The sequence below is a fragment of the Nesoenas mayeri genome, assembly GCF_963082525.1.
Source record: "Nesoenas mayeri genome assembly, chromosome: Z".
NCBI lineage: Eukaryota > Metazoa > Chordata > Aves > Columbiformes > Columbidae > Nesoenas > Nesoenas mayeri.
Window position 1 is genome coordinate 59,120,263 of NC_137542.1, and position 123,609 is coordinate 59,243,871.

General features: G+C 40.3%; 2 protein-coding genes across 3 annotated transcripts; both read left to right on the forward strand.

Annotated features, from left to right (window-relative positions):
- The first annotated feature begins 8,439 nt into the window (after positions 1-8,439).
- ZFR (zinc finger RNA binding protein) lies at positions 8,440-56,260 on the forward strand. Of its 2 annotated transcripts, none has more exons than XM_080363015.1 (20): positions 8,440-8,511; positions 8,783-8,867; positions 27,751-28,033; positions 29,768-29,912; positions 30,651-30,869; positions 32,134-32,381; positions 33,430-33,621; positions 34,721-35,021; positions 35,928-36,121; positions 38,758-38,877; positions 39,836-39,981; positions 40,359-40,521; positions 42,165-42,370; positions 42,601-42,751; positions 44,171-44,312; positions 49,150-49,247; positions 50,069-50,164; positions 53,147-53,258; positions 53,367-53,464; positions 53,878-56,260. In XM_080363015.1, exons 1-20 carry the CDS (start codon positions 8,475-8,477, stop codon positions 54,055-54,057), a joined length of 3,216 nt encoding a protein of 1,071 aa, XP_080219141.1. In that variant the 5' UTR covers positions 8,440-8,474; the 3' UTR covers positions 54,058-56,260. The 2 variants fall into 2 exon arrangements, with proteins under 2 accessions (XP_080219141.1, XP_080219142.1); XM_080363016.1 differs by having other exon boundaries at positions 34,721-35,009.
- A 12,483-nt stretch (positions 56,261-68,743) lies between these two features.
- Positions 68,744-104,230, forward strand: MTMR12 (myotubularin related protein 12; the record flags this gene model as incomplete). The annotated part of the gene is made up of 16 exons (XM_080362253.1): positions 68,744-68,875; positions 77,002-77,056; positions 78,235-78,374; positions 80,219-80,291; positions 81,503-81,633; positions 82,312-82,405; positions 84,858-84,981; positions 86,175-86,250; positions 88,662-88,768; positions 90,948-91,072; positions 97,990-98,068; positions 99,725-99,795; positions 100,650-100,822; positions 101,578-101,745; positions 102,654-102,815; positions 103,655-104,230. Exons 1-16 carry the CDS (start codon positions 68,816-68,818, stop codon positions 104,228-104,230), a joined length of 2,214 nt encoding a protein of 737 aa, XP_080218379.1. The 5' UTR covers positions 68,744-68,815.
- Between the last annotated feature and the right edge of the window lie 19,379 nt (positions 104,231-123,609).

The window sequence follows — 123,609 nt, forward strand, 5'->3', positions numbered from 1 at the left end:
AGGGGACCCCTGGAGTGCATAGAGGATAATTTCCTAAACCAGGTAACAGACAGCCCTACCAGAGGGGATGTGATATGGGACATGATGCAAGTGAGCTAATTGGTGATGTCGAGACTGGAGGCAGCCAGGGCTGCAGTGATCAGGCATTGGTGGAATTTGCAGTCCTGAGGGTATGTGGGTCAGGCAAAGAGTAAAGGCAGGACCTTGAATTTTAGGAAAGCCTAGTTCCAGCTGTTCAAGGAGTTAGCCGAGAGGATCCCCTGGGAAACTGCCCTCAAGGACAAGGGAACAAAACAGAGCGGGTAGATGTTTATGAACACTTTCCACAGAGCACAAGAGCTCTTGATCCCCAGGTGTAAGAAATTGGGTAAGGAGGGCAAGAGACTGGCATGGCTGAGTTGAGACCTGCTGGTCAAACTAAAGGGAAGGAAATGCACAGTGTGGAAGCAGGGACAGGTGTCCTGGGAAGAGCACAGGGACACTGCCCAGTTGTGCAGAGATGGGGTCAGGAAGGCCAAGGCGCAGCTGGAGCTGAACTTGGCAAGGGACGCAAAGAATAACAAGAATGGCTTGTACAGGTATGTCAGACAGAAAAGGGAGGTCCAAGAAAGTGTACTCCCCTGGTGTGCAAGACTGGCAAACTGGTGACAATGGACAAGGAGAATGCTGAAGTCCTCAACAACTTATTTGTCTCAGTCTCAGTTCCCACACTTCCACAGTAGATTAACTATAAGATAGGGACTTGGGAGCAAAGTTCCTCACATTTTAAGTGAGAATCTGGTTCGTGACCACCTGAGGAACCTGAATGTACGTATGTCTATGGGACCTGATAAGATGCATCCCAGAATGCTGAGGGAATTGGCTGAAGTACTTGCTCTGTCACTCTCCATGATATTTGAGAAATCAGAGAAGTCAGGTGAAGTTCCTGGAGACTGGGAAAAGGGAAACATTGCACCCATTTTTAAAAAGTGTAGAAAGGCAGACCCTGGGAACTACCAACCTGTCAACCTCACCTCTGTGCCTGGGAAGAACACGGATCAGGTCTTCCTAGAAGCTGTGCTAAGGCACATGGAAAACGGAGGTGATTCAGTACAGCCAGCACGGTTTCACCAAGGGAAATTCCTGCCTGACCAACCTAGTGGCCTTCTATGACAGAGTGAATGCATCAGTGGATGAGAGAATAACTGTGGACATCATCTATCTGGACTTCAAATTGGAGATATATGGATTTGATGAGTGGACTGTTCAGTGGATGAGGAATTGGCTGGATGGTCGCATCCAGAGAGTAGTAGTCAATGGCACAATATCTGGATGGACACCAGTGACAAGTGATGGCCCTTAGGGGTTCAAATTGGGTCTAGTACTGTTTAATATCTTCATCAACAACATAGACAGTGGCATCAAGTGCACCCTCAGCAAGTTTGCAGGGGACACCAAGCTGAGTGGTGCAGTTGACACATGTGAGGGACGGCATACCATCTGGAGGGACCTGGGCTCAAGAAATGGGCCCACATGAACCTCATGAGGTTCAACAAGGCCAAGTGCAAGGTCCTACACCTGGGTTGGGGCAACTCCTGGTATCAATACAGACTGGGGGATGAAGGGATTGAGAGCAGCTCTGCCGAGAAGGACTTTGGTGTAGTGGTGGAAGAAAAGCTAGACATGAATGGGCAATGTGCGCTTGCAGCCCAGAAGGCCAGTCATATCTTGGGCTGCATCACAAGGAGTGTGTCCAGCAGGTTGAGGGAAGTGATTCTGCCCCTCTGCTTTGCTCTGGTAAGACCCCACCCGGAGTCCTGTGTCCAGCTCTAGAGCCCTCAGTACAGAAAAGACATGGACCTGTTGGAGAGGGGCCAGAGGAGGCCACAAAAATGATCAGAGGGCTGGAACAGCTCTGCTGTGAGGACAGGCTGAGAAAGCTGGGGTTGTTCAGCCTGGAGAAGAGAAGGCTCTGGGGAAACTTTCTTGTGGTCTCTCAGTACATAAAGGGGGCTTATAAGAATGATGCAAACAGACATTTTAGCAGGACCTGTTGTGATAGGACAAGAGGCAATGGTTTTAAACTAAAAGAGGAGAGATTCAGGCTAGACATGAGGAAGACATTTTTTACAATGAGGGTCATGAAACACTAGAACAGGTTGCCCAGCGAGGTGGTAGATGCCCCATCCCCAGAGACATTCCAGGCCAGGCTGGACGGGGCTCTGAGCAACCTGATCTGATTGAAGATGTCCTGCTAATTGCAGGGGGGTTGAACTACATGACTTTAAAATGTCTCTTCTAACCCAAACTGTTCTATGATTCTGTGTTCTGTTTTTCAATAATGATAGGTGTCTTTGAGAATTATTCTGGTCATTGAGTATAGTGTCTGTTTGGGCTTTTTGGTAAATTACACTTACTGTATTTTACTCTATTTAAAAAGAAGGAAGAATATACTAAGAAAATATGCTGGCTTTAGAAAAGTGGGAGCCTTAATTTTTCCAAGGTAAATTTATTCTTTTACCTTCTGAGCGAGTAATCTATCCCCCCAAGGGGTATAGTTCACTTTCTGAGCTCTTAAAATAGATTTTTATAATGGGTTTGTCCCCTCATCAGACATTTCCCTTCTCTAGCTGCCTTAAAAGTGCTTAAATTCTTCTAGTTACAGTCTGATTGCGTCATTTCATATCACATATCTTTGGCTGAGAAGAATGTGGTAGCATTAGCTTTTCCTTCAAAGCAAAATTTTAGCATGCAGGTTTTAACAGGAATGCTGAAAAATACAGGCTCATGCTTCTGATCACATAGCAGTTACTGAGTGCAGTTGTTGACTCCTCTACTTACAAATAGTAAAGCTGGTAGGAAACACATTTTGAGTCAAGCAGAATGAGTAAGCTTTCAGTATTCAGTACTTACTCGTTTAAAAGGTGGATGAAGAAATCAACTGAGTTAGTCTGTAATATGGACACTGATTTTATTCAAGTATCAGGAAAGAAAGAGTAAGGTATACTGCCAGGCGGTATTTTTGCTTATGTACTGTAAGCAGTTCACTTCTCATATGCATATGATGTGTAGTTTGAGTTTGCATTAATACTTGCATAATTTTTTATTATGCTTAGTCTTGGGTGGTGTGGGGTTTTTATGTTGCAATTTGATATTCTAAACACGAATATCTTCCATTTCTTGTTTAATAAATTAGTTTCAGTTATTATATGAACACATCTGTTGTTATAGTCTCTGTTCAACACCTAAACCCTACTTTTTTGCTTTAAACACTTAAATAGTTGGTGAAAACATCTGGTCTTTGTCTTCACTGCTTAAGAAATGTTATTTCTCTTTGAAAAAAAAAGGTTAATAACAAATGTCTTGTGGCTGTGTAGCTATCTAAAATAATTTCCAAGTGAGAAGATAGCATTTGGCTCCTTATACTGATTTTAAACCTTTTCCTATCTAGGGCTTTTACAAAGAGAGGACTAAGTATTGACTTACCTTTTCAGGAAATGAAAGTGCAGCTCTTGTTAAGATGGTCGGTAGCATACTGTGTAGGAAAGCTTTAATACTCTGCTGCATCTGCCCTGACCTCTGGTGGTCACGCAAAGCTCAGCTCAGAGTCTGGTTTTAAGTAAACTGCGAGGTTACCTCTGACAAATCTTACTTCCAATTTACTTCCATTTGCTACGATAAACAAACAAACAAACACAAAACCAAGCAACAAAAAAACCCCCACAAAAACCACAAAAAAACCCCAACAAAACTTAATGTTTGCTCACTTTGGGTGGTTAACAAAGAAGGTGCAAAAGCTTTAGAGTCTTCCCCTTTATGTTTCAACTCAAGTTTTGTAGTCCTGTGGTAGTACTAGAGATGTGCATGTTGGACATAGAATAACAGGACTATTGACACTAAATGTTATATGGTGTTTTCTTCTCACCATTTTTTGGAGATCTCCTTCCATATAGATTAAATGAAGGTCAAATATTTGTTTTTCTGAACATTACCTTGCCATTTTTTTCTGTGATATTTTTAGATAATTTTAGAGCTTTGCACAAGTAGAGTAGCTTTACTATTTAATCACAAAATAAAGTTTTGCATTCTAGTGTAAGTTTTCATTCTGTAAATTCTTGACTATTCTTCTGTAATTTTAATAGGAACTGAGATGGAGAAGATTCTTTTCTTATTAAAAAAGACTGTTACACTAAAGCGATTCTGCCTTTCTCCCTCTGCCACATGACTTGCACATTATCACTCCATTTATTTTCCTTCCAGTTAAGGATACTGAAATTGGTAACGTTCAAAATGCCCTAAAGGATCTAATCTGAATTTATTACTGTTTCATTTTGAAGCAAATCTGATTCACATGTCTTACAAAGATGCAGTCTTCTTTTATAACCCACTGAGGTTTTTTAAGTATAGACTATGAATCTGATCTTGCAAGCTAGTAGTAACATAAATAGATGTTATGTAATGGTTCACAAAGTCACCGGGAAGCATCAGGTTCTTATTAGGAAACTGCTGAGGGCAAGACTTGTATAATACCACTGGGTTATTTGCCTTTTTTTTAAAATTCTGAGAAAATGTGAAACCTTCTTGTTTTCTTTTTGTCACATTTAGTCAGTGTGACTTCTCATAAAGTATGTTGCAATTTTTTTTAAAGTGATATAGGCACTGAAGATTCAATATGCAAAATTCAACCAAAAAAGTAATCTGAAACTTCTGCTGAATTTGCAGCTGAATTGGGCTGGCAAATCAGAGTTTATGCTCAGACATATGCAGGGCTGAAATTGCAAGATACAGGGTAGAATATTTGAATTAGAACTACTAGAAATTACATGGATGAAAGAAGTTACGAAAACTGAGACACAAATCTGTACTGTGAATAAGAAAGAGGGTTTTGTCCTCAGATTGTGGAGTCAAAGATCGAAAAGAGGGTAAATATCCCAAATTCAACTCATCAGTGAAGAAGAAACAGGCAATTGCTGGCCTACCCACTTGCAAAATACAGGGTTAATGCTGCAGTGTTAAAAGCTATGTGAATGTCTGTGTGCACATAGATGCTTATATTTTTAATTAAATGTGTATTGAATACTTTATATTCATCATTATCTTGGAAAGCTTATAACTTTGGAGCAAAGAAAACTTCTGTGTTCTTTTTGTCCAAGTACCATGATCCAGTGGTCCAATTCTGAACAACTTTTAATAAAAATCAGGAGGGGGGTGTATAGATATCTCCCATTTGCATTTCCAGGGTCCATTGAGGTTCTCATGGCAAAGGTCATGCCCTGTATGTTCTTCTATAGAAGATTTGTGTAGATCCTTCTCCTAAAATGCTCTCCTGTATCACTTCAGGATTAGGGCTTTTGCTTTTCTAAGCAATAGCAATTAAATGTCTTCTCTTCACCCAATAGCTGCTTTCTTCACAGAAAAGCACTTTTAATAGAAGTGCACCACAGAGGCTGGAAATTAATTTCTTTTCCCATGCATGTTCCTTTTCCTATTATGCTTTATTAGGAAAAGAACAAACAAGAGGTACAGTATTTAGTTCCTAAAACTGATAATAATGACCAACAAATTATGTTGAGTGAATGTTGGCATCTTAAATAGCTATACTTAATATGCAGCTGCAATAATGTAAGATTTACATGGGAAATTACTTTAATCTTCTAATTTGTTTTATGAACAAAAATACCTTCGCTGAAGTCTTACTGCCTAAGATGACTGCGGGTGCTGAGGGATAAGGGAAACCCAACCCCTGCTTTTGTGAGGACAGTGGGAGATCCCATGCAGGTGCATTTTGGGTAGGTGTGTCTTATGGAAAATAAGTACTTCTAAAATGATAATTTTTAATTAATCTAGAAGTGTTTTATAAATCTTGATTAGTTTAGGGACAATGCCTATCATAGACAAAGTAGACAAATGAGATGCAAGTGTTAAGAGTTTAAGTTTCACTTTGCTCAGAGCTTTGAGAAGCCTCTGCTGCTGAGAGGGAAGAACTGCCTGGATATGGAACAGGGCCGTGGGGAAATTCAGTCACTTTGAATGGGAAATTACTGCACTGACTGTGATGCTCTGTCCAGCAGTTTTTAGGAGTAACCCGATGGACTGCTGGTGCCTAGAAACTTCAGATGAGTGAGACCTGTACAATAAGCACATGGGAATTGTTGCAGAATTAATTTGTGGACACATGTCAGCCATGGCACCTTGGGGAATTTGAAACTAGTTTGAATTTTAGACAAGACTGAGGTCTTGCTGTGAACTTCGGACACATGTGCTAACTGCAGCTGCTGCCTTTTAGCTCTGTGACCTTGTGAGAGCTCTGACCAAGTACTTGCTGGCTGTGCTGGGCTTCAGTGGAGAATCTGCTCATGTGGGAGAGCCGGTAAACACTGACACGGGCAGTACGGCACGGAGACTGTGCTGGTTTGACTGAAAATGACTTGATTTTCTTCATGCAGTTAGAAACCTTTCTTTTTCATAGCTAGCATTGTCATTATTCGAACTTAGTTTGAGAACAAGCGATAACACCCCAGCACAGAGTTAATATTTTTAATTGCTCTGGTCTGAGAGCCAAGAACATTCTTAGCACTCTGCCCACAGGTATGAGGTATCAAGGAAGGGGACCACAGATGGGGCAGAGCTTGACTGACATTCAGATTGATCAATAAGAGTATTCCATCCCATTAGCATCACATTTCATATTTAAAGGGGGGGGTCAGGATCTTCCAGTCTCACTCTCTATCCCTGGCTCTTCTCATTGCTCTTGGAGACCTGTTCAGGGGAGTTCTGTTTGGGATGTTTAGTTTGACCTTTTGCCATTTTGCAGAGACCTCTGAGCCTTTCTGCCTTTTTCTTCTTTTCTCCCTCCAAGATCAGTTGTTTGAGACCAGTTGCTGCTTCCTGGGACTGGCTGCTTGGTGTGAATGGAGCTCGTGAGGAATTGCATTGAGTATCTTTTGTTTTATATTCTATTTCTATCATATATATATACATACATACACACATATATATATTTACTAGTAGTGTAATAGTATTTTGTTGTTTTATTAAACTGTGTTTATCTCAGTCCAAGTTTCTCCCTTCTGATTCTCTCCCCTATTTGGGGTTTGTGGTGGGGGTGAGTGAGCAGCTATTGTGGCTGTAGTGCTAGCTTGGGTTAAACCACGACAGGGACAAACACCATTATGGGGCAGGGGTGGTGGTGACCTGCTTCACCTGGATTTCTCTTGCTGGAGCTACTCACTGCTACATGCTGTGCTTTTGCAGGGAAGAATGAGAATCACAGAATGTCAGGGATTGCAAGGGATCTCGAAAGATCATCTAGTCCAGTCCCCCCGTCTGGAGCAGGAACACCTGGATGAGGTTACACGGGAATGTGTCCAGGCGGGTTTTGAGTGTCTCCAGAGAAGGAGACTCCACAACCCCCCTGGGCAGCCTGTTCCAGTGTTCTGATACCCTCACTGTGAAGAAGTTTCTTCTCATATTTGAGTCGAACCTTTTGTGTTCCAGTTTGAACCCATTACCCCTTGTCTTACCATTGGTTGTCACCAAGAAGAGCCTGGCTCCATCCTTGTGACACTCACCCTTTATATATTTGTAAACACTAATGAGGTCACCCCTCAGTCTCCTCTTCTCCAAACTAAAGAGACCCAGCTCCCTCAGCCTTTCCTCTTAAGGGAGGTGCTCCACTCCCTTCATCATCTTTGTTGCCCTACGCTGGACTCTCTCCAGCAGTTCCCTGTCCTTCTGGAACTGAGGGGCCCAGAACTGGACACAATATTCCAGATGGGGTCTCACCAGGGCAGAGCAGAGGGGCAGGAGAACCTCCCTCGACCTACTAACCACCCCCCTTCTAATACACCCAGGATGCCATTGGCCTTCCTGGCCACAAGAGCACAGTCCTGGCTCATGGTCATCCTGCTGTCCACCAGGACCCCCAGGTCCCTTTCCCCTGCACTGGTCTCTAACAGGTTGTTCCCCAACTTATACTGGAACCTGGTGTTGTTCCTACCCAGATGCAAGACCCTACACTTTCCCTATCGACCCTATCTTTGCAATATGAGTCCACGGGTGTGGACCATGGGGGTGGTCCATGGTGACGGTGCGGAGCAGGGGATAACAAATGGAGGACGAGGACAGGCAGCGCTACGAGCAGCGCTCCCTGGGGAGTGGCTCGTCATGGCGGCTGGGCCTCGGGAATGAGGACTACAGCGCCCAGGAGCCTTTGCACATCCCGCGCATGCGCACAGAGGACATGCGCCTCAGGCGCGGCTCCGGCTCCCAGAGCGCGGTTCTGCGGGCGCGAGCCGGACTGCAACTCCCAGCGGCCCCCGCACATCCCGCGCGTGCGCGCAGCTCTGGCCCGGCCGCGCTTCGCCGTTGTCGCCGTAGGTGGGTGGGGGGAAGGGAGCGAGCGCGGCGGTGTGGAGGAGGAGGAGGAGGAGGAGGAGGGAGGGGGGGGTGAGAGTTGAGAGTTCAGCCGCCGCTGTCGCAGCCAGCTTGGACTCATGATTCCCATATGCCCGGTAGTTTCGTTCACCTATGGTGAGTAACGGCGCTCGGTGTGTGTGTGTCCGTGCGCGCGGAGGGGGAGGGGATGCGGCCCGCGCGCGGGGCGGGGGCGCGGGGGGAGGGGGGGAGGGGATGTTCTGAGGCGCCGTGTCTGACCTGTCGCTCGTGCGCGCTTTCTGTCCCTTGTCTGTCTGTCCCTTTCTCTTCCCCCCTCCCTGCCTCTCATTCCCCCCTCCTCCTGCCCGGGCCTCCTGTCATGGCCCCGACCGCTGCCGCCGCCGCCTTTTGGTTACCGTCGCCACAGTGCCCAGCCGGCTGGGAGAAGATGCCAAAATGGCCACCGGCAACTACTTTGGATTCACCCATAGCGGGGCTGCTGCCCAGTATAGGTAACCACCGCGACCCCTCCCTGCCCCGCCCCGCCCTCTCTCCGCGCCCGGAGCCCCATCTCCCCGCTTGGCCTCCGGTCCCTGACCGGCCTCTCCCTGCCCCTCGGGCCGAGCGCTCGGGCCGCTCCTGTCCCCTCACCCCGCTCCTCAGGGAGGGTTGTGTCCCGGACCCTCCTGCGTGTCCGCCCCGCCCGGGGCCGTGTTTTCTGATCCTCCTGGTAAGGGCCTCCCTGCATCCCCGAGGGCGTGAGGGTGGGGAGGTGGCGCTGGGCACCGCGATGGAGGAGGAGAGGCAGCGACGGCATCGGGTCCCGAGGCTCCTAAATTAAAATGGCCACTTGCCGTCAATGCGACCAGTGAGTTACTGCCGGCCGCCCCCCGGGCCCTTCTCCTCCTTCAGCTTCGGGGAAGATGGGGTTTTCTCCCCGAGCCTTTGCCCTCGCTTATGTCGGCGTGGGAGGATGGAATCCTTTTTAAAGCAGGTTAGAATTATATCAGCTCTACCTATTGGAGCCTGGAGGGATATGGGAAGAGCTGAAGCACCAGGAAATACAAGGGACTTCGTTCCACTGAAGTAATGTTGTAATTAATTATCTACAAAAGTAGAGAAGGTACTTTCAGGGCCAGGCACATTTTTGAAAGATTTCTTACTTCGAATATACAAGACTAGGAGCAGATCTTATACTGGAGCTTGGGGACCTGTAACTGTATAACTTGTATAGACACACTGCCATAAGTCTTTGTATCTTTGCAGTTTTTGTGCATCTAAATTATGTACCAGCGTACTAAAAATAATTGGTAGCATCTATTATCTCACGTTTTCTGAAATCAGATCACTTAATCTGGGAAAAAAAGAGATACAGTCAGGAACGACTTAACATTTTTGGCTTGTGTTGAAGTAGCACTCTGAAGTCCATATTTGGATCTATGTTATTCATTTCATAAATCTGTAATACAGACCTTGCTTGATTCCTACATCTTGGTTAATGGAAAAAACAGAATTATAAAGCAAATATACGAGAAGTTATTAACAAATGAATGCAGATGTGTGATACTGTTAGTTAGCTTATCAAAATTGCATACCTGCATAGCTTCAGGAATATACAGTTTTACAGAGGTCTTGGAATGACTCCAAATCTATTCTTTCTATCTGTTTTTTCCTGGAAGTGGATGTAAGTTTCGTTTACTCCAGTGCTTGATAGTTGAAGGAGAGGATTTAATTTATCTGCCTTCTAGTTCTTTTATGCTTAGGTGTTCACAGTATGTTTATGTTTTACTTGACAGTTATAGTGAAATTTGAAACAGGGTTTCATGGGGTATGAAGGAGTTTCTAAATATGATTTTTTTTTTGCCTTTTTTTTTAAGTAAGTATATTATCTTTAATAATAATCTGAGATCCATGCATCTACATTTTTGAAGTGGAGATGAATTTTTAAAATTGTTCCTTTTATTGTGGAGCTGAGGTGGTCTCTAGACTCAACAAACATGAACAACTTACTTGAAATTTCTGTTTCAATTGCAATATAAAAACATAGAATTGGAATAATATTCAAGTTCAAAAGTTGTTTTGTTAGTTAATCCTAAATGTGCCCTTGAGAAAATGGAAAAACTAATTTAAATAAGCTTTTTCCTTTGCTATCACAATGCAAGATGCTATTTCATATGCTATTAGTAAAACACTGAATCCTATAAACTATTTGTATATTTACCACATCTGAAAGTGAAGAGACACAGCAATCAGTGTTAAAGCAGCCCTTTCGTAAGAATTAATTCAATATTTTGAGCAGAAAACTAAAGAATCACTTAAAATGTCTAAAAGGGAACTTACCTTCATGAAGCAGTCTTGGCAGGTCCATAATAGGTTGTTCGCAGAGTGCTACAAAATCATAGAATAGTTTGGGTTGTAAAATGTGTATTCCAGTCCAACATATTTGAGAAAGAGATGTTGGTGACAGGGGAAGATAGTAGAAGGTTTAGTATTGCAACAAGTCCTGTACTATTGTTAGCAGTATTTGAAATAACAGTTTAGAGAATAATAAAGTTATTGCATTCTTAGAAACTAGTATAATAGATAAACAAATGGATATTTATCTGCATAGCTGATATGTAAGTGAGCCTCATAAATCTACCAAAAAAAAAAATTCTAGCCACAGGAATACTCTGTGGGCTTCTAAAAGTTGCTCAAAACACCAAGTTGTTTTAGGAGGGCAATACAATATTTTGGTTGGAAGGGACCTAGAATGATCATCTGCTCCAATTGACTGATCATTTCAGGACTGACAGACCAGAAGTTACAGCAGGTTTTTAAGGGCCTTGTCCAAATGCCCCTTAAGCACTGACAGGCTCGGGGCATTGACCACCTCTCCAGAAAGTCTGTTCCAGTTTTTGACCACCCTCTTGGTAATGAAATGCTGCCTCATGTCCAGTCTGAACCTCCCTGATGTAGCTTTGAACGTTTCCCACGTGTCCTGTCACTGGATCCCAGGGAGAAGAGCTCAGCACCTCCCTCTCCACATCCCCTCCTCAGGAAGCGGTAGAGAGCAATGAGGTCCCCCCTCAGCCTCCTTTTCTCCAAACTAGACAAGCCCAAAGTCCTCAGCCATTCCTCACAGGACATTCCTTCAGCATTTCCACCAGCTGTGTTGCTCTCTTCTGGACCCATTCAAGGACCTTCACATGCTCATTAAGTGGTGGTCCCAGAGCTGCACACAGTGCTCAAGGTGAGGCCTCACCAAGGCTGAATCCAGCAGGACAATCCCCTCTTCTGACCACTGGTTATCCCATGTTGCTCTGCAGGATGGGGTTTCCCTCTTGGCTGCTGATCATGTTGAGCTGCTGTCAGCCAGCACCCCCAGGTCTCTTTCTGCAGGGCTGCTCTCCAGCCACCCCGCTCCCAGTCTGTACTGGTGTCCAGCATTGCGCTGTGCTGGGTGCAGAATCCAGTATTTGCAGTTGTTACATTTCATCCCATTAATCATTGCCCAGTGCTCCAGTCTATCTAGATCCCCCTCTTAACTTGCTTCATATTTAATCAAAGGCAGCAAAAGAGCTAAGTACCTTTCAAACCTCTAAATAATGGATTAGAAGCATTCTTGTTTCTTTCAGTGTTGTCACTGCATAAGATTTCCTGCCACCTGCTCATTCAAAATTCTTTCTGTGCACTACCCAGTAATAATATCATGACTTAATGAGAAAAGCATTAGATTATACAAAAAGACCAATAGAGGAAGTTTCTCTGAGGATTGCAATACCTTTACAACCTGTGCTTTCTGCTAGCGGTGGTATTAGGCCCTAAGGTTATAAACCTGCATGCAGTGCAAACTTCATCGGTTACTTATTTAAGTAACTGTATTAATCCATCTATTTAGAAGCCTGAAATAAATGTGGAATTGGTAATATTAGCCCCATTTTCTTTGTGTGCATGTGTGTTCTCTGTAGGTCAGCTGAACTACTGTGTGTTTCTTCTGTTTGAAATAAACAACGGAATATTGGCTTGTCTTTAATGTTTAAAAAATAATAGCATTCTTGAGTCAGTGCTGGAGAGAGGCTTAGTTGTGCTTTTATTCTGAAGCTGGCTGATGGAAATGTGGGAATGCTGGTGGAGAGATAGGAGCATTGAGAAATATGTTGACAGAGAAGTGTGTGAATGTGGTAGTCTCATTAAATTGTTTGGGTTCTATTTTTGGGTTCTATTAAGAAGAGCAAAATGTTTAAGTGTCTGGAGTTTCTTCTTAGTAATATTCGTACTGTGTACTTTCTCTAAAGAGACAGGTCACAGATGGGAGATTCTTGGGTAGTTTGAAGTGATTTGTTGATTTTTGAATTGCTCTATTACTCTTGCTAAGTATGACAAGACTTCACAGGTAAAGGCAATTTAGCAGTTCAGGTCCAGAGCAGACCACAGTGCCTGTGAGTTTAGGTTAAGATGCAGACTTCTAGGCAGCCATATGGAAATCAACTCTTGCAGTTGTAGCTTGTTTGACATTCAGGTACAGTGTGTGATGTTATAGGATATTTGAGGCTGGTGCAGAACAGCGAAGGATGGTGAAATGCTGTGGATGTGTAAGTTGGCTATTGGGAATTATTTGGACATGGAGTGTTCTTTTTGCATTTGCTAGTACTTCTAATTACCTTTGTTTTCAGTGTTTGCCTCAGTTGCCTTTTTTTCAACTAGATACTGGTTTCAGAAGTGTTCAGTCTTTCAGAGACATTAGGGCTGTAATTCACACAGGTCTACTAGCCCAAGCTTACAGTATCACTAAATAGAATTCAGACTTGTGCTGGTGGACAACACAAAGAAAAGGACAATACTGAGTGGGGCATACGGCTTATTCTGAAGTGAAAATGTACTACTAGGCTTAAACTTACATTAAGAAACACATTTGTTTATCTTACAGTATTGTGTTCTATGCAACCCACTCTAAAATGCATGGGAATGAAAGTAATCAGTCTTATAATTAGATGGATGTTCCTATATCATAGTATAACCACTCCAAATCCTTGCTGTTATTTTTATGCCCATGGTATCTTGAGTTGCATCATATATTAAAGCATATTTGTTTTTAGCAAAAAAGACTTAATATGTTAGAGCTGCATGATGCTGATTCTCTTTTGTTCAACTTATGTTAAATCTAAAATGCTGTCCTAAATTTGATGTTCTAGTGTACTTCATGTGCACAGGAAGCCTCCAGTAAGCTACTGCTCTTTGTAAAAAGATTTCGATAGACTTATTTTCAAATCAGTGAGGTCCCACTCTCAAAGGGGTTGTGCCCATTTTAGAAAGACAGTGAGGGGCTCTGGGTTCGTTAATGTGGACTGTGTGACAGTATTGCAGTTGACTAATGATGGGGGTTGGAAGAGGTGGTGGTAGCTGGGGAAGAAAGGTGCCTCACTAATCAGAGGGGCCTTTGTCGTTTTTAGAAGGGAGGTCTGCCAAATAGTTGAAATTTGCAGCAGGCTCATGTCTTTAGGAACTGAGCACTTGGGGAAGGTTTTCTGTTAATGGTGTAGTTACTTCCTTAGTAGTTGTAACCTCAAAAGGGATTGATGGTTGGAGGCTTAACTCTGGGATGTTAAATTATGTGTAAAATTTTGTCTGCTGCTAAAATACAACCATGGTAGGTAAAGTGTAGTTGCATTATTGGTACTAGAAAAGCAAAGTAGTAGCTTAAGGCAAGAAATACAGAATGTTTTAAGCATTGAATACATTTTTTCCATACTAGTGAAGTTTATTTCCTTTTATAGAGAACTTGCCAATTTTAGCATTATTTTCTGTTTAACATCTTCATTAATGGTCTGGATGATGGAGCAGAGTGTGCCCTCAGCAAGTTTGCTCAGGACACAAAACAGGGAGGAGTGGGTGATGTCCCAGAGGGATACAGAGCCATGTAGAGGGATGTCAACAGGCTGGAGCAGTGATCTGACAGGAATCTCGTGACATCCAACAAGAAAAAGTACAAAGCTCTGTAGCCAGGGAGGAGCAATCCCTTGCACCAATATGTGCTGGGTGCCACACAGCTGGAAAGCAGCTTGGCAGAAAGGGACGTGGAGGTGCCAATGGAAACCCAGGTTGAACACGAGCCAGCAACGGCCCTTGCAGCAGAGAAGGCAAACGGTGTCCTGTGCTGCATTACACAAAGTGTGGCCAGTGGGTCAAGGGAGGTGATCCTGCCCCTCAAACTCAGTGCTGGTGAGGCCACACTGTCGTGGTTTGATCATGGGGAGACAATCAAAACCGTGGCAGGTGGTTTCCCTTCACCCTTTTTCCCCCTTCAGCTCTCCCCCCCGCCCTTTCCCCTCCTTCTCACTAGGATTTGGGGAGGACAGGAAAAGAGAAAAGTAAAGGAAAAGAGAATTGGGAAACTTGAAAATGTTTACTAAGACTAGGAAAACGAACACAGAAACAAATATTGTAAAACCAGTCCTGAAGTCCAGCAGGATCCCACAGTTGAACCGGAAACAGCACGAGACCCTTGCTTGCAGGAACAGCAGAATGAAGGAAAGCAGTCCGATGAAAAAGAACCGATGCGCCGAGCAGCCGATGCAAAAAAGAGAGCAAGCCAGTCCACGTGCTCTGCTTTCATATGTAGGAAATAGTGAATGGGATGGAATACCCCTATTGGTCAGTTCATGGCCACATGACTCGAGCCAGTTCCTTCCACTGCTTCCCCCACCCCCCCCCCCGCTTCAGCCCAAAACGGGGCGGGGGGGTTCACAACACCAGGACATTCCACCCCTTATTACCTACCATTCACGGCCAATACAATCTAACTAATACAATCTATTAATACTGTTAATACTATTAATACTATTAATTACTTACATATATATATATATATATATACCCCCAGGTGTAGCTTATTATTCTCTTAGTCCTTGGACCATCCGTTGGAAAAAAAAGTCCATCTAAGTTCACTGATCACAACAGACGTAAATACATCAACTTTGAAGAAGCTGTCAGATGCCAGTCGAAAAACTGTCCCTGGTTCCATCTGAAAGACACTGATTAGACACTGTTAACATGGAAATTAACATCATGCAATTCAGTCTTGACTATTTTCACCCAAAATCAAATCCCCTTGTGGTACACACTGGACCTCTCCATCTCTAAGTATCACCCACCAGGTGCTGCCCAGTCCCTGGGCAAAGACAATCCCACGAATAGGCTTGCCTTTGCCTGAGGCAGGAGTGACCCAAACTGCTTTTCCCAACATATTTTTCATGTGTACCACCAGGACTTTATCTCCTTCTACTGTATGCAGAATTTCTGATTGGGCAGGCCCGGCTCAATTGGTTGATCCCCTAGTGTTGACCAACCAAGTGGCTCTCACTAGGTGTGAATCCCAGTTTTCAAAGGTTCCACCACCCAGTGCCCTTAGTGTAGTTTTAAGCAAACCATTGTACCTTTCAGTTTTCCCAGATGCTTGTGCATGATATGGAATATGATATATCCAGTCAATGCCATGTTCTTTAGCCCAGCTATCTATGAGACCGTTTTTAAAATGAGTGCCATCATCTGATTCAATTCTTTCTGGTGTACCATGTTGCCAGAGAACTCACTCTTCGAGACCCATGATCGTATTGCGAGTGGTAGCATGGGATACAGCATAAGTCTCTAACCATCCGGTGGTTGCTTCCACCATTGTGAGTACATACCGCTTCCCCTCACGAGTTTGTGGAAGCATTATGTAATCAATTTGCCAAGCCTCTCCATACTTTAACCACCACCCCCTATACCGTACAGGCTTTAACCTTTTGGCTTGTTTGATTTCTGCACAAGTCCCACACTCATGAATAACCTGTGAAATGGTGTCCATAGTCAAATCCACCCCTTGATTGCGAGCCCATTTATAGGTCACATCCCTACCTTGATGCCCTGAGGCATCCTGGGCCCACTTTGCTAAGAAAAGTTCACCTTTATGTTGCCAGTCCAAATCTACTTCAGCAACATGAATCTTAGCAGCTCGGTCTGCTTGCTGGTTGTTATGATGTTCCTTGGTGGCTCAACTTTTAGGGACATGAGCATCTACATGGCGAACTCTCACAGGCAGCTTTTCTAGGCGAGCAGCAATGTCTTGCCATGGTGTGGCAGCCTAAATGGGTTTACCCTTGCGTTGCCAGCTGTTTTTCTTCCATTGCTGCAGCCACCTCCACAAGGCGTTTTCCACCATCCATGAATCAGTATAGAGGTACAGTACTGGCCATCTTTCAGCTATGTCCAGTGCGAGCTGGATGGCTTTCACTTCGGCAAACTGACTGGATCCACCTTGCCCTTTGGTGGCTTCAGTGACTTGTCGTGTGGGACTCCACACAGCAGCTTTCCACCTTCGATGTTTACCTATAAGGCGGCAGGATCCATCTATGAACAGGGCGTATCGCTTTTCGGTCTCTGAAAGGCTTCTTCAGCACGCGTTACTTCTTCTTCCTCAGGGGACATCCCAAAGTCTTTACCTTCTGGCCAGTCGGTGATTACTTCCAAAATCCCTGGGCGATTGGGACTCCCAATTCGAGCACATTGCCTGATCAATGCAATCCATTTATTCCACGTAGCATCAGTTGCGTGATGCGTGGAGGAGACCTTTCCTTTAAACATCCAGCCTAGCATCAGCAGTCAAGGTGCCAGGAGGAGCTGTGCTTCAGTACCAATCACTTCTGAAGCAGCGCAGACTCCCTCATAAGCTGCAAGTATTTCCTTTTCAGTTGGAGTATAATTGGCCTCAGACCCTTTGTATCCTCGACTCCAAAAACCTAAGGGTCGACCTCAGGTTTCTCCTGGTGCCTTTTGCCAAAGGCTCCAGGTAGGGCCATTATCTCCGGCTGTGGTGTAAAGCACATTCTTAACATCTGGTCCAGTCCGCACTGGTCCAAGGGCCACTGCATGAGTTATCTCATGCTTAATCTGCTCAAAAGCTTGGCGTTGTTCAGGTCCCCACTCGAACTGGTTTTTCTTACAAGTCACCCGATTAAACACCAGCCACTTTCAGTCTCAAGGATGCCTGTATTTCAGTTAATGACTCCTACATATAGCCTAAAAATGCTTTGGGATTCTCAAGGTCCTAAAGAAAAAGTTCTCATATAAATATAATTTATATTGAAAGTGCTTCCTGCTCAAACAGGAGCACTGCCTTACCCATCACTGGAACACAGCTAATACTATAATGTCGTAGATTTGTGCTTTGGTGCACAGCAAGGCCTAACTATGCTTGAACACATAAGAGGAACAATGTGGTCAATCTGGCTGTAGTCAGGGATCTGCATCCTCCAGAAACCTACAACCCCCAAGAAAGTCTGTGTCTCCTTCTTATTAGCAGGTGGAGACATGGCTGAAATCTTATTGATCACCTCCATTGGGATCTGCCGCTGACCATCTTGCCATTTTATGCCTAAAAGCTGAATCTCTTGAGCAGGGCCCTTGACCTTACTACATTTTATGGCAAAACCAGCATCCAACAGAATATGAATTATCCTCTCACCCTTTTCAAAGACTTCTCTCTCGGTGTCACCCCATACAATAATGTCATCGATATACTGCAAATGTTCTGGAGCTTTACGTTCTTCTAGTGTGGCTTGCATCAGTCCATGGCAGATGGTAGGGCTGTGTTTCCACCCCTGGGGCAAGCGATTCCAGGTGTATTGGATGCCCCTCCAGGGGAAAGCAAACTGCGGCCTGCACTCTGCTGCTAAAGGTATAGAGACGAATGCATTAGCAATATCAATGGTAGCGTACCACTTAGCTGCCTTCGACTCCAGTTCAAATTGCAGGTCCAGCATATCTGGCACGGCAGCACTCAACGGTGGTGTAACTTCATTTAGGCCATGGTAGTCTACACTTAGTCTCCACTCATCGCTAGACTTACGCACTGGCCAAACTGGGCTATTGAAAGGTGAGCGAGCCTTGCTGATCACACCCTGGCTTTCCACTTGACGAATCAATTTCTGAATAGGAATCAAAGAGTCCCGATTGGTGTGATACTGACGACGATGCACTGTTGTGGTATTAAATGGCACCTGCTGATCTTCAACCATTAGCAGTCCTACAACAGAAGGGTCATCTGAAATACCAGGCAAGTCAAACAGCTGTTCAATTCTCTCAGTGTCCACAGATGCTATCCCAAATGCCCACCTATAACCTTTTGGGTCCTTAAAATACCCTCTCTTAAGGTAGTCTATGCCAAGGATGCATGGAGCATCTGGGCCAGTCACAATGGGATGCTTTTGCCAATTTTTTCCAGTTAGGCTCATTTCAGCCTCTACAGCAGTCAGCTCTTGGTATCCCCCAGTCACTCCAAAAATACTGATGGGTTGTGTTCCCTTACAGTCTGAAGGAATTATTGTGCACTGAGCACCAGTGTCCACCAAAGCCTTGTACTCCTGGGGGTGTGTTGTACCAGGCCATCTTATCTGTACAGTCCAGTAAACTGTTATCCCTTTCCTCTGCCTGGCTGGAGGCAGGGCACCTCTAATCTCGGTCTTCCACAGTCTCTCGGTGTGAATTAGAGGTTCCTTCATGAGCACCAGAATCTCTTTTGTAAACTGGGGCAGCGCTTTTCCTAGAAGCCTTCCCTGTTAACTCATGCACTCGTTCTTGAAGTTCCCCAGTAAGTTTATTGTGCCACGTACTCATATCTTCTCCCTGCTCACGTAGGAAGGACCACAGTAAACCTCTGATGGTGGCTTGCCTGTGTTCTCTCTCTGGAGATTGAGAATGCCTTCTCTCTCTCTCTGGGGATTGGAAACGCTTTCTCTCTCTCTCTGGATATTGGAAATGCTTTCTCCTAATAGCTGAAACATTGGTTCGTACAAATCATGAGTCGTGTGTCTTCCCCGAGTGCTTTCATTTCTCTCAACAGCTTTTCAAAACAGTCAACAGTTACTTCACTCAGTTTCTCCACCCTAGAGACATAAGCCCCTAGGGGATCAGAAAGGTTTTCCTCAAATTCCCAGAGCCGCTCAGTCATGTCATTAACACTTTGTCTACCACCAGTTGACATGAACATTCCTGCCAATATCTTAGCATATGTAGGTGGTGCACTTTGTGAGAATCTGCACCACATAGACCGTGTACACTCAACTCTATCTGGATTCACCCCCTCCTGGCTATCTGGCCCAAAATAGATAATCTCTCGCACAGCTAACTCTCTCAGGAACTGGATACCTTGCTCCATAGTATTCCATTTCCTTGGTGTGCATTGACAGTCATCCTTGTTATGAAATCTTGTTTTCATGGCTGTCAAGAGTCGGGTCCAGAGGGCCATGGAGTTGGGCTCACTGGCAATTGCCCTATCAAGGGTGGAATCCCTTGATAGAGATCCTAACTGTTTGGCTCCTCCACCCTCCAGTTCTATTGTTTCAGCCCCATTATCCCAGCACTGAAGCATCCAGGTTAACATATTCTCACCATCTTTACAAGTATAGTCTTTTCGCAACTCTCTCAACTCACTTGGAGAAAAAGACTGGGTAACGGTCACTTCCTCCCGTGATGATGCCCCTTGGGATGAATGTGGCCCCTTGCCATCATCTGCAGCCTGATTAGTCTTCCTAGTCACTTTCTTACAACTGGCTACTGATGCGGATATGGGCTTAACATTATCGCTGGGCTTGTTTTTGCTACAACAGAACAATGCCCCGTATTTGAGGAAGAAGCTTGAGCCTGAGTAGCCATGGTGTTTGTGACTGGGGAAGTGGCGGCCGCAACAGCAGCCCCTTTTCCAGCCTCACCAGACACCATGCAACTCTCATTGATCAAAAGATACACAAGCCTTCGATTTAACCTAATCTCTCCTAACAAATATATGAATACTAATATATTTGTCAGGAAACTCCATGAATATTTGAAGTGCTCAAAAACATCGGTAATCGGCTCAAATGAGAAGGGAGAAGTATGCTGAGTCATACCTTCCCAAGATTCACTAGCCTATTTAGCAAACACATAACTGGAATTTAGCTCTCCTGGCGGTCTCTCAAGGTACAGCAGAAAGGAATAGAAACTCATTATTGGTTGCACTACCATAAAGTAAACCATTGCCAAACCACAGAGTACCGTTATAAGCATGGTCCAGTTCTTTGTTGTTATATAATGTAAAACTCTATTGACAAGAAACATCCAGAGAAAATAAGGAATACTTGTGCACAATGTATCAAATAACTTACAGAAAATATACCATAGCATTTTTCAAATCAAAGTAATTCACCTCTACGTTAATACCACTATACAATATTCTAAACACCCAGACCTGCGACTCTTATAATCCTATGAGTTGGCACCGTGCCGGGAAAATTGAAAGGTACGTCTGATCAGTTTTTAAAACCTCCAATTTTTTCCCGTGCCACACCACGCTGGGCCTGCCGCGTGGCCACGTGGAGCCGAGCCGCGCTCAAACAAAGACACGGCAGACAGCGACACCCAGTGGCCGCGCTGCGCAACGCTGGGCCCGCCAGGTGGCCGCCGAGGCAAAGGCTGATGGCGGCGGAGAAACGGCGGGGCGCAGGAGCACGCGGGTCTGACCCTGCCCTTATAAGTGCCAAAATACTAAAAATTTCTCAAGTCCCGAATTTGCCCGCATTCTCCACCAATTATCTGTCGTGGCTTGATCGTGGGGAGACAATCAAAACCGTGGCAGATGGTTTCCCTTCACCCTTTTCCTCCCTTCAGCCCCCCCCACCCCCATCCCTTCCCCCTCCTTCTCACTAGGATTTGGGGAGGACAGGAAAAGTAAAGGAAAAGAGAATTGGGAAACTTGAAAACGTTTACTAAGACTAGGAAGACGAACACAAAGAAAAATAACACAGAAACAAATATTGTAAAACCAGTCCTGAAGTCCAGCAGGATCCCACGGTTGAACCAGAAACAGCACAAGACCCTTGCTTGCAGGAACAGCAGAATGAAGGAAAGCAGTCCGATGAAAAAGAACCGATGCGCCGAGCAGCCGATGCAAAAAAGAGAGCAAGCCAGTCCACGTGCTCTGCTTTTATATGCAGGAAATAGTGAATGGGATTCACAACACCAGGACACATACCCAGAGTCCTGTGTCCAGTGCTGGGTTCCCAAGTACAAGAGAGACATGGCCACAGTGGAGAGAGTCCAGCAAAGGGCCACAAAGATGATGAAGGGACTGGAGCATCTCTCCTTTGACGAAGGGCTGGAGAGCTGGGACTGGCTGGCCATGAGAGGAGAAAGCTGAGTGGGGGATCTGCTTGATGTATATAAATACCTGACAGAAGGGCACAAAGAGGACAGAGCCAGACTTTTTCCGGTGGCCCCTAGAGACGGGAACTGAGGCAATGGGCGCAAGCTGAAACACAGGAGGTGCCTTCTGAACATAAGTGAACACTTTTAGACTGTGAGAGTGACTGAGCACTGGCACAGGTTGCCGAGGGAGTGGTGGAGTCTCCCTCCTGAGAGATATTCAGAAGCCATCTGGACATGGTCCTGGGCAACAGCTTGAGGTGGCCCTGCCTGAGTGAGACTGGACCCCAGATGACCTCTAGCAGTCCCTTCCAACCTCAGCCAATCTCTGATTCTGTGATTTTGACAGGGAAAATGTTAGTAATTGGTATTTTTTAGGCAGAAGTTACATCTTAATCTCAGTTCATTTTATCTTGCAAGCTATCATTGTGAACATGGTTGTTGACTAGACTTGGATAAAATCAACGATTTCATAATGAAGAAAGCAGTATAGGCAATGAGCAGTTCCTTGTCTGCAACTGAGTAGGGAGGTGGGAACAGAGCATATATTGCATCACTGTTACAGGCACTTGCAGTTACATTGTGATGTACAGTGGGGAAAACCTTGGAGAATTTGGTTGGATTTAAATCAGATAGTGCAACTGATTGTGAAGATTAACAAAGCAGTAAGGGTGAATTGAAAACATGAGGATATTTGTCATTGAGGTGATTTATTTGTAGTATATGGTTTAGCTATCCAGTAGCAATCCGTATTTTTTGTTTGTAAGGAATAATGCAAGGATGTTTTTAGAAACAAGGAAGAGGAAGGGAAACTCAAACTTGCTGCAGAGAACTGTCTTTGTTAGACTGTGGGTAGTTAAATCATAGAATACATTACTTGGAGCTGCTGAAATTTTGATCTACATAAACTGAAAAGCAACAGAATTCAAGAGGGGGTTGCACATTTGCATGCCTTCAGACCTCACTTTGGATTCTTAGTGAACTGGGTTACAAATAATGTTCTGTTCACAAAATATTAATAATAGGAAATATAATTTTTGTTGAAGTTCTAAAAATACATATTCAGTCCTCATCAAAATTTTATGCCCATGGTGAGTGACAGGCTCTAGAAAAACGGAAGTACAATTAACTGTAGTCTGTAGTGCAATATTTCATTTCACCATTTTTGTGATTTATTGTTAAGTGTGTTTAGGAGGAAAAACGCTCTTTATTATCATTATCATTATTTTGTTTTTACTTTGCTTTGCCCAGGTTCTGTTAACACACTTGAATTGTCATCTGACTTATTCAGTAGTGCCTCTTCCTGAGTTCGGATCTGCAGAAGCAGCAGATTGTACTGCTTCTTTCAGTTTTTGTGGGGTTAGGGTTGTTTCAATCTTCAGATCCCTGAAAGAAAAACTGCAAAACTGTGTTTTTTGCTCTTCTGCTACTAACAGAATAATCTATGAAACTTCAAGAAATCTGGCAGTTAGGTCTCAACAAATATGGTTTCCTAAATGCTAAAATGTTCAAGTGTTCTTAAAGGTTAGATTTAAAAAAAATAAGTCGTAGTCATTTTTTTTAGTACAAAGAATTTGTATTGTAAAAATTATTTTAAGAGTAGCTTAAATGTTGTGTTAAGCCAGCCTGAAAATCACTGCTTTAAATGAAAAAAAAACCTGCAAGAACTATGTTTAAAAATGGCAATTTCTGAGGAAACTTGCAGTTTGGATAGAGACAAAATTGGTTTTAGTCTTCATCTTAACTCTATATCAAAATAGCATTCTTCAGAAAACTAAAAAAAAAAAATTAATATCTTTGCTGCTAGAAAGAATTTTCAGTGTTCAGCACCCTAAACACAGCTGGGGTAGCAGCAGTATTAGTGTGGGTGTGTTGGTTGTTAGTACAGAGATGAACTGAAGATCAGCATTTTTGTTTTTCTTTGGCTTGTGTGCACATGAGTTACAATAAATTTTTGTTTTAAAATTTAATCAGTCAGTGTGAGGAAAAGCAAGGCTTATAGGAAACCTCTTATGTGCTTCCTTTATATATGCTTTTTACTGGTTATAATTTTACGTGCTATTTGTCTCATAAGGAAATAGACTGCATTTTCCTGAAAATATGTTCCTCTGACAATAACTACAGATAACTGTATTAAGTTTCTTAATGTGTGACTTACTCCACTAATACCTTAATGTATAAAATATCTTACAATCTTAAGTCATATAAAGTTATTAACTGGCAAAGTAGAAAGCATTGTATCAAAGCGTTGTATTTTTTTAATATTGTTAAAATGCAAAACATAAACCTTCCTACTTTAAATTTACATTTTCACAAAAAAACCACATTTTCTTACTAGAAAAGGGCTATAGATGGAAAGGAAAAAGGACAGGAGCCCAGTGTTCTTCAGAAATTAATTCAGTATTTGTTTTTTAATTGCTCGTAATTCTCTGTCGTTCTTGGGCTGATACATCAGAGGAAATCCAGATGTTCTGTCAGTGTTGCTGTGTAAAAGTAACTAACAAGTGAGGGTTCTGCTATATTAGATCTAATAATTATAACCAGTTCTCATCTAAGCTTTTTTTTGTGCAATAATGTTGCTCATTTACAAACCCACATTGTATGGCTTTTGAAGTTAGAAAGACCTGGGTGGTTTTGGAACTGCAGAACAATGTTTTGCTAAGTGGACTCCACTACTTCATTTATTGCTATTTTTCAGCAATTTCTACCTCCCAGCCAGCTTCTGACTTAATTTTAAGTGTGCTGCCAGCTTTTTTTCACTTTGGAAGTCCGTATTTATTTTTCTGTATCAAAAACACTGCTACGGTTTCTTTGTGGAGTTTAGAAAAAGGTTTTAATTGCTTCTTGAATATCCTGGGTTTTGATAAGGGGGTTTAAAGTTACCAACAAATTAATCTAGTTATTTTAATAGCTAGTATGGAGTAGTGATGGCTGAAGAATGTTAATTTTTCTGAAGAATGGCTGAAGAGTGTTTGCATGCCCTTAGCCCATAGCACATACAGAGTAATTCGGTTCAATTTTTCCCCGCTGTGTTAGGAGATTAAGCTAAATAGAATTACTTGCTTTGTTGTGGTAAATAACACGCATGTGGTTTGCTACCATGGCTCAGCTGTATTTCATTGTTGCTCTAATAGCTTGATCACGTGTGTAGATCTTTTGGAGTCTTATTTATTTGGATTAAGTTGAAATACTTGATGTGGTGCAGTAGGGAGAGTTATTCCTTAAGGTAGAGATTAGTGAAACAATTGTAGAGAGTGGTAGAGGTGGTTAGTAGTATTAGTACAGTTAGACAAATTAAATGAGTAATTATCAAATAAGAATAATTGCAGTGGAGTTCCCTAGGGATGGGTTCTGAGTCTTGCTTAGTATTTGTTATTAGTATGATGTGTCGTGATATTTGATATGAGGAAAATACTGTTAACACACAGGTAACTTTACAAGAAGCTGCTCTGGGGAAGCTAGACTGTTGGAAGGAGAGCATGGTCTGCAATAGAGTGAGTAGCACAGCTGAAACTTCATCTGAAATCGTGCATGTGGGTCTTGCCACCTGTAGTCAAGAAAGAAGAGTAGTACTGGGATAGGTACAAAGGTGAACTGCAAGAAAGATCAGTGGAATAGGCAGCCTGGTAAAATAATCTAAGAGGAGATAGGTTCATCTCAGCAAATGTGATGAGACACTAATTATCAAAGAAGAATAAAAACTTTTGTAAGTTAAATGAAGAAGTTGGCACAAAAGTATATATGTTAATGGCATGAAAATGTCTGGTAATTTTAATCACAGAATCACAGACTGGTTGGGATTGGAAGGGACCTCTGGAGATCATCTCATCCAATCCGCCTGCTAAAGCAGGGTCTCCCAGAGCAGATCGCACAGGAGCGTGTCCAGGCAGGTTTTGAATGTTTCCGGAGAAGGAGACTCCACAACCTCTCTGGGCAGCCTCTTCCAGTGCTCTGGCACCCTCGAAGTTTCTCCTCATGTTTAGATGGAACGTCCTGTGCTTCAGTCTGTGCCTGTTGCCCCTCATTCTGTTGCTGGGCACCACTGAAAGGAGTCTGGTCCCATTCTCTTGGCACCTGCCCTTCAGACATTTATAAACATTGATGAGATCCTCTCTCAGCCTTCTCCAGGCTGAACAGACACAGCTCTCTCAGTTTATCCTCATAAGAAAGGGTGCTCTAGGCCCCTCACTATCTTTGTAGCCCACTGGTGGACTCCCTCCAGTAATTCCTTGCCCTTCTTAAACTAGGGAGCCCAGAACTGGGCACAGTTGGAAGGTTTTCAGGGAGAAAAGGGAATGGGATAAATTTAGAAAAGATGTGACCATGAATTTCTGTAACATAATGTAAAACAACTTCTAAAAAGGATGAAGCAGTCAATTCCAGAATATTTTTCTTGTAGTCTTGCAAACTCGATCACTAGCTCTGCATGATGTTGCAGAAGCAAGGGGAACAGATTTGCTAAAGTAAACATGGTCATAGAACTGTACTGGCCTTAGAAATCATATGATTTGGGCAGTTAATTCTATACCATGATAAGAAATTTCAATACAAAAATAGCACAGGAGAAGTGAAACTGTCTGTACCAGAATCTTATTAATTGTCCTGGTGATAATGATCATAATCCTCTTCACGATATTAAATACTGAAAAATGTCACGTAGCTTTAGTCATATATATTCTGAGAACAAAAGCATTTTCTTTAATAAACTGGCTGGTACTGTTACAGAATATGATACAGAGCCAAGTTAATGCTTCCTGGACAGGTCCCTGTTCTTTCTCCTACTCCCGTTTGTTTGGGGTTTTTTTTCCTGTTTCCCTATGCATAATTTATGTGCGTTCTGGCACTTGGCAGACTTGTTTCGTAAGCTCCAGTGTTTCTAACACTTCTACCATGGGATTCTACGAGCCCAGCAAGCAACAACTATTCTCACCATTTTCTGCTAGATTAATGACTTAAATCAATGCACTGAGTATCCTGACAAGTAGCAGAACTAGCACCAGGGATGACATAAGAAAGCACAGCTGGGGTTATTGTGTGAGAGGAGGGAAGAGTATGAGTGAAGGTAGGTTGGAGCAAGACTTTTCTATTGGCAGGATTGGACTGGTGATGTGTTCAACTGCAGCCTGAGCTAAACAATCTGCTCTCTGTTTCCTCAATTTAATGTGGTTTTAGCAGATATATATGATAATGATAGTTACCTTCAAATTTGTGACTATTTTACACTTCTGTACTGTTAGATATGTAGGTAATGCAGTCTGATTTTATAGGCTGTTACTCACTTTTACCATGATAAAATAGTCTTCCTGAATTTTCTGGTGGAGTCCAATTTCTCACCTTAAACTAACAAAACAGAGCCTTCCTATGTATGTCAAGTAGGAGGAATTGTTTCAAGCAGTGGTAGAAGCTACACCAAAGTGTTTCAGGCTGTTTTCTTTCAATTATTGTACTGAGAAATTGAAAATTAAATGAAATGTAATTGTGAGTACCACTCACAGCTGAATTAAATTTGAATGGAATGCAAGTGGTCTTTTAAGCAATCGGGCCTATGATGGGCAGAAGGTGGATTCCAGGCATGGAAGTCCAGTAGTAATGAAATTTTCCACATCACTGTTCTAAGATTTATTTTTTTTTTTTAAGGTATTGAAGTTAATGGGTTCTGCTTTAGTTAAAATGACAAAATCAATTTTCATAAAAATAAACCAATAAAAATTACTATAACCACAAGGGAGTTATGGAAATGTATTTTGCAAAAATAATGGTATCTATAGTTAAAATGTGGTTTGTTTCTGGTAGTTATGTCAGAGAGAATATTGGGGGAAAAATGCTGTAACTTTTTATTCCTTTTGGTCTTGAGCATAACGGTACAGTTCCATTGTACCACTGAGTATGTTTGTTTCATGTGAGATTTTATTTTTCATTTTCTTCTGAAAAATACAGGTTACTACTTCTCTGCTAGGCATGGAGTTGGTTTTGAATTACCTTTTAATAGTGCTATGGAGATGTGAAACCCTATAAAGATTTTAAAATATTATTGAACAACAGTGCAGGATTAAAGTGTATGCATAGATGGATAGCTGCTGCAGGTCTGTCTGTTGAACAGAGAAGTATTAATCAAATCTGGGATTTTGAAATGTGTAGGCATTAGTTTAGTATGTTGGATTGATATAATTATTTACTTACTGTCCTTTTCCAATATAGCCAGCAGCCAGCTTCGGGTGTAGCCTATTCCCATCCAACTACAGTTGCTAGCTACACCGTTCACCAGGCACCGGTTGCTGCACACACCGTGACTGCAGCCTACGCTCCAGCAGCAGCTACAGTCGCAGTAGCCAGGCCTGCCCCGGTAGCCGTTGCAGCTGCCGCAACAGCTGCCGCGTACGGCGGCTACCCTACAGCACACACAGCCACGGACTATGGTTACACACAGAGGCAACAAGAAGCCCCACCACCACCACCTCCTGTCACTACGCAGAATTACCAGGTGGGTTAAAAAAAAAAACCACAAGCTTCTGTTGTACAATTTTTAATGATGTGGTAAAAGGAAGAGGCCTCTTTGGAAAAGAGAATGTGGTGATACTTATATTTTTTTCTTGTCTGAATCACAGTTTGAATACAAGTCAAATTACTTAGCAAAAACTGATAGAATGTGAAGTGGCTGCAGTCTCATATGTCCTGTATAGAGGATTATCATCGCTAGTACTGCAGGAGCTAAGGTCTAGACATTGGCACAATAAGTAATGAACTGATGTTTATCTCCAAGTGATTTTGTGAAACTGCTATTGAAAAGAGTAGTACCATCTTCTCTCAACTAGCTTAAATGTTTCAGTGGCATGCAGTAAACTGGGTCGTGGAACTGACGTAGCTGGAAAAACTGTTCAGATAAAAGTTTTCAGTGGAGGTAGTAGTAGTGTTCCTTTGTCAGGTTCCTGAGTGCCACAGAAGTTCTTAGTACTGAACATATGAGAATAGAACATTGTCCTAGGACAGGAACAAGCCTTTGGGTGGTTTTTGGTACCCTTTGTGAGGTCACTGCCTAACCTCGTGTTCCCTTCTACAAAAGGGAACTGTTTGTCTGTTTCGATCTTGGATGCTGAAATAAGATGTGTCTTGTAATATTTTTTGAAACTTTTTAGTCCTAAACTCACCAAGACATTATCTAGAGTCTAATTAGTATTTTGATTTGTTTAAAAGGAGTTGTTGCTGAATGTTGTCAGTTCTTTTGTATAGCTTTTATAATTTGTTGCATATGGTAATGAATCATGACGTAGTAGGATTTTCTCATAGCTCAGGTACTCATAATTACCAGGTCAGCTATGAGATGCATTTGGATAGAAAAGAGAGTCCCCTAAACTGCATAAAAATAGTTTTATTTTACACTGGTTGGATGGAACATAGATTTTATTGTTGCATTTCTTGGAAATAAAAATAATTTTTATATCTCAGTGCCTTTCAGCTATAGTAATTCATGCTTTACTACCCCTCAGTAGATTAACTCTTTATGCTTTACCATGAATATGGTGAGGATGAGAGAGTATATGTTCATAAATACAGTGGCTTCCACGCCCTCCCCTTCTAAGCTTACTAGCCATCTCGTGAATTCTAGATGTGTCAAATTGGCTGCTTGCCTTGCTATTGTAGATAAGATGTAGTTCCTTAATGGACTAGTTTTGAAATATCAAGAAGTAAAGAAAGCTTTAAAAGTACCACTTTCATACTCTAAAAAACAAAACCAAGGAAAGTATTGTTAGTGATGGGATTTTTAGAGCAAATAAAGGGTCATGTTTGTAAACCTGTGAATTTATTGAGTTTTATAGAAATTCACATTTTGTGGAGATCTGTAGTGGTTTTTCACATAATATTTTACAGAAATGTAAACTGATACAGTCATTATGAAAATTATGAGAGGAGTTGCTTTTCAGTAACAAAAATAATTTGGTAGGGAAAGTGATTTAATGGCATGAGGTTAATTCCTGTTTAAAGTCTGAAAAAGATGATCAGAGTTGTTTTCAAGCCTGAAGTATCTGTAAAAATAAATTTATTTAATGCATTTATTTGTATGTACTGTATCTGTAAATGCTTGGGGTTTTTTTTAATCTACCTCAGCAAACCAGAAGAAAACACATTGTTTCTTTGACTCTGCCAGTGACTTTTATTACTGCAGGTATATACTTGAAGGAGAAAGTCACTGTTTTTCTCCTTTTTTTTGAATTTGCAGGATTCCTATTCTTATGTTCGATCTACTGCCCCAGCTGTAGCTTATGACAGCAAACAATACTATCAACAGCCGACAGCAACTGCAGCAGCTGTGGCTGCTGCTGCCCAGCCTCAGCCTTCAGTAGCTGAGTCGTACTACCAGACAGGTGGGTGGCATGATTCAAACTGCTGTCATTATACACAGTCTGTGTGCTACTTTAATAACTTAAAAATAGGGGGGTTTCATATTTCACATAATCCAGATTCTTTTTTTTTAGTTTAGTCGTGTAATCTCTCTCAACATGTAGAAAGATTTGCTCTTCCTAGAACTTGAACATTATTGTGACATTTCCATATGTAGCTGTATCTGAGGTTTAGATTGTTTTTAAACATACTGAAAACTTAGTTCTAGGCAAATGTCTTGTTGATGTGTCTAGAAACATTGCTGAAGTAGGCTCCAGTAGTCACTGGTGGGTTCATATGGTGACTTGCTTAGAAAGACTTTTTTACTTTTTTAGTTACTTAATGTATGTAGTTATTAGTTTCATGATTGCTACAAAGTATACATTCTATTTACTTTTTTTAACTTTAATAGGAATCTTTAAGTGTACTTTCATTTACTGTGTTCTAGTAAAACCACTGAATGAGGAGGTTGTTTAAAAACAGGGCATCGCAATTAAAAATAAAGAAATCTGAGGCTAACTAGTGTGAGCTGTGACATGATTAACAGTTGTGTGATACATGGTACACAATGCATAACCATAACTAAAAAAAAATACCCAACACCAAAACCACATTACACATTTATCGCCCAGCATATAATTAAGTATCACTTAATATGATTTGCATTTCATTCAGCTAAAATATGTCAATGTTTCTACACTTTTATTTTCTATCCTTATCAGCTCCAAAAGCGGGATATAGCCAGGGGGCAACTCAGTATACTCAAGCCCAGCAAACACGACAAGTGACAGCTATAAAACCTGCAACTCCAAGTCCAGCAACAACTACGTTTTCTATATATCCAGTATCCTCTACTGTGCAGCCAGTAGCAGCTGCAGCTACTGTTGTTCCATCCTATACTCAAAGTGCGACATACAGTACAACAGCAGTTACTTATTCTGGTAAGAATTTTGTATATTGTGTTGCTGGGATCGTTGCAGTTGTTACAGGAGAGGGTTTAAATACTCAGAATTTTAGCAGTTTGTTTTCAGTTCATCATAGTCTACTGATATGTATCAATCAGTTCGGTCGTTATAATGGCAAAATTTTTTGCTGTATCTTTAGAAGAGGTTTGATGTTTGTATATGCCTATTTTGTTACATGTGAGAATATGCAGAGCATTGGCGTTCTGTGTGTGGCGTTTTGTGACTTACTGTAAGGTTTGGAGAGAAAAGATATGAGACAGAAAAAAATAAGGAAACACGTCCATGCAAATACTACTCAGTGAAATTGGAAGAGAGTGTGCTGCCATCAACAGCAACTATAGAGACAGGGAGGACCAGTCTAAATCTTGTACATTTGGGTTGTCTTGACCTAAAATGGGAGGTGAATAGGTGCTTAAAAAGACGTCCCTTCAAACATTAGAAATCCAAGAAGTAGTTAAACATGAAAAGATGATAACTTTCTGGCAAGATGGTAATGAACTGGCATATCACAGCTGCCTTGAAATTGTTTTGTTCTGTTTTCTGTTTAAAAAGGGATTTTAAGACTTCCTTGAGACAGAGCCTGATCAGAGGATTAAAATAGTTGAAGCAGTAGATGTAGAAAGTTTATGGGAAAATTGGCTTAAAGGTATGAAAGACCAGTTTCCTTGATTTATTCAACTTTGATACTAGAAATCAAGGACTGAATATTCAGGTTTTAGCAAGCAAGCAGCTCCTATGCACTAAAATAACTTAAATCAGTGAAATATAATAGCACTAGCCATTCTTTTTTTATCTTCATTTTCCCGCTTTCATTTACATAAGGTCTGTCTTCCTTGCCATTTTGAAGCTTGAACAGTAAATCTGGTTCTAGAAGACTGCTTATTTCAAGTGTCTTTGATAAATCTTTTATTAGAACTCTTGTTATATTATACTCATTCTTACCAGATGTACCAGGAAATTTCGCATATTCTTTAGGAATGCTTTCATACCTCTAACCTAACTGTGTGTTTGCAAAGATGTGTCTAAAATTAAAACTCTTCCTGATACAATTGATATCTATGTATTTACGTACTGTGAAACATGAAGAAAAATTCAGACTGCCTAAGAAGATCTTAATAAATTGTTTATATCCTTCCCTGCCTCCTTCAAGTCTATTATGCAACATGTTTTCTTTTATTGTGTTATGTAATTGATACATGATGTACAATGATGTAACATTTATTTTATTTTGATCTTTGAGGTACCTCTTATTCTGGCTATGAAGCTGCAGTGTATTCAGCTGCATCGTCCTATTACCAGCAGCAGCAGCAGCAACAGAAACAGGCAGCAGCAGCTGCTGCTGCTGCTGCTGCAACCGCTGCTTGGACAGGGACCACCTTTACAAAAAAGGCACCATTCCAAAATAAGCAACTGAAACCAAAACAACCTCCCAAACCACCCCAGATCCACTACTGTGATGTTTGTAAGATCAGCTGTGCTGGACCACAGGTACCTGTATTATGTAATATTCTGCTATACACTTTAGCCATAATTTCTTCAGCTAAAAAACCTGACCCTTTTAAGAATACTGATTAATTTTTAAAGATCTGATTATATAATTCTATTAAAAAAATAATAAAAGGAAAGTATGCGCTATTATGGAAGGGGTTCCTCTGAGAAAACAAAAAGATATATCCCCTTAGCTTGTACAGAGAAGCTTCAGCTGTGCTTTTGACATCGGAAATATTCTAAACATTGCATTTGATTTGCTTTTTAACGTAGCAAACTTCTTAGAAAATACTTTTTTCAAAATTGTGGAATTACATACATTTTGTAAATGGTAAGCCTGAAAATTTAATGTTCATTATATTCCAGCATCCCAGTTTAGTTTCGCAATGGGTACAACTGCTTAGAAGGTAGATACCTATTAATGCAGAGTGTTTATGTGCATGTCTAGCTGAACAGTTCTTGCTCTTTATGTAAACTTGTCATTATTTCCCACCTTGTCTGCTCTCTAGATTGCCAGTGTTGGTATAGGAACAAGTAACAACTTCTGCCTTTCATTTTCAGCACAGCTTTATTTGTGTGCTACCTTCTTTTGAATTGCTTTTTTTTTTGTTGTTGTTCTCTGGATACAGTTAATCACTGTAGTCTTCTAGTTTGTGGAAAATTCAAAATCAAGAATAATTGAATGCAGTGCAGGAAACTACAGCTTTCTGATCTTATCAGGTTTTCAATGATAATATCTGTTGACCAGTACTTGATTGAGGAAGAGAGAAATTAGACAAGCCCGTATCGTATTACCTAAAAGTAGAAGAAAAGCTCATCTTGTATTATCTAGAAGTGGAGTCCTGGGGTTGGAGAAGAAAATTTCTTGGTCTTGGAAGTGGCCTGCTAATGCCATAGAGCATGTCACATGGAAGAAATGTTCAGTGTAGGAAGTATTTCTTAAACAAAGTATGAGGTTTATGCTATGTTCTGTATTACATGTATTCACATGAATGATGAAAAAGCAATACAAAATGGTTTGTTGTGTGCGTATTGTTTATTTGAACAGACTTACAAAGAGCACTTAGAAGGTCAGAAACACAAGAAGAAAGAAGCCGCATTAAAAGCTTCTCAGAACACCAATAACAGCAGCACTTCTGCTCGTGGAACTCAGAATCAGTTGCGCTGTGAGCTTTGTGATGTGTCTTGTACAGGGGCAGATGCTTATGCTGCCCATATCCGTGGAGCAAAGCATCAGAAAGTAAGAGTTTTCTCTTATTCTTACCATACAGGTCAGTCGTATATTTCATCTTGTCATTTTTTCTCATCCTTGAGATGATAAAATACGCAGAAACTATATAATTTGAATTATTTTGCTTAAAGACACGTAGTTCTGTATTTTCTTTCAAACTTATCCGTAAGCTCAATATTGGAGGGGCCTGGTTGGGAGAGAGGGGGAAGAATATTGCCACAGCATCAGTGAGGAGAGGCTGTATTAGGGAGAGTATGTAAACTGTAGGAAGAAGGTTTTGAGTAAGATGGGAAAAAGAGTTAATGAGGACATGCAGTAGCATGCTTTTGCTCTCAATAGTTTTCAGGACCTTTCTTGACATTTGTCTTATTTATCTGGTGCTGTGAAGCTTTAAGTGTACTTTGAAACACTGTAAGCTGAGTCAGTGCCAAGAGACAGGACTGTTATGCATCACTCCATGGTATTTCTTGCAGAGAAAATTGTCATGTGGGAACAGGGAACAACGTCCTGTAGTAGACTTTACAATTAGTATGTTTAGAAGACTTGCTGAGCTTGTTTTCCGTACTGTTTGGGTGCAGTTAGGTGGGCATTCCGGAATAAAGACTGTGGGCCTGTATTTTAAATTTGGCTATACAATAGTTAATGCAATGGCAATGTAGAATGTTTGTTTAGATATTACAGGTTTTCCTCATAACTCTGGAAAGATTTATGTCAGTAACAGATACAGTATTAATACTCAGTTTTTATAGCTCTTTGCATCTCAGAATGCAAAGTGGCATCAATAACGCCATTCCTATTAAAGTAAACAAATCTCATAGCAGCTTTAAAACAATTTTCCCTATATAATTTTTTGTTAGTACAAGAGCAGAAATTACAATTTAGGTAGACTTGCCTGGTGTTCTTTCTTTCATTAATAAGCCAACTTATTTAATTTTTGGGTTCTGCCCAGTGGCTCTGTAGGTTTATGGAATATATTATCATTATATATTATATTTAGCCAACTTTTTAGTTATGTGGATTTTTTTTTGTTATAACGACGTTTGTGTTACATAGTTTTTCACAGTTACCACAGGGAGATCATATTATGAATTTCTCTTTATTCTTATAGGTAGTAAAGTTGCACACAAAACTTGGCAAACCCATTCCTTCAACTGAACCAAATGTGGTTACCCAAGCTACTTCCTCAACATCCACATCTGCTTCCAAACCAACTGCCTCTGCTTCAAATATAGCAACTAGCAACAGTACTGTGAACTCCTCTGTTGCATCCTCTGCAGTGAAAATTCTTACTCCCACGGCAAACACACCACTTAACACTGCGTCCAACAACAAAACATCTTCAACTGCTGCTAATATAGCTGTAAAGAAAATATCTACACCGAAAATAAACTTTGTTGGCAAGTACAGAAGTCAGTCTTTATTTTGAAACCTAACCTATTCTATTTTTTTTTTAAGACTTAGTGCAGCAAATATGAATGTATTCAGTTAACTTTATGCATGAGTAGATATGTGTTTGAAGAATTACTGATAGGTGAAAATAGAGCATAAATAAAAGTTTTGCTTCAAAATTTATGGTGTTTTCTGCCCAGTTGTCTCCACATGACGTCTCTTGGACGCTTCTAACTTCATACAAAGTGTCCCACATTTGGTTTCTTATGTAGTAGCTGCTGGAATATTGCAGTTTACAGTCCAGTTGATCCTAACTTCAGTTTACAGCCTGGGCAGTAAAGCCAACCTGCAGTAGGTTTGCGGTTGATAACTGGGCAACTGAGACATCCTTGTAAGAGTGAAAATCTAACGGTGGAAACTTTTTGAGCATGACAGATGGGAAGCAGCTGTTCAACAATAAGGTATCCAGCTCTTGAAGGAAAGACCTATGCAGTTTCAACAGTGAGAGTATGCTACCAGCTTTGTTAATAGAAACATTACAAGGTTTTGAAGTACTTTTTTAGATCCATTTACAAAAGAAAAAAGAGATTATTAAATTACATTTGCTGTGTTGTTCCCATTCAGTCATATCTATTTTAAAAAGGCATGAAAATTGCAATTATATGAAGCAAAAGTTTTTCTTGCTAAAATAAAAAACTAAGTATTTAAGTAACTTGAATGTTCTTAAACTTACTTTAGAAAAACTTAAATTGTATTATAAATATTCTAAATATTATAAATATGTTTATGTTTAAAATAATTTTAAAATATTGAGAATACTTTGGCCAGAACATTGATATTCACAAATAAAGTCTTCGGTTTGCACATCCTGTGTAATCACATTCTCATTTTATTAAAGTTAACAATTTAACTTTTTTGACTTCTAGGTGGCAATAAGCTGCAGACAACAGGAAGTAAAGTGGAAGAAATGAAATCAGCCGAAAGTGTTAAAACACCTCCTGCTGCTACAGTACAATCACAGGAAGTAAAAGCAGACACAGCAGCTGAACCAGTGACTCCCACAACTCTTGCTGCCTTGCAGAGTGATGTCCAGCCAGTGGGCCATGACTATGTGGAGGAGGTATTGATATGAAAATGTGCACTATTTTTTAACTAGTGAAAGCTTGTTCAACGTGAAACAGAATCACAGAATGGCTGAGGTTGAAAGGGACTGCTGGAGGTCATCTGGGGTCCAGTCTCACTCAGGCAGGGCCACCTCAAGCTGTTGCCCAGGACCATGTCCAGATGGCTTCTGAATATCTCTCAGGAGGGAGACTCCACCACTCCCTCGGCAACCTGTGCCAGTGCTCAGTCACTCTCACAGTCTAAAAGTGTTCACTTATGTTCAGAAGGCACCTCCTGTGTTTCCGCTTGCACCCATTGCCTCAGTTCCCGTCTCTAGGGGCCACCGGAAAAAGTCTGGCTCTGTCCTCTTTGTGCCCTTTCATCAGGTATTTATATACATCAAGCAGATGCCCCACTCAGCTTTCTCCTCTCGTGGCCAGCCAGTCCCAGCTCTCCAGCCCTTCTTCAAAGGAGAGATGCTCCAGTCCCTTCATCATCTTTGTGGCCCTTTGCTGGACTCTCTCCACTGTGGCCATGTCTCTCTTGTACTTGGGAACCCAGCACTGGACGCAGGACTCCGGGTGTGGCCTCACCAGGGCTGAGTTTGAGGGGCAGGATCACCTCCTTCGACCCACTGGCCACACTTTGTGTAATGCAGCACAGGACACCGTTTGCCTTCTCTGCTGCAAGGGCCCGTTGCTGGCTCATGTTCAACTTGGGTTTCCACTGGCACCCCCAGGTCCCTTTCTGCCAAGCTGCTTTCCAGCTGCGTGGCACCCAGCACATATTGGTGCAAGGGATTGCTCTTCTCTGGCTACAGAGCTTTGTACTTTTTCTTGTTGAATGTCACAAGATTCCTGTCAGATCCCTGCTCCAGCCTGTTGACATCCCTCTACGTGGCTCTATATCCCTCTGGGACATCACCCACTCCTCCCTGTTTTGTGTCATGAGCAAACTTGCTGAGGGTACGCTCTGCTCCATCGTCCGTATCATTAATGAAGGTGTTTAACCAGGACTGGACCCAGTTACTAGCCTCCAACTAAGCTTCATTCTGTTGATCACCACTCCCTGGGCCTGGCCATTCAGCCAGTTTTCGATCCACCTCACTGTATACTTATCCAGCCCATACATCAATAGGTTGTGTATGATGATATTATGGTGAGACTGTGTCAGAGGCCTTACTGAAGTAGACAATATCAGCTACTTTCCCCTCAACTACCAGGCTGGTCATTTCACCACAGAAGTTTATCAAGTTGGTCAAGGATGATGTGCCCTTGGAGAAGCCATGTTGACTATGTCTGATAGTTTTCCTGCCCTTAGTGTGCCTGGAAATGGTTTCCAGGATAAACTGCTCCATTACCTTCCCAGAGACTGAGGTGAGGCTGACTGACCTGTAATTCACAGGATCCTCGTTGGAGATAAGAATTCCAAGGCATTGAACCTGCAAAGGATTGTGCATATGTTTACAATTTTGTATTATACATGTTTCTTTTTTGCTTAGTGGGGCATTCGTCATATGGGTGGCCTGAGATATGTGGATGAAGTCTGATGTAAATTTTTCATGGTTTGCCGTTTTGTAATTGTTCAACTTAGTATGTTCAGGCTCCAGTTTAAAGCTGTGTACTCTTTGGAATGGAAGAACTTTGTTCTTTACCAAGCACAATGGTGTGTCTGTCAGAATTGAAAGTTCTAATCTGACTTCCTTCAGTTACTGCATGAACTTTTTGGCACATTTTGAGACAGGCTAACATTATCCAGGGTCACTGAATTGGATTACTTTTTGAATCAGTGTCATGGTTTGACTGAAATTGAGTTAATTTTCATCATGCAGTTAGAAAGCCTTCTTTTTCATAGCTAGCATGGTCATTGTGTAGATTTGGTTTGAGAACATTAAGCTAACACCCCAGGGCAGAATTAATGTTTTTCTTCAGGTCTCTTTCCAGTGGTTTTGAGTTGGAATTAAGATAGTATAAGAACTTACTACCATTTTAGTTGTTGTCTGGGAGCAAGGTCTTTCTGGGCTCTCTGTGTGCTGGTGGTGAGGAAAGAGGGCACGGATGGGGCAGACCCTGACTGACAGCCAGGCTGATTAACAACAGTATTCCATGCTATTAGCATCATGCTTCATATTTAATGAGCATCAGGTTTTCTGTCTCAGGGGACCCATTCTGGTTCTGCTCCATTTTGGTTGAGTTCCGTTAGGGAGTTCCTTTAGTTAGGCCTTTTCATGTCCTGCCATTTTGCTGTTGGCCTCTGGGCCTTTCTACCTTTTTGGCCTCTTCGCTTTCTTCCCGGGATCGGCTGTTCAGGACCAGGGTACTCTCTTCCAGGGACTGGCTGCTTGACCCAGACAGAGTTAGTGCAGAATTGCTTTGAGTGTTTCTTATTTTATATTTTATTCTTACTTTCGTATATTTAATTAGTATTATTATATTAATATTATTTTGTTATTTTATGAAACAGTTTTTATCTCAATCCATAAACTTCTTACTTCCCTTTTGATTCTGTCCTCTATTTGAGGCAGGTGGGGGTGGGGAGCGAGCGAGTGGCTATCTTAGCTTTGTTTGCTGACTGGGGTTAAGCCACAACCATCAGCTTTGTTTAAAGCAAAACAAAACACCAAAAGAGATGTGTTACAACTTTATTTTCCAGGTAAGAAATGATGAAGGAAAGGTGATCCGCTTTCACTGTAAACTTTGTGAATGCAGCTTTAATGATCCTAATGCCAAGGAGATGCACTTAAAAGGAAGGAGGCACAGACTTCAGTACAAGGTTAGTAGGAATGCTAATGCTTCTATCAAAAAATGCACTTGATGTCAGCTACCTGATTACACATTCTTCCATTTAAAGACTAGACAGAAGTAGGTACTCTGAGTAAACAGCATATAAAAAAAAGTTAGAGAAGTGTATTTCTTAGGGAGTATAGTTTTAAAGAAATAATGCAGACTGTGAAAGTATATTTTGTTTTTGTTTTTGTTTTTTAAACATTTTGAACATTTCTTTCAGGCAACTTTTGCAACATTAAAATATGCTACAATGTATGCAAGCAACAGTAGGTTTTTATCTTGTTTACCATTATTTTCAAAAAGTGTAAAATAGTAGTGCTCAATGTTTTCGGCAGAATAAACCATATAAACCCTTTATGGAGATGTTTGAGAAAGAAGTTTTGCAAATTTTTTCAGTCATGAATGAGATACAACCCTATTGACATATGGTGTGCTTTTTGATTGGAATAATCTGCTGTCATCCCAGGAGATAAAATTGACCTGCATAATCGTGAAAGGGATGAAAGAAGAGAAAAAATTGCTAGAAGATTTTATCCAGTAGATCATTAGTATGGCGCTATATGAGGGACCCTTCAAGGAACAGCATCAGGAAGCACACTGTAATTAAGATGAAATGTTTTTTCAGGCTATAGTGTACTCCTCCTGCTACGCAATGAACAGCAAATTACTTAGTAATTCATGTAACATTTTAATGTTAAATTCCTTTGTTCTCATATAAGAGGGAATTCATACTCTTTGTAATATATTGGTATTTCTTTCCTTTAGAATACTGAACGCAGGTTTTTCTATTTCAGCTACTCATTCAATGCAGTTCTAAAACTACATTTTACTCCCCTTGATTTTATCATAGACAGGTAGTGTTTGTTAAACATGTCAGAAGAACCCTGTAACCTTGAGATGGCAAGAGGAAAAATAGCATTTTATTCATTATTTTTCTCAACTAGAAAAAAGTAAACCCAGACTTACAAGTAGAAGTAAAGCCCAGTATTCGAGCAAGGAAAATTCAAGAAGAGAAGATGAGGAAACAGATGCAGAAAGAAGAATACTGGAGAAGGCGAGAAGAGGAAGAACGCTGGAGGATGGAAATGAGGTAATGTACTCTGTTTTATTTGTGAATGAAGCAAAGGTGCAGTCAGATTATCTAAAAGTAACCATACTTCTGTGGCTAATTATTCTGAATGCTTATTTTGGCAGCTCTGCACTGTGTTGTTTTAAATTAATTAGTCGTTATCCTTCTGGTATTTTTGTGTTCACTCCCTGTGAGGAATGCAGACTTATCAGAATTATTTTGCTATAAATTCAGAGTTGCTTTGAAACTAACCACTCATTTTAGTTACTCTCTGGAGTTCACTGGCATTTGCTTATGACTACTAGAAATGAGTTAATGAGAACATACAATAATTTATTTAGAATGGTTGCAAGTATTAACTGCTATATAAAGAGAACACTTTGATTGATGCACTTCAGGCGATATGAAGAGGACATGTACTGGAGGAGAATGGAGGAAGAGCAGCATCACTGGGATGACCGTCGCAGAATACCAGATGGAGGATATCCTCATGGTCCTCCAGGACCTCTAGGTCTGCTGGGAGTTAGACCAGGAATGCCTCCTCAGCCCCAAGGGCCAGCTGTGAGTTTCTTAACTTGAGAAGAAAAAGCAAATCATACTTATCAGGCAGCACAGCTAAGAATTACAAATTATTCAGTGCTACTTTAGTTGTTTCCAGTGTTTCTTAATACAGGATTTGGAAGAATGGACAAGAAATTGTATACTAGTGAAACTGTGGAGGTGGACCTGTCTTCCAAAATAAGTCCACTGAAATGACAAAATGATGCCTTGAAGACAAATATTGTTTCTTCTGAAACATAAATCACTCTGTATTTGTATACTACTTTTTATTTTATCTAATTGCTTTATACAATATTATTTAGCTAATTGTGGACAAATGTGTAGATAAAAAGTAGTTAGATCCTCAGTCCCAGAGGATAATGGTTAGTGGTGGGTCATACTCTATCTGGAGGTCAGTAATACATGCAGTACTAACGTGGATTTATCCTGGGATTTGGCTTATTAGCACCTTATCAGTGACCTGAAAGGTGGAGTGAGTGCACACTCATAAGGTTTGTAGCTGGCATGAAACTGAATCGGTTTGGAGTGGGGAGAAGAGCTGATACCTTTGATGGCAGGGGTGCCATCCAGAGGGACCGAGGTGAACTGGAGGAATAGACTAGCAGGAGCTTCATGAAATTCTACAAGGACAAATGCCTATTGCTGCACTTGGGAAAGAATAACCCCTTGCACAGATACGGGCTGGGGAGTGACAGGCTGGGTAACAGCACTGCTAAAAGAGACCTGAGGATCTTGGCAGATAGGAAGCTGAACGCGAGTCAATATGTGCCCTGGCAGCAGTGAAGGCAAACAATGTCTAGGGTTATATTAACAGTAGTGTGATCAGCAGGTAAAGAGAAATTATCAGCTTTTATTAGACCCACACTGCAATACTACATTCAGTTTTGGGCTTTCCACTACAAGAAAGATGCTATAAACCGTAGCAGGTTCAGTGGGAGGCTACCAGGATGGTCAGGGGTCTGGAATGCATGCCATGTGAGCGGAAATTGAGGGATCTGGGCCTATTCAGCCTGGAGGAGAGGTTCAGTGCAATGTAATAGCTTTATAATAACTGTATGTTATAAAGGCAATGGAGCTGGGCTGTTCACAGTCATGAGAGGGTGAGATACAACCAGCTTAAGCTGAGAAAAAAAGAGGTTCAGATTGAATACCGAAAATATTTTCTTTTCACACAGATGTTGTGCAACCTCCATCTTTAGTTTTCAAGAACCAACTGGATAAAGTCCTGAGCAACATTATGTGGTCTTAAAGCTGACCATGGCTTGGACAGGAGGTTGGACTAGAGGACCTCCTGAGGTCCCTCCCTATTTGAATTCTGTGATTCTACAAAAGCAATCCTAATACTTTCTTTTGCAGCAATATGCAAGTATTTCCCAGATGATAGACAATACGTATTTACGTTGGGCAGATTCTTCTGATCCTCGGATTTCATAATTTGTTGAATTTTGATCTATTTTATGTTTTTTCAGATGTGATTGATTGTAACCAGTTTAAGTTGTTAAGGACACTTAATGTTTTGTTACATTTCAGTGGTTTGAGATTTGAATATTCTGTTGTTTAGCGTGTTGGGTTTTTTGTCCCTTATGATTTGTGAACTTGGGAGCCTACCCAAATTTCAGAAATACTCTTTTTCATCTCTTTAGCCTCTACGCCGACCTGACTCTTCTGATGACCGCTATGTGATGACCAAACATGCAGCTATATACCCAACAGAAGAGGAGCTGCAAGCAGTCCAGAAAATTGTTTCTATTACTGAGCGTGCTTTGAAACTTGTTTCTGACAGTATGACTGATCTTGAAAAAAGCAAGAACAAAGAGGGAGATGACAAAAAAGATGGCAGTAAAGACAGGTAATTTTTAATTACTTTTGGAGTATTTCATAATTTGTTTCTGAATTTTTTTCTTCCGCTATTATCAGTGCTTCCAGGGATTCTCTCCTCTTAGGGTTTTGATGTGGTATATGTCACTATGGCCTCGAAAATATGTGGAATACTCTTATTTTATTTCACTTTTCTGTCTTTAGGATTAGTTCTAAGATTTTTGTATTATTTTAAATGCAATTTTTAACTATAATTCACAGAGCTTTGAAAGGAGTTTTGCGAGTAGGCGTTTTGGCTAAAGGTTTGCTACTTCGTGGAGACCGAAATGTTAATCTTGTTTTGTTATGTGCTGAGAAGCCTTCTAAGACATTACTCAGTCGTATTGCTGAAAGTCTTCCCAAACAACTTGCAGTAAGTAGAAGTTAAATTTTTTTATTTTAATTTTTGTAAGGATACTGTAAAAATCTGTCCTCAAGTCAAATGCCTACAGGGCTGACTGTGCCACGTTTCATAGCTCAAGTTCAGTTTCTTTCAATTTTCTGAGTCTTTGCATCTGAATTTGGGGACTATGCTGCATGTTTTGCTTTCTGTATATTGTGTCCATACAAGTGTCTGTGTGTAGTGTCACTCATCATATTAACAGATTTCATTTAACTGGGAAATAGAAATGAACAGAAGAAAAACTATTATCCAGTTACCAGCAGTGACAGAGGTAATTCGTGCAGTGCTAGAGGCAGCTTTCTGCCTGAAGATCAGGGTTTTCCATGTCAGTCTGTTTGTACTTACATCTGGTTTCCAATTTATATGTGTCAATGCTTTGTACTTCCATAATGAGTTAACTAAGTTTTTTGTGTTTGGTTGGTGGTTTTATTTTAATTTGGCCCTTAAAAAAAAAAGTACATGTAGTCCTAGACCATTCAGCAGAATTCATATAAAGCATTTTCTATATTTCCACAAGAAATAAAGTTTCTGCTGAATAAAGCCTGTCCACCATAATTACAGAATGCTTGTCACAGCATAAGTATTTCAGTACTCTCTGGTAAAATGTTTGGCAGAATCAGTAACATGATACAAGCTTTAGCAAGATAAAATTGATTAGAAAATCATCTTGAATATGCTTTTGTTGAAGAAACAGAACAGAAGAAAAATTTAAAACTGCACGTCTTGGTCTCGCTTTTGTGGAAGTCATCATCCCTCTAGTTTGTGGAAGAAGGTGACAGACGTGGCTACAGCTTCCTTTTGGGGATATTTAGAATTATTAAACCTAGTTGCAAGAAGCAATTCAAAGTAACTACCTCATTAGTTACTCTTACATTTTTTTCCCTGGTGTTTATCTTGCCCTTTTATCCTATAATGTTGTGACAGCCAAGTATAGAATGTACCCAGCAGTAGCCATTGTGTAACTGCTGGCTTGAAGAACAACTCATACATCTTTGTGCTTTTTAAAGGCTCCCATGTTCCAATGAGAAACATGTGCAGCTGACATTGAAGTGGCACTGAGATTTTCTTTGTCTCAAACACTGTCAGGATTCTTGTTATGTAACTTAGTTGTATGTGAATTTCCTTTCTGGGTTGGTTGGTTTTTTTTCTTTTGCATGCTTGGTGACTGCTGTGTATTTTCACTAATGGAGACCATGCAAGTCCATATATACATATACATATATATATATATCTTAATTGTGTATACTGTACTTTCTTTGAATATAGAGGTATCTCCTTCATATAATTATATTGTGTTTCTGTCTTTCTGTGAAAAACACTATGTTGAAATTCTTCCCGATGCTTTTATTTGACATGTGATAATGGAAATTTCTGTTTCTCGATATTTAGGTAATAAGTCCTGAGAAATACGATATCAAGTGTGCAGTGTCAGAAGCAGCAATAATTTTAAATTCATGTGTGGAACCCAAAATGCAAGTTACTATCACACTGACATCTCCAGTCATTCGGGAGGAGAACATGAGGGACGGAGGTTGGGAAGTTGTTAAAGATGTTACTTCTTTTTCACCTGTTTATGTTTATCTATTCTGCTTAAGATGGCATTAAGGTCCTGGAAGGCAACATGCTGGCACATATATTTGATCGAAACCTTGTTTTTCTACAACCAGTCTTGGTAGAGAACAGTTGGTTAAAATAAATGCGTATATGATGTGTTTATTTAATTTGTAAAATTTCTAACTTCACGTCCAACCTCAGCTTTCTGGAAAAGGTACAAACATGACTATTTTTTTCCTCTCTTTTAAAATTACATGGAAAACTAAGTATTTTAGAACAAGTGGCTATAAAGTGGCTTTCTAGAGCAGCCTTGCCCTAAGAGATTGTGTGGTTTTAGGAAATCGAATAATAGGGTTTGGGGTTTAAACTGGGTCAGTATTACTATCACTTGCACATTCCAAATAGCAGTGCCACTTAAAATGCACTTTTATACTTTGATGGTAACAGTGCTTCTCACTTTAAAAGACAATGTGATTTTTTCCAGCTTTCTGAGGTTGCTTTTTGGTCTGGAGTGCTTTTTGAGTGTATTTAGGCTCCTAGTATTACAATCGGTCTTCTATCCAACTGGCAAACCCAGACTAGTACAGTAAGAAATGGCTTTGTCGTTGAGCTGAAGCAGAAGGTGGAGCTTATAAATCAATTCACATTTCTGAAGTCCATAGTTTCTCTGGTGCCAGCAGTGTTGCTTTAGGGTCTGTTCTGTAACACTTTCAAAGCTCCAAAAGCTTTTAAGCCAACAAGCATGATTAAATGTCTGCAGTACATTGGTTCTTTTTGTTTACGGGTCAGATAAAATTAACTTTTGTTTCCTTTTAATCCTGTATTTTCATAGTTGAAAGAGATCATGGCAAACAGGGTTCTGGTGTTTGACAGTGAACCTACAAATGGGAAATCTGAGGCTACTTTAACACTTACATGCAGGTTGAAAAAATATGTATGTGTGTATGTATACGTGTGCTTGTGTATATACGTACTTATAGAAGCCACGCAGGTTTTTTTTATTTCATCTCATCATTACATGTCTTCTAAAATACTTGAGACTTCTATATTGCATCAGTAAGCGTCCTGTAGCTGTGCAAGCAAGCTGTGTTAACCAAGTTGTCCTCCATAATCAGAAAAATATTTCAAGATGCATTCTTGGTTTGGATGACTTCTGAAGCATCTGCAGGAGTGCTTTGTACATGATTTTTAAGATGTGCATAGTATTCCTAGCTATAAAGGCTTTCTAAATGTACTGGCACACCCAACAAATTTAGTTATTTTTTGACCATCTAACTGTAACATGACCCTTCGTTTGTCTGTGCTGAATCAGACTTCACAAATTATTTAAGTTTAATAAAGAATACTTTAATGTAAAATATTTGATTATCGAATTAGATTAACCACTAAATGAAATGTTTATTTCTTAATATACTGTGCAAAAGTGCAATATCAATTCCTGCCACAATACCTTCAATTAAGTGGTTTATGGCATAAAATTCTATTATGTGGACTAAAAATAAATTTCAAATTACTGCCATCAATCCCTTAATTTATGCCACCTAAAGGAAACAAATCTGTATTTTGTCTGACCCACACTTGAGTTAAAATGATCATTGTGAGTTTATTCACTGCTGGATGCAGTACTGCCTCTAGGCAAGCAAAATCAAGTTAGATTTCTCTTCAAGACACTGAGCAGTATCAAATGGATGTGCAGAAAAGTTCACTTTTTGAAACTAGAGCAAATAGAAGATGGAATTGCAAATTATTGCAGCAAAGAAGGCCTTACTACGAAGACTACTGCTTATTTGCTGCAGAGTAACAGTATGTGTTTGTGTTTTTTCTTGCTGCAGCTTGTTATGCTCTGTGTCTTACAATGGTTTAAAGTTTTCATTTTTTTTTAGCCCGCTTGGGGAGCTAGTTCAGGTGATAAGGAAGGCTTTACCGGAAGAACCAGTTTGAGTAAAGATGAGACTGAGACTTGCACGTGGAGTAGAATCATGTTTGATGTGTAATAACCCCATTACATGATAAAAGGCTAAAAAAAAATACAGTTAAATAAAATTGTTAACCGCATAGCTACTGTTTCTTACAGTATTGTGCGTTTGACAGTTTACTGAATCAGATGCATTGAAAGTTCTCTAACCCCTGCTGTGGAATCTTTCCTTCAGCAAACAAAATGTACATACCTATGAACGCATATATGTGTGCGCGTGTGTCTTTTTTCCGTAGCTAACAGCCCCGGTCCAAAGCCTTCTAGCAGAGGGACTTGATTCCTGTCAGGGGTTGCTGCCAAGACATCGGAAGGATTTTTGACCAAGGTTTTCTAAAGCTCAGTGTCACACCTGCCATGTTTTACAAAGGGAGGGGGTTTGGATGCATAGTCCTAGCATCTGCTGTTACTTTGTGTGTCGTTTTCTTTTTTTTCCTTTTTTTTTCTTTTTTTTTTTTCTTTTCGTCTTTGTCTCTCTCCTAGAATTAAGCAGTGTTCACACTAGTCTTGAAATAGTTGACTGGGTAAAATGTATTTCCCATAATAAAACTTACTGAAATGGATATACCTGTTAACTTTTAACAAAGAGGTAGTGTGGACACAGCATGTCTAACTGAAGATTAACCCCTTATATTTAGGCCAGTAATAAATTAAGTTACATAGGTTAAGAATTTGTGCTTGTGTTTCGTAAATCAATTCAGTTTTTGTCTTAGCTTAACAGGGTGGTATGTTAGGCATCTGAATTTAGTCAAATAGCCTTTAAGGGGTTAATCCTGAAATACGAAACAGATGCAAAAATCCACAGATTAAATATTACAAGGGTTTCCTTGAAACATTTTTTCAGTCAATGTATTCTCAGTGCAATAGGTGCCTTGGCAACTCATGGCTTTCAGAGTCTTTCTAAGTTTCAAGGATATTGATGTGATATCTGCCAGTAGCACATTTTAAATCGATATTTCCAGCACGAAGATTCTCTTCTGTGCATTTAAACTGTAATTCTTTGTAGTAAAATTGTTTTCCAAATTGAAGTTTGATGTCACCTATTTGCATATTAGTTTCAGAAGAATGTAAATAATTAACTGATTAGGCTGCTAGGCCCAGCAACCCCTATTTTTATTTTTAATTTCTCAACCTTACTTTACCACTTTTTTCCTGCTGTGGGTTTTTTCTAGATGCTCTCCTTGTCTCTAATATCCAGATAGTACTTGTTTCATCAGTTATCTTACCTGGCACCTCTCTTGTATAGGCTTGGGTTTGGTTTGGTTTGGTTTTTTTTTAAAGAAAATACTGTTCTAAATGTCTTCATTTGCTCTGTAAATGCCTCGTTAGTGCAGGTTTTAATCTTTCCACTTTAACATACAATCCATAAGTTGTGTGAGAAGATAGCTGTGTTCTTCTCAGCTTCCTTCTTATCTTGAAGTCTTCCCACTTTTAGCCCTGTGCAGAGCAATGGGACTATCCTATAAAAATGCTCAAGTATGAATGTAGTACTTCAGATTAAATTTTATAATTATATTGTGGAGTTGTACCACCATGTTCATGCATGGCTTTTTAGCTCTTTATATAATAAAGTATCCTACTATTTATTTTACATTTGTGTGAAATAGATGGTTTCAGAGCTGTCTTTCTGCAACATCCCTGACAGCTTGTCCTTGCAAGCATGTTTCATGAGTCTCAATATTTTTTTTTAATTCTCTGATTTACATATATTTATATCTTGCTGGAGTAAATTATGTTGTTCCTTAAAGCCAGCTCCTGTGAAATGAGTACCATTGAATGAAGGCTTTTTGTTTCATCTTATATCTTTCTGCTTAGCATCAGCTATGCTACCAATATACTTTGTTACTACCCACAACAGCCATTTTCATAATTAGTGAAACAACTTTTAAAGTTGATCACTGCATTATATCAGTACAGTTTTTAAGTAACCCAAGGATACCATTTAACATTATTCAGTGGTTCCAGTTCCATTGGGAAAACCACTTCCAAAAGGGCCTGTTGATCTCTTTGCTAACAAAGCAATTGGCTTGATAATTAAGTCTTCTTCTGAACATTTAAATATGCAAGCTCTACTATATTTTCTTTGTCTTTCACATGTTCTGCTTTGTCTTTTATACTATTCCTTGCTTTTCTTTTTCCTGCTGAATCTTAAGTAAAGCAGTCCCTTTTCAGATGCTGCTTTGCATCCTAAATTATATTGAAGCACATATATTATGGGTTGAGGAATTTTATTTATATGAGTAAGAGAGAGGGTACTAGAAAGTAATAGAACTCTCTAATATTGAAGAACGCTTCACATTTCTTTAGTCAGGTTTTTAAAGCAAAATAATCTCAAGTTTAAGGTATGATAAAAATAACATCACTAAACATCCAGTGCTTTTAAGATTTGTTATACCTGGTTTTCAGAATAGGTCCCAAATAACACGTGACCATTAAAATTGCCAAGAAACTAAGTTTGAATGTTTCTACTTGGTTAAAGTGGATTTTTGTGTTCCTTCTGTCTTGTGTTCTCTGTGCTGGTGCACTGTGTCCAACCATCCTTCCTTCAGTATTTAATTTTAGGTGATACATGTTTTTCCAGTGTTAGCTTAAATAAAGAAGTACCACGCATTGCATAATCTGCAGTGCATTTGAAAACAAAAGTATTATACACTGTTGATCTTCCCATGGGGTTGATGCCTTACTCCTAATTGAGTGGCTTTTGTTGAACATTTACATTTGTCGTTCAAGGGTTTAAACTTTAAATGGCATGTGTGACATTGAAGCTACTTTAAGGAAGTGTCTTGCTCACCTGGTCAAACACCCATTCCTCACTGCATTTTGCCAATTCAATCCATTTTAGATGTAACCTCGGGTATGGTGAAAGACCCACCGGACGTCTTGGACAGGCAAAAATGCCTTGACGCTCTGGCTGCTCTACGCCACGCTAAGTGGTTCCAGGTTCGGAACATCATTTTACTTTCTTCTTGTAGCCTTATGAGAGATTAGTTCAGTTGCAATATAAATGTTTAATTATGTGAAAACACTCAGTGTTGTTCATGCTAATAATACTTAATATTTTTCTGGTCCCTAAATTTAAATGTAGAAGGTTGAGTATGGAGGAACTGCTTTATGCAGTTGTTGCTCATTTGACGTGATTTTTTTTTCCTGGTCATTGAGAAGGCGATGTTGAAAGTTTGACTCGCTTGGGGTGATCATGTGTTGTATATTTGTTATATATTCCATAAGGCTGCAGAGTAACTTCGCTTTAAATAATGGAATATGTGTTTAAAGCTTTGTGTTTAGATTTAAGACTTTGTTTCCTATATCTTTAAGTGCGTTAAGTGTAGGGAATGAAAGGTGAGAAGCAACTGTTTGGTTTAGTGACTTTGCATTCGGGCAAAGGCACAATAAAGAAACCAAACAGATTCCCTTGACCTTTCAGTCTCTATACCTATTTCTTAGATCTTTACTTTATCCTTTTCATTTCTAATATAGAAAGATACTGTATTTATTGTTACAAGTGAACATAGGTCAAAGTGTACAGGGGATCAAGAAACGTTATTCTTGTATAACCTGTGCACTTTGACTTCTACCACCTTAAATTACTAACCTTGTATAAAATACTGCTGTAAATGGCGGCTCATGGAATAAAGTTGTAGAATTATTTGTTTCAATCTTGTATCTGAGCTTCCATTGAACAGTGGTGTTTTAGTCTTTCAACAAGCCCTATTTGCTAAAGGGGCTGGGATTAATTAATTTGATTTTGTATTGCTCTCAAGGCTAGAGCTAATGGTCTGCAGTCCTGTGTGATTATCATACGTATTCTTCGTGACCTCTGTCAGCGAGTTCCAACTTGGTCTGATTTTCCGAGCTGGGTGAGTAGTGTTCTGTTGAATGAGTCTTTTTAATACACGTGGTGCTGCAAGTAAAGCATAGGGAAGTGTTAGCACAGTTTTTAGATGTCAACTTTTTCAAAAAGTAATTTAGGGTTTGGTTCATGTTTTTTCGTTCTTTCTTTTTTTCCCAACATATAATCCAGAGTGCCTCTAAAAATTTAATTTTCTGAGGTTGTGTCATTTGGAACTGGGATTTTTTTTTTTTCCCCCAAAGGAATTTTCTTGTTCTTTCATGTTCTTTGTGGGTATCGTTCATATTCTAGATTTCATCTTTTGTATTTTCCATTCTTTTGTATAAAATAATTAATTTTTTTCTAACCACCTACTCTGAATTGCTTGGGGTTTCCCAAAAAGTATTTAAAACAATGTCAGCCGTGCCCAGATAGTTCTACGATAACAGAAAGACTACTTGAAAGAACAAATCACAGTAATAGTAATTCCTGTGATCATTCATATGTCCCTTCCACAAGGTGAAATACTACAGTACTTCAGTGCTGTCCATGGATGTGTCATCACTAGCATTTGAGTCACTGGATTGTACTGGGTTATCTCTCTTACAGACAAATATTCTTGGAGCATTTCTTTTGCACTGACTATCTTAAATGATGCTCTCCAGAAGTGCAACTCATGCTCCAAACATCAACAGAAGTTCAATCTGTGGACTAGACAAAGTCAGTCTGAAACAAAATCTCTGAAACATGGATCGTGTGGAAATAAACTTAGCTCTGACTGTTTTGTTTCATAGTCCAGGTCCAGTTGCACTGTGCTGCTTCCTTTTCAGTTTTGGCAAGAAGGGTGTTAACATTGTCAAGACAGTGTGACCCATTAGCGTTATTTCAGTGAGAAATGCTTTACAATTGTGCTAAGCTTGCAGACAATTTTATTAAATTACTTCTGATAATATTTACGGCTTCTAGAAAAAACTGTGGAGCAGTTATTTCTGGGTTTTAAATATTTAAAGTAAAAAAAAAAAAAGACAGTTTCGGTGCTACATTTCATGAAAGATACACTGTACAGATACAGCTTAAGAGAAGCTAAGTATGTAAGTGCCCTCTCAACATCACTTTGATACTGAGCTGCCAAGGAATAAACCCTGGTGTACTTTCAGAAAAGCATCCTTAGAACTATTGCAACACACAGCAGGTACCTGGGTGAAGGACAAGGAATGTTGTTTCTTGTTTCTTACATTATCTAAGGCACATCCAGAAGGGAAGAGAGGTAATAAAGCAGAGTGCCAGGCCGAGCTGTGTCTCAGTTCTCTGCAGAAGTGATTTCCTGATTTGTTCCTCATACCTGGTGCATTGTCAGTGACATAGATCAACATTGAAGTCTATGCAGTCAGCTGTTCTTCTGGCCCGCTGGTAAAGTCTTACTGATAAAAACAATGACAGAATGAAAATGGTGATTCCACATATATGTAATTTCTGCCAGTCACAGATGGAATTTCATAGATTTAAAAAAATGTATTTTTCTGGATACATAACTTCTCCTAACCTGTGGGCTAGAAGCATGTTACAAACCAAAGAGATGCCAGAGCTTTTCAAAAAGATCCTAAGTAGCTGTAAAAATAGATGGTAATAGGACCCTAGTAGCACCTTCTTTACATACCTAAAAATAAAAATTAAATTAGAATAATTTTGTCAAGTTCCTACAAGTTAGAAAGAACTATTATTCAAGTTTGATTTTTCAAACTTGAAATCCATCCTTCTGTACACATAAACATGAGGGCATCATAATTCACGTTTTCGTAGGATTAAGTTGTAGACTTTAGTGTATTGTATGAGGATCCAAAAGAGCTAGACTTCAAGAAATGCAAAAAACTTTATCTACTTTTTTTTTTCCTTTCTGCTGTATTTTGCTTCATACTTGAAAATAACTAAATTACTGTTGCTAAATCCTGAGTGATACAATGGGAGTATGGAAATACCATGCTCAAGAACTGACATTTGTCAGTTAAATGGAGCTAAAATGAGAAAGAATGGCTCCCTTATTGCAGGATTGTAATCAACACTGCCTGTAGTTATTTGCATGCATCAGAATAGGCCTTTACGCCGGGAAAGTAAAAATAAAAGGCAACAGCTGAACAACTGTAAACTGGATGGGGAGGATGAAAAAACAAGCTCCTCAAAACAAACCACCAAAAACCAAAAGAGACTTGCTGGAGGATTAAACTTGCCAAAGGGGTAGTACTGAAACATCCATTTGAAGCTGGGGTAAAAGAAAACGCTATTCTTTAATTTTGCAAATATCTTTTGTAGGTTTTTCTGGAAAAAATAGTGTCTAATAAAAGTAAACAATGGAAATATTCACAGAAAAAAATCCCAACATTTGTAATATAGTTAATTGTTTAAGCTATTTTAACTAATATCAAACAATGTATCAATTTAGAAACCTGTTTATCATAAAGATTTCTTTGCACTTGTTTAACATCTGAGTTAGTGTTAGCCTATATCTATGAGAGAACGTCCTGCTGAACTAGTAACCACTTAAACGTTAAAAGTTAAATTTTTGATGCTCTAAGTTTCTTGTAGAAAAAAGATTACTTTCTGTAGCATTGTGTGAATTTCATTTTATACACTGTGTGTTGCTTATTCATGTTGCTGACAGATTAAGGTGACCTACCATGTTTCATACTCTCTTTAAAAAATGGCTGTACAACTTGTCTACCTGCATATGTAGGCTACTACTGTACACATTTCTCCAAAACTTTTGAACAACTTGTGATGAGAAGGAGCGCATCAGTATTCAATGTTAATCTTGCACCAGGTTTCTTTTTATTCATCTTTATAAAATATCTGATTTTTTTTCCATTTAAACTGAAAGTGTTCTAGAATGTTTAATATTCAAAATATTCAATATTCAAAACTCCAAATTCAAAAGTTCTGTATTGAACAACAGCAGCAGTATTTTCTGTTTTAATCCATCTTCTAAAATGACTGGATTTTCTTATTGTTGGTCTAGGCTATGGAGTTGCTTGTGGAAAAAGCGATTAGCAGCGCTACTGGACCTCAGAGTCCTGGGGATGCACTGAGAAGAGTTTTTGAGTGTATATCTTCAGGAATCATCCTTAAAGGCAAGTTGCATCTGACCAGTGTCTGTATGTTCATTTTAACTAATTAAAAATCTCTAATCTTGTTTGAAATAAGGTGGAGATGTGCTGCTAATTAGTATACCATTGTAGGTGGTCCTGGCCTTTTGGACCCTTGTGAAAAAGATCCTTTTGATACACTTGCTGTAATGACAGATCAGCAACGAGAGGATATTACTTCGAGTGCACAGGTAAGGAAATATATATGTGAAGTAACTAAATTTGATGGCTGATTTTTGAGGTGGTTTTTGTTTAGTGATTCATTTTTCATTATTGTTGTTAGTTGGTTGGTTGTTTTGTTTTGTTTAATGGAGCTAGATGGTGGACACAACTTTTCCTGGCGAGCTTTGGCTACTTCAGTGCAAGTCCGGCAGCTAAAACACATGTATGTTATTTTAAAGCTAAGTTCATGGACTTTGTACCGAAGCAGCAAATGTAACATACACATTTTATTATGTTTACTTCATTGAGGGATGGAAGAGGGGATAACGAGAGCTAAGGATAATATCATACACCGCTAATGTTCTTCATTAATTGTTCGACAAAGTACTCAAAATTTACATTTGTTTCTAACAGAAGTTCCTTCTTTCTACCCTTTTTCTAGTTTGCACTGAGACTCCTTGCATTCCGTCAAATACACAAAGTTTTAGGAATGGATCCTTTACCACAGATGAATCAACGCTTCAACATCCATAATAATCGTAAAAGAAGAAGGGACAGTGATGGGGTTGATGGATTTGAAGCAGAAGGAAAAAAAGACAAAAAAGATTATGATAACTTTTAAAAATGCTTGTCATCAGTGCTAATGTCAAAGGTGATAAAAAGTCCATTTGTTGCCTTGCTTTTACTTCATTCATAATAGTGTCTGTTTAAAACATCCAAAAACAACTTGGGAATTACGTTTGGAAGAGAACAACCTAGCTCTTCTGTGTGATTCTGAATATTTTAATGGATGTACTATACCAGACAAATTATGGATGGAGAGACTGCAAATGGAAACTCTGTCACAGGAAAAAATAGTTTTCCCTCATTGCATTTCTTTCAATGTGTTGCTAACTTCAGTAACTTTTCTTCTTTCATTTTGATCTTTTTTTGTTAACAAGTGCGTTGTCTTCTTATCTTTACTGTATTTAATGCAGCATTTGTGCTTTTGTTGCTATGTGTATTTTGACTTTTTATTTAGAAGTTTTGTGTTTGCCCTTGACACTAGCTTTATAAGTTACTTTGGTTTAGATAGTATAAACTGTTCCCCTCCCAATTAATATCTTACAGAAGTTTTTTTTTTTGTAAAGTGAGACTGCAGGATTATATTTTATTTCTAAATGTGAAGGCGTTACAACACATAATTATCCTGCCGTTTGAGTGCTCAGAATTAAATGTTTTTGCCAATCTTGTGGCACTTGTCTCCTTAGTGTGATATAACGGTGTAATTAAGACAAATTTGTGTTAATCTAATCAAGTTTGCTGTTAGTTGTGCATTAGCAGTATAAAAGCTAATATATACAGTATGGTCTTGCAACAGTTTTACAGCAGCTGTATAATTGATCAAAGTTTTGCATGATGTTTTTTTGTTTTTCATAGAAGAGCTTTTAAAACTATAATTTAGGTAAAATGCGTAGATCTTTGTATGATTGACTTTGTGACATAGGAAGGCCAAAAAATAACTTTCTGAATTTCTTTTCTCAACATACAAGCAAAAGCGGGCATTTCCCATTTAGACAAAGTTAGTTATTCTTTTCAGTCAACTTTGTCAATAAGATATTAATGCCTCTCAGCCCTTAAAATAAATGTTTGTCATATCAGTGCCTGTGAGGTTATTCCTGATAGCTATTCCTGTATAAACTTTCCGTGATATTTTTCAATGATTCAAATTTAAAAAGTGAAGTATTACTGAAAAAGTGAAGGTTATAAAAAAAAAATCCCAGAAAATTATTTGATGTGGCCATAGTGTATGCTTATGTCTCTTTCAAAAAGCTAAATATAGCAGTGGTGTAAGTAAAAGCTACATCATACTGTTGATGTATGCTCTGGTACACAGGTGTGATTTGTTGTCACAGCACTACAGTGGAATACACAGATAAAAGCTAAAATTTATTAAATTACTAAAATTCATTATACACTGGAAACGGAAGTTTCACTCATTCCGTTCAATGTGTATTGTGCTTTGTTGCAAACCCATAAACCACAGATTAACATAGACTAACATTCTGGTAATTACTTTATCAATGGCTGTAGGAGACTATCACACATTACAAAGATCATTTGTTATTTCTGGTACTGTTTATTAAAAAATGTTTTTGTTCCATTTTGAGGTCAAATTTATCTTTGACCTTCTTAATATGTAACTCGTGGAGTAAGGGGATATTTCTGTTTGCAACTTGTACTGCTAACAGCATGGGCCTATAGAATAAAAATACAATATTTTAGAAAAACAGAGGGTGTCTGAAGACTTGAAGAAAAAAATTAATACAATGTTCTTCATGCATCAAGAGTGCAATTTTTGAGAGAGTGGTTATTAGTGGTTACCAAATGAAAGGAAAGCTTTCTCATTGTAAGAATGGTTTCTTTCTAATTTCAGCATCAGAAACATAGAAAGCAGAAATGCTTTAAAGTTACTTTAAAAAAAAAATTACACTTGTTTCTGTTGTCCAGTCTTGATTCATAGCTCCAAGCATATGCTTGTTTTTAGTCTTTCTTTAAGAGGATATTTTGCTGCCGTGATGTCTAGTTAGCCATTACTATTTATTTTGAAAGCTACAGGTGCTATTCATGTGGCTTATTCAACTCCATACCAAAGTTTCTTTCCTCATAAAACAAACTTGTCTGTTCAGGCATGTGACCCTAAAATTTAGGATTCAAAAAAGTCAAAGATGTGTTTTGGATTTCCTGTATTTTTGTTCTACTGGCCTTTAACTCTTAACCAGTTTCTGGATCTTTTGAAATATTGTATACGTAACGTGATTCCACATTAAACATGAAGCTGTGACCATGAATTTTGTGCTGCGTGTGAAGAGTGAATTTGCAGTTTGTTTCCAGTTTTCCTGCCCGTTTTAATGGGCAGTTTTAGGTAACTTCTGATTCTTGTTAATCTAAGAAGAATGGAAAAACAAGGTTTTAAAAAGTGCAGAGCTAGCTTTGATTTTAAAGATTACATTGTTCACTTAAGGAGACAAAACCAAGACAAAGTAATCAATTTATGAACAAGTAATAATTTTCTTGTCTTGTGTTCTGGTAATGCTAGTGGTTTACTAATCAGCAGTGTTTGGCTCTTTTTCCCAGCAAAGTGTGTACTAAATCTCAAAATCCCAGACACCACGGTCATCATACACAAAAGAGAAATGTACACAGCAATAATTTTCCCCTCAGTGCTCACCTTAGCGGAACAGTTTGTGAAAGTGTGAGCTGTGGTGTTTTGAAGCCTTTTTCAAACTTTCACTTGTCGTCCTAGTTTATGAGTGTGTCCTGTCTGTGAGCACTGTGGTTTCACATGGACTCCAGTACAGAGGTATTGCTGGAAATTAAAGTCTGTTGGACATAGTCCATCAACTTCTTGCCCTATTACAAAATTCTAGGTGAGCTGTTAATCTTACAGAGCTATTGAATGTGATGGGTTCATTTGCTGCTTCTGTCTCTAGGCTTATTTCACTACTTAAAAGTGATTTAATAGTACTTAAAGCAGCTGTACCTAACAACTTTCTGAGAGTTGGAATCAACTTTAAATATTTCTACACCAGTTTGTGTGCATATTTAACATTCTTTTTGCTGGTTGAATATCTGCTGGTCATTAGTCTGTTAAGTATTCACGCAATGCTGAATTTATTTATTTATTAAACAATTAAAACTTGTTTGAACTACCCAAGTGGATTTTAATAGTATAGCATTAATAAGGTGGGGGGGAAGAAGTAGTAGGCACAATCTGCGATCTGTTTTTTAGCATTTACATAGTAGGTTTACAAAGAACAGTGACAGATTCAACAAAAACATCTCTTTTCCTTCTGTTTGTTGGTTTGTTGTTGGTTTTTTTTTCCTCTGACAGCTGTAAGCTGAAGCCCTTTCTAGCCAAAAAGGCTAGCAAATTAAATTTCTCCTGAGACATTCTTTTATAAATCTTACCAACAGTTCTTTTTTCCTTCAATGTGGTGTTTCTCAGCCTCTCTAAAGAGATATCTAGTCTTGGGGAGGAAAAAAAAAAAAATCGAAGGGGTGCCATCTACAGAGTTATCCCAATGGTTTTGATTTACATCCAAATAAAAATCAGGCTTCATTCTGTAAATATCTGTTAATTTGTATTCTCACATTTTGTTCCACTTTCTAACTTGGATTATGAAAATGTGTATCTAGATTCTGAGTACTAAGATAATTTTGCTGTTGTTTATTGAACTGCATTCTGATGTTTTACAGTTTGCATTTTAAGAAACGCTGCCCTAGTAATTCATGACGAGTGTAAAGTTCCTCACAGGGTAGAGGCTGTTGTTTTTCACTGGTACATGACTGGTAGCTGTTGCTGGGGATTTTATCCCGTACAGTGCACACTTCCCCATTTATCATAGCCTTAACATATCTGCCTTAGCAAGGGTCATCATAAGGCTTGTTGTCTTTAATATGTGTGCTTTCTTAAACTATTTTGCAAAGCCATGGCCATGAATATTTATTCTGAAGCCAGTGATTCATTTATCACAGGGTAGTTTAAAGCCTATCAGCTTTTCAAGGCTCAGCCTAGCTTCAATTCTTTCACATGTTGTCTATATCAGTCCTAGTTCAGGCTGATATCCTAAATCCAGAGAAACATAAAATGGCATCAAGAAACCTCTGTGGATTTTTGAAGTTTCTCTGTATTTAAAAATCTAAGATTACAGAATGGAATAACTGACCAAGAGAAAACAAAACACTTTTTCTACAGCAAAAGGTTACTTTGGCTTTAAAAGGGAGACAAAAAGCGTCTCATTTCTGCATGAGAATCACAGACCTTGCTCCTTATGTAAGCTTTTTTCTTTCATTTTCGGCATGCTGCATCATGTTTGTGTTAATTGTATGCATATATAATTAGGAAGTTCTGCCAAAAATATATAAGACAGCATTATCACAGGCTTCGCTGCTGCCATAATTCTAAATTTGCCGTAGTCTGCTGGTTATACAAGTTAATGTTTTCTTACCAAGACAGTGAGCTGAGCTGCACTGCTAACAATGCAAGTGAGAACAATATGGGTGAGATGAAGGTGCTTGTATACTTGGGTTCACTGTCATTTTACCTGTTTCTGGGGTGCGTGCTGCCCCAAAAGGGGACGGATTTCTCAGAGGTCCAGGCCCATGGCTGACAGTGCCATGTGGGTAGCTCAGTATGACTTGGTACATCTAGAGTGGCACATGTTTAGGTAACTATGATGTACTTAACACATGAGAGAAAAGTGCAGGTGCTTTTACAAATTTGAGCCAGTGTGATCCAGAGTGTTTCCAGTATAGCAAAACTTAAAGAAGGTGGGATAATCACGAAGAAAGCATTGTGGTATCAACAATGGAGCGTGCATGACACATTTAAGTGCCTATGATAATTAAATGCCATCCCAATTTCTCCCAGTAACTTCAGTAATTTTTTAAAGTATGTTTTGTAAGTGGAGGGGGAATAGAATAGCAATAGAATAGTTCAGTTGGAAGGACCTAAAATTACAATCTACTCCAATTGCCTGACCATTTCAGGACTGACAGACCTGAAGTTACAGCAGGTTTTTAAGGGCCTTGTCCAAATGCCCCTTAAGCACTGACAGGCTCGGGGCATCGAGCACCAGGAAGCCTGTTCTAGTGCATGACCACCTTCTTGGTAAAGAAATGCTGCCTCATGTCCAGTCTGAACCTCCCTGATGTAGCTTTGAACGTTTCCCACGTGTCCTGTCACTGGATCCCAGGGAGAAGAGCTCAGCACCTCCCTCTCCACATCCCCTCCTCAGGAAGCTGTAGAGAGCAATGAGGTCCCCCCTCAGCCTCCTTTTCTCCAAACTAGACAAGCCCAAAGTCCTCAGCCATTCCTCACAGGACATTCCTTCAACATTTCTACCAGCTTTCTTGCCCTCGTGTCGACATATTCAAGGACCTTCACATGCTCATTAAATGCTGGTCCCAGAGCTGCACACAGTGCTCAAGGTGAGGCCTCACCAAGGCTGAATCCAGCAGGACAATCACCTCTTCTGACCACTGGTTATCCCATGTTTGGTGCTCTGCAGGATGGGGTTTCCCTCTTGGCTGCTGATCATGTTGAGCTGCTGTCAGCCAGCACCCCCAGGTCTCTTTCTGCAGGGCTGCTCTCCAGCCACTCCTCTCCCAGTCTGTACTGGTGTCCAGCATTGCGCTGTGCTGGGTGCAGAATCCAGTATTTGCAGTTGTTACATTTCATCCCATTAATCATTGCCCAGTGCTCCAGTCTATCCAGATCTCTCTTCAAGGCAACTTGCCCCTCAAGAGAGTCAACAGCACCTCACAGACTGGATCATCAGCAAACTTGCCACTGGTGCATTCAATTCCTGCATCCAGATTGTTGATAAATTCATTAAACAGAACTTTATTTCCCTTTATTTATCATATGGAACAAACAGCTTGTTGCTGGTTGTCACTCCACAGATTTTCATTCCCAAATGTATTGTTTCTGACAAAGTGTCCTGTTTTAAGTTCGTTGTCATTTTGTGGTCTTTCATGGAACCAGGGGCCCACACATTTTAGCAGGAGAAGGCCTGCCCTTCCCCAGCCTTTTTCCCTTTGATGGTCAATCACATCAATAGCTGCATTTTTCCAGTGAAAAGTAGTCTTTGAGTGAATTACAACTTTAGGAAGAGAGAAGAAAGTGTGTGTAGGGGAAGGTATCAGAAAGAACAGAACTGATTAAAGCGGTCCAACTGAAGAAATAAAATGAGGAAGGCCCTTAGATAGCTACAAATCCAAGCTAAATTAAAATGGAAAGAAAAGTTACATCAAGTAGTAACCCAGCCAACTTCACACTGTGAAGATAGTGTGGGAAAATGAAGAAAAATGCTCTATTTTGTGCAGAGAGAAGACCTAGTCCAGTACATCATTTGCCACCCATGCAGCAACTGCAGTGCTCCACGAAAAAAAGACAGAAATAAATAGAAGTGCCAAGTGACTGAGGAGGTTGAGACTGCAATGCTTTGGGCCGAGTGTTAATTAATGTTACATGAGATGTCACTGCAAATGGGCTGGGAGAAAAGCTGAAGGGAAAGATGAAGAGAAGGGACTGACTTTCCATGCACCTATCCTGCTTCTCAGAGAAAACTGCACATCTGGTGCCCGTGCCTTGCTGCCTTACACGTGACTGAAGGGGAGAGCATTGGAAGAGCTTGAGCACACTTCTCCAAACAGCTGGAAACCAAAAATGCTGCACAGCCAGAAAGAAAAAAGTGCCGTGTTGTGCAGAAAGTCAACGTGCTCTGCTGGACTCGCGTTTGAAATGTGTGGGTGCTCACGACAGCAGAGAGCGCTGCGTCGTTAGCAGCAGGTTCCGCTGGGAAGGCAGCGCGGTAATAACTTCCACCTTGCTGTTACAAGCACGAAGAGAAAACTGATGTTTCAGCCACCCCAGCATTCCTCTCTGTTGCCAGAGAATGCAATATTTATTCAAAAGAGTTTTTAAATACGTAAATAAATAAATAAATAAATAAATATTTAAGATGCAGCAAAGTTGCCATGGCAGCAAAATCCTACATAAAATCTCTGCTCATGGATCAGGAGAGAGCAGTGGTTCGAAACACGATGGCAACTATCTCATGAGGAAATTAAAAGTAAGTACTTTTAGAGGTAAAGAAAGGAAACATTTCATTGTAGGCACAGAAGAAGGGAGAAAAGAGATTCAGTTTGCCCAGAGTGACTGGGAGTCTCCAAAGAAGAAAAGTGCTATAGAGGTTCTCCCAGGTAAGGGGTCGTGCTGAGGAACGTAACCTGAGAAAGAGTTTATAAAGACAGACTTGAGAAACCATGTGTCAGAAGAGTATATCTGGCACTTCATTGGGAACAGGAGGAGAGGGACATTTCAGATGCAATTCTGCATTTTTGCTGTCTTGCAACCATTTCTCAATAAACTTCTTGCAGCTGCCACCAGGGGTGATTTCAGGGCAACAGATTCAGGGTAAGCATTCCTCATATGGCAATAGTAAATCACAAACAAGGATTCTGGATGCTTCAACTAATGTCCCCAGCATGTTCTCCAGTGTACCCAGAGGCACAAGATGTGCCAATTTACAAGCTGTGTGACCAGTTCAGAGCTCCTTTTACAGGAACAGCCAGGGCTGAGGTGTCTCCTAAGGAGCAGTGAAGCAGAGTGAGAGAAAACAGACTTCAAAGCCCAGGGCTTGCAACAAAGTCCACACAATAAACTTTCACTGACCCTCTGCTGGTTTATATATTCTCCCTGAGGAACAGTCTGCCTACAAATGTCACCCACACATCAGAAAATAATTGGAGATTTAAAATAACTTATTTCTTTGGAAAAACCCTCTGGAGTTCTGGAAGCGCAGGTCATTTCTGGAGTCCCTGAGACACTGAGACATGCCAAATTCCCATGCAGCTGTTAGGATATGTTTTAATTCTAGAAAGTTTGGTAAAGAAGCTTTCCAATGGCTTGCAGCTGAAAACCCCAGCAATTCTGGAGAAAAATGTTCTAGTAAGTCAAATATAGTTGGTAACAGGGAAGAATAAATAGCTTGATAAGATGTCTTCTACAATATATGCTGCTTCTGGTAGGTTTGCTGGTTCCAAGATTCATTTCTCTTAGCCAAATAAAGGTTTACCTTGCTTATACAAAGGTCTTCTTGGACTCAGGGACAACAATGGGAAGCTAGAGCCAGCCTCTAGACTCATATTTGTGGTTTACTATTAGTTTCTGCTAAAGAGCATGTAGCTTTCCTTAAGGAGTAAGTTTGTGCCTGTTCCTTAAATTATCTGGGCTGGAATTTTTGGTTACAGCAGCTGTATGGGAGACAGGGATGACAGCACAAGCATTTACCCGGATGGCTCCTGTCAGTACCCCAGATACATGAGTATTGACTCACACATGCATTTTTCATTAGGAAATCAAAGCCAAGATCATGTCAAAGGCCTGGTAGGCAAAGTAAAACAAGCACATGTTTTATTTCAGTCATGCACTGACACAGTTTTCACTGCTAAAGGAAAGAACAGAAGAGACAAGATGCTGCTAGCAAAATCTTCGAGTCTCTATGTGTACTTCACAAAGAGGCTACTGTCTATGCCTAATACTGGGTATTTCTCCCTACAGATACACTAGAACCTGCCTGTCCGGTACTCCGTGACTCACACACTAGATGGCCCTTTGTGGCTCCTCTCCTCCCAGAGCAGGAGTCCTCATGGCCAGTGGGAAGAGTCCCAGGAGGCACAGCAGTTTAACTAGACAGACCACATTCCCAGCTGGTGGGGGGCAGCTGGAAATCTTCCCCAAGGACCTCCATTATTTTTGGAGAAGCTACTTGGGCAGAAAGTATCTGAGCCACTGAGTAACTCCAGCAAGGACCCCTTGGCAGCTTTTTCTACCACTCAGCTCAGCGACTGGCATCCAAATTGGGAGCTGAATGCCAACCTTTTATTTTCTGGCGTTTATTCCAAGACATAGAATCAATTCAAACTCTTTGCTGTCAGGAAGACCATGTATCCATTTACCTTTCTTGTTTTCTAAGAGATCATGTTCCTTAGCACCTCCCTTTGGATTGCAAGTTGAGAAGAACTGAGGGTAAGAGATGAGCCCTGGTTTAACTCTGGCCTGACATCCAGCTGTGGTGTAGGCTTTCTCGTGTTATGGATGGGCTTTGGCTCACCCTTTGGGTACTGTTAAGGAGAAGTGTCCAGCCTGAAGTAATATGGATTCACAGCCTTTTCGAGAATAAAAGGAAGAGGTTCACCACACAACAAAGAAGTCTGTGTGTGCCCATGAACAAGTAATTGTGTTTGCTTTCAAGAGAGCTAAAAAAAGGTGGAGAACTTCCCTAGCTCTTGTGTTCTTGTTTCTGATACCATGCTTCCTTGGGTGAGCAGAGTTATTAGTTACTCACTTCCTCTTCTCCCACTTGTAGCTAAGAAAAGGAGATTATTTTGCTAGTAGATGTGAGGTGCTCTGACTTTGTTTTCCATCCTCAAGTTTAAAACATGTAATTCCCGACTGCGTCTCTATGACTAAAGTAAACACTCTGGTTCAGGGTGTGTTCTCAGCAGTTAACGCCTCTGACCTGCTCTTCATTATATACTTGTTAATTTAGTCTTACACTTTTCTGCATTCATGTTTTGACACTCTACACCCCAAATGGTAGAGGAATCTTCCTGGTAAGTGGTGGGATGCCCCCATGGTCCCTCTCCATAACCTTTGAATATCTAGATTATCTCTTGACCAAGACTTAAATTTTCAGTTTGCTTATTAGCTCTGGAAGGCAAACAACAACAACAAAAAACAACAACAAAAACACATTCAGTAATTAGGGGATGGACACAAAATTGCAATGGTCTGTATTGCTACCGCTGAAGTAACTGCTGTTTGCCATCTGAGTCATGAACTGGCCACGTAGGACCTCCCCAGATGGCTTTACATAAGAAGTAAAATGCATCTCTTCAACAACCTTCAGAGGGGAACTGGGCACATCCTGTCCCATGACTAAGACACATGATGGTGCAGGAATCAGAGCAGAAGGTTTCATCTGAGGAAAGGTGCTGTAGAGCTCCTTTCCCTTGACTGGGGGAAATTCACACAAAATCTCCCCAAATAAATTAGGTTCTCATACCAATTAATAGAAAACTTTGCTTACAAAATTAAAACACACAATACGGTCAGTAAAGAAAGAACACTGCGACAAAGAAAAAAAATAAACAATTAGTGGAGGACAGCAATCTGTGACCATATCAATGAGAATGAAAACAAACGGCTATATTCCACAAATCTGAATGTTACCTTGGAGTTCACTATGAAAGTGCCAGACTGTGAAGGATGAAATCTGAACCAAGTTTGGAAACTAAGTCCCAAAGGACACTTTAAAGTACCAGTAGCGGAAAATGTCAATGTAAATCCAGTGCTAAAAGCGTCACCTTAGAGTAGGGCCCTTCTTTTGTTAATAGGTTTGTCTTAATTTGCAAAAAGCTAACATACTTTACTTTTAGTAGGAAGTTGTCTTAGCCTGTGGAAAGCAGAGAGAGCTGCTGGCTGTTTATAAGAAGACTGATTTGCTGACCTTTCCTCAAACACATCACAGTACATTCCTGATTTCCAATTATTTCTTTGATAGTTTCCAGTAATCTGATTTCCTCCTTCGCCTTAAGTCTTCTACATTTCTTACATACTGATTTCAGCTACTTCAATATGGTCTCTCATTGTTTAATATACTAAGCCCTAAACTGAGTTACTTAATTGAACAATAGAGGCAGAGAGTATCAGACCTAGCATGTATGATCGATCTCTGTATAACTGGGGTAAATCTAACACTTCTGGGACACCTCCTGCCTTCTAAGCATGCACAGCTACCTGTGATGCTCTAGGAAGTGCCAGACTAATTGTGCATTTACTACAGAAATATCCGGATTTCTACACCTAAGGGCAATCATTCTGGTAACACCAGACAAGAGTGAGGGGAAAAAAATAAAAGATAAAAATCTTAAAATTCTATCCAGGTAGCTTTTCAGGACAGAATAAGAAGATCACGGAGCTTTGATAAATGGTGACTTTGTGGGATTCTCCTTCCAGCTGTTACCTCAAAGTCTTACCTGCATCACCACTGGAGGTGCGTATACAACAAGCAGTGTCCAGGCCTGCATCCAGCTGTGGTGTGGGGTCAAAGGGGGAGCACAGCTGCTCTGTCCTGCCAGTGGTTTATCACTCTGGAACAGAAGCTCCGCACACAGGAGTGCCTTTGCAGGTCTGTGGAAGGGCAAAGCCTCCCTCCCTTTATTTTCTTCAAAATGAGTAAACAGGAAGCAGAATTTCAGATATAGTCATGCAAGTACCCTCAACACTCAGGCATGGCTTTAACATTAATTCTTTTCACCTGCCTACCCTACACCAACAATGACCTGCACCCCTGCCCAAGGGACTGAGGTGGACAAAGCCTCAGGCTCAGAAAAGCTGGAATGGGGTATAAAGCTGTATTCAGTGATCTTCGCCAACTGTGCTCCAGATACTGCCTAGGATAATGCCTTATCCAGGCTACTCACTTCCCAGAGCCAAAGCAACCCTGACAAAGAGAACTGCCACAAGGGAAAATATGAGATAAGGCTTGTTGTAGCTAAGAGGGTCCCTGAAAGAAAACTGATAGGAAAGTTGCAGACAGCTCCTTTGTGGCTCCCTTCCATCAGCTGTTCCCACCAAACCTGGGCACAGCTGAGAATTCAGCCCAAAGAATTAGTCAAATTAATGGCATGTAAGTTTTTTGAACAGAGCATTCTGTGTTCATGGGAAGAGCAGAGCTGGTCTGTGAGCTTCCCTTCTGCAGACAGATCTAAAGGTAAGTACTGTGATTATATTTTTAGAAAGAATACAAAAAGATACAAAATGGGGGCAGTGAAATGCCGTATGCTCTTAACCCACCACATAAAAATTAGAACTAGACTTTTAAAAAAGTTTTGCTTTTCTTCATTAGCATGACTGTCATTGACATACACATAAAATGGAACAGAATTAAATTATATTATGTTATAAGCTCACTTTTTTTTTGTATTTTGATGTGGGTTTTGTTGTTTTTTAAAGGAGAGAAAGTCATTGGCAGCATGGAACAAAACTTCCTATTTGGAAATAATGTGGGAAGATGGATCATCATCCCAGGAAACTTCAATTTGTTGCAGAAATGATTTTTTAAAAGGCCTTTGTTAGTGATGAGAACAATCTCAAACGATACAACACTGAACCATCTTATTTCCTCATGGGGAGGAGGTGACTCAGAAAAACACTACAGAGTAAAAATGCTGGAGGGAGGGAGCACAGGAAAATAAAAGTTAATATATAAATACATAAATGAGAGGCAGCAGATGACTACGGGGAGAGCACACAGATGAGGTGGGGAAGGAGAGCACTCAGAAAGGCCAACTTCAGCCTCCCGAAGGTGCCCTGAGCACTAGCCGCTCTGTCGAGGCTTTTTCTGTACAAGGCTTTTATTTGGTTGCCCCATTATCTTCAGAAGGAGCCTAATTCCCCTCCACTGACTGCAAGGGGAATCTATGGAGGTTAGGTGGCTGGGCTGAAGCCTGGCTTTTGGGAATACTCCTCACAGACACCCAGGATTTTAGAAGAGCAAGGCAGAAGAATGCACAGAGGTCTTTCTGGGGAAAGGGAAGGTCACCCAAGCCCTGGGTGCTCTGTAACCTGTTCGGCACAGTGCGCTCTGTTGCAGCTGTTCTTTTCAGAGGCAAATGTACCGTTCTGAGGTACATTACTTCGCTTGTGTGACAGCTTTGCTTTGTCCTTTCCAGAAAAAGGTGAACACGCTGACTGATGAAGTGGGGATCTGAACATTTGAAAAGGGTTTCAAATCCCTTCAGCAATGGGCTCAGCCTGGTGTGTTTGGAATCCTGGGGAGCACACCAGGACGTGAGACTATGTGGATATTCCACTGATAGCAGTTATATACGTTGGGATTTTGAGGATGTAGGGCTTTTTTTGATTAGATGTTGAAGAGTGAATTCCCATGTGCTATGTGGGAACCAAAGCTCCTTTTGCACTTCCCATCGGAGTTAACACTCTGGCCCAGTGTCAAAACATCCCTTCCTCTTCAATACATGCTAGGTAGCTGCTTTTTGCCTTAATCTGCTTGTAAACTTCAGGGTGCGTTTGGAGGTAATCCTGCTGTTGCCACTGTAAATCCAGACGCTTTGAAATATATATATTTTATGGTGTTATTCTCCTTACGTATTTGCTTACAACTGGAGAGCATGGAGGAACTGTCCCAATTTTCCATCCACCCTAGGTTTGCACAGTTGTAACCATGGGCTGTATTTTTGACCTATGCAGCTGAGATCAGACGCAGTGTAAAGGAATTATGTGGAAGCAGCTGTGGAGTGAAATGTGAGAGCTCTTCTGCATGGGATCCCACACCAGAATAGCCTTTGTTGTAAAAGTACTAATGAAACCTCATATCTGAATTTTCTTTTTTTTTTTTTTCAGGCTGGTGGTGACTAAATCCGAAACACTTTTCATTCCTTGAGACTGAAAATAGGGAAATTAATTTATTTCTGCATTAAAACAGCAACTCTATTCTATTTTTATAAATGCCATCTTATGACTCCCTGTACCTCTTTTTCTTTCTCCTTTTAGTTTCTCCAGATATGGGTTTGGAGCAAGGTAAATTAAGTGAAATATTACAACAAGAAGTGAGAGAGCAATATGAAAAGTGCTTATTATTAGTACTTGGAGGAGCTATTGATTTTTCATGTCCTACAGTCTATTGAAGTTTGTAAAATATACTTTATTTTTGTAAAAATATTTCCATAAATACTCTGTATGCAATTTGTCACCTCAGTTACCATTTGTCATTTTAATTGCTGGGTAGTTCTGATGCCACAGGCAGTTCACAACATTTGCATTGTTCTTTATCCGCATAAAACTTAAGCTTTTAAAAAATAACCTAGATACCCAGTAAACCTGGTATTTATTTACAGCTCTGATTATACAGTGTCCAAAGACAACATTCCAGGGAGGCTGCAGCTGTTAACGCTTTAATAGACATCGGGCAGACGACTTTTCAGGGTCTATCAGCAGCCAGGTGTAGAGAATTACCAAAAATCTAGAGGATAGTTTAAACAGATAGCCTGTTTTATGACATTTTCATTGCCCGTCTCCTGACTGAAGTAAAACTCAGCATGTCATTTTACTTAACACCGAGTTTCCTCAGGAGCGCGCACGGATGCAACACGGGCATTTTGCAGATAAGAAATGGACAATTTAAACAACGTGACAATTCCACTGCAGAACAGGGGAAAGGAAACACTCTGTCAGTGCCCCGCAGAGCCGTGGGGATCCCGCGGGAGAAACCGGGCGGGGCGGCTGCACCCCGCCCGCCGGCACCGGCTCCCGGACCCCGCGCCGCTGCCGGGCGCGGCAAAGCGGCGCTCACCGCCCGCACAGGCGGAAGTGCCGCAGCACCCCTGCTGCCCTGCGGCCACCGCCCCGGCCCGGCCCGGCCCGCCGCGCCCCTTGTGGGGTGCGGGCAACAGCGCCCCCCGGCGGCCGGGCTGGGCCACGCCCCGACTGGCCTCCCTCTTCGCCTCTCACAGCCCCGCCTCCTCCAGGCGCTTCCCCTCGCGGCCAATAAGAGGAGGGCGCCATTATGACTGACAGCAGTTGTGGCCAGTGAGAACGGGTGCGGCGGGGAGGCGGTGCTCTAGGAATGGCCGGCGGCGAGGTGGGCGGGCACCGGCGTAGGGGCGGGGTCAGTACGTGCTACGGTTACCGCCGCTGTCCCTGCCGCCGCCGTTGCCGGCTGGTCGTCGCCGCGGCCCCCTGAGGAGAAGCGCGGGGAAGCGGTGCCGCTGCGGGCTCCAGGGGCAGACGGGAGGCGGCCTGAGCCATGCTGGGCAGCGGGGCCAAGGTGGCCAAGCCCTCGTTCGTGTCCTACATCAGCCCGGAGGTGCGGGGCGGCGGGACGAGGAAGGGGCCGCGGGCGGCGGAGCTGTGAGGCTGCCGCAGCCCGGGCCCGCGGGGCGGGGGCGAGTCCGGCGAGGGCCCGCTGGGGTCTCGTCAGGGCCGCGGGAGCAGGGCTGCCGCTCCCCTCGGCGCGCTGCCGGGCTGCTCGGCCGGAGTTTGCCGCCGGGAGGTGTGAGGAGCTTGGCGGTGCGGCCGCGGGACGGGCGTGCGGCTGGAGAAGGGCGGGTGCGAGCGCTGCCGGGTGCCCTCTCCCGGGGGTGGCGGGTCCGGTGCCTCGGAGGCGCTTCCCTGGGAACGGAGAGGAAGTACCGTGCTTGTTGCTTCCTGAGAAAGCTTAAAAAAACTGTAGCTGGCCGGTCAGTTTTGAGATGGTTATTTTTCTGGTGCTTCACGTGCGTTGTTTTCGCAAGCTCTAAGCAGATGTCAGGCTGTCACCGTGACTGCTCAGCTTGTAAGGTGGGACTTTCCCACCCTGTTTTTCTCGGTGTCCCTCACCGTCACTCCCGATGTGTGCTCTGCCTCTGCAGGCTCCTCCTGTTCAGCTCTGTTGGTCCAAAGCGCTGGGGCCCTTCTCACACAGCTTAGGGTTGGACTCTTGGCTGTGCATATCTTTCATATTGTTCTTCCTGTTGTCCTTTCACATATTTATTGAAACTTATGTTGGCAGTCTGACTGAAGTGGCTTTAGACTCAGTTTACTGAGGTCATGTTGTTAGCAGATGTTGTTAGATCAGTATTATTATTCAGTATTCCTTCATTTATTGCTCCTGGTGAACAGCTGTTTTCTAGGAAAACCAGTCTTCGTGAAAACTACCCATTTGTGGTGTTGTGTTTTTTTTTCCCTCCATAGTTCTTTGTAATCTGTGTCAAACTGGTTCTTCTTAGTTGTTGAATTTTCTTGAGAGCTTCTTGGGGAAGAGATTTTTGTCTATCTTGTTAATTAGTACAGAGTTGGTCACTGATAGGACCTTGGAGAATCTGCTGGTTTTATTTTTCACTGAATCTGAAATAACAGTGCAAAGTTATTATGGCTTAAGTCAGCTGTGCTGATTACAACTTACATCCTTATTTTGTGGTAGAAACTCTAGTTTTATGTTGTTAAGCCCTGGTGACTTGTAGTTTCATCAGGTCACTTTAAAAGCTTTTTTTCTTCCTTGTATTTTTTTCAGTGGAAATGGATGTAAATGATAGTTACAAATATTTCTGGAGTCAGCAAATATATGTATGAAGTCAGTCTTTCACCTTAGGAAAGTATGTTGTACAAATATACAAAAAATGTGTACTCAACGAACTGAATTTTGCAAAGGTAAGATCTTCACTTGTTGCACTTACTGAAAGCCACTTCACCATTTAAACAAGTGTTCTGGGTGATTAAAGCTTGCTGGAAAAAGGGACCAGTGAGAAAACGGTACAAGTCAAATATGTGTAGTGCAGTAAGACACAAAACAATAAAGAATACTTCAACTGGATTATAACTACAGTAATGTAACTCTTCAAATACGATATTGTTGGTTGCAGGAAGGCAAAGAAAGGTATTTAGTACTGGAAGATGAAGCTTTTAATAAAATATTCTGATGCACTAGAGCTTGCAGTCATTTACTTTATCCATGTTGCTTCTAACTATCTCCTTGATGCACTTAAATTTAGGAATTTAATGGACTCTTGCAGCAGAAACTTTGAAATGTAGACCTGATAGCTGCCCCAGAATTAGTGTCTCTTTCACAGCCTCAAAAGCTCAGTCAAACTGAGGTCATATTCCAGTTGCAAGTAAGGGAGGTTTAACTATTTGCTCTGAGTTTGGCATCTTGACAGCCTGTGACTACCTTAATGGGATGGTTACACAGCAAGCTGAAGACTTCAGTGATTTTTTTATTTTTGATGAGGATTAAAAATAAAATGTTAGATATGTGATGAAACCTGTGAGGCTAATTGTGGATCTGGAAAAAAACCCACATTGATTAGATATCCTAAAATAAGCGGAAGTGAGCATGTCTCAAGGAACAGTATTCCTTACGTATGTGAGAAAATAGACTTTCTGAACACAAATTTCCTGTACCTGTTAACTTTCATGTAGCTGAGTTTTAAAATTGGGGTTAGACTGATAGAACAGTGGAAATACTTCAGTCCCTCTTATGTGGAAAATAGTTTGGTTAACTGGGAACTTTCATCAAGACAGTGCAACTACCATCCTAGGGCAGACTAATACCCTGTCTCTTTCAGTATCAGGTGCTTGGGCAGAAGTGTTGGCAGCAGGTATGTTTAGTATTATGCTTCCTCTGGTAGACCCTTGTCAAAAGATGGGAAACAGCAGTTCAGGGACTTAATGAGCTTGAGGTTGTGTCTAGATAGCATTTGAGTTCATGATGGACTTGTCCGTGGATTTATAGAGCCTTGCCTTGAATCTGTTTATACTTCTGACTTGCAGCAAGATTTTCTGTAAATCACGATGCAATATAGAGCAATAGTGTTACGTTACAGTAGTGTTACGCTCTCGTCATTCTTGCAACCTCCAGATTCATTGTGCTTGCCCATGTTCCTCTGGTATGTTGTTTGAGACCTAAAACTGCTGCCTCTGTGTTATGTGAGCCCTACAGCAAGACAATGTGACAGGTAGAGCTGAGCTTTTTTTCTAGCGCTAGCTCGTTTAGTCCATCCTCGGATACCTGACGGACACATTAGGTAATGTTCAGAAAAATAAAATGAAATGTGCTTTATACTGGTTTTGGCATTTGTGTGTTTGAATGTGAAAAGAAACAGGAACTCTATTCATGTTAATATATAGCAAGACAGAAGTGAAGAGTGAACAGAAAATGCTGTTTATTGAAGGAACAGAAGTGATTTCCGCTGTGAAACCCCAGAATGTCTATAAAAGCAACACTTTTGACGTCTGACTAAATATAACCTAGTTATGCTGTGCTGTGTGGAACTACAGATCAATCAATGGTCTGTTGAGAGCAAGACCGTAGGATGTTGATATTAGTGACACACTTCCCCTCAGGACAGACTTGGCTACCATGCAGGAAGTGGGGTGAATAGTAGGGTATAAAGTCAATATTTTGACATGTCTGATTATAGACCAGGAAAATTTGTCTATGGAGACATAGAAATAAGAACCAGTGAATTACTTCATGATTTCTAACTGAAATATTACAAAACTGAAAGCATTTGTGAGGCCAACAAGCTGGATCATGTTTTACTTCAATTTGAATAAAAGTTTGTTCGTTAAACTTGATTTAAAGCTTAATGTTACTTTTTGTGCATGCATTCTTAAAAGTTAAATCCTCCATGTTAATTCTTATAGGATGTTAGGTCTGCTATTAGCCCATGAACTTTAAAAGAGTTTGTTCTGCTTCATTCTGTTTCTCTGTGAAATCTGAAGTGCAAAGTTGTGAGGGTAACTTTCAGACCTCTTGTGCTTTGTTCCAAATCATGCATTGCTGTCAGCTCATAGCCATTATGAACACTTGTTGCTTGTGAGTCTTGGTGCAATATTAACACTCTTAAAATAATATGTCACTACTTTTAAATTGGAGCGATGAAACTGAAGAGTGGCACAAGGAATGGGAGTTACCACAGCGGACAGCTGGGCTCTGGGCTGACGTGGGGGAAGCTGGTTGTTGAAGTCAGAGGAGAGAAACAGGACAATGTAAGGAAAGAGGAAAGTATAAAAGTTGAAAAGGACATGGAAAACATCCACTATGACCTAATGGGCTATAAGATAATGGAGCTGTGAAAGGAAGGAAAACAAGCATTTAGAGATTATTTTCAGCACCGTTATTAAAGTGTAGTAAGTATCTTCTTTGGATTGTATGACAACACAATGTGGGATTAGGCTTGTTTGACCAAGAAATAGTCTTCCAGAAAATACCAAGTGTGTATTGTAGTTCATTTCTGAATACTAGTGTGTATTCAGAATGTATGATAAGCATGTGCACAGGTATTTCGTCTTTTGCAGGAAATTTCAGTGAAACTCCTAGACAAAAGTTTGATTTATTTTACTAAGGAATACTGTAGTCATTTGCTAAACCACCACAACTAACTTGCAAATATTTTGGTAAACAGTTTGAGTTTTACAACTGATAAAGAAAAATATGTAGTTAAGAAAGCTATCACAGCCCTCTGTTAGTCTTCTAGTATAGTAAATAAGAAAAAACAGGAGTTCACTGCAAGCCTCCCCACAGGATCGAGCTTCCCTGTGGCAAGATTACTTCTGGAAGACTATATGAGAACATTAAAATGTCCTGTGTTCTTACAGCACTGCTATTTGCTGTCAGTCTTGGAAGGATGTATGTTTCAGCCAGTACTCTTGAAACCCTGGAAGTGATAACTGGTTCCTTTATTACATGAAACTAGTGGGAAATGTTTTTCTCAGTGTATTTACTGAAAATCTTGTTTTCAGTTTTTGGAATTACTTCGAGCACAAATGTCTGGCTATGGATAAATGGAAACCTTACTGTGTGCTGAGGTAGGTTCAGAGTTTACAGCATATTCTGGTTTGCAGCAGCAGACTGTATGCATGGTCTCTCTGCTGAGAGTGATGATCAACATCCAGTATCAATAGACAATACTGGTTAAAGAAAATTCAAATTCTCTGACAAGATCAGAGTAAGCAGGGTTATAGCTTGCAGGGAATTTTTTTCACATTTTACTCATTTTCTGTCCACAGTCAATTCCTCCCTGTGGAATAGGAGGCAAGGAATTGTGCTTAGTTGTGGTGAGGCTCTAGGACAAAAAGCAGGATCATTTGGGATCTCTCTCATGCCCTAACTGTTACGACCCTGTTAATATAGCATAATTGCTACTGGACTGTACTGATGTAAACTGAATATTGTGTCACACATGGTGGCTCTTTTATGCTTCAGCACTTGGGGAAGATGTGTCACCAGACAGACTTGAGGAACATATTTTAGCCCCTTTGAATATGTTTTTGGGAGAGGTCTGAATATAGTCCCTCCAAACTGCGCAGTTATTCTCTATACTTGGATAAAAATCAAGAAGAAGAGAAAAGGTAAGTCTTTCTTTAAGAAAAGTGTTTCTTTATGGTGTCGTCCCCCCGCTGTTGAGGCAGAGGATCTGCATGGAGCATGTTGTCTCCTCCTGGCACTTCATGGTTTCATAGTGCTATCAGCTGAAGGCGGTTTGAAATGACAAGGAGAATGATGCATTATGAATTAGTGTAGTGTGAGATGTTGTCAGCCTCCAGTTTCACTATGATTTTGTGATAATTGTGGAGTATTCCTGTCTTGCCTGCCACCGTTTGGTAGCCTGGAAACAAGGGGTGTAGCACAAGCTAAGTGCGCAGATGAGAAGCATCTCCAAGTAAGAAGTTACTGAAACCTTCAGCAAAGTTGAAGTCTTTGTTTCTATCATTTCTGAGGCAGTTCAAAGTTAATTTTCCTTATTTGTATGGTGTCCTGTGGGTATCTGCTTTTAGCCGTTGCTGGTAGGTAGTAGGGTTTCCTGTGTTGTATCTTGAGGAAGAAGTGCCAAGATTCTGCTTGGGGCATTCAGAACAGGGAACCCACAGTTGAAGTAGTATCTACCTGGAGGTGCACATTGCTTTCAGTGTTCATAAATGGGAAGTGCATGCATATTTGACTTCAACAAAGGGTCAGAGGCTGAAGTTTCCTGAGGCCTGAGTGGATTTAGTAGCTTGTGGGAAGGGAGAGAGACTTGCTTCTTTCTGCTGCTTCCCTTTCTTTTGTTTCTGTGCTCATCAGACCTGTTGATGAGCCAGTTCTGCTAACAATGGGCAATAACAACAAAACCAAATGTAGCACAAGTACAGACTTTCCAGCTGATCTTATGAACCAAATTACCTCACCATGTAGTCAGACAAACCCAGGGATAAAAGGAGTGGGTGGGTATGAAGTGTATGACTGATTGAAGGAGTGTTGGGGAGCATGCGTTTTAGTGTCAGCAGGCTCTTAAGTTAGTCCTAAGATTTGTGTTGCCCCACAACTGAAATCTCTTAGAAAAATGAAGTTGAAACAGAGTGGAAGTATTAGCTAAATTTATGGGTTCCTACACAACTTACACTGACTCATGGTGAGTTAACAACTTGTTTTCACAAAGATCTTTGCCTTCTCTCTTAAAAGAACAAATATAAAATGCAACATTAGTAGAATTAAATATATTTTCATATCCTCCTGTGGAAAATCAGCACAGCAACTTGGATTGTTCAGCAATGTTCATGGCTTGCATTCTAGCTCTCCCTAGTGCACATACGTGAAAATTTTCTTTAAAATATTTATTATTTTATTATGAGAATATAAATGCTGACTTTCAAATAGAACTCTTCTGGAGGCTCAGCTCTTGGAAGCTGTTATGTGTTATAGGAGTTCTGCCTATAGCACTTCAATGTCTGTGGGTTTTTGATAGCTGTTATAAAAGATTCCATGCATTTTAATAAATGGATGTAAGCTCAAAGAACTTATTTGAGGTTGTTTTTTTTTTATTCAGGTCTTACGTGCCCACACCAGCATAAACTGGTACTCATAGTAATAAGTATGAACATTCAAGCACTGAGTATACATAAGCAGTAGTTACTATGTGTGTTATGATATCCCCCAAAGTAAAAGTTACTGGTAGAACACCTAGTTAGTATACTACTTTACTGTTCAGTAGCAGTGATTGTTGGCACACAGTTTGTGAGCAAACAGTGTTGCATTTAGTTGCACACAAATAGTGATAGTAGGAGGCATAGCTATAAAGGCACTACTAAAAACAAAGTTTAGCTTAGAGCTACTGGTGGTGAAGAGACAACATTGGGAAAACGTTTATTTCTTCTCTGAATGCAGCAGTGTTCAGCTTGAGCCATGTTTGCATAGCAACTTACTTAGCTGACAAGAATGAAATATGGTTAAAATTTACTTGTACAACATCCAGGCTTAGAAGTTAAAGGCAGCAAATTGTGTTTTGTTTTCTGTGCTAGCTGCCAGCTGTAGTTACTGATTTCTTTCTTCACAGCACCACCACTGCTTCATTTGATAACTTTTACCTCTTTTCACCCTGTCTTGAGTGTCTCTACAGTTCTCATGGTGTGGTGTCTTAGTTGTTTTAGTTTTGCTGGGCACCTTTCAAGCTTCTTCTTGGGTCTTCTGAGTGTTGAGAGCAAGTGTTTATGTGAATGGCAAAGGGGGATTATTTTTATGCTCTCAAGGGCTTTTGTTTGTTTCTTTGTATTTAACCCAGCAAAAATGTTATTGCTTATGCCTCCTTTTGATTGCTTGTCTTGATTTGCATTATCTGACTTTGGACGCTGGTGACAAGCTAAAATTAGCTTGCTTACGGCTTTGGCCCCAGAGGGTTTTCCAGTTAACTAATAGTTTTCCAGAAAGACTTCAGTGGATGTGAAGTGATTTGGACTTGGAGGAGGAAGTTCTGAACTGGCTGAGCAGGAAGGGTGTAGCATGTCCTCTAGTTTAATAGTTTTTGTTAGAGATTTTAGTCCAACTATCAGTGCCTCAAGGCTAGAATAAGTGATACTGAGAGTTTAATAGGGCTTATTTCTGCAATTTGGGTCCAAATTAAAGGGTATCTTGTGATGGGTTTTACCATTTGGCTCTGAGATTCTGAAATCCCTTTCCCTGTAATGTTAGTAGTACTCTTTAAGTAACTTTTTTACTTTTATTTCAATAATACATGTAAGAAAATCAGAAATAGGTATCAAAGGATGAAGCTTGAAAAGCTGAAAGGAAAACAAATATTAAATCATGCACAGAAAAGCTTAGGAATAAACTCTGGGAGATGGTGTTGTATTATAATAGTAAGTTTATGCTTATGCATTTGCATGTGATAAGAGAACTTGAAGTATTGGCAATGCTTTATTTCTTCCTGTTTCTTATATAAATAATGCATTTCCTTTTGTGTTCACAACTGCATGACACCCACTGACAACGTGGGTGTCAAACTACAGACTTATTTAGGTAATAGACTACTGACCTTTAGTGGAGGAAGCACATTGCCCACTTATTCTACTTAATTTAGGATTTTTTTCCATAATTTTAATTTATGTGCTAGAATATGAAGGATTTAAGAGAGAGGGTGCTGTTATCATGTGTTGAATGTACAGTCTCTGCAAAGTAATAATTATTCTTTCGCTCTTTAGGAAATACACATAAAGGAACCCATAGAAAAGGAAGTAAATCCTCACTTATTACCAGGTAACAGTTTTATATTGTATCATTAGAATTAAATAATAAAATATTAGTCATGTAAACCGTATTTAAATATTGCTATGTCTGTCTAGCAAACAGTCATGTGACATCAGTGTACCAAGTAGTAAAAGAGAGGTTTTGGTGTAGCAACCCACAGAAGTGGAAATGTTTTAAATATCTGCGTCTGCATGAGTTGTTTAAAAAATTATAAAATTTTCAATTCTTGTAGTGTATGGTATCTTCACGTAAGCTGCTTGTGGAGAAATGCCTATACTTCAGTTTGCCTGGTTTCTTAAAAGATAATTTGGGTAGGTTTTTATTTGTTTGGGAACTGGAGACCAAGAAGTAGTGGAAACTTTCTGATTGCTTTGCTTTACTATGAGTTACTTAGGCCTTCTGATGCCTCATTCACTGTTAAGATTTTTTTTTTTTTAATTTACAATTACTAATATAAAATACAAGTAAAATCTTAGAATAAACTAGTATTATTCTGTTGGGTTTTCTGTACTTTTTAGGACAGACTGAGAATTTGGCTGATTATATGCACTACAACCTGTTTTTACTTTTTTGAACTTCAAGTTCAGTTCCTGCTGATTTTAAGATCAGAATTTCATCAACCATTATTTATGCAGACTTGTATTTGAGAACTTTAAAATAGCCCTGAGACCTGTAAAACAAGCAACATCTCCAGTCAAAGCTATGAAAAAAATAACTGATGGATTTGTAATAATCACTTCAAATGTTTCACCGTTCTTAGAGTTTAGCAGTAAGGAAAATTGCAACAGTTTTCAACTTGTTTATTCACAGTATTAACTACTCTGCGGTGGGCTTTAGGGTGGGTTTTTTTGAGTACACACTCACATGGTTGCTCTTTGTAGCTCCAGGCGTTGTTTTCCTGCTGCTTAGAGTGGCCATGATACAGGTACTTCTGGTTACAGAACTCCTAAATGTGTGCAGCTGGACAGTGTTCAGTCCATCTTCAGAAATGTTAATAACCTAGAAGGCTCTCCGTATACTGATTCCAGGATCTGCCTCTCAGTCTTTTCATGTAACAGTGATGAAATATCTCCAGGCATATGGTTAGGTGAAGCCGTCAGGAAGTTAATGCTGAGTTTAAGGTAACAGTTCAAATAATTCAATCATATATATCAGTTGTATTGCAAGACAGTGTTTCTTTCACACAGGTGAACTGCTGCTTTGCGAGGCAAGCACAGTGTACAAGTATATACAAGAAGATGGGTCAAGTCGTGGCACCTATGGGAAACTTGTATGCACAAACTTCAAGATTGCTTTCCTTGACGATGATTCTGCATCAGATGATAATGTAGGAGGACAAGTCTTTTAATTACGACCAAACATGCTCTAAAGACATATAGTGTCTCTGACTAAATAATATCTTTACCTTTTACAAAGATACAGAATGAATGTAGATTTATAACAAGTTTTAATGGCTGCAGACCAGTTTTAAATAGTCTGTATCTGCCTGGTCTACGCCATCCTTCCTCAAGTGAAAATGATGCAAGCATGTATGTGGACACTTATAGTAGACTTAATTTATAACACTGTGTCTTGCGAGTTGGTAATATTGTGAAGGTTAAGTTAAAATAATTGTTTTGAAAATTAGATCAACAATTTAAACCTGATTTCTGACTGCTTATCTAGTAGAAATTGTAGAAGTCTGAATGTGAAACACACTTCTAATGTTGTATAACATCTGACTTGACTTTGGGCTATATCTGCAGAACCAATTCAGAGCTGCACAAGACTAAGCTGGTATTCAGTGGAAATGCTCTAGATAATTGTGTGGCTCAGTAAAGCTCTGAATTATTCCATTCAAACTCAGGTGTTGACTGCAAAGATTTAAAAACCTGGTACTGTTGAGTTGGCAAATGTTAAAAAAGCCTTCAAGTCTTAGAAATTACTTGAATCTTGTTTCTTTTATTTTAGGTTCTCAAATGCAAAGGGGAATGGTAACGCCATACCTTTTTTGATGTGCATAAGCACCTGGAACAGTCTAGTCCCTTTAGGTGATAAAAGTGAAGGACAGCCTAGTATACAGCCCTTGAGTGCGAGGTGATCTTGGAAGCGCAGAATAACTATAAGAATAGAATTTGACACATTGATTGTAGCCAGAAATTTCTTGGGGGTAAAATTCCAGGGAGTTCAAATGTTAAGCTAAGGCTTATCCAGCCAAATATGAATTTTTGGACCTTCTGGAATTACAAAATCACAGAATTAATTGGGACAAAGCTGCAGAGCCCTTTCCACAGATCACATGAGATTTATGCTAAAGTTGGTAGCGGTCATGCTAATTTCTGTTCCATTGCTAACTTTAAATCTTGGGTTTATAGCATGCCAAGTCAACTATTATATAATTTATATATATATGTGTGTATATATATATGTATGTATGTAACGATTATATAATTCTCTTAACAAAAGTTAGTTATTAGCCACCTGATTCAGAGTAGTGCAGACCTGGAAATAACTTGAATGAGGTTAACTGTTCACAGCTGTCTTCATGTAAAATGTGATTTGCTGGTGTAGTGCACATCAGCCTTCTGGTAATTTAACATAGCAATGTTTAACTGTGGCATCACTCAAATGTCACTTTTAACTTTGAACTCATGAATGATAGAAATGAAGAGAGCCCCAAATCACTTCAGGTTTGTCAAAACAGTAGATAAGAGAATTGAGTTGTTCGTGTCTTCATTTTACCCAGTGATAACTCTGGCTGTCTTGTTGGAATATTCTTGGGATACTTGTTCTTTTAGGAGACTTTCTATTTCCTGCCAGGTTCCCATAGCAAGGAAACTTGTCATAAAATGGCTTGGATTACATCAAGTTACTGTATTTCCTGTTTACTGCAATGATTCTAGTTTGAAAAGTGACTCAATAGAAATGCATGCTTTGAAGCTATTTGAAAAGTAAAAACTCAGTCTACATTTCAAGCATGGCTCAGACTTAACTAAAAGTGGATCTGCAGTTTATAAACTATGGCTGTGTGACTTGCATCTGTCTGTATTTTAATAGCTGATCTTCAGTATTCTGCCTTAAACAGCTTATAGGAAGTAATGCTGGTATTAAAGTACTGAATACAGCCTTTACTTGTAAGAAAGTGCTACTGCTTAGTAGTGTGAGATTTCTGATATTTTTTTCGTGTTCTAGGAGCCACAATTTAAGAATAAGATTGTAGGAGAAAATGACATAACCCTGCAATGTGTAGATCAAATCTATGGAGGTAGGTCAGCTTTCTCCTGTTTGTTTAACATGCCTCATGCTTCTGAGTCTTACAGTGCTGGTGCTCTTTTTGTATGTACTTGCATTTTAGAAAACTGATAGTGTTGTCACTTTGGGAACTAGGATTGGGTAGTCTGGACAAAAGAGCTGCAGTTACATTTGACAATGAAATGACAGCTAAGAGCTCTATTAGAACATTTTGATTAATTGTCTTGCTGGGACAGACAAAACCATTTCTTCAGAATGCTGTGGTTGAAAGCGGAGAAGAGTGCACAGTGAAATGTTTGTGACTAAAACTTATGCGTAAGGACCTTCCAGTGTATCAACTATTTCTGTAAATACAGAGATCACTTCATTATAACAATAGCACTGCAGAGCAGTACAGGTACTAAGTTCCCAAACAGTACCTTTTGCTTGCCTAAGGGAATTTTGTTTTATGAGGTTTGTGATGTCTTCAAAATATCAAAGGATATGGAAAATGAGGTTTTAATTTACTTATAAATGAATGGGTGTTTTGCAGCAGAGCTTACAGGCATGCCTGTATGACTTAAAAAGGTAAACAAGAATGGGGCTTATAGTTTCTAAATAGCAGGGAAGGATTTATAGAGAAGCCTGACTTTGGAGTGGTGTTAGAGTATTCAGAGTATTTATGAACCATGTTGTGGATTTGTGAAGCAGTGGACTAGGGAGAGACTAGTGGAAGTTGATTATGAGAACACTATTTAATTTTGCATACAGTGGCCTAGCTGGCAGCACTTGAAGCTGTGAAATGATACATCCTCAAACAGAAGTGAATAAAGGCCTCTCCTGGAGATTTTATGAATTTTTTTTTTTTTTTTTTTTTTAATGTTAGGAGCTTAGAATTATCTCACTTGTTTGGGGACTTTCCCTCAGGCAAAATTACTAAGTTATGTTCTTTGTGCATCTCAGAACTTTGAACTTATTACACAGTCAGAATTTGAACAGAAATAATCACTTAGCAGCTGGCTTGTTGCAAGTTTGGTTTCTGTCTTGCAGGAAGTAGTTTAAAAAAAAGTTGAGTGTATCAGCACAAGAGCTTGCCAGTCTATATTGTACGATACTTGTTTTGACTTGCTAAAACTTGGGGTTGAATTAGTCTATTGAGAATTTTTAAAAGTTAAGCAGGGATATCTTTATCAACTGATGGCAATGTTCTTTTTTCATGTTTACTTAAACTTTTTAATTTTGCAGTTTATGATGAAAAAAAGAAACTTCTAACTGGACAACTAAGAAAATACCCAGAGACGCTAATTATCTACTGTAAAGATCTTAGAGTATTTCATTTCTGCCTGAGATACACAAAAGAAGAGGAAGTGAAAAGAGTAAGTACAGCAACTTAATTTGTTTTAATTCTTTTAAGCTTAGTGTTGGCTGTTTAGTTGTGGGGGTGAGGGAAGGACGAAATTCACCCTGAGAGATCCCTTCAACTTGAGGTGTTTCCTGATCATTCCCAACTCAGAGAGAAAGTAAAAGACTTCAATTTCTAGCTGACCTTAATCATGAAACATCGTTGTGTATAGCAGTTGAAAAGATCGGATGTACTGGCTCTTTGAAGAAAACTGGAGGTGGAGAGTACTATATGAAATTAGCTTCAGCTTTGGCAAACTTGTAAAGCTGTTCTCTTTGTGATACATCATTTAATTACATTTATCGCATTAGACTTCAGCCTTTTTGATACGAAAGCAGTTATTTTCCTGATAACGTGAGTTCTTTTGACAGGTTAATCTGAACTCCAAACTAAGAGTGTACTACTTCTATTTGACTAATAAGAGTCATTCTGGAAGTTGAACATGTATAATACTTCTTATTAAGCCAAGTAGGTACAGTGTCTTGCAGATGACAGAGAGAGCTTTCTGAAAGTCAGTTTTCAGTTGTTAGGGATAGAATCCATTGTTTAATACCTAGGAGAGGGGAGGAAAAAAAAAAATCTCTTTTTTTTTTTTTTTTTGCACTACTAGTCTTAGTCTTTGTTTGGGTGTTAATTTCTGGTCCTTTCCTAGATCGTCAGTGGTATAGTTCATCATAGCCAGACTCCTAAGCTGCTTAAACGCTTGTTTCTGTTCTCTTATGCATCAGCTGCCCCAAACAACACAGGTAAATGTTTTTCTATTTTTGATCTGTATTTGTAACATACTGTTAGTTTTTTAATGAGTAATTTTCCAAGCAAGAGTAGCATCACTGGATTGAAAACTTCCTGTGAGCAGTATGTGCAAAGGCTTTTCATCTGCTTCTGGCTAGAGTGCTTTCCACTACAAAATATTTTGCTTATTTAATCAATGTGTTTTTTCTGTACTATTGCAGTGAACCAAACTTCCTGCTCTTAATTCCTAGATGCCACTGAAAATGTAATCATTTGACAGCAAGTATTTCCCTTTTTGTGCTTATTTGCAAGCAATCTGCTTCTCCCAGGTAACTGCAAAAAAAAAAAAAAGCAGAGGTTTGCATAGCAAGATTCCAGTAGGCATCTGACTTCCTCTTAGAGTGAACTTATTACATAATCTTCCCACTTCATCAAACTTTGCTGAATAATACAGTAAGCTGTGCAATTCAAGATAAAAAGTTGTCAGTGTACTTTCTATTTCTAGCATTTCATAGTTCAGACTTCAACTGAAGTAATAGCACTGTTTTGAATGAGGAACCTGATTATTTGTGTTCCAGAAACACTTATTCCCTTAACAGAAGGAAGTTTTGATGTACCCAAGGTATTAATCGGACACTTAGTTTGATAGTTAAGGAATTACAGAATCATCGAGGTTAGAAGAAACCTCTGGAGATCATCTAGTGATGCTCCTTTCCAACAGCCCCTATTTAGAGTAGTGTTAACTACAGCAAGCTTACCAGGGTCATATCTGGTTGGGTTTTTAATATCTCCAAGGACTGAGACTCCATAACCTTTCTGACCAGCCTGTTTCATTAGTTGACAGTCCTCGTAGTGAAAAGGTTTATTACATTTAAATGGGAATTTGCTTTATTTCGGCTTGGGTGCACTGCCTTTGTCATGTTACCAGATACCACTGCGTGGTTCATCTTCTTTGGTTTCCTCCTGTGTTTCTGCCCTCAGGTTGTAAACACTGGAACGGTTTCTTGCCCCTCTGCATCCCCACCAGGCCTTCTCTTGCCTGAATGATCCCAGCTCTGTCTTTCCTCATATCAGGTTCTTCAAGCCCTTTAATGATCTTAATGGGCATTCAGTGGATTTGGTCCAGCAGGCCCAAGGCCTGTGCCTGTCTTGTGCTGGGGAGCCCAGCCCTGAGCACAGCACTTCAGGCACAGCCTAACCAATGCTGAGCAGAGAACAATAATCACCTCATTCAGCCTGTAGCCAATGGCTTTCCTAACGCAGCCCAAAAATACTTTGGCTGCCTTTGCTGCAAGGGCACATTGCTGGCTCAGGTGTTTCCTGCAGGCGTCATCTGTAACTGGTGTTCAGTTTGAGCTACAAACATCAGAAAGACTGTAAGCTTTTCCAGATGGAGACTAAGCAAACATGGGAGAAGCATATTCCTTATAGCAACATTGAAGTGTTGTGCAAAATTCTTTCATATTTTAATAAACATCCTCAATAATAAATGCCTAGGTCTCATTCTTTATGAAGTGGTTACAGGACAAACCAAGGAGACTTTAGAAATTTGATATTGTGCCTCTAATGGTCTGACACTCTTAAATCTTAACTTGTACCTTAGAGCTCATTAACAATGTTCTGTTTCCAGCTGTAAATTTTTCATCTACCTTATCTTATGTTGGGAAGTTTTAACTTGCCATTGTGTCTTCTGTGGAAATTCTAGCTCTGTTTGGTATTTCAGTGTTAGCTGATGTTGCAGGATACTTAATTATGACAAGTGTTTAAAACAATTTGCCATACTATTTGCCATACTCCATAAATTACATGGTTATTACACAAGATCTGATGCTAAATGAACATGCTCTTTTAACTCTAGCTGAGGTGGCTAAATAGAATTACGGGTGAAGTTCTCAGTTGAAATGACTGACACTGAATTGCTGTAATAGTTCGGGGTTTTTTTGCTGTGATCGATTTTCTGCTCTTATTAAGTGCCTGAGATGTTCTGTTCAGTGCAAAGCCCCTATCTGTGATGGAAGAATGAACTTTAAATGAAATGCAGTATCTGAATTGCAGAAAGGCTTTTGGTCTAATTACTAATTCTACATCTAAGTGTATTTTATTAGATGCCAATCTAGGGAACACTGCACTAGGGTACAGTGGTATTTGCTGCACAGCATCCTGGGTTTTAGTCTGGATGTGAGGAGAACCTCAATTGTATGGAAGTTCTCTAAGAACTGATTGGTTTCTGTAGGATAAACTATTCCTGAAGTTATTAGTTAAAGTAGTATTTGACAGAAGATGTGTTGTTAAAGATCAGCCAGAAGCAGAGTGTTGTACAAAGGCATTTTACCTTTGACTCAAGGCTTTATATACAGAAGAGGTTTTGCTTGCTTACCTTAATGAAAACTAACTGCTTAATTTAGGAATGTATTCATGTTAGAGTTCCTGATACTCTGCAGAGTTAACGCTATTGGTGTCTGACAGATGGAAGAAACCAAACTGTGATGTTTGATACTCTTGAGGACTGGCGTGATGAGTTGGAGCGGACCAAAGGGAATGTGAAATACAAAGCAGTGACTACCAATGAAGGCTACAGAGTCTCTGAAAAGTAAGCTTGCCCTGGTTAATAGTGACCTTTGGATATACATCTCATTAAGACTTGCAAAAATCAGTGCTACTGTTGATGCTGAGCGTTATATGGTTGTTTAGGGGTTTTTTTAGCAACTGGTTTCCATTTTGGTTAATGGGATACTTTGATTTGGGAGTTCAGGAAGTCATTTTACACAATCCCTGCTCAAGCAGGTTTAACCTCAACATTAGGTCAGGCTACTCTGGTCAGTCAAGCTTGGAATATCTCTTAGAGGTGGAGAATACTACCTTAAAATGGAATAAAAAATTTGTAGGTCTGGTACCTATGCTTTTGTCATACTTACTGGTTAGGATATTTTCTCAGTCTGATACCTTTACTATGGTAAAAATTAAAGTCACATGCACTTGAGATTTTCTTATTAGCTGGGTGCCTGAATGAGGAGAGAGTAACTGGTTTAAAGTATATCTGGAAAATGTGCTGATGGAAGTTAAGTTGCATTGCCTCTAGTGCAAGATGAGAGATGTGTGTGTCTACTAATTTAGCTAAGTAGCTGGTGAATTACTGAACCCCTTAGGATGTACTCAGGGCTTTGTGTACTAGTGTTGTTTAATATTGAAGTCCTGAAAGTTTTCATGGACCTTGGAAACACACACCAATTTTCAAAGAAGTCTTAAGTATTCCACAACTTTGTCTTGAGAGACCCAGGCTGAGGCTAAGTGCTTGTCTTTGTTGGTTCTGTGGGCCTTGAACGTACATAGTATTGGCTGGTACTGAAAATTCATGATATATTAAGTGACATCCTTGAATTGTGATGTGAACTGCTTATGAGGCATGGAAACAGAACTAGTTATCTTATAGTACAAGTTTATCTTTTGTAACAACAAAGAGTGAGAGAACCAAGGCAATCTTAACTATCAGTCTTATAATAGATGTTAAAAGTAAATGTAGGACTTAATTGCAGCCTTGGAAAGGCAGAGTTATGTTGCAGTGAAAATAATGAACATTTCAAGATTGGAAGAAAATACCTTATCCAGCTGAAAATAAAAGGAGAGTGTTGAGGACAATTATCTAGAACATTATTGTAACTGTGAGAGTGAATATATAATTAGTATGTGGGCTAGAAAACTCACCATCATGAAAAGGAGCTTGGAGAATGTTCTTTGTTAAGTTTTTAAGTGCAATACACTCTTTTTTTTTTTCTGTTATCTTAGGCTGCCTTTGTATTTTGTTGTTCCCATATGCGTTTCTGAAGAGAGTATCTTGAAGTATGAAGGCAGAGGCATTCCTGTAAGTACCTATGTATGGCTGTGGATATCTCATTGAGAAGTGATAATTTTAATAAGTGTTTCAGATGCTACTGCATATGATTTTTAGAACTTGTTTTCCACAGCTCACACTTAAACCTTGTCATCTATAGAAGGGGAAAGAAATGCTGGAAGAAGAGGTGCTCAAAGTGTTCTGTATTCCCCTTAAACAGTGTAAAGGAAAACGGGTGTTCACAGCCCCCATTTACTTATATCAAATGTCTAATGTCATATAGTCTTCTGTCGAGGTTTTGATTGCGGAGTGATAATAAACCATGGCAGATGTATTGTTAACCCCCTTTTCTTCCCCTTCCTCCTTCAATTTCTCCCTCTCCCCCCTTCCTGCTAAGGACAGGCGATTGGGAGGGAAAGAAGGACGGAGAGAAGAGAGTTGGAAAAGTTTAAAATGTTTTACTAATGATACTAATAAGAATAGAGAAAATAATACAAAATATACAAAACCAATCTTGAAGAGACCCAGCAACTGTAGAGCCGGCACCTGAAGTCCTGGATTGGACTCTGCAGCCAACCGGAGCTGGATTCAGTCTCTCACTAGGCCTCAGTTCGCAGGGACGACTAGCAAGGTCCTCTCCTAATGTTGGCCATAAGGAAAAAGGGACGAGATCCTTGTGATCTCCCACTTCTATATGAAGTATTCATGTGAATGGGCTGTTATACTCCATTGGTCAGTTTCTTGGCCACCTGTTTCTCATTGCCCCTCTCCTGAGAGGTGCATCCATGTTTATCAATAACTTCTCCTTCCTTTGCTATGTTTACCAAAACATGTATCTGGTTTTCCAGAAAAATGCAGCTAATGTGAAGGCTTTAGCTGACAGGCAAATTCACTAAAAGAGAACCTTGTTTTTAACAAAACCAGGACATCATCTTATGCTACTGGTCTGTCTATCCACCAGCCTGTTTGTCATGATACTGACTGGCATTTAGCTGAGGCAGGATGTAGGGCTTGAAATGCTGTTTGAATATTGAAGTGAAGACCATGCATGTGCAAAAATAGTTGAATACCCCCAGTTGCCTAGCTTGGGTACTGGCAGGTCACGTGACTCTGATGCAGCATTTTTACAAAGCCAAGTAGCCTAGCTGAAAAACTGGTTCTACCAGTCTCAATAGAAAATGCAGTTAAATATACTGTTTCGTGCCCTCTAGCAAGCTGGCTTGGCTTCCTACCTCATACCAGAGTTTAAGAACCAGTAAGACAGAGTAGATAGAAACAGGGAGCAAAGTAACCTCTACTTACGAGGTCTTCCATTATTTGCTGCATGTCTATAAGGTTTGCCAAGGAAAATCATGCTTATTTCATGCCCTTAAATCAACCAGACCATAGAGACAAGTATTGTATTGTCCTGAAGAGTTTATCCTTTCAGATAGTGAAGTTTGAAGTAGTTTGGTTTGCTTTTTCTTAGATAGTCAACCAGACAAATGACAGTGTCTCTTAAAAAGAAACAGAAGTGTTGGTTTGTGGTTTGGTTTTGGTTTTGTGTGTATTTGTTTTTCAGTTGCATCGTGCATTGCTCAGAGGCCTTGTAGAACTCTTACCTTTATTTCCAAATCCTTTTTGGGCAGTTCCTAGCAGACTAGCTTTGCTATATTAAATCTGTTTGAGATGGCAGTGAAAGGACAATACAGTCACTTTTTCCACTTTTGATGATTGTGAGGTTTCTGCATCCTTCTAAGGTGCACTTCTTGGCTACTGTAAATTAGTAGCAGAAGTCTTAACTTCCTTATTTGATTTGTTTAATATTTCTGATAAAGTTTAAAGATCAACTTCAGAGCTTCAAGCAACAGGTGTGAGTCAAGAAATTACATGTCAAGGGAAGAAGCTTTGAGGACAGACTTGCTACAGGAATACCTGTAACTATGTAATCTGTTGTAGTTGTGGAGTTCTTGTTTAATATCCTATTTCATATGCCTTGGTGACTTTTTATGTGTAGTTCAAATAGAAAGACATGACAATGTATTTATTGTGAGTTCGCTCAAGGGTGAACTACAAGAAATAGGCTACTTACAGCTGTGTGGGCAGGAGCTGTCTTGCTGTGGCATATCTTCCAACATAATTTGGCCATACACCTTTTAAACAATTTTTTTCACCAGTGACTACAGTTGAGAAAATACTGTTCTGATATAATCTGACATTTTCTATTTCCCTGTTCCTGTATAAAGTTTAACTTAAAACTTGAGAGTGGTAACACAGTGTACTGAGGCATGTAGTTTTGGTGTAAATGTCCAGTTTGCTCCTGCTAATGATATGTTGAATACACCAAAAATTTGGTAAAGCACAGCATAGAAACATTTCTTGTAACCACTCGATCACTTAAGCAAATACTTTGTATGGGACAGTTTACCACTTTTTATCACTTGGTAAATGTCTTTCTGCAGATTTGGTGTTGGTCTTGCCATAATGGTGCTGCTCTTCTCAAAATGTCTGCATTTCCCAAAGAACAGGATGACAGCACTTCACAAACACATAAAGCCTTCTTGGATGGGTCAGTAATAGCTATTCTGTCCACAACACTTTGCTTGGTATGGACCTTGCTTCTCTTTTTCCATACATGCTGTATCTTTAAGCTTGCCCGCATCAGGAAACAAGTTCTAGATCTAAAAGTAGTTTTCTGTAGTGGAATGGGTTTAAGCTCTTTGCCTAACAGCTTGGTCAGTTATATAAGACTGTAACATCATTGTAGGCTTAGTTGCAGAAATATGTATATCTATATATCTCTGTATCTATATCAGATGAATCTCTTTAGAAACTGTGGCTTGTTATTAGGTAAAGCAACACTGAAGCCTGTAGGTCTTATGTACAGTTAAAGTATCATTAACTGATTGGCTAAATTATATTTGCAAGCAAGTTCAGACTCCATCTGTGAACATTCATTTGCAAGCTGAGTTTTAAATCTGTTTGAACTCTGTTGTCTTCTCAGAGCTCAACTTATATTCTTAAAGCAACCTAAAATGACTGAGACAATCTAGTAGTTTGCTACTGCTGCTTTCATATGTGATGGCATATAGAGCTTTTTTCAGCTGAGACAGCTGAATTAGTTCAGCAGTCTGAAAAATGCTTAAGTTAACGTAAGAGGAAGAGCACAGACCCCTGACTGAGAGTTACAGCAATGACTTGTTGCTCTTTTTTCCTGGCCTTTTTTTAACCTGTTGGGTATCCTGGATAGAAGTTCTTCCTTGGCAGCAAGCTAATAGATCAGGCTATTGTGTACCATTTGTGCTGCTTCACTGCCAGCTCCTTTCTCCTCATACATGGAGAACTTGTTAATCACATAGAACTAACAGAAAATAGGTCAATAAGGCTCTTAAAGCCCCTTGTTTTTAAAATTAATTATACTTGCATGGGAAAGACTTTTGGCCCTTCCTGCAGATCCTGTAATATTTCTCCCCTGAAACCCGGAAGTTTCATGACTTCCAGCTCTTTGCAACGCTGTTTCATAGTGTGAAAGTAAGAAAAATAGCAATAAGTTGCAACAATGCATGAACTGATACTTTGATGCCTGTGGCCATCTGGACTTCGGGGAATAGTGGTGGGTTTTTTTGCTATGGAGTACTGGTGGTTAACCACTAATATTTAAAAATATATCTACAAATTGTACATAAGGGTGTGTTAACATTCCATTGTAATAGTAGTCTGAACTCAAGCACACAGCAGTTGTTTACCATTAATAGCTTCTTCTATTAAAGTTGTTTAGAGCCAGACCTTCTACCACAAATTGTTTGCTTCAATTTGGAGGAGGTATTGTAATTGACAAATGATTGCTTTCTCTCAGTCCTCTTATCTGGTGCCTCTTCCAGTAGGTCTAGTAACCTGCATTCTGGATGTGGGCTCCTGTAGTTCTCACTTAAAGCAGGCTTGTGTGCTGCAACATACAGGAAACAAATGAGTCTGCCCTGTCTGGGCAAATGCCTGCAAGGCTTCACTTCTGAACTATGACCTAGAGTAGCTTTTCCCAAATCCTAACAACAAAAAGCTGACATGACAACAGAGGTATTTACTAAGCTGATGTTCATCTGAGCTGTGGAGCCTGAATGAGAAGAGATATTCTGGATCCAAACCAAAGCTTCATCTGGCCTGGGAGTTTTTCCTCAGCTCCTAGGGAAAAAATCAGCAGATATGTATGGCAGCACAAGGCAGATATACTTTCTTTTTCGAGTCCAAATTGTTTCTTCTTTCTTTTACTTCTATGTTTCATTAACAGACTTGGCAGCTAGGTATTAAAATGTAATTTGGTTGGTGAAAGCCAGGTAAAATTTTAAGTGTCTGCTGGGAGGTTTGAGTATTTCTATCCGTCTCTTCTTTCTGGACTAATTTCTAAATAGCCTGCTAGTAAAGTAATTTTGATGTGTGTCTACTGAAGACAGTACTAAAGGAGCAGTAGTGAAAATCAAGTTATGCTTGTACTATAACTGCACAAATATGCACAAATATAATCTTATTGGTGTGACAGTTAAGAGCAGCAAAACTTGTCATACACTTGTAGGCAAGCTTCCAGCCAGTATTTAAAAATGCATGGAGGCCATTAGCTTTCCAGTGTGTGTATCTTTTTCATCTTACAGCTGTTTCCCAAATTGTGCCTATTAACTTTGTCTTCAGTGATATTAGTTGGTGCATTATTTGACTGGTGAAGCAGAAGACTTTAACATCTTGATGATTTGATTTAGAATCTATAAGACAATTAGCAAACCTCCCTATGAACTCCTGAAGACGGATGACTTGTCAAGCAGCCTTCCATCTCTGCAAGATATCCAGACTGCATACACAAGATTTAAACAGCTGTTTTTGATAGGTAAGTCAAACTTTAGCCTTTTTTTTTTTTTCCTAAAGTGACTGAGATGCAAAGCATAATAATGCTAGTTTAGGTCTAAGGAATGTAGTCCTTATCTTGATTGGCGACTTGCTTTTGACAGTGGTTAAAAGCAGACCTTTATGTAACTGAAGACTGTGCTTATGACTGGAGTGTTTGTAGTTGACTGTTTGTAGTTCTTAGACTTACTACCTATTGCTAAGCAGTCACAGTATCTGAAAATTACTTCTAAACGGAGTGAATTAGGAGTTTAAATGTGTGTTGGTTTGAAATTTGTAGGAGAGATTTTTTTTTTAGTCTTTTGTGGTCCCTTGAAATTGAATATTAAGGGTTAACCTTTTAAGTTTTAGTGCTATGTCAAGAGTTCAGTCTAAATACTAGTTAGTTTTTGCCCTTCCTTTTGTTACGAACTAGTCACATCTCAAAACCTATGAAGCATTAACTTGCTTAAAATTCTGTCACTGTGGCTGTAGTGCTAAATGGGACTGCTCTAAGTAGGAAGTCCATTTGAACAGAGTAAAAATGGAAGCCATGTGAAAGTATAGACTAGGCTTTCAGACTTTGCTGGGACTCTTGAAGTATTTTGCTGTCATGAAACAGTACTTTGACCTCGCCTGTTGGCATGAGAAAAGCTCCACAGCACCTTGCAACTGTGCAGTGTGCCATTGGGCCATTTTGGACAGTAGGTCTTCTACAAGATAATGAGGGTAAATGTTGCAATAACCTCTGTCTGATGTTGTTCTGAACACTGGGGCAGTTTGCCTGTGGGTACTGGTGTTGGATTAACTGTATATTTGCAATGTAGCCTACACACAGTATCTGTGTTGTGTTGGTTTCATACATGCAGATTAGCTGGTAAATTGATATTGATTGCAGACTAGTATGGATGATTTCTGGTAAATACGTAGTAAAGATTTCAGTGGCATTCTGAAGAGAAGTCCAGGATATATGAGGCATTTGCCAGAGTTTCACAGTGAGGATTTTGTCCAGAATACAGTGTCAAATCCACAGTCAACCTTAGGAGCTACAATTAATTACCTATATTTTAATGTAGTTTCTGGTAACTTACCCTCTGTCACAGAGGCACTTCAAAGTCAGTTTTAGGCAGACAACAAGTTCCAAAACAGACTTTATTCTAGCTGGAGAAGTGTAGCCAATAAACTGACTACAAACAGGGTTTATACAATTATTTTGCACTCCCATGACATAAAATGTAGGTTGGGATATCAGTTGAGGAGATTTTTGGGGTACAACAACGTAAGAATAATGATGATCCACAACGTGCACTCATACACTCACAAGAAACAAAGCTGGAGGGTACCCACAAGCAAAATCACTTGCCTGGGTTAGGCAAGGGCTCTCACTTGCCTGGGTTAGGCGAGGGCTCTCACTCGCCTGGGTTAGGCAAGGACTCATTCAAGGATACATACAGTAAATGACCACTCGCCCAAATGAGGAGGTGGGGCGGTCTCAGTCCCGAGAAATCCTTAGACGGCGTCCCAGTCTAAGGGGCGGGCTCCAGCTCACAGACCCGCTGCTCCGACAAGACCACTCAAAGGGGGCATTCGGCAGGGACCCCGTTTTATAGCCTGGTCAGATCTGGTTGTGGGCAATTATAACATGGTCCAGAAGCTTTGCGGCTACTCTGGACACCTCCTTTGTTGAGGACCCTGTCAATTGACTCAGGGTCTGGTTGAGGGCCCTGTCAATCAACTGAGGGTCCCGTCCCCCTTGCCCCTCAGCTGGTGGAGGTGAAGTCACCCTACCCTGGGGCAGGGGAGGATGTGGCTGGCAGCACCTTGGCACCACCCTGGGAGTGTATGTGGGGACAGGCACAGTGGGGCACAAAAGGTGCTGAACAGCCATCAGCTGTCCCATTGAAGGCTCCAGACCTCAGGGGAAGGTGCAACTACCACGCCCTCCTTTAGGAAAAAGGCTAAAGGTGGAATTTAAGTCAATTAACCTCTCAGGAAATAGTGCATTTTCCAATGGTATAACTTTGTCATTGTCTTGTAATACTTGAAGTGAAATGGAATATGCTAAAACTACATTCCAGTCAGTGTTTTTGTCTTACAGCTTTTAAAATAAGCTTTGTTAGTAGATCGTGGCTCACTGAGTATAGCACTATGCACTACCAGTCTGAGAAAACCATTCAGGTAACTTTTTGCAGAAGTAGTAAGATCCTACTGAAGTGGACTATGTTACTACTATTTTTCAAAGTCTGAACACATTAACCATTATTTTGTTCCATACATACCTAGTTAATTTGATTTAGGTAACCTCCAGTATAACTTAAATTTCCTGAAAACATGCCCAAACTGAAGTTTCAGTTATAAAAATCCCTCATTAAATGAAGCAGAAACCGCATTAGTAGGTAGCTGCTTGAAAGAGGATTTTGATGGCGACAGCTTGGATACTCTTAAATTTTTCCTCTTATTTGAAATGTTGCAAAAGCAGATGCTTGTTTTACTAGACTGCTCGCAAGCCTCAGTGTATGCCATTTGCTCACATACCTTAAACAAGACTTTGAACATTTCAGTTCTCAAATCCTAGTGAAGTATTTCTTCATTTTTGTAGAAAATAGGAAGGAAGGGAATGGTTGCTATCTGTTGTGATGTTATGAAGGAAAATACCTCTATTAAGGGGTGAAACTAGCTGCAACTGTTTTCTTGTGTCTTTAAAAAGAAGTTCCTGCTTTGTCTTGGAGATGATTTTGGCTCAGGGAGAACTGCCAGACCAAGCGATTTTTTTGCAGAGGTCTGCATACAAGTGGTTGAGTGTAGATGTGGTTGAGCACAACCGAACAAAACAAACAGCCACACTTAATGTGCCTACGCAACTTTTTGAGTAAAACTCTTCTATACTATCCATAATGTTAGAGAACTAAAGAAAATTTAAGTATGGGCAGCTGAGAGTGGCCTCACAGTCTCAGGCCCTGGTTGTTGTGGGGGATTTTAACTTCCCTGATGTTTGCTGGAAGGACCATTCAGCCAGCCAGCCACAGTCCAGGAGGTTCCTCCAGTGCATTGATGAGAACTTTCTCATGCAGATGGTGGAGGAGCAGACCAGGAGAGGTGCACTGCTGGATCTCATCCTCACTAACAAGGAGGGTCTGGTCGAAGCAGTAAAGGTTGAGGGCTGCCTGGGTTGCAGTGACCATGAGATGGTGGAATTCAGCATCTTGTGTGGTAGGACCAGGGCAATAAGTAGAATTGCAACCCTGGACTTTAGCAGGGCTAACTTTGGCCTTTTCAAGCAATTGCTGGGGGAAATCCCATGGACAAGGCTGCTTGAAGGTAAAGGAGCCCAAGATAGCTGGGTGGCATTCAGAGATTGCTTCTTCCAAGCTCAGGATCAGAGCATCCCCACACACAGGAAGTCAAGGAAGGAAGCCAGGAGACCTGCGTGGTTAAATAGGGATCTGTTTGGTATGCTCAAACAGGAGAGGAGAGTTTACAGGTCATGGAAGCAGGGGCTGGCCACTTGGGAGGAATAGAAGGTTGCTGTTAGAGGTCTGTAGAGGTAGCTGGAAGGCAGCTAGGATAGCCAAGGCCTCCTTAGGATTAAACCTGGCGAAAGTGGTCAAGGACAGCAAAAAGAGCTTTTTCGAATACATGGCAGATAAAACTAACACCAGAGGCAATGTAGGCCCACTGATGAATGGGGTGGGTGCCCTGGTGGCAGAAGATACAGAGAAGGCAGAATTACTGAATGCCTTCTTTGTCTCTGTCTACTCTGCCGGAGGCTGTCCTGGGGAGCCCTGTACCCCTGAGACCCTGGATGAAGGCAGATCAATGGAGGAGTTTGCTTTAGTCGATGAGGACTGGGCTAGGGAGCAATTAAATAGTCTGAACATCCATAAATCCATGGGTCCAGATGGGATGCATCCGTGGGTGCTGAGGGAGCTGGCTGAAGTCATTGCTAGACCGCTCTCCATCATCTTTGCCAAGTCTTGGGTAACGGAAGAGGTGCCCGAGGATTGGAGGAAAGCAAATGTCACTCCAGTCTTCCAAAAGGGCAAGAAGGAGGACCCGGGTAATTATAGACCGGTCAGCCTCACCTCTGTCCCTGGGAAAGTAATGGAACAGCTTATCCTTGGTGCCATCTCAAGGCATATCAAGGATAAGAGGATTATTAGGGCAGTCAGCATGGCTTTACTAAGGATAGGTCATGCTTGACCAACCTCATAGCCTTTTATGAGAATGTAACAAGGTGGATGGATGATGGCAGAGTGGTGGATGTGGTCTACCTTGACTTCAGTTAAGCCTTTGACACAGTCTCCCACAGCATCCTCACAGCTAAGTTGAGGAGGTGTGGTCTAAACAATAGAGTAGTGAGGTGGGTTGCAAACTGGTTTAAGGAGAGAAGCCAGAGAGCGATAGTCAATGGTGCAAAGTCTAGTTGCAGGCCAGTATCTAGTGGAGTGCCTCAGAGGTCAGTACTGGGGCCAGTATTATTCAATATGTTCATTAATGATTTAGACGAGAGAATAGAGTGTACTATCAGCAAGTTTGCTGATGACACCAAGTTGGGAGGAGTGACTGACACACCAGAAGGCTGTGCTGCCATCCAGCGAGATCTGGACAGGCTGGAGGGTTGGGTGGGAAATAACCTAATGAAATTTAACAAGGGCAAGTGTAGAGTCCTGCATCTGGGCAGGAACAACCCCAGGTTCCAGTATAGGCTGGGGAATGACCTATTAGAGAGCAGTGTAGGGGAAAGGGACCTGGGGGTCCTGGTGGACAACAGAATGACCATGAGCCAGCGCTGTGCCCTTGTGGCCAGGAAGGCCAATGGCATCCTGGGGTGTATTAGAAGGGGGGTGGTTAGTAGGTCGAGTTTCCTTCCCCTCTACTCTGCCCTGCTGGAGACCCCATCTGGAGTATTGTGTCCAGTTCTGGGCCTCTCAGTTCCAGAAGGACAGGGAACTGCTGGAGAGGGTCCAGCGTGGGGCAACAAAGATGATTAAGGGAGTGGAGCATCTCCCTTATGAGGAAAGGCTGAGGGAGCTGGGTCTCTTTAGTTTGGAGAAGAGGAGACTGAAGGGTGACCTTATTAATGTCTATAAGTATATAAAGGGTGAGTGCCACGAGGATGGAGCCAGGCTCTTCTCGGTGGCAAACAATGATAGGACAAGGGGTAATGGGCTCAAGCTGGAACACAAGAGGTTCCACTTAAATTTGAGAAGAAACTTCTTCTCAGTGGGGGTGACGGAGCACTAGAACCAGCTGCCCAGGAGGGTTGTGGAGTCTCCTTCCCTGGAGACATTCAAAACCCACCTGAACATGTTCCTGTGTGACCTCATCTAGGTGTTCCTGCTCTGGCAGGAGGATTGGACTAGATGATCTTCTGAGGTCCCTTCCAATCCCAAACATACTGTGATACTGTGATGGAATAAAAGATGTTATTGCTATAGATGAAAGCATGTTATTTCTAGAAGAAAAAAAAGGCAGAAATCTTTCCCTTGGTATCATGACTTTTTGGGTCATTTTGAAGGACTAGAACTTGGTACTATAATCTTGCATTGATTCAGAATGGACAGAGGTTTTTCAAATAGTGATGGCAGGCTAAATGAAACTTGAGATTTGGGTGCAAGGGAATATTCTAAACCTCAGATGGAAAGATGGTGAACTGGAGACTAAAGGGTATCTTGAAGTACTGTGATGTGTATACTTGAAAGGGTGTCATATGAGAAGGTTGGAAGTTAATTTGAAGATGTTAATCAGAAAAGATTGGAAGAAACAAAACCTAATGTGAACAGAACTGACTAGGGAGCTTTGAAGATTCATTTAATTCTTTTGTGGAGAACTAGCTTCTGTGGCCCAGGCGAAATGAATCTGGGAAAGAAAGTTGGTGAGTTTTTTTGTGGTTTTTCTTTTAAATGTATGATGAGCAGAATGAGGGGTACAAGCAGGCAGAACAGCTGTAGGAACAAAGCAGATATATGCCTGTGCACTTGAGTATTGTAGATGCAAGCTGCAGAGAGCAAAACAGAACTGTGTGTTGGAATTAAACATTGGAAGCATATGGAGAGATTTTGGGAGGGGAGAAGTTCTACAGAGACATGCAGAACCAGAGCGATCAGGAGAGCAGGGAAGGAGGGAGGTGTGGTGTATCTCCGTTGTTTCTCAGTAGTGGAACAGGTGTGTGCCTTTGGCATCAAGGTTTCTGCTTATGCAGGAAAGGTAATCTAATCTCGTTTTAATTGACCATATCAGCTTGTGAAAACTTTCCAGTTTCTAAATACTGGCTTTGATAGAAATAAAAGCAATAGAGGTGTAGGTTGCATTTAACCAGCTACAAAAAATGCTAGTGAAATTCATAAGAGTTTAAGGACTTTGTGGTATTATAGGCCTCCTGGTTTATCTTAGCTATTCCCTTTTTTATCTGCCTTAATGCCTCTTCTGTTTAAAACATTTTTCAGGTAGTCTTATAAATTTATATAACCTACTTCTAAAACTCATTCCTGTTTCTGACTATAATGATAATGACTGTCAAAATCCAGTCTCCTTATGATAAGGTTTATATAGATCATGTTTAGAGTCAAGGCAACCGGAACTTGGGAGAACCATCTCCTCTGATTAAACTACTTTTCTTTTCTGTTCCCATTTTGTCAACAGATTTATTTACTTGTTTTTGTTGCTATGAACCGACAGCATACTTCTTCTAAAAGCCCTATGCTGCTATAAAATTTTACTGGTGTTTTGTAGGACTACTTCACTTCCTCATTTAGTTACAAGGTATTGACTTCAACAGTGATGAGCATTTACTGACTCCTTGGTATTGGTTGTTTCATAGCAGTTCGTAAGTGAAGAGTAATACAATGGATGGCTGTTAATTAGCACCACATGTATGTGAACAAACCAATTTCTGGGTTCTGCTGTTTTGTTTTTTTTCAGATAACAGTACAGACTTCTGGGCAACTGATGTGAAATGGTTTTCATTACTGGAGAGCACAAACTGGCTAGAGATAATCAGGTTTGCTGTATCTGTAACTTTCTGGGTTTCAAATTGTTACTAAAATAAATTTGTTATTAAAAGTTTCCTGAAATATTATGACATTCTTTACCTGCAGCAGTAGAGACAATTAAGACAGACTTATGGTCCCACTGATGTATCTTATTTCTACAACTTGAGACAGTATTTTTACAGTGCAGGCTTATGTAAAGACTCCCACATAAAGGATGGGAGAAGCAGCGATCATTCCAATTACAACTCTTCCAACAAAACTGTTAAAACTATAGATCCTAGTAATTTCCCTCCTACACTTTGGTCACCTTCTTCCCAAACTGAAGAATCCTATTTGTTTTTTGCATGAAACCTATTCCATGTCTTTGACTGGTCTTGCCATTCTTCTCTCTACTCTCTACTTCTGTAGTGTCCTTTAGGGACGGGATGAACTGAAGTATTCAAGATGTTAGCCCACCAAAGATTTAAAAATGACAGTTGTTCTCAGTTTTGTCCCCTTTCTCTCCTGATTGTTCCTCAAGTTCTTTTTTCTTCTCTCAGCAGTCCACAGTGAGTAAGTGTTGGAATGGCACTGGCTAACTTAAGGCTTGCTATAGTGGAATGTTGAGGCTTTTTATTTGGCTTCAGTGCTACTTTGTGCTAGCTCTCTTGTCAGCCAGTCTATTCTGTGATCAGCTTGTTACCATGAAGTGCTTCTGCAGTCAGCTTTAGTTCTTTCTTGTCTTAATAACAATCAATAAATATTGATAGTTATTCATTCCTTAATCCAGAATTTAAATGGATGTTGAATGTGAGGTTCTAGTGAAGATCATATGTTGAGAAAAGCATTGATATAACACAGATAACAAGCAGTCTAAAGTAAATGCCAGCCCAAATTCCTATCCTTAGTGTTGTTTTGAGACTGGTCGTTTCCATACTTGGATCCAGTTGCTTCCTGTATCAGCCTGTTCTTGGCTCTCACAGTTAGCAGGAATGCCTTGTCAGCTATTGTAATGCTAGAACAAAGAATCTGACAACTCCACACTTACGAAATAAACTATCAGCTTCTATAAGTGACCTAAGCATTTGCAAGAATCCTAATTTGTGTGCAGGCTTCTGCTGAAAAGAACCAGCTTTATGAAGAGGTAGGTCTGGAAACCAACAGCATTACATCTGGTTTTATGTGGTCTTCAATTCCACTTAGTGTTCCTTGTGTAATGGTAATCTCTGAATAAATTTTGACTGCATATTTACAAGATATGACTGCTGCTCCTTCCCTCTGGCTCTTAAAACTGGATTATGGGAGAAGCTTAGTAGGTAGTGGGTTAGAACGTAAGTGTGGTGATGTTGACTCTTCCCAGGATAAAGATATGTCTCTTAGCAGTTGTATTAATAATATGAGTGTGTGTCTGATGGCTGCTATTGATCCAGAATAAATCACTGTGTTACAGATGTACAGAGGTAACAACTGGAAATGCATGACCAATGGCCAAATAAAGATACTTCTTGGAAGTTTGTTCTTGAGGCTAAACAGTTGTTCACTTACCCACGTTGAGCATGGTTTTTGTGGTTTTAATGATTAGTCAAGTATGACATTCCAGTCCCTTTTAGGGGAAACCAATGTAAGAAACTTAATTGCAAAAATGCTATGAAAATGTTCACTTATCTTTGCCTGTACCACAACAGGCGAGTCTTGAAGAAAGCAATAGAAGTTGCTGAGTGTCTGGAGAGACAGCATACAAACGTTCTCCTTATAGGTAAGAATTTAATGAGATTATCCTATGTATTTTTAAAAATTTCTTTAGAATTTCTTTAGATGTAGCCTAAGATATGAGTCTATAATTATGGTAGAGGCTGGTAAAATTCATAGAGTACCAGACACTTATATCTCTCACACTCCTGGAAATGCTTCCTGTAGTTAAATAAACCACAGTAAGTGTAGTCCCAGGCTAAGACAAATAAGTTATAAATGAGAAAGCTGCTGATAAATTGTCAGGAGTGTCATGCTACCTGCTGTTTCTGCACTCCTCTTTCTTAACTTATTTTATTGAAGACCTCCTAGACCTTTTGCTCTGCTTTAAGGTGAGGTGGGGGAGGGATACCTGCAGAAAGAACACGGAGCATTAGAACTTTCTAAAAAGAGGTTTTTATGTTCTAGATACATTCTGAATACTATGTAGTCTCTTTGCTAATAATACATGAAAGAATACACTTACTGTACACACCTTCAGCAGTTTAGTTTCCTAGATTGATTGAAGTAACCAGGTGAAAAAACAAACTCAGTGTTAACTATTAAGCTATTTTCAGATTAGGTTTTTGATCGGGGTTTTTTCCCCACACACTGGCATTCGGGGAAGCTAGCATGGGGAAGAGATGCTTCTACAGGGCATTATCATACTGTAAGTGGACAAGAAACCTTACATTTTTACAAAGGGAAGTACTGGAAACATGGATTAACTTTTCTCTTATGCTGTAACACTTGCAAGAAATTGTGTGCTTCTCTCATCTTGAAATACAGTTTTGTTTTTCTGAAACTAGAAATACTTTGCTTTCTTACCCAAAGTTTTAGGAATGGCTTAGCAGACAATGTGGTTTCTGCTCTTTTCTGTAGAAGAGAGCGCCACTGATCTGTGCTGTGTAATATCTAGTCTGGTTCAAGTGATGATGGATTCACACAGCAGAACAAAGGCAGGGTTTCAGAGCCTTATTCAGAAGGAGTGGGTAATTGGAGGACATGGCTTTTTGGATCGTTGTAACCACTTACATAAGAGTGACAAAGAAGAGGTATGTTTGGGGTTTTTTTATTACTTTCCTTGCTTAATGTTTAAAAGATTACTCTGTGTAAATAGGGAATTAGATGTCCGTCCAGAAGTTCCAATCACCCTGAGGATGTTTAATTTTATGTTTTGTTTTATGTGCTGATATTTTGGACAGTGTCACTGTTTTTGGTGTTTAGAGTTCAGCAATGTATTCGTAACTAAACAGAACAAATGTAAAATTTCCTATTCAATCTTGTGGTCTTTCAAAAGGCATGTATCTCATGTCCTTTTAAACTGCATTAAATGGTAGTAGTAGAAATAACTTGAGTGGCCCATTCTTGTCATATCTAGAGTGTCATTTTATGACGTCTTGCTAAATGTTGCCGTCACACCTTTCCATTTTTGTTTGTATTTTGGAAATAGATCAGATTGCTATACAGAATAGAAATCATAAGTGCAAACTGACTAGTTCTAATCAAGAATTGCTATAAACTAGTTTTGTTTTGCCAACTTTAAAAGGCTGCATAGCCGCAACTTTCATAGCTAGTTAATGTGTGCAAATTCAGGTTAGCAAGTGTTCATCTCTTCTGTCAACAATTGGCCAAGCATAGCTCAGATGATTCTTCTTCAGGGTTCAGCCAAAGTTATATGCAGCAGTTCTGTAGTTAACCAGGTTGCTTTCCTTAATATTTGGAGAAACTAAATGCTATTAAATGAATTATCTGCATGGTGGAACATTTTTTTTTTTTCTGAAACTGATGCAGTATCTTCTTTACTTAGGCTCCTGTTTTTCTGCTCCTGCTAAATTGTGTTTGGCAGTTGGTACAACAGTATCCTCCAGCATTTGAGTTCACAGAAACTTACTTAACTGTCTTGTCAGACAGCCTCTATGTGCCTATTTTTAGTACTTTCTTCTTCAACTCACAACACCAAAAAGACACTAATACGGTAAGCATTAGTTATTTGCTGGATACAATGTGTTGGAGAACATGTTTGACCAATAAGTGAGGGGTACTAAAAAAAAAATTATTCCCTAGCAGCACATATTTCCATGCTTACTTGAAATGTGGTGCCTTGAAGGGTAAATGAGTGTGGCTTTGCGTGTAAGGAGGCAAGTTCAGGACTTAGGAGTTTATGATGACAAAGGAAAGTGACTTGGGAACATATTACTCCTAATGTGTGGATGTGGGTTCATGTTTGTTGCTTTTCTATGAAAATGTAATTCCTCAACCTACGAGGGATATCCTGCTGTCCTGCAGAGTAAGTTATCTACAAAATTCTTGTGTAGTATTTTCTGTTCTGTTCCAAAATCAACATTTCCTGGATGTTGATTTACATTGGGTCAATGGAAGCAGTGGGAGTATCCTCTGCAAGGCTGCACAGAGACTTACAACAAAAAAAAAAGCAAAAATCACTGTCTTGCTTATAAATAAAGTATTTATCATAAAACTTAAACTGGTGGCACTGCATAACTGCAGTTAACTTTGAAGTTTGGAGTGGTTTATTCCACAATCATAACATGCCCCTTGCGTTTGAAGGACTCTATATCCTGCCCAATATTCAAAACTTTATTTTGTTGTTAGATTATTTAATTTTATTTTCAACTGGGAAAAGTATTCCTGGTAAAGTGTAATTGCACTGTTGAAATGAAAGACTGTCTGATGTTAGAGTAATACAGAAATAGCTTTTGTGTCTGTACTCAAACCTGATAATGTTCATCTGTTGAATACATAGAAATCATGAGTGTTGTTGCAACTCTTTGGTCTCTTCTCTGAAAAGCCGGTTTCTTAATTTCACCTTGACTTGGTCAGAATTCCTTTCTAGCAGTATTAATAGTGAGCTGTTTGTCTTGGCAGAGTGGTGAAAGCCTCAAGACACAAAGTGGTCCTTTCAGATTTCTTACTGTGTGGGACTGGTCTGTGCAGTTTGACCCCAAGGCCCAGGCTTTCCTGAACAACCCTCTTTATGCAGAGAAGCCAAAACCTGAAAAAAGTCAACGGAAAACTGCACGATTCAAAGTAAGTTATGTGCTGCTTAACTACTTTTTTAAATGATAAAAGTATTGTACACATCATAGCTGTGAACTCAGGTTGTTTTTCTTCATACTTTTGTGCAAGTGTAGTGATAACTCATGGCGCTTAACATCCAGGTGAGCTACACTGATGTGTTTGGAGTGAGCTTAATTTGTTGTTCCATGGAGTGCCTAACTGAAATACATAGGAGGTTTATAATGACCTTCCTAATTTTGTGCGAGTGTAACTGGAGTGTTTGCTTGTACTTGGAGAGTGGGGAAGAGTGACCACCACCAACAAAAACTGTCTAGGGTGTGGAGGATTACAGGGTTGGCAATCTCATTACTGGACAGTAGCACCAATTCAGTAAGAAAAGTTTGTTTGGGATAGCCTCCTTCTGTTGAAATATCCCTGTTGGTAAACTCTGTTCTGTACAAAGCACTCTGAGACTGTCAGCATGATCTACAGCATTAATCAGGGAACTCTTACATGGTGGGAGGCAATGAGGAACCACTGGATAAAAACTTCTAAGCACTCCTTGATTTATGTGGCTAGCTTAAACTAAACATGGAAGTTGGTAATACTTGCATTGTTGCTTAATTGCTATAGTTACAGTGCAGGGAAGGTATCTGGGAATATTATGCATGCTGTATGGGTATTTGGTATGTTAGCCATTGAAGACAAACAGGTTTAGATGATATAGCAAAGTAGTGGCTGTGTTGAAGTGACTTCATTGCTTGCAAGTACGTTCTGAATCCAAGTTATGTTTTTATTTCTCTTAAGATGTCTTTTAAAGTCCCATCAATACTTATCCCAGTAAATTTTTCTTTTCTTTCCTCTTAAAGCATCAACGGCAACTTTCTTTGCCATTGGCACCAACAAAATCTTCCACAAAGAGAGGATTTTTCAGGGAGGAAACAGATCATTTAATTAAAAACATTCTGGGTAAAAGAATTGGCAAATTCATAAATTCTTCAGATGAACCTCCAAATAGCTTCAGGGAATTTTATGATAGCTGGCATAGTAAACCTGTTGACTATCACGGTCTTCTGTTACCTCGCATCGATGGCCCCGAAATCAAAGTCTGGGCACAACGGTATTTACGGTGGATTCCTGAAGCCCAGCTTCATGGTGGTGGTACAATAGCTACAGCTGCCAAGATTTTGGACTTGATGGAGGAAGTGCAGAGCTTGCAGGTGAAAATGGATGAAGAACATAGTCAAGCTATTTCTGTAGGTGTACATTCTGTTCCACTGCTGAGAAATTCTGCCCGTTTGTCATCCTTGTTTCCATTTGCTTTACTTCAGAGACAGTCTATCAAACCAGCTTTACCCACTAGCACCTGGAAAGACTTGGAAGATGAAGATGACTTGGTCAAGAGGGATGATGAGTTTGTTGACCCAAGTGGTGATATCTCATAAAGTGTATATAAATTAAAGTATCAGTTGTATGTGGCTAAGCTCTGAGTTTTAAATGTTGTGCTGTATCCTCATATAAGGAACTCACACAAGCATCTGCAGCTTATCTAATGGTGTTTTGGGGTTAAAAAAAGACTTGGTTAGGAAGAACTAGTTGCCATGATTAACTGAGCGTATTTTGAACTACCATGTCACTCTAATAGTATTTATTGCAGAAGCACATTTTTAGCATAGGTGTAATAAAAACAGAGCTCTAGGCTGCAGTAGCCATATGGCAACTTAAAACAAAAACCAAAAACCACAACAAACCACCGCAATCACACCGCCTTATTTTCTCACATGAATGATGTAAATGTGGAATACTAAATACAGCAACAATTTGTATTTTGACATAAAACATCTCCTTCTGCTAAGAGCACTAAAATTGTAAGTACTGTGACTAGGAACTATTCATACATATGCATTTCCCTCCCAGCCCATGTAAAACAGGGAAAGATGCAACTAAATGTGCATTCACAAATAAGCTTTTTACAGCTGAGGAATAAACTTGTGCTCACCCAGAATTTTCTGTCTACTGTGGCATCAGCTGAAGTCACGTTCCTGTCAGCCTCATCTTTTCAGACTGTGTTCATCTTCGGCTTGTTATAACAGCAGCTTGGCTGCTCTAAGCCTGTGCATGCACTTAGCTAAGGATCAGATGCAAGAGCTTAACTACACATTTCAGGTCTTACTGTGTGGCTGCTGTGCTATATGCCCTTCCTGCCTTGGAATGTTAAGTCCCAAATGTTTGCTATTAATTGCAAGAAATGGCCTAACTGTAAGATTCTAACTTGCCATGAGTATTTTTTTTCTCCTTTTAAGAGAGTGAGACTTTAATTTTGTCTTTCCCCCTTTACGCCCGTTGCCTTTGAGGCTTTCTGTAGCTTGCACTGAGACCCTCCACGTAGAAGGGAAGACTCTTTTTCTGTAATCCTCCTGTGAAGCTGGATGTGCAGTCTGTTGCCACTTGTTGGTGGTGCAGTCTATGAATGTGGCATTCACACCATGTAAATGAATGCTTGCATCCTCTTGCTGGATGTTATAACAGTACCTCAGTGAAAAAAGCCATAAAGAAATGCCTGTTGACTTTGATCTACTATGTTTATATATTAAGTATTTTTACTGCAAATAATTGTCCTTTGTAAAGCTGAATACTATTTGACCGTCAAATCTGTTTTGAACCCTTAAATTCTAGAAAACTCCAAGAATGGATGCAAGTCATAAAATCAGTTACAGTAAGAGAGCAGACATTGAATGTTTTCTTTATTCTGGTACCAATTTAGAGATCTGTGCTGGAGAATTTAGCTGTTGAAGAAACCGTTGCTTAAACTAGATCAGCTCAGTGTAACTGGGGATATTAAACTGGGTTACTGATTAACTCACTTTACACTGGGTTGTATTAATATATGAACATGTATAGCAAAAATTTATCAGCAGGCCTCTAAAAATAAATTCTAATGTGTTAAAATAAATGTATTAATGCAGAAGGGGGGAGAGCTTAATGCAACTATGCCAAACTGAAGCTTCCTAACTCTTGATTGCCTTAAGTCTTAGTAGTGCAAGGACAATACTTGAGTATGTAGTGTTTTATTTAAAAATACACTAGTACTTAACACTTCCTTCTGTGATACATGTGATCTTACAGCTAGCACTTGCTAGAATGGGGTGTCCAGCACATGTCCTTCAGACTTTCTTATTGTAGTTTAAGTGGCTCATGTATGCAATAGTACTTCACATGTTGAATGAGCAATGCATTTTTATGGTGAAGAAATACCTATCATTTTAAGGTCATCTGGCTTCAAGGGGATATTTTTAAACACTGCCAGTAGAAAAAAAATTAAATGGATTTTTCTGTACTTTTGATTAAACTGTTGTAATGTTTCAGTCATGAAGATTATGTATTTATATTAAAGAACAGATGTTGGACATCTTATTTGTACATAAGTTAACAGAAGTTTATATAGAAGAGAAACATATATGTGGAATTGAACTTGGGAACACTTCTAATGTAGAGCAAATACCATTGTTACTGTTTTTCCACATTGTGGGATTAGAAATGTACTTAATATTTTTACTCCAGGCTTCTGTTTATACCTCCAAGTTTTTACACTGAATGCAAGCTAGAAGCTTTACAGTTTGGGGCTTTTTTATTACTGTTATTTCTCTCTAGTGGGCTGTTTGGACAGTGCCAATAAAATATACTTTGACATATTTGTCCTGAAATGAGAATGTATGTTTAAGCTCTTGTTTTGCAAGTGATGCTTTAAATTGTAGCCGACCTGACAATGTGCAGTGACTCGGGTTTTCTGGCTGTACGCTGGATTTTCACAGACAGTTACAGTGCAGGAGCTGTGCGGTTTGGACCTGGCTGTGCTCTGGGGAGGTGCTGCGCATCCAGGGAAGCGGAGTTGGTGTGTTGTAGTAGGATGACTGTGAGAAGTTACTGAAAGCACCTGCCTAATGTCAGCATTTGAGGGCTGACACCATTGGGACACCATTTCAGTCGTAGCGATGTACTTGTCTTCTCCCAATTCAAGGGGGAACATTGTTCTTGCAATGTTAAACTAAGCAACTTCTCAAAACGGCTACAGTGAGGTCTTTCTCAGACCAAATGTGTTTTGAGAGTAGATTGGGAGACAGTCACAGTAAGCCTGAGTACAAATTTAAAACTTCTGATTTTTAATTTTTTTAAGATACTACAAATTACTGTCTTCTGTACAAAACCAGCAACAGCATCAATCACATATTCATCATGCTACTTTGGGTGTTTACTAAAGAGAATGATGCAAGACTGACAGATTTGAAGTCTCATACAGCAATATCTTACACAGCAGCTGTGAAGTCCTGGGTCACGTTGTAACACGAGGTGTGCCTCTGCCTCACCCACATCTTCTGAACATGAGTGCCTGTACTTTGACCGCTTGGCTTTGATTTAATTTGCATTCACTACTGAAAATGTATGCCATATTGGAATGCAAACATGCGCTTCATAAAGGTACTTACAGCCAACTTGGCCTCCTGATCTCTTGCTCCAGTTAGAGCTTCTTCCATTCATGGTCAAAGCATGGAAATGTAACTTCCTCAGGAGGCAGCAGAGTACTTTCAGCTGTGGAATTCTGATGATGGATTAGTTCTGTCATGCCAGAGATAACTAATGTTTAGCTGGAAACTTCATATGCAGTTTTTTACTGCCTGGTACTCTCTTGACAAGAACTAGGTTTTGCATAAAACTTTATTTAGAAGTTATGTGGGATGGACTTCATTTTCTGGGACAGGGAGGAAATGGATTAGTGAACTCCTTTGAGTCTAAAGAGCATTCTATACACAGAACTACATATATTCTCCCAGGATTATTTTAGTGACTGGGGAGGTGAGAGGGGCAAAACTCTTCTCATGCTCTTAGGTTCTTTATCCTGTTTTACAGTAAAGTTAACTTGTGACAAATACTTTTTGTCAGCATTTGCAGGATGGCAGAACTCTCACCTGGTGGGATAGTAGAGTTGTCACGGAAAGGAGTGAAGACAGAAGGTGAGGATAGCTGGTGTTGGAGCTGGAGAAACAATATTGTGGGGAGGCCACCTCCATGTTGAATACGAAGGGAGTAGAAAGGAGGTTGTTCAGGTTGTGTCAGAAGAACACGGTAGGGACTGCAAACAGTTCCAGGTCCTGGAGAGGCTTCCTCTGGAGGTAAGTTTGACTTTAAAGAGTATCAGCTATAAATTTGTTATGGAGACTGAGAAGAGGTTAACAGAAGGCTGTGAACATCTGGGCAAGTGTTTGTATGGGCAACAGATGTTTGCTGCCACGTTTTGGATCAGTGTGGAGCCTTCTCATGTGGAAAGCCTACAGAACAGTAAACACTTGCTTGATTGCAGCATGTTACTCCACTTCCATCAGGCATTTGGTTTCTCAGGTTTTTTTTAATTTCAGCAATCGTAAAAAGTAATAGATACTTCCCTTAATGTTAAGCCTGGATGCTGAAAGCAAGCAGACAACACAGAATCATAGAATCGTTTAGGTTGGAAAAAACCTTTAAGATTTTCAGGTCCAACCATTAACTTAACAGTGCCAAGTGCACTCCTAAGCCGTGTCCCTAAGCACCACATCTACACGTCTTTTAAACTCCTCCAGGGACAGTGACTTCACCACTTCCCTGGGCAGCCTGTTCCAATGCCTGACAACCCTTTCCATGAAGAAATAATTCCTAATATCTAGTTTAAACTTTACCTGGCACAATTTGAGGCCATTTCCTCTTGTCCTAATAAACGCCTAAGAAGTGCATTTGTTAATTTATTTTGTGCACAGCAAAACTATGAAGGCTGATTTTCCCATGGCATTGCTTTGTCTGGCCATACCACAGTTCCCTCAACTCTGTCCTTTCTTCTGGCATTTCCTACCTTTACTCTCATAGCACAGCATCTTCAGTCTTCTGTCCATCCATCTCCCTTCCGTTCTTAAGTCATGTTCTGTATCAGCAGTTAGTAGGTTTGTCATTGCTACAAACTTACTGCACAAGCCAAATTCAGTACCTCGGTTCCTGGGGGACCAAGCAAATGGACATGACTTAGTGTTGCCAGGCCTTATAGCCTCCAGACCACCTGCTGGAACCTAGTAACTTTTGAAATCTGTTTCTGTCAAATACAATCAAAATTATCTAATGGTTTCCAAAGCTTTGGTGCAGGTGGAGGGGAAACTGATTATCTCTCCCTTGTGGTTCCTAAGGAAATCACGGTGAGAGATTGAGACTAAAACCTCTGTATCTGCAGCTCCAGCATGATTTAAATCTGCAGTTTTCAAGCTAAAAGTAATGTTAAATAGGAAAATCTGCGCATTTAGAGTCAGATCATGTATCCCAGTTTTCTCATAATGCAGCATTCTTTTTCTCTCTTTGTCTTGGATAATTTAGGGGTTTGTACTCTGAAATAAACCTTTCAGTATGCTATAGGGGCAAAAATTCAGGCTAGAGTACCACCAAGTTTCCTGGGAATCAACTGATGTTTGTATGACTTCTGAAAAGTCACTTATCCTTATTTTGATTCCCATCTGAAGCAAATTACCAGTTAAGAACAGCTAACACAGCTAGAATTAATGTACAATTTTGCTAATAAAGAATGTAAATCTTCACATATTTTATAAATACTAGTAAGCTTTCAAACGTCAGGGCTTCGTGGCCTCACTGGCTTGCTCCCTTTGCATTCAGTGTGATTCACCTTCTTTGGTGTTTCTACAGTCATTTATTTAAATTATGTTTATGTACGAATGTGATGACAGGGAAGCAAATTTTATGCAGAGAGCGTAAATGCTCATTGCTTCATGTTTTGGTGATGATGTAAGAAGATATTTCAACTTTCATTATGACCCCAATTCAGAAATTCAAACAGGATGCTCCTTACCAAGCTCCTTAGGTTCCCTGCACAGATGACCCCAATTTGTTTCCTACAAGCCACTTCCTGCATTTTCCAGTTTCCCATTCAAAACTTTCCATTGTGGGTTCACTCTTTAAAAAATTTTCTTTACGTACGATTTTGATGGCTGTTTAAGTTTGGAAAATATTTGTTTTATACCTGCTATCTATGCTTATTTTTTCCTGTTGCATTATCCTGAGGTAGTGGGAATATCTGAAAGCCAGACAAGAAGTACTGTATTTTCAAAATACAAGGTCCCTCCCTTCCCTGCTAATATGGAGCACAGCATCTCTGGAAGTTTTCCTGTAATAATAATAATAATATATAGAATAAGTAAAATCCTCTGCAGCATTTTTCACAAACAAAGACTGAATCAAATAAAAAGCATAGTGGTAATCCCAAGCTGTGTTTTCTAATGCAGCACATCTCCTGTAGCTTTCAGTACATTGCCGTACCGATGCCTGCAGTGCAGACCGAAGAATGGTGGTCTGTTCTCCCAGGAGGGTGTTGGTTTGGGTTACACCCAATATGGGGCAACCATGGGTGGCTGCCAAGGGGTCCTGCTGTGCACGGCACTCCGCTGTTAGTCTCATGGAGCCACCAGCTGATTTTATAGAAATACCTATTTTGCTTTTGAGGATTAGGTTTCCATCAGGTCAGCTTGTTGAGCCAAATCACCCCATGGGAGTGCTTGAGGAAACAACAGGGGCAGATTGTTTGAGGATGTGCTTCTCAATAGGCAACCCCCAGCTACAGCAGACAATGTGAAAAAGTGGAGCAGCAAGTGCAGTAAATCCAGCTCTCAAACTGCCATATTGTTGAAAATGAAATAAATCCTGGGAACCACATCTGATGTGCGACTTGCTGAACTGTCGTAAATAACATGCACAGCTAACTCCAGCTGCTTAACACTTCTGAGGGGAAAAAAACAACAAAACCCACAAACAAACAACAACAAAAAAAGCACCACAGCCCAAAATAGCTTTGGTTTGAGGTTGCCTGTAGAAGTCTTACAGGATGATTTAAAGTTTAGTTGCATTGACTCTGACCTGTTTGCTATAGCAGGAAGGTAAGGTAAACAAAACCAGTTAATTCAACCTATGGCCATCAAACACACTTTGTTCTTCAGGCCTGTAGTTCCCTGGGCTGTGCTTGCGTTGGACTGGCAGTGTTTAAATACCATCATGCTGCCGGGGCTGTAATTAAGTGGTGATTGAGCGCAGCTGTTGAAAAGCAAAAATCATGTTCCGACTTGTAATCTGAAAACAACCATTGCTCGGAAAGTGATTTTGGATTCCTGATGCATTCCTGCTTTTCTCTTTTAAGCTTCAGCCACTCATAGCTAAGGGGATTGGTTACCCCCCACACACACATGTATTTACTTCTTGTTTTTATTTAAATTTAATGCAGGTGATGTGCTTTGTCCATACATAGCCCATTATCTGCCTCAGGTGTAGGATGGAGCTTTCTCCATTCTGACTGGAAGACCCTAATTTTCAGGGATATTTATCCACTTAGTGTCATTCCTAAGGCAGCGGCCCTTTCTATGATTCAAATTGCAGCTGAATAACTGCAGAGATGGTGATAAAAAAGGGCTAGTTACTGAAATGAAATACAGTAATAGTAAAACCATCACTTAATGTCTTGGTATTAAGGAGAGGCTGCATGAATATGCAAAGCCTCTGGAGATCTGCAGGTAATAATGGATGCTAGAAACAGCTGAAATACAATTACCAGCGACCCAGACTCACTCAGGCAGCAGGAAATGACTGAACATAAATGTTTCTTCATAATCTTTGGGTCATATTAAAGTAATAATAGCCCTGCTGGTGGTGGCTACTGGCATTAATATTCCGTCTAGGCTGGCAGACATGCTTCCCATTTTGACTGTTTTCCCGCTCAGTTGCCTACCTCAGCTGCCTACCAGCGCCACCCTCACAAGGCAAATGTCTCTCCAGCTGCAACAGAGAGAAAAGTTGGCTGAACATCTTTGCATTTTGTCAGAGGAGCATTGTATACGTCTGCTTCCCCCAACAAGAAATTTATCTTAAAAAGTTATGGTCAGTTAAATAAATCTGGGTGTACCAAACTAGAGCTGAAAAGGTAAATTTAATCACAGGACTGAAAAGGAATGATTTCATACAACTGGATTCCTTCAAGTGAGGAAATGAGGATCAACTCTTCTTTCCATAGGCATGTCAGGGAAAAGAAACACTGCATTTGGTCTGGCAGCCTGTTCTGAGCAGTCCATGGAGGTCCACACCAGAGCAGGGGGATGGCCAAGGGGCTGTGACCCTGTGGGAAGCCCACACCAGAGCAGGGGGATGGCCAAGGAGCTGTGACCCCATGGGAAGCCCACACCAGAGCAGGGGGATGGCCAAGGAGCTGTGACCCCATGGGAAGCCCACACCAGAGCAGGGGGATGGCCAAAGGAGCTGTGACCCCATGGGAAGCCCACACCAGAGCAGGGGGATGGCCAAGGAGCTGTGACCCTGTGGGAAGCCCACGCTGGAGCAGCTCCTGGCAGGACCTGTGGCCCCATGGAGAGGAGCCCAGGCTGGAGCAGTTTTGCTGGCAGGACTTGTGACCCCGTGGGGGACCTGGGCTGGAGCAGTCTGTGCCTGAAGGGCTGCACCCCATGGAAGGACCCATGCTGGAGCAGTTTGTGAAGAACTGCAGCCTGTGGGAAGGGCCCACACTGGAGTTCAGGGAGAACTGGCTGCCGTGGGGGGGACCCTGTGCTGGAGCAGGGGAAAAGGGTGAGGAGGAAGAGCGGCAGAGACAATGTGTGATGAACTGACCAGAGCCCCTGTTCCCTTCCCTTCCCTGTGTGCTGCCCCAGGGGGAGGAGGCAGAGAAACCGGAACTGAAGCTGAGCCTGGGAAGAAGGGAGGGATGGGGGGAAAGTGTTTTTAAGATTTGCTCTTTTATCTCATTATCCTACTCTGATGTTAATTGGCAATAAATTAAACTAATTTCCCCATGTTGAGTCTGTTTTGGCTGTAATGGTAATTCCTGAGTGATCTCTTTGTCCTTATCTCGATCTATGACCCTTTTGTCATATTTTGTACCCCTGCCCTGCTGATGAAGGGGAGTGATAGAGCAGCTTGGTGGGCACCTGGTCAGCCAAGGTCAACCCACCACAAACACCTCCATAGTTGCACCCCTTAATGGCATCTGTTTGGCTGTGTGAGTTTCTGGAAAGCTTTTACGGTGGGATTTTCACTGCCTTTAGGTATGGCTGAGTTTTAAAGGTGTAGAAATGTATTTTATGCATATATATTAGATTTTGTTCTATTTAACTATTGGCTACCCAGACAGGTACACTTGCAGGAAGATCTTGCTCAGTTAAAATCACCCCCTGATTCATATTTCCCAGGTCTCCTGAAGGTCTCCCTGCGCCTGCTGTGAGAAGGTACACGTTGCATTAATAAGCGAGTAGTCTCAGCTTGGCTATTGTCAAATCCTGACTGCTGAGCTATGGAACTCTAAGCAGACTGTCCTGCATTGGGGCAAGCGATAGCTGCCTAACAGCTCATCAGTAACTCCGTTGTATCAATTAGATTTTGAGATATACTCAGTGGTGAGGAGCATGAAATGTGTTGCTCTAGGGAGAACTGTTAGGAGAAGCATCACAGAAGAGCTCGTGGGTACGGTGTTGGCTGAAAGAGCTGTGTTTAAAGAAACTGCCTCTAGTTGTTTGATTTATACTGTGCTCAAAGCAGCATGGCTATATATTTTTGTAAATAAATTAAACTACTTCAAAGATGCTTTATTCCGAACTGGAGTAGTGCATTGGACTCTGAGCTGGCCAACTGCCCAGATCAAGAAAGATCTTTTCCTACAGAAGGGAAACTGGCAGATGGAGCAGAATGAGGAATTTTGATCATTTTTTGATTGTTGTCAGCTGCAGTGAAGTAAAAAAGTCTACTTTTAAGTCATTTTATCTATGTGTTTTCAAATGTCACAATTATTTATACGCTACAATATCCTTCCAATATGGTCTTGCCAATGGAAAGTGGTAAAAATGGCATCTTCTTTCCTGAACAGTTTTGGTCCTCCTGTATGTTCCATGCCATATATTCTCATGCTAACAGCAAAATTAAGTTCCTGCTACTGTCAGCTTGGAGTACACCTTCATGAAAATTATTTGCTGAATTTTTTAGTTCTGTTGCAGTAGTATAGCTAAGAGCAACGTGGCCTTGTGCAGCTCATTGAGAAACAGAATGTTAAAAACACTTAGCACCTTGTATTTGCCTTATATTAACAATGCCTAACAAATATGCAGTCAAACGTGACATTAATATCTGAAGTCAATTTACAATCATGGCACTGTGCAGGTATAAGTAATGCTTTTGTTTTGGCTGCAGGATGTTTACGACTGATGGTGAAGTGCCAAGTTGGTTTCCCAGTTCCAGGCTGAGTTTGCAGCTAGAAAAACAGCCCATTTGATTTAAAGAAGGAGAGTCCTAAAATTGTTGGTTTGGGGGTTTTTTGGTGTGTATTTATTTGATTGCAGAGCTGTACTTCAGAGTGGGACCATGCTTCCAGGATAGGGAGTGCTTTCTTTGCTTTGGCATGGTGCCTGGTCTTGCTCTCCTACTGTAAGCAGTGAGAGATCACCTCACTGGATTTCAGCCACAGGTACATTTTGATACTTAAGGCCAGTAAAAGCTTAAATCTCTTCTGCTTGTGTGTTTGTTCTGCAGAAACACAAGAGTTGCACCTGCTGCTCCACAATATAGGATATGAACAATGAGACTAGTTTTAGTTTGGGGGAATTTTTAAATGATTTTTTTTTTTTATTTCTCTCTGAAGGACTTACTGTGTAGGAAATAGCTGCTAAGTAAAATCATTGTTTTATCCTTTGGCAAAGAGAATTAAGCTGATGGCCTGGTAAACATTAAGGAAAACATTTAGTGAGAAAAGGCCATATGTACCAAAGCCAGACGCCCTAATACAGATAGCTGACTTATCAGTGTGACATATTCTGTATTAAATATGAAAAGCTCAGATGCCACTTGTTGTATCTCAGCAAGAGCAGAAAGAGATTTATTTTTTCTTCCAAAGATGACTTGTGAACCAGAGAGAGGTCTTGACCCACTGCCTATGCAGGTGAAAATACTGTTATGCTGTGCAGCTTCTCTCATTGCCCGCTGCAGCCAAGGGCCTCTCTTGCAGATGCAACAGTGTTATGTGGAGGTTCCTGGACCATGCCAGGGCCACCTTCTTAGCCTGCAGGATGGGTTTCTATAACCAGTCATCAGCTGTGTTTCTCCATTAAGTTTTTGTTTCTAACTTCCATCTTAATTTGCAACTGATGATAATTTAGCTGCTAATCCTATTTTTTTTCTCCTCCCTGGGGAGTCATTTGAGTACTGAAGGTCTAATTGTGGGTTCAGTGACACAGTTTATTGCTGCAAGCATCAGAGCACTTCCGGGAGCTGTGGGAGGCAGATTTTGGGGAGAACCAAAAGGAAGGCTGTTTTGTGTCCAGTCCTGCCACTGCCTGCATCAGCAGGCGAAAGTGATCTGATGGTCACTTGCTACCCATGGCTGTTACTGTAAGCGTGAGGCTTTGAGGTATCAATGTCATGGCTTGAAGCTGCAGTTGAATGGTAGATGGATTCAAGAGAAAAGGAAAGCTTCTTCTGCCCTGTTCAAAGCTAACTTTTGAAACAGCTTAGTACTCTTAAAAAAATGATAAAAGACAATGCAAAAGTAAGCAACCATCAGCAAGACAGCAGTCCGTACAACTGAATAAGTGATGCAAGCACCTTTTACGCTTGTTTTCCTTTTCCTCTCAGGTATAGAAAAGTATTTTGGGGAACTCATGCCAAGTTTTTAAACACTGTTTTTGTCAGGCTCACTGGCTTTCTCCCAGTGCTGCCACATGTCTGGGCATGCAGAGAAATTTACTCAGCTGCTGGTTCACTCTGGAGTCAGTGAGGCATTTTTCTAGTGAGTCCCCCTTCCGCATTCCAGGATCCCTAGAAAAAAAAAAGCCATATAGCTTTTCCAGCTATACTGTGTATTTCTGGTGCCATTTTAGCTTTTTTTTTTACTTCAAGAGTGAAGCCCCAAATCCCCTCTCTTATTCCTCAACCTACTCTTCAGGGAGAAAAAAATGTACTAAAAGGCAGAAACGTGGGCATGCTATAAATGTACAAGTATGACTGTAAAATTATTGCTTTACCATGAGTTTTCTGATTGTTCTGATTACTAGTTAGGTTTCTGCTCTGTTTGAATCCACTGTGATTGCTACAAATACCCATATTGCAAAAACAGAGACACTCTAGGATTACACCCCTCTGTATCTCATGGTAGGATATTGTACCTCATCTTTAATTACTCATGTGCAGGTAGTCTAGTGTTCTGCTATGTACTCATGTACATAGTTTTTACATATTTATAGATCATTAATGAACTCTGAAATGCAATCAGTACTTATGAAAATGTCCTCATTCAGCTAGACAGAAACAATTTTTTAAATAACTGGCTGACGTCAGAGACAAAGTGGTTAATGCTCAAATGCTCATCAATCTGTACTATGCAGGTAACATCCTAAATGGCCTTTTCCCCAACCATTCAAATTATTACTCTAATTTGAACTAAGAATGTGGTCAGCAGTGTAGATTTAAATCAAAATTTCTTTGCATATCCCCAATGAAGATACTTTTGCTTGAACAGATCTTTTGCATCAAATGTAATTGATTTAATAGTTGTAATTGTAATGGATTTATTAATATAAATGTTTTTGTGGATGGTAAAGCCATTAAAATCCTCTTTTAAAGCCACCACATAGAAATGTTCTAGAGGTAATATAGTTTTTTGGTCCCAAAGATAGATGGTGTTGCACAGATAAAATCCGGTGCAGAATTATGGGAAGGTGTTCATAGGATAATGTTCTTAAGCTTTCTGCCTTACATTCAATGAGGTACTGGGAATACAGGTGAAAACAGAAAAATGACAGCGCCGGTGGGGTACTCTGCTGCTGAGTGAGCAGTCTCACTTCTGAACTCCCTCAGTTAAGAGCAAGTGCATCTCCTCCAAAAAACATCTTCTGGAATTTCCTCACTTTGTGATAATCAAATCCATGTTCAGTGTCTAGCCAGTCATGATAGCAGCAACTGTGCAAAGATGTTTTCATGTGATGAGGGTGGTGAGGCACTGAACAGGCTGCCCAGAGAAGCTGTAGATGGAACTGCTCAAGGCCAGGTTGGATGGGGCTTTGAGTAACCTGGTCTGGTGGAAGGTGTCCCTGCCCATGGCACAAGGGTTGGACTAGATGAGCTTTAAGGTCCCTTCCAACTCCAATCATTCTATGATTCTAAGCTCAAAGCAAGATATTAAGACATAATGCTCTCTAATACTTAACCCGCACAAGATTTTATTCTTCCCTGTTTTCAAAGGCAACATTATATCACAGCATCACAGACGGGTTGGGATTGGAAGGGACCTCTGGAGATCACCTATTCCAACCCACTTGCTAAAGCAGGTTCACCCAGAGCAGATCACACAGGAACATGTCCAGGTGGGTTTTCAATGTTTCCAGAGAGGAAGACTCCACAACCTCCCTGGGCAGCCTGTTCCAGTGCTCTGGTAACCCTAAAGTAAAGAGGTTTCTCCTCATGTTTAGATGGAACCTCCTAATTTCCTATGCAAAATTAGTTTTGGTGGGTTTTTTTGTTTAGTTTGTTTGTTCTAATACTGCCAATTAATAAAATGCCAGCACTTCTTTTTTCTGTAAAATTAGGAGCAATGATGAAGTCACTGAACTATACGTCTTTGTCAAATGGACATACATGTGTCCACAATTACTCTGTTGGACTCACTGGAGGATGCCTGATCCTCTAAATTAGCAAACCTCAAACACATGCTGAAATCATATTCCTCAGAACTCTGTAAAGTGCTTGACAGTTAAATCTTCGGCTACTGAAAGCATTTGATTAATAACAAAGATTAGACTAGATCAAATCAAAGGTGTGTTTTGGTAGCATTTTTATATTTACTAGCCCTTCATCAGCTTCATTTCCTTCTTCATAAGGTCATGAATCAGCGCTTAAAAATTTCAAGAATAAATGCTGTAGATGCCGTGAAGTGCCAGTACGTTGTCAATCTAACACAGTCAGGTGAGACAGTCTGACCAAAACATTGTGAATCCGATTGTGGCAGGATGCAAACCCCCCTCTCTCCCCCTCCCTCCTTCAGTATGGAAGGAGTGGACACATCTCCCTCTCTCTCTCTGCTACTTGAGGCTAACAGCTTCTTTTGTTTGGCCCCAGAGCACCCTGGCCAGGGCCATTAGGAGAAGGGAGTGCCGAGGCGCCACTGAGCCGCTGGGCACCTGCGGCCAGTGTGGGGGATGTTTGGAGGCTTCAGGGGCACCCACAGCCAGTGTGGGGGTGCAGAGAAGCTTCTAGAATGCCTACAGTCTGATCTGATCAGCCAATATAAAAACGGGACTCTCGTCGAGACTTCGCCCATTGCCGCGGGTCTCTCGGAGCACGAGTGAGATGCTGCTGCCGAGAGCCCCTCCCAGGATGGAGACTCTGCTCACCTCGCCGCCACGGGTGTGAGTAAAACTTCTCGCAGGATTGCGAGTATATTTATACTTTCCGTGCACATTTGCACGTGTAACTTTCCGTGCTCAATATGAGCACGTGTAAAATTAATCCTCGCATAATCGCGGGTGTATTTTCCTTCCGTGCACATTTGTACGCATACTTTCCGTGCTTATTACAAGCACATGTACCTTCCGTGCACATTTGCACACGTAACTTTCCGTGCTCAATACAAGCACGTGTATAAATTATTTCCTTGCACAATCACGAGTGTATTTTCCTCCTGTGCTTCCACATAAGCACGTGTAATATTCTGTGCACATTTGCACGTGTAAGTAAATTAACCCTCGCAGGATTGCGAGTGTATTATAAATTTACCCTCGCACAATCACGAGTGTACACTTTCCGTACTCACTACGAGTACGTGTATCTCTTTAAAAATAATCCCACACCGTGTTTAGGCAAGTGTGTACTCCTCCGGGACTCAGGGACGGCTCCAGCATTGTTTTGGGTGAAGCCATGTGCATGCACTCTGTGGACCGCCTGTTGTATTAGTTGCTGCCCCTTAATAATTTTCCTCGACTGATATCCGAACCTGTATTTAAGTCAGTTTTGGAGTGCTAAAACCCTGTTTCTCACTGGTTTAATAAAAGTTGTTTTGGACCCTGTTGTCCCTTAAACTAACCTCGGGGTGCCTCCATGACACCACTGTTCTACATTACAGGTACTGGCTGTACTGAAAGAATGGCGATATAATGTATTGCACTTGCAGTGTATAGGTACTACACTTGCAGCACAGTGCAAAAGACATACACGTTAATGTTAAGCAACTGATAATTAAATACATCCGTTCTTGGACAAAGCAATTGTTTCTGTAATAATCTGCACATCAAGGCAGACAATATAGCAAACTAATTACACTTGCTTTCATCCTGTTTTGGCTCTTGAATGAATCAGGGAGAAGTGTAACCCAGAGATGTCTGCATGTTTAATCTACAAATGTTTGTCGCATGTTTTTTGCTCCCTGGGTAGAAGGTATTATCGAAGACATTATCATCTGTGCCAAACTTAAAAACCTTTTGGCTTTCACTGTGAGCATAACCTCCTGGCTGCCATCAAAAGAACAAACACCCAGCACAGGCAGGGTGTGCAACCTCTGCTACGAGCACAACAGACATTGCAATGCACTTAGATGATTTCTCAGGAACAACGTAACTCAAAAATGCAGCTTTTCCTCCTTTACAACAGTCTTTACCGAGGCTCAGAGATGTCTGCTGCCAAATATTTCTAGATTTTTCTTCCATTTCCCCTTGTCCCAGCTGCTCACACACCTTTGCTGAGTTCATACAACCACTACTTCCTGGAATCCTCATTTTTCTCCCTGGCTGACTCCATGCTTCTGTTTGTCTCACATTTACTGTGCTCTCAAATTATCACTCATTATTTGATTCTCTCTGCATGGGTCTTTGGTCATTACAAGAGGGTGTAAACCTACCAAAAGTAATCAACATTTCTTCTACACACACTTCTGAATGAACACAAGTACTCTCTAATTAGACAACAAGAATACTGTTCTAATCATGATTTATCTTATAAATTACAACTCCATGGAAACATTTGCTTTGTGCCATCTGGATTTATGAATTTTTTAATGAGTTGATGAGTACTTATATATGTTACAAGGAACAGATAGCATTTGTTATGTTAGGAAATGAAATAGAGTTTTTCAAAACTGAATTTATATAAAATTCATATAAAATTTATATAAAATTCAGTGTTGATCTTTTTCAATTTTGCAAAAACACCAATGACACAGTCAGGTTTTGTGGATGCTTCACGGGACTCATTTTACTCAATGAAAATCTGTGAAGAAAGCCACACATATTTCCTAGTGGTGCTGGTTGAACTGGACCCCTGTGTAGAAACGAAAGCACATCTTCATTACAAACAGCACCTTGACAGATACTTTCATCCTTTTGATTTCAGTACTATAACTGTAATATTAAAATAAGCAGTACAGATTCTTGCTGCTGAATAATACCACTCGGATATAAGGAGGAAGATGCTAGGAAAATACAAAGATTTCGGGAACTAGCAATCATTTGAATTCTGCAGGTGATGAGAAAATGAGAGGATCTGGAAATACTTGAAAGAAAAAAAAAAAGAACTTTCTGAGATGAGCAAATATGAATAGCGCCTTTCCACGTCTACCTTTAGTCTTCCTAAAATGCCTGTCACTCTGTCTGTAAAAGATCATGTCCTGTTTTTTCTTTTTTAATATACACAAAAATTATGTTTTTAACTCAAAGCCCCATGTAGTTAAAATAAATCTATTACTGACCTAGTGGCTGCATTTGATTTTATATGAACTAGGTCTTAACAGCTAGCGCTATGCCACTGAAAGTGGTAATTCTTAATATTTTTGAGAAACCTAAAACATCATCCTTAAATTATCTGAAGGGAAAGGCTTAAAAATAGGCTTACCAGAAAAAGATACATAGGCAAATTTTGATTTTGTAAACTGGTAATCTAAATGATGTCTAATTATTGGGCACTAAAAGCTTGTCAAATCAAGGGTTTGGTGTATGGAAAGAAGCAGCCATATCAGTTGGTGCTTTTTACTTTAAAGAATTTGGTACTAGTGATGGAAAGTTCATTCTTAAAAATAACAATTCCAGCTGGTCTGAACTGGCTAGTACTTAGTACCCAGAACAACAGTACGAGTCTACAGGTGCAACTGAAAACAAACGAGAGAATAGTACATGACCGCTGTGTACTGGACATGGTTTCTATGCTCAGTTTATCACTGACTCTAGTTTCTTTCCACGTACAATATCACACGTTAGTCTGCTCAGTTCTCTTGTCCCATACCTTTGAACACCTTTTCACGTCACTCTGCACCTTTCAGCAATGGTGGTAGTGCCTCTGGGATAACATAGTTAAGAAGAGGAAAAAAACCCCAAACCTGCTGCTCAAGAGCAGCTGGGGGAATGAGAATATGTGAGAGAAACAACTCTGCAGACATCAGGGTCAGTGGAGAAGGAGGACAAGGTGCTCCAGGCTCTGGAGAAGTTCAGGAAGGACTGTCTGCCATGGGGGTGACCCCATGCTGGAGTCGGGGAAGAGGGTGAGGATGAAGGAGCAGCAGAGACAATGTGTGATGAACTGACCAGAACCCTGATTCTCTGTCCCACTGTGCCACTCAGGGGGAGTGACAGGTAGAGAAATTGTGAGTGAAGCCGAGCCCAGAAAGATGTGAGTCGTAGAGGTAAGGTGTTTTTAAGATTTGCTCTGTCTTCTCATTACCCTACTCCAATTTCATTGGTAATAAATGGAACAAATTTCCCTGAGTTGAGTCTGTTTTGTCAGTAATTGCTAGGTGATCTCCTTGTCTTCTTCTTGACCATGAGCCTTTTGTTATATTTTCCTCCTCTGTCCAGATGAGGTGGGGAGTGATAGAGCAGCTTGGTGGGCACCTGGCATCCAGCCAAAGTCAGCCCACCACACTGCCTTCACTCCTGGCCACTGGTTTATCTAGTTTGCACACCAGCTCAGTGCTCCTTCAGTAACGATATAGCCCCTATTTGTGAGGCTGCCCTGTCAACAGGTCCTTGAAATGGTACAGGTAAACATGACCTTTTTTTTGACTGTTGTTTCCAAGTCAGATCCTTACAGAGATTCAGGGCACAGCTCCACCCACCTGACACTTGTTTTCAGTGGCATACTTGGGAGTGGCAAACTTTCACTGGGAGAGAATGAAAAACACAGGCAGGAATGTAAACAAGCTTGACTGGTGAAGCCACAGGATGGTGAAGCTGTACCAGAATCAGCAGCCTTCTTCTAGAAAACAATTTCTGTATTCTTGCTATCAACTTCAAATCATACACATGCTATTATCTAATCATCCTCCAAGAGAAAAATCTGCCCATGAGTATCTTGTGATGCTGTGACAGTACCACTAGGATTTGTCCACTACATCTTAAGTTTCAGCGCCTGCCACGTCTGTTAGGTCGAGACTTTTACAACTTCTAGTTTTAATGGGCTGTATGTCATACTCATGACATTCAAGGTACAATACATTTCTCAATAGCAGGTGACCTCTTGCTTCAGGTGTTAAATAGTTACGCTTTGCTTGACCTGCTGTCTCAAGAGACATTTGCACTCATTTTTTTAATCACTTTTTCTGCTGACATCACTGAGGTAAGCCCTGCTCCCACAGTGAAGTAAATCACAGCAACTGCAGCTAGTGTAATGCAAAACAAAAGTCTACGATTCATGCCTTTGCTATTTTCCCTTTTATTTCAACTTACCAGTGGGCTAGCAGCAATTCAAAAAACCTAGCTACTTTTGAAGTCCACTGCATTTAGTGAAGATAACCTATACTCATCAGCAACTGTTAATAGAAATTCTGCCAGGTATTGGCTAAAGAATAAAAAAGGATGCATTACAAGGTCCATTTACTGCAAGACAAAATTATTTATAGACTACTTGCTTTTGCATTATTGCTACTTAAAATAATGTTTCAATGATTTAGGCCCCCTGCTCTCAGGCTAGATGCCACTGGCATTGGAATGGACAGAGGAAGAGAAGCCTGTACCCAGTGAGGTACCCACAGGCAGCACAAATGCCAAGAACCACCTGTTGCACCAGCCTGTGCCAAATGCACTATTGGAAGTTACAGCCTTCTGAGCTCCTGATACAGCCACATAAAACTCAAAATATTTTTCAGATGCAGGCTGGTACTGTAAAATAAGATGCAGGTTGGTTCTGTAAAATAAATTGGAGGTAAGGAGAGTGTGACATGGCACATCAGGATCTCCTAGGTGGAGATCCAACAAGCCGAGTCGTCCCCACTGACACACAGATCTCTGTCGCATAGGGAGAATCGACACCACTGAAAAATTGGTGCTGAAATGTGTCTTGTTTTATACCCTTTTTCAGTCAAATTTTGGTTTTGTCCACCCGCATTGCACTCATATGAAAAAGAATAATTTAATAGGCTCAAAATTCAATTACAGGCATTTGTAATTTAATTAACACCAAGCTTATTAGCTTTAGGTTCATGATAAAGAGTCAGAACTAAAATTAGTGATGAAAAACCATATTTGTTTGAAACTACACCATTCAATTTGTGCAAATATGTGAGTTTCTAAGTCAGAAAAGTGAGTGTCAAATACAATAAAGTTCATAGTACACCTCATCTTAATAAAAATTTAATCAATCACCAAAATTAAAAATTCTTACTAACCTACAAGTTATTCTAATTTGACTCCTTTCCTTTCCTTCCTTTCCTTTCCTTTCCTTTCCTTTCCTTTCCTTTCCTTTCCTTTCCTTTCCTTTCCTTTCCTTTCCTTTCCTTTCCTTTCCTTTCCTT

Bases quoted from the DNA above. Each gene is read 5' to 3' on its own strand.
- ZFR (XM_080363015.1), top strand. From the start codon at position 8,475: ATGATTCCCATATGCCCGGTAGTTTCGTTCACCTATG. The intron at 35,022-35,927 runs GTCAGTCTTTAT...TTTGACTTCTAG, and splicing joins CTTTGTTGGCAAGTACAGAA to GTGGCAATAAGCTGCAGACA. The intron at 39,982-40,358 runs GTAATGTACTCT...GATGCACTTCAG, and splicing joins CGCTGGAGGATGGAAATGAG to GCGATATGAAGAGGACATGT.